The sequence below is a fragment of the Scomber scombrus genome, chromosome 20 (assembly GCF_963691925.1).
Source record: "Scomber scombrus chromosome 20, fScoSco1.1, whole genome shotgun sequence".
Taxonomy (NCBI): domain Eukaryota; kingdom Metazoa; phylum Chordata; class Actinopteri; order Scombriformes; family Scombridae; genus Scomber; species Scomber scombrus.
In genome coordinates, this window is record NC_084989.1 from 15,645,871 (window position 1) to 15,790,049 (window position 144,179).

The window sequence follows — 144,179 nt, forward strand, 5'->3', positions numbered from 1 at the left end:
CCCTTAAATCTTTGTGTTTTACACTCTAAGGAATTTAAGAGCCCTTAAGGGACATGCTTTTTAATCCAGTGTGCAAACAGCTGTTTAGCATCTCAGGGGCTTGGCTATTTCAAGAAGGATCATCTCAGGTGCCTATTCAATGAGATCAGCATCTTCAGTGGGACTGACAGCCGACCAGACATGGCATTTCACACCTTCCACTAGTGGACAGCTACTCAGTAAACGATGACATTCATATTAGCGAGTGAACTATGTATAGAAAATATGTCTTGGGAAATTAAGGCCACGCTTCATCCTCACCTTCACGTCTTTTTAATTTGTTTTCATAGAGAATTATAAGCTGCGTTAAACAGTGTCAGCCCCTGGTTTCTAAAGCTTGACACTGGTACAGACACAATCTGCATTCTTGAGTTGGTTAAGAAGCACATTCTGTGATTATCATTCCAACACAGCATTTGCCATTTCACCCTGGCAATCCCTAACCCAGAGGGACTGTGAGTATGATAGCATGCAGCCATGTTTAGGGTTTCCTTGACATACTGACAAAGGAACACTGATACGTGATTATAGCAATGCAGCTTTAACAAGAGCAAAGTGAAAACTCATCTAAAGTGAGTTTTAATTGGTTAAAGAAGTCAGCAACACAACATGGTCTCCTATTTAGTATGATGGATGGTGGTTTTAACCTTCCTTTTTCACAGTGCTTAATATTGTTGTAAACACACTGTGAAATAATAAATTCATCAACGCATTAAACTCTTCATTTAACAAATAATGTGTACCTTTCGCTTATTATGTTAGACCTTCTTATTAAAGTATGGTCAGACAAGGTACTGCATTAGAATTTGCTAATATCTTTCCTTAATAATAAACCTGTGACTCACTCTGCTGTGTTCATTTAAGCTGCAATCTGTAATTTATTTGTTTACCTGAGTGTTGTTTGTATGCAGTGAGGATATTGTCATCAACGATAACATGAATGCAATTACCTTATTTACTGCAGTGTTAAGGTATGACAATACTGAAGGTGTGACCTGAAACAACCAGACAATATTTCTAAATAGCACTTAACCACAGTAAAAGCGGAGGTGTTTCAACGTGTGATAAAAATATACTAAACTGAGAACTTTAGCTTTAATCTCTGCAGGTACGTGCTTTTCATACCATATTCTACCAATTTCCTTAAAATGCTGTATAACCAATTATCTAATTATTATCTGAAAGTCACATTTCCAAGTCTAACGTGCGTTTGTTTTTCTCTCATTGATTCCTGTCATGACTGTCTATTATTTCCTGTTTATCTTTTTAAGCAAATAGTGAAAATACTTGTTCTAATTTTCCAGAATCAAAAGTTGCATCTTTTATATCTTATTTTGTCTAAACAGTCCAAACTAAGTTTGACAAAGAAAAGCACAATATCATTGCATTTGAGAAGCTTAATCCAGTATATCGAGCCATATTTGCTCAAAAAATTATTAAAGCGATTATTAAGTTGTCAAAATAGTGACCAATTTAATTTCTGTTGATCGTCTAATCAATTAATCAGCTTACCGTCACAGCTCTACTTGCTGCACAAATTTGACTTCAACATAAGTTTCTGGCTTGGTTGACAAAGAGACATGACACACTTGATTTATTGGAAAAAGCTACAGCATCAGTTAACAGAACTTCTTGGCAAAGAGCAAACCAAGCATGGCTTTGAACAAATCTTTGCAGAGATCAACTCAGTGATTGAGTTGGATGTTAAAGTGCCCCACCCCACTCTTCATGTGAATGGCAACCAAAGTAATGGGCGAAGAGACGCAATAGCTTCATTCAGCTATCCAATCATGACTGCATACATTTTCCCCAGATATTGATATAATCTTCAAACACCCTTGGAAACCTGAGATGACGAACATTGCGGCTATGAGTGCAGCTGTCCAGGAAGTAAAACAGCTTGCTTAAAGACATCACTGATTTACTCGTTGAAAGTTCAGCTCTACAGACAGCCATTCTCGAAGCAAAGAACATGTGTATAACGTTATATTCACCCCAGTAAAAGGAAGATCAAAGACTGACTGCAATTACTATCTAAATCTAAAATCTAAAAGACACTGCCTGTAATGATGTTGGCAACACCTGCAGTACTATCAGCATTATCGACATTACATCTGAGATGAAGATATTTTCAGTTATGGTTACCTTTCAGGAAATCAAAGACACAATCATGTCCCTGGTGACTCTCTGAGCAGAAAAAATGACACTTAATACAAAATGATGTCAAATAATCTTACCTTTCTATTTGTCTCTTGTCTAATTCATACTAAAACAGCATTTCCCATCACCAAAAACTAAGCTTTTTGAAACACCCAGAATGAATATATTTGTCTTTTTGAAGGTGCTGGCAGACATCTCTCAACCTTTCAAAGATGTGATGGTTGGACTTCCATGTAGCAGTGAATAAGAAGCAATGGGTGATAAAGCTGACACTATTACTTAAAATGTCTTTTTTGTGTAATAAAATACAAAAAAATGGCTTTACATGCATAGAGAGAGGTGTTAAAGGTTAAAGTACATAATAATCTCTTGCACTTTTATATAATTCTCCTCATTTTACTGCTTTGCAACTGGGACAACATAAAAAGAATTCCACTTATAACATGTTTATGAAACCTTTTACATTTACTTTCTAGGGCTTACCTGGAAAATGTCCTCTACAACACAGAAATTAATCATTTTTTTCCCTGCCAGCAGCAGCAGCAGCAGTAGCAGCAGCAGCAGTAAGGAAATGGTTAACAAGTTGGTAGTTATCTTGAGCACACACAGCTATCGTGGCTAAACAGACAGAAAGGATCATGCCGTGGATAAAATTGCAAACTTTATTAGTTTAAAGTAACCAAAAGAAAAAGATGTAACAGTACTGCTCACTGTTGATCACGTATCATGAAAATACTGCAGCACACACAGCAGATTACTGCTTTAACTCATGTAAATGGAACAGCACCACCAGCAGCGCTCCATCAGCACCCGCTTTCCTCTTTTGACAAATTCACTACTCACATCTGCTGTAGTATTCCCTCTAGGTGATGGCAGGATTATTAGCTGTTAGAGGAGACTGAAAATGAATACAGTGATGGTTGAGCTACTCCTCTGCTAATATTCAGGTGCTATTTTGTATTTCATGGTGCTAATCTGATGAGTGAATGAGTATTAAAACTTGGTGAGATGTATAAACCAGGACAATATAAATCCAGCAGCTGGCCTTGAACCAAGAATGTATGTGAGGTTGTGCATGTGTGTGTAGAATGTGTGTCTGTGTTATGAGTGTCTGTGAACATCACAGAGAGAGAAAGAGAAGAGATTGAAACTTGACCCCACTGTCACCTGCCTCTGGACAGTAGGAGAAGCAGATAGGCTGAGTCAGAATGTGTGGTTTGCTGCTGAAGCGGCTGTCCTGTCTTTCCACACATCAACCCAGCATACCCTGCATACAACCTGAGCTTTTACCTGCGCACAACATCAGCACTTTTCATCCTGCTGCCGACATGCATGTTACTAACTGGCTGTGACAAAACACAAGAACACAAACTCCCACAACAGCTGCCATCGTAAAAATATTTTGCAAATCTATGACAAATGGTGCACATGCGCCGTCATAGCACCAGAATGTACTCGAGATGCACCCCTCTGAGGGGCTTTGCAGCAAACTGGCAATTTTCCATTGCGTCCTTCCTCACGTGTTCTGTCACTCAACCTGTCACCATGGAAATGAGCTCGGCTTCTGTGTGTCTCATGCTGTTGTGCATGCACTGCAGTACAGAGAAGCAGAGGCAGGAACAGCTGAAACTGTCGCACATCACATAAAACCAGAGGCACATCTTTAACCCATCTACTTGTCCTGAATGTGATCTTACTCTATCGCCATTAACATGTTAAGGGTACTTTAAGTCTGTAGCATACAGTGAAGTGGTCAGTAAATGTGTCTCAAGGTGAGCATCACCTTAGTAAGACAGAGCATGAGAAGTATTAGACTCACTGAGGAGAAAAAGTTAGCAGCAGCACGTAAAGGGCAGCTGCCACTTCAAATCAGTGTATTGAATGACTTGCATGTAGATGAATGGGATCATATTACCGATGCCAATGCAGAGTGGATCACAGGTTAAGAAGAGTTGACCACATCACACATGTGGTATGATCAGTAACACAGCAGCAGAGATATATGTGACATGCATATGGTGTGCAGCAATCAGCATTTTCTCAAAGATATTAGACAAATAATAAAAAGTAAGTTGCTTAAAAAAGGATGACATAGGAAAATCTTTAAAAAAAAAAGATGATTTAAACAGCTGGAACAGTTAGTAGATAAAATGTATGTTTGGCATATAGAGAAGTTAAATTGGATGTATTGGGTATGTGGTTGAGATCAATAAAAGAATGAAAGGAAGAAACGGTAATATTTCTCGATGGGGTTTCTTATGTTAAAGTCGCTTTAACTGTGTTGTGTGTGTCCTGTACTGTATATGAATACAAGAAACATGTTACTATCAAACATTATTGGCAGAGAAAGAGGATAAGCCAAACTCCTTAATATACAAAAACAAAACTTGAAGAGTTTTCCAACATAGTGTTGTGGAGTTAAACCAAGGTCAGCACAATGAGGTTAAGCAACTCAATCATTTTCCTTACTGTGAAATTTGGGACTTCCTTTGTGATCACTCGGAGGAAGGTCTGCGAACTGCACCCGGTGTCCCGACATGTCCGACAGCTTACAGGTCAGAGCCACACGACCACCGGACTGGGTTGCTGTTCTCCGTTAACTTCCGAGCGCGCTGGGTTGAACTGCGTCGAGGTGACCGCGTCCCGGCCGGTCCGGTTTGACTCGTGGGAATCCTTCTTAAGACACACTACACACACCGGAGGGGGAGCGTCTGTTGACTTTCTCTCTACTCCCTCTCTGTTTCTCTGTGCTGACTGTGTGCCAGTACTGCGGTGAAGCAGCCCACCCAGTCCAGTCTCACCTCTGCTCTGTAGCCCAATGGTCCACACCGGAGATACACTGAAGCAGGGAGAAGCACCATCCCTCCTCCCACACTAAGAAAAAAAAAAAGAAGAAAAAAAAGATACAAACTTTTTTCTCCTAATGTCCACATGACTGCAGGGTTACGTCATCACTGTAAAGCTTTCGGGGGAAAAGCAATAAGCCCATAATAAAGTAGGAAGCTGCGCAAATATGTGGATGTTACAGTTGAGCATATTATGGGACCACTGTTTGCCCAGAGCCCGTTATCAAGTTGGCAAGCTCAACCAAAGTTGTCAGTTTATCATATAAAAAATGGCAGTAAAGTAAATGTTTAATTCAACGTTTCCAAAACATGTCACTCCAATTTGGCTTTTTCATCGTTTTGTGAAACATCTCACGTCGTTTTTTGGAAGTCAGAGTATTACGCAGTCCATTTCCTCCACGCAGTAGGTAATCCCACTTTACAGCCAGTTTGAAAACAGAAGTACACATTCCTTTAATAATAACTTTGTCAAAGTGTATATGGGGGCCTAGAATGCCACCTAATGGAAGAAGAGTGAACCTGACCAGGGAGAAGGCATCCTTGATAGCATCACACAAAGTGTGGACAAAATACTTGAAGTGCAGCTCAATGCAACATCAGTACAAACTACTGTTTCATCAGTAATGACAAATACAGCTTAAAATGTTCCAGCAGAGCTAAGTTCCTCTGTGGCAGTCCCAAAAGGGCACTATTGTAGTCACCCTCTGTATAACGTTTTTAAACGTTTTTAAATATCACTTTAGTCTTGTCATTTGGTGTTAGGCCCTGCCCTTTGCTTCTTGCTCTGAAGTTAATTTGCTCACTCACAAACTTTTTCAACGTTTCTTGGGCTTATTTTTTTCTTCTTGAGTCTCTTAAATCCACAATGTCTTAATTTATGTAAGCCAAAGACAGATGTCAAATGTGGAAAATTTATCATTTTTAATATGAAAACAATGTCTCAAAGGTTTACAAAACCCACAGAAAAAAGGTTATGACAAATACAAAACAGTAAATATTACATAAGGAAAAAAGCTCTTCTCAGCTAAATATTATCCCAGGGATTTCTTGTTCACAAATAGGGAAAAAATAATTCATTCTTAGAGGCAGCAGTCAGACATTTAGAGTATAATGGTTGTAGGCAATGCAGGTTCTTTCTATTTAAAAAAATATTTAAGTACAAGTGAATAAAGGAACACAAATGTGGACATACCTTCCCATTCCCTTTAATGAGAAAGTATTTTGGCCACGCATGTGTAACTTAAATACACTTTTAACACATTGTCTCTTGTGCTCTTTGCATGGAAACCACAGTCACTATTAAGTCACTATTGAAGTCTGCAGCCTGACCTGAATGAGAGGCTACAGGCTCCACGGTCAATGCACGTAATAAACTCTAAGCATCACTTTTCACTTTAGGACAGCAAGCGGTGGAGGATGACTGCAACACACATCACCTCATCCAGCCTGCCTAGATGCAATTTAATGGATTGATCCCATTACGGTTATGTGCAATCCTGCTCCCATGGAGTGTAGCCAAGAGACAGATAATCAAGCAATTAGTCTGTAAAGTAAATGTGAAGTCATCACAAATCAGGTTTCTTAAAAACTTTATTTGAAACAATGTGTCAAACATGAACTGGAATAATGGAAAAATTTTTCTAACAGACTTGAATCAAAACTCTCTGGACTTACTGTCAGGTAGGACTTTGTGCAAAAGAGAGTAGCTAAACAGATATTAAATATTGTAGCTATGGTGAAAAACTGCAAACCAAATTACTCTGCATTTGATAATATTTGGCGACAGACTACAAGGCATAGGCATGATAGAAAATCAACAGCTCTGCCAATAAAAGGCAAATAAATATACTCAAAAGCACTTAATGTACAGCATATGAACAGCGTTAGAGTACTCCACTCACATCAACATATCCAAAACTATCACGAACAGGCTCACACACTTTCAAACACTTTCAGAGACAACTGCCACTAATTTGGCAATGTTGGTAAGAACAAAATCCAAAGTACTATCCGTGCACTGCACTTCCTTTCTCTCACAATATAAATCTTGTAAAAAAAATAATTTAAAGCATGTAGAAACCAAGCAGAATCCATAGTTCTGCATCCATAGTGGCAGTGAAAATCCTAATACTCAACATTATTTCTTTCAAACACAACCATTTTTTTCAATGTACATTTTGGATAATGAAGCCGCCATTGACTTTGCCAGTTCCTCGTCCCGTTTCCTTTGCATCTGTGAGTGTCTGCACCAGTCTTCATACTCCGGGTTGGGGAGACTCTTGTCCAGGAGAACGTCGTAGTGACCATTGCTGAGCCAACTCAGCCAGATAGCCGGTTTGGATCCATCCTCCTCCCCGAGATAGTGCACCATGGTGGAAACGGTGGGGCTCTCCAGGCTCCCCCCTGTTGTTAGGTGGATGTTGACGTTCAGCATCTGGCTCATGGCGAGAAGCTCCGGGTATCCGGCCCAGGCACCATCCTGCGCTGCGTTGATCAGGAACTCTCCAACATCCCCTTCGATGATTGGGTTAAACTCATCCAAGTGGTCAGCGATGTGGTGCACAGTCTGCTCCCTCAGCTCCCCGTGCCTCGCCTGGTCCCCGAACGTGGCTTTGCACACAGCTCTGTACAGACAGTTGCCGTCTGGAATGATGTGGTACCTATATTTGTGCCTCTCCTGGAGGTACTTGTTTTGTTTCTCCACTTCAGCCAAGTACCGGGTGACTTTATCGTTGATATCTGCTCTCTCTTGGCATCTCTGTGGAGGAGCCTCCTGCAGGACACTGAGCTCAAAGGCCCGTCTCTTATCTGATTGTGGACCTGCATTGCCACTACTCAGACCACTAAAATCTTCCTTTATGAGGTCTTCAGGCTGAACTACACCAGAGGGAATTGGCTCCTCTTCATGTAATGAGGCCCACCCATTGCTTCTGAAGGGGGTAACTTTCATCGAAACTGTATCATCCTCACTTGAATTCCCCACCAACCTCTTATATTCTTCTACTCTGGGTCCACAGATGTCATTACTGATCAAAACGTGGTTTCCAACCAGTTCTGGGCAGTCATCTGTCTCATTTCTCAGCTGATCCATCAAGTCCACTAACACATCAGAGTCATTACAGATGATACTTTCACCATCATGAGAGTTGGGAGACGGTGGTTTGGGTTTGGACTCCCTAATGATATGGACAGGCAATGACCTCTCCACTCCATCGGGTCTGCGTATAAGGATTTCAGCAGTCGATGTGAAGTAGATTGGCCTCATTGATGAAGCTTCGTAGCATGAAAAGGCAGGCATGTTTGCGGAAGAAGCAGGCTCTCTCACTGGATTCCCGTTGGCCGTTGGAGTTGTGTCTGCTTGTGTAAGTCCTGCTTTATCAGCCTCTGGGGAACTCGCTGTAGTCCCGTTCAAACGCTCAGATCCGGTCGATAAAGTTATCGTAACTTTGCGGGACGACCTCGGGTAGTGTGTCAGCACACTGTTGTACAGCTGCATTTTGACAGAGTCCTTTATACCAAACCACACCGGGCTGTTACGGAAAGATGACAACAACCGCTAAAAATACCCTCCATGTCATCAACAACAGCAAAGTTGTAGAGGACGTTTCCATGGTCCTGAGTGCTGTTACCACTGACACACAGCCGAGGAGACGGTCCAGTTTAGCATTCTTGCGTCATTTGCAGTTGGGGTGCCTCCCTAATTTTAGACCAAAAACTGTAACAAGACTCTACCCGCTTCAACAGTGTCAAGTAGGCTCAATTATAGCAACACAGTTTCCGTTTATACGCTTTTATGATAAACATTAAAAAAAGGTTAGGGTTGACAAAACAGTTTGTATGATTATTTAAATATCAGCCTCTAATAGACTTATATTTTAAGCAGGGCATAAAGTTTTGACCACATAAAACCACCAAGAACAAATCAGTGATAACTTAATATAATCATCACACTCAAAAGCATACTGTTTACTGTATCAATGTATTATTTGTTGTCTCTTTTTGAAAGATCTCGGCCACAGGTTTTTTTTTCTTCTAAGTTTGTAAAGCAGGTTATCCTGCTCTAAAATAATAACATTCATATATACATTTTTATATATTATTATCATTATCTTGTGTATTTTATTTTGTTTAAATGTTGTAAGGTTTATGTTTTGTGCCTCAGGACCCTCTCTAAAATGAGATAGTTCATCGAATGGGGTTTTAACTCGAATTAAGTTTTGTAAAACAAACAAAAGAAGCTAACTTCCTGATTTTATCCGAATATAATCATTTTTAAAAAACCCGGTATCTATATCTCTTGGGCTTCTGCAGTAATAATAAAAATGCAGTATAAACTTAAAGTATCTGATTAATAGGTGATAATTTACACTTTATTTTGAAAGCGAAATATCCTGATTTCCGTTATTATTGATGTCAATAGGCAATTTGACGCAGCTCTCCACTTTCAGGTCCTGACTCCTGACTGATCAATGTAAGGGATTTGATGTGTCACGGTCAAAGTAGTTGACTGACAACTTGTGAAACAGTGTTCTGATACTCTTTAGAAAAATACTTTTACTCCTTATTTCCAACATTAGAACCTCAACTTCATTAAAAAACTTAAAATGGAGAATGACAGAAGTAGAATATGAAGGTTTGGAAAGTGTGAAAAACACATCTAATATTTAGCCGGATCTCATTAATGCACTATGAAAATTAACCTAACAAATACTTACTAAATGTATGGTTTTCAGTGAAAAGGTTGACAGCTTACTGATTTTCAGTTGTAATTTTTAACTACCACCATGTCAGGAGGACAGCAAAATGTACTGCTACTATCATAACAACAACAATGAATAATAAATAGACTTATTTATTTATTTTTCTTTTTTAAAAAAGATTTAAAAAAAAAAAAAAAAAATGAAATAGGTTTTAACTGGAACTGCAACTGACTAACGCATATTTGTAATAGCAGGCGTTGCTTTGAGCGTATTGCTATTTTTAACACAATGTCTGACTGTTTGAGCCTGTCCGGTTGAAACAGAGTCACACAACATGTGTTAAGTAACTTAATATAGACATTACCTCAGTGGAGTCAGTTAATTTAAAAACTATAGCCATATAATTCCTAAACTGACATACTAACACAAGGCCTTCAGTGATGTTACTAAACCATGCTTTTACAGTTTTTCATAGACTTGTTTTTTGTCCTTTATTAAAATTTTGTCAGACATAAAATACATTTTAATCCTATGGACTAGAGTCCCTGTAGACCCCAGAGCTATACTTTTTGTCCTATCTCACATGTGCTTTATTCTATCATTACAATTTTTCATGACTTTGTCAATTCATTCAACTTGTTCCTAATAATTATTATCATTATTTTTTGTTTTTGTTAATTAGTGGTGTTTAAAAAATACCAGTGTATCAGTTGAAAGAGAAACTATGCAGTTTTAATAGATGGAACTATTTATTGAGTTCATGTTTGCCTTGGGTCTTAATTTAAAGTATCAAACACTATAAGGGAGGGTAAGGGCACTCTGTCAGTCATGTTGAATGAGACAGACACAGATGTCCTCATGTGCTCTGTCAACAACCGTAAATACCTACCTAAAATAATCTGCAATAATAATCTGTAAATAATCTCTTGTTGTTTTTGTGGTTTTGTTTTCAGGTTTTGAGAAGAATAAGAAATAAGTTACCATTTGGTTGTGTTGGACATTTCTGGTTGTGTTTTACAGTAGTTTATTTTCGGGACCCCAGTATAGTCCTTGTATGTTAAATATGTTGGTGCAATGAGGGTTAATATAACTGTGAGCGTAATAAAATGTTTTCTAATTAATTAATTAATTTCCTTTTCATACAACAACATTAACAACAACAACAAAAGTCTACCTTATGTTAAACCGAGAAACCAGGACCGCACAGCAGTTTAACCAGCAGAGGGAGCCCGAGGGCCTCATGTTTGACAAGTGACGTCAACATCACGTAAAATACCGCAGGTACACTCATGGAGGCGACATTTAGCTTCAGAGAGAGTCCTGACCGCCTGTGTGGAACAAATGCATGCAAAGAGACGATGCCACAGCAGCTGTCGCAAGGTTGTGCACAGCATACAAATGAAGGCATTGATCGTTTCCTTCACCGCACTGTTGTCTTTTGTAACCTGCACTGGTTCACTTACCTCGAACTGGTAGTATACTCGATAAACCAAATACACTGAATTATTACGTTTCCCAATTTCTGCAGGAAAATAAAGCAATAATCATTTTTGATTGCCATGATTTCTTTTTTTAAAAGAGAGAAAATGACACGGTTACAACAGAATGGGCTATTATAGTGACAGCATTGGAGGGAAAAGGCGCAGTAGTAAACACAACAACCACAAACATAATACGGGGTCTCCTGTAGATAGTATGGTAATAAGATATGAATCTTAAAAAAGCATTTTAGGACCTCACCGTTAAACACAAATAAGCACACAAAATATTACAGAGAAATTAAATTAAATTAAATACCCCGGTGCATGATTTGCTCAACAGATTTAAGGGATACCAAAATATATTTTAAAAAACTAAGATCGCGACACGGAAGATGATTTATCTTACAACTGAAAACCACACAAATACACCTCGCTTTCCTATCATAAAAAATATATAGCCTGTAGTGGGATTTTTCGTTTTGTTGAGCTGTTACCACGAGGTCCGCAGTCTGCCTACTGCCAGCCTGTTGTTGTTGTTGTTGTTGTCATTTAGACAACCCGCCAAAACACACGCCTTTCTGTGGATCATAAGTGAAAATACACCATGCTAGTGTTTGCCTGTCTTTGTTAGGGGGTCTGCTGCAGTTAAATGCTTTTTAAAAACAGTGAGACTGTATCCATGTCAGTGGAACAAGCCATGCTGATGTCAGAGATTTTTCCTCTGCCCTCCACGGTGGTGGGAGGATCTCTGTGCGTTGAGTCACGCAGCTGTCAAAGATAGCTGTCACCCAGTTTCTGGATCAAACACAGAGTCAATGAGAAAAGAGCTTTGAGCCGAAGGGACGCAAAGATCTCAGGTAACCCCCCCACCACTACACACACACCCCTCAAGTCTCCAAACAAGGACGACCAAGAAGATAAAGAAAATCCAAAAAGGAGAAAATAATTTTGATGAATAAGGATTTTCGGATATTCGGATACACGCTGGGGATATCTGGAGAAAAGAAGAAAAACACAGCACTACAACAAGAAGACAATTTTCTTCTGCGCTTGACGAAGGACAAAGTGGACGTTTTCGGACGGAAATGAAGGCGAAAAAAGGTAAGCTTGGATGCTTTTGTGAAAAATTCGCATTTGTTTGTTAAGATAGACAGAGACAGCGCTCTGAACGATTAACAGAGCGGTTTCCCTCCTATGCAAACCATGCAGTCTATTGTTTCCTTTCCAGACATGACAGGGGGCTTTTTCTGCCATGTGCTGGCACCATGTCAAAAGTCGATATATAGGTTTAACCACAGTCTGTGATATTATTCATATGTTTTAGTCGAGTTTTGACACAAAACAAAGCGCAGAGCTGTATCGCCATGTGTGTTGTTTGTCTTGACACGGTTTAATTAGGCTAACTTTTGAAGCTCCTTTAAACCGTCAAAGCTAAAATAAGCGCTTCCCTTTAGCTTTGGGAAAGGCTAATTTAACCGACGAACGCTACATTTGTGTCGAAGTTTGACAAAAGTGATGCCAGCCGACGAGTTAAAGTTTGGCCACTATTGTGAGTTGGACAGTTTGAAGTGTTAATTGTGTGAAAATAAATCGATATTTTGTATCTTTTAACTATTTAAAAGCTAAAGAAACACTTTGTGCTCCTTCTATTGTAGTTTAATCCATATTTAAGCTAATGTTCATCCTGACCTCATTGTGGGAAGTTGCTGTTTGCCTTGTTACATTCATGGACCTCGTGGTGCATCGCGCACACACACAATAGAAACCCCCTTACAAGTTGTTTAAACTCACAAAACCAATGTCTTCATGTGCTTAAAATGTTAGTTCTAGCCTTTCTGTTACACTGTGATATTTCGGAGGAAGTGTGGTTTATGGTGAAGTCAGTGTTTGCGAGTAGAAACTTTTGAATTGCATACAAAGAACCACGCAGCCCTGGATTCTTTTGTTTAGTCTGGAGACGCTGATTTGCAACAGGTCTCCCCTCCCCCTTCCCCTCTCTCCAGCCTACGTAATTACCTCATCCTGTTGGCCGCTCAGACTTGGGAACTTTCTTGGTCGTTTCCCACTTGTTTACCGTCGGAGGAGAATGCATAGGTTTATTGATAAAATATCCCCAGCATCTCGTGTCTGCATTTTCTTAATGGCGCCCGCGCTGCCTGCACGTGAGGCTGTTGGTGTTCAGGTGTAAACAGTGACCTAAACATCAAATGAGCAACTACCAGTGTCTAATCAAAAGGTTCAGTGCTTCACTTCACACACCATAAGACTGCACATTCATTACTTGTGTTGAGTTGATCCTACAGTCCATGTAATTTTATGTCTCAATTTTTCTAAAAACAGACTAAAAATATGATCAAAGCAGGATTCACAAACAGTTTATAGGCAGGTTTATTTGTCCTGGCTCAGATTCTTCACATCTGAAATAATTCAGAGGCCCAAAATCATGTTTGATCATGATTGACTCTGATTAGACATGCCTAAAATGCAAAAAAAAAAGAAAGCAACTCTGTGATCTTTGCATGTGCATTGCTGCTGTTCTTCAAAACAAATCCTCCCTTTTATAGAGTGATTGTGTGGTCAGCCCGGTGTACTTTACTTATCCAAGCATGCAAGGTGTGCTCAGTCTGTGCCATAGACCTGGCTTGTATTTGTCGAGGCAGGTTTTATAACTGACACAGCATCAGACCAGCCTTTGTGAAGTCCCCCTCCACCCCAACCCCTCCCTCCATGCCTCCCTCCCTCCCTCTTCCTTCTCCTCACACCCTCCCTTGCTCCTTATATGAATCACATGGCTGAACTTGACAGCTTGCTTCTGACACATCAGCTGCCTCCCAGACAGCTTTCATTTGGTAAACGGCTGCGGCAGAGCGTCTGGGAGGCTGACACCAGGCTGGCCGACATAAGAGAACACATCTTTGTCCTGTTCTCACAGTCTTTTTCCTCACTTTGCGCTCGTCTGCGTAGGTTTGATGATGCTGTCGGGGAGTGAGACGGATGACGAGGACAGCGTGGATGCCCCTCTGGATCTGTCGTCCAGTGCGGGGAGCAACGGAAAGAGGAAACGGCGGGGGAATCTGCCTAAGGAGTCAGTTCAAATCCTCAGGGACTGGTTGTACGAGCACCGTTACAATGCTTACCCTTCCGAACAGGAGAAAGCTCTTCTGTCCAAGCAGACTCAACTCTCCACACTGCAGGTATGGACATAAATATAACAGAGAAGATAAGATTACCTATGCCTTTGCTGCCTGTAAAACCGGACAATGTAAACAGACCACTGTACAAGTCAAGAGGAAGCAAGTGTCAGCTTGACTGAGTCATTTCCTGTCAAAATCGCAAACAAAACATGACACATTAACAGTGTATTGAAGGTCACCCAAACTATCTTTATGTTGCAACATAAAAGTGCATGAGACAACGTGAGTAAACTCACTCCCTGTGTGCTGTGGGCTTGGCTGAGGCACTTGGACAGGAATTTCCCTCCCTCCAGCCCCTTTCCATCCCAGCTGTCTGGGAACAATGCAGAGTCATTTACATAGTTAGAGCTACAAGCCTCGCTGAGCCAGTTACGACTAGCCTGGAGGACTGAAGAAAAAAGAAGAGAGATGACCATGATTACTGCTATGACAAAGGAGATTACATTTTATTGAAAACTATTTTAAATACAGGATTAAGAATTCCAAAGTTGTTGAAAGTTAATATTTAACTTCTTGCTCAGATGTGATCTCAATCTTTGGTGTAAATGTTAGAGTGGACTTCTGCAGTAATGGTGTGAAATCTCAGTGTATGCTAGCTAGGTGATATGTTTACCTTCTCGTTTGATTCTCTATTGAAAACACAGGTGCAAACTGCACCTGGTGATAAGTGTACCAGCAGATTTTTTTTTAATTGCATGGCAGAACATCAGTGAGCCATGTGATAATACTCACAGCATTTTGTTGTATTTTCCAGGTGTGCAACTGGTTCATTAATGCACGGCGGCGACTTCTCCCAGAGATGCTGCGGAAAGATGGCAAAGACCCTAACCAGTTCACCATATCCAGGAAAGGTAGCAAGGCCGGCGACAGCTTCTCTGACAGCTCTCAGTCCCCGAAACACAGCAGCCCTGCAGCAGGTACAGAGGAGAGCTACGACAAACGTGTTCTCCACCCCTCCAGCTTTGAACCCACCATGCCCGTTGTCCTCAGGAAGGCAGTTTCACCCTCCATACCCTCTCCCACCTCTACATCCCCCTCCCCGGGGCTCATACCCACCCGCCCATCTGTCATCTGTCACACCACTGTCACCACAGCAATGCAGGGCAGCCCAACAGCCTCCCACCCCTCTGTGCCAGGAGTGAACTCTGACAGGGCAGCTGAGCTGTTGCAGTCAGCACAGGCACTGCTCAGGTGCCGGGATGAAGGGCCAGGCAGCCAGCCACTCCCCACCACTACCACCATCCTCAGCAGCACCGGCATGGAGGGCAACCTGAGTCCCCGCAGCGGGCTCTTCAACACCCCTCCCCCTACCCCTCCAGACCTCACACAAGACTTCAGCGGCTTCCAGCTCCTGGTGGACGTGGCCCTTAAACGGGCCGCAGAGATGGAGCTGCAAGCCAAACAGCTGGTCTCTTGAAGGAGAAAGTGACAGAAGAAGAAGAGGAGGGAATAGAGACTGACTTTGTGTCTCGACTATGGAACTCCTCTGAATTAACTGACTTGTCTGCACGCTACAGAGAACAAATCCACATGAAAGCCTGATCATTTCTATTTTTGGTATACCAATCAAATTGATGAGGATGATTTTTTTATTGAAAAAACTGTATCGAGGTGCCTTGGCTGTAAGTTGTTTATTCATTTCATATACATGCGTATGTATCTACATGTGTATCTTATTTGCACACAGGGACCAAAAATGTTATCAGAGAAATGCTGCCTGTCTTATGTCTTTACATTATACTGTATATCATTTTAGAGAATGGAGCGAGAGCTAGAATCAGCCCTCCTTCACAGACCAATAAGACAGATTGGTCACATCTACACACGTTTACTGTTTTACATTTCAGAGATCAGTTCATGATTGGTCTGCCTCGTTTGTTTGCACACTGAGGCAGAGGAAGGTCATCTCAGTGTCTTAAACATAATTTGCTCTTGGCATCTATGACAAACTTATTCACTACTGTAGTAAATGTTATGTGTTTTCATGAGTATAGTTTTGATTTTTGTAATTTACTTTTACTTTTAGCTATTTTAAAAGAAAAAAACCTTTATGCTTTTTTTTTTTAAACTCTTTTTTTCCCCTCACCAAGGGATATTTCAGATGACCAATGTAGCAGGTTCTTAGTCTGAGCCTTCAGCCCATCACTCAGCGAAAACGACGGCCAGTGGACTGGAAAACTAAACACTACAGATGTCTTTTCTGCATTTGCTGTTTTACAACCTGACAAAGACAGCATTTTGAAATCACCAAAAAGCATTTTCATGTATAATAGGACCATGTGTATAGTTAAATGTGACACGATGCCCAATGATGTGATTTCTTTTCATACTGTGCAATGTTTGTGGCATATAGGGGTCACATGGGATTCAAATAAAGTTTTGTTTTTCTACATCTCAGAATTGATTATTTGGTATTATTCCTTCTGCGGATCACTGATTTCTATCGTGCATTTATACAGGCTGTAATCTTGTCAGTCAGAACTATGTGAAGATTTCTGACTAATCCCTTAAGGATAAAAACAGTGTATTGAGTCAGAATGTACAGTAAACAAAATGAAGGTGTGAAGAAGGACAGAAATAGTGTAGCATTCATGTCTTTCCATGGGCTACTGTTAGGTATTCAAAGACATTCCTGTGTGTGAGAGGTTTACAACAGCTCCAGCCAATTAGCATAATCCTGCATAAATTAACGCGGGCAAACAGCAGACGTCAACAGTTTCTTGCCAACAGGGTTTTAGGTGTGTCTGTGCTTCAATAGTCATCGTAAGGCATCTTACAACTGAGTATGATGGCTCGTTCAAGGCTGGGCAGACAGCTGTTCCCTTGTTGTCCTGCCACAATCCAAAAGCTTCTCTGTTGGCCTCGATAGGATATGTTGTCTACATTTGTAGAGAAAGCCTGCCTTTCATTTATTGCATGTTCTCTGAAGCACAGTAACAATCTAGTTTGAAAGGGATAAACAATATTACACTGAGGTTGTGTTTGATTAGTTGAGTTTACATGTTCACTTATCAGCTAATAACAACATGCTTTCAGTTGAGACCAATGGTGGAATGTAAGTTTGTGTATTTACTGAAGTGAAAGTACTGAACAGTGCTTTTATCTCATACCACTTTATACTTCTACTGTAATACATTGCATGGGGAAATATTACACTTTTTACCTCAGTACATTTATTTCACAGCCATAATTAAGTCTATATAAAACTTATAATTATCTTATAAAATATATTATGAAATGTGAAACACTGTGAGAGATTAAACAGTATATAAAATACTTTAATTAGTGTCTCCTCAACCAGCTATAACAGTAAAATCTTACTTACACATTAATGTATCTGTTCTTACAAGGACATTGAGTATTTCTACCTCTGATAAATTTAGCTTATAATACTTTTTTAAAACTTAAATAAAGTATCTAAATAATTATTTTCAGTTAGGATAACAGGTTATCGCAATGGAAATGACCAATCATGATTTTTATTGCACCTAAAAGCCTGCCCCTGCTGGTCATCAACACATGTGCTGAATGCATTCACCTTTTGTCAGATGTTGCCTGTCAAAAGTGACAGCTCTTTTGGTGGATGTTGTGTCCAATCTGGGGGATGTAATCACCAATAAGGGTTTAAACAGACCTCCAGGCACCCAGCGGGCAGTTGTAGGCCACCATGGTGGGCCATCTGAAGGGCAGACTGACCGAGGACCAGGCCATACAAAGACAACACCCTCTTTCGCAACCCCCTCTTTCAACCCCCCCCACACTCCCTGAACTCTGGCGACTGAGGTCAACATGCCTCCCTCAGCATGACTGATGTGTGAATGACGAATCACCAGAAGCTTCATGTACAGGAGTGTCGAGGCTAAGCCAAGGCCAAAAGTGCTGTCTAATTATGGGGACCCGCCCCTGCGGAAGGGAAATGCCCTAAAAGCACACCATGCTGGCCTTGTAATCTGTTTAATTACATTCCAATTGAAAACACATGTGGTGAAGGGAAAGAAATGAACACAACAAAACTATGGCAATGATATTGATTTAATGCTGATAAGAGCTCATACACGTGCCATAACATCAACAGTGTAATAACATTAATTACAAAATGTATATCTGCTTAATATGTTATTTGATTGGGTTTTTAGTTTACATTTACATAGGGAAACATTCATTTATGTACAAATATTTATTTAAATGTTTTTTTTCTTAATATAACTACATCACAAGCTTTAGAATTACCAGGATTGCTGGAGTGTCTTTTTGAGTTTAGCATTTAACCACAACCCAACATTCTGGTTTCTAACTCCCTGCTATACCAGGAGTATTATATTGATATGTTAATATAATAAACATAAATAAGAAGTCAATCATTTGACAGACAATTGAATTCAAATACTATTTCAAAGTAAAAAATACTAAAATGACCTTCATCTACATAAAATGGCATTAAGTTTGAGCTATTGTTACTTTTATGCATCCTTTCTAAAATTCATATTGACCAACTAAAGGAAATACAAATCATACTGTACGGTTACTTCATCACTTGAGGTCCTTCACAAACAAACTTCTCTCAATTAAAACGTCGGTAGCCGTTCAATAGGGATGATTAGCAGGAATAGATCCTTACTAATAGCTATCCAATGGCACAAAACTTTGTCAGATCAATACAGAGATTTTGACTACTCAAATAAAGTCCTGCTATTCTGTTATCAAAACTATTATGTGATGGTAAACTGGCTTAGGATTGTCTCCACATTCAAGCAGCTGACAGAAATACCTTGTTACATTGAAGTAATTAGGGCAAAGATGTTCAATAGGAACATCATTCAAAAGATGGCGTGGATACTATTTCCCTTAATTTAGATCATGGCCTATCTTGTTGACTAGGGTTATATACAGTAGAGACAAAGCCATGGGTCACATACAGTCACATGAAGTCAGTCACATTCTCTCCTGCTCTCAGTCTCTCTCACACACACACGCACGCACATGCACGCACGCACGCACACACACACACACACACACACACACACACACACACACACACACACACACACACACACACACACATATCTTCCCCTGAGACTGCTGTTGTGCTCGACTATCATATTAGAAATTAAGGCTGATCACTGAAACAGAAAAGACAAAACGGTGCCTGTCATGCTGAAGAGCCAACATAAATAAAACATAAACACAGTATAAGGGCCTTGTATCAGTGCATAATCATAATCACAATGTCAATAAACAGTCATTGTTCTAATCAATAAATTAAACATGAATACAAAATATTAGAAATTGGATTTTTTTGTATGGCCTTAAAATAATTGCTTCATTTGGAGGCAGAGATAGTGCACACACAGTGAGGAGAAAATAGTCCCCTTTCAGTCCTGTAGTCTCAATACTGTCAATAAACCTTTCTTGTTTAAAAATGACATAATAAAATATAGTACAACTACCAGTATTGTACCAAATATCTGTATTTTAGCTTAGTCTGTGACACAGAAGAGTTTGAAACATGAGGAAGGATTAAACCTGTTAAAAAAAGACAAAAATATTGGTAACCTTGTTTCAGCATGCATGATATGTTGTAATATGTCCATTATACAAACATATTTGCTCAGCTCACAATGAGACGAGATGGGTGGTTTGTTTACAGTTTATTGATACCGCTACCTTAATCGTCAATGATTACTAGGACCCTTTAGACCTAGAAAAATAGGAAGCACTTTTGAAATGAGCATCTGAACACCCACACGCGCACACACACACACACACACACACACACACACACACACACACACACACACACACACACACACACACACACTCTTTCTCTCACACACAGATTAGGTTTGTGGCATCTAAGAACAGTGATTCTTCCAGTGAATTGCACTCTTTCCAGAGCTTCAAAATCTGCTCCTGGCTCAACAACCACTTTGCTTCACCTGGAGGAGCAAAATCTGACCTCTTGACCTTTCTTACAGGGTCTGCCTCCTTCTGCTAGAAAGACCCACTTTCAGACAGAGGCCCAATGGAGTCTCTAACTGACACTTTGTCTGGTCTTTTTTAACCATTATATTATAATGTTTGACTTCATTAAGTAAAAACTTTTCAGAGTTAGGTTATGAAAATTAAAAAAAAAATACAGCAATAACATCAATGTAAATATAGGTCAAATATGAGTCAATGGGTCTGGTCTAGTCTTTCCATTCGATTTTGTGTATTTCAACTGAGCTATTCAGATCAGATAAATCTCCCATAAGCTTGTGTGTGTTTGCGTGTATATACATACACACAGTACACATGCACATGCATGCTCCCTCCCTGTTTTCCCCTGATTTCTCTCCCGGAAACACATTAATGTGAAGCATTGCCACTGTGCTACACCTGGCTTGCTTTGTGTAATATCAAGTCACTTAAAAAAAGGGATTTGTAAGATACTTCTTTGGGAGTTAGGGAGAGGAGGGAGTGCTACATCAAAGCTGGGAGAAGGAAATGAGGGGAGGGTAGATAAATAAATAAATAAATAAATAAATACTGTAAATGTACATTTCTTGTTCAAACAACTTCCATCGTGACTGACCCCACAGTGATCTGGAAAGTCCGCAAAAAAAATGTGAGTATGTTATGTTAGCACCCTAGCCTTACCATTCAGTGCTATTTTGTGGATGGGACAGTGTATTGGGCATGTGTGTGAGTACATTTATTTTCGTGTCTCATAGTCTGGTCTGAGCCTCGGGGATATAGATCTCGATACTGTCTGCACTCTCTGTAGCAGAGCTCTGCCGAACTGATGCGGCACGTTTGGCAGCTAGCAGGCGCTTGCGAGCCTCCAGACGCTGGCGCTCAGAGCTCTCCAGTGAGCGGTCCCTAGCCAAGGGAGGGTGGCCCTTCAGAGGCTTCTTTGGCACAGGAGGGGGCATCCTTCTCTCCTGGACAGGAATGACAAATAGGCTTAATGACAGACCTCTGAGTCCGCATGGCAAGCTGCAGTAAAACACAATAAGGAGCAACGCAACTGCACCAGTTTGCATAAAGGTTAGAAAGAGCGGTGTAGCTGTTGCCGGTATGTCAGCGCATGCAATTTTGAATGAGGTTATGGTTCACAGAGGCAGCCATTTGTGTGGGGTAAGAGAGCACGGTGGTGGCCGTTGCATGAGGTAAAAGTGACCATTGGAGATGGACAGGCCCCAACGGTGCATGGCAGGTAGTGTAGCTTCTCAAAAGCAGCTCACTGTCAACAACAAGACAGAACAAAACACACAAATACAAGTGGTGACGTCAGGCAGGCAACATGACATTATGCAACACATATGTGCATGCACCAACAAAGCTTAGCTGTGAATCTACAATTCAAAAGTATGCAAATAACATGCAGGTTAGTAAAGCATTCCAAAACAAAATTCAGGTTAGATGAATTGGATCTTTTGAAAACATTTGCCATGTGTGTCCGCACCTGAATTTCTGGGGGGGTCAGAGGTTTCCAGTTGTTGGCTTTGAGTTGGTGGAGTTCATCAAACTTCAGGCTAATGTTCTCTATAGACAGCTGGAGCATGTCCCAGAAACCTGCGAGGTCCTGGGAGATGGGCCGCGGGTGTGCATTTGGGTTCTGATACACAAAAATTGTATACATACACACATACACATGAACACATACATACAAAACACATCTTGTTTATATGCTCATCAGACATTTTTGTAAGATATTGCTGCTATCTGATAATTCAGTGTAATGGCAGGGTAACACTAACAGCAATGCATATTTCTTATAAATCAGGTGGCATTCAGCAAATATATGTGAGCATTAAGGTTGTTGTTGTTTAGCTGTGTCCAGCATATGCTTTTGACTTATTAATTACCTTTTGTTTTGAATCATATGTGCACTGTGTTGAAACTAAACACATATTTTGTCAATCTGTCTGTTAAGTACTCATCTTTCATTTATTGTCAGTTATGTGGTCCACTATAGAGAGTTTCCCATTCATAAATTGTGTTTTATAAGTAGGGTCAATAAGGAATTTCTAGTTGAAATTTTAATTTAAAAGCAGAATCTATCAGTTTTTGAATTGCATTATTAAAATAAAATGAGTGTATGATGCAGCACAGGTACTAATAATATTTTGACATGCAAATAGAAATACAATAAAAATGAATATTCACACAAAAACCTTTTGGCTGTTTCAGTCAGAAATGTGTATGATGGTTTCAGCATCTAAAAATCCCTGTTCGTCACACCCTGGTTTTCACACAACAAGTTCTATTTTTTGCATGTGTAAGACAGTAAGGGTGTGCAGATGCACGGTCTCTACACTAGATGCATAGTAAATGAGCGCTGGCATGGCCTGTGAGGATGATTTGTGCAGGATGATGTCAGTGTTGGGGGGGTGGGTAGGGGTGGGGGGAGCATGCAGAGGATGAAGTGACACATACCAGATTCTCCTCACACAGCTCCCGGAACTGCTGGAACTTCTGGGACATCAGCAGCTGGGCACTCCCCACTGCACTGCGGATCTTCCCCAGGACTGCAGAAAAACACAGACGTACATGCATGCACACACGCAAACACACACACACACACACACACGCACACACGTGTACACAATACACAATGCAATTACTCACAGCACCGCATACTGCAGGCATGTTGCACCGCTAACAGAGAGAATGCATTAGCAATGCAACAGAAGAGAGAAGTATGAGCTGGGATCGTCTTTTATCTTTGCCTCTCAGGGACAGAAATCATTCAGGGACATTTTTATATATATAATATGTAATTTCTGAAATTCACTGATATTCCAAATAAAACCCAACATGAACACACAATTGAAAATGTATATTCGTACACAGTACTAAAGACATTTATGTTGTTGTCATGTAAAGAAAATGAGCTAAAAAAATGTGAGCATGGTTCTTAGAATGCATTTGTCAACTGTGATATGCCTTTGTACTTCCCTCACAAAGGCATTATATGTTAGATAAACAAGGTTGTGCTTCAAAATCCAACTCCACGGGTCAGGACTATTGACTCACATATCCCTACGGAGAGGAACTGTCAATGAACACATTTCTCGACATGAATTAATGGGACCAGAAACTGAGAGGGGGAGTAATGAATCTGCACTACAGACGCAAATCTTCGACCCCCTTCAGGATACGTGAGTACATGTGTGAGTGTGTGCGCATGGTAGCGTGGGAGCTGGGAAAACATAACCTTGAGACAGCCTCCCTGTTCTGCACGTTGTGTGAGAGAATCTCTTGCCTGAAACCATAACAGCACACTAGCTGCATAAGCAATGACATTTTCAGTAAGCACTAAAATCAGCTGCGCAGTAAGGGCAGACAGTGCCTACTGCCAAAGGCTTGTTTGCTCAGTCTGGTATGTGCATGTGAGTGTATCTCCCTAACACATTTAGATGGGTGTATACAGACATGCACTGCTGTGCGTGTATGTGTGTTACGTCAAGATAAAATAGTTGCTTCGAAGCAGCACTGAGAGAAATCCCCTCACTGAGCGTTTGTGTAAGGGATCATTATAGTGTGTTTAGAGGACAGATGTTCTGACTGGGGCCAGCAGCGGCCTATTGATAAGTATGCATGGTATGTCTGCGGAGGCCAGAGAGCCTGAGACAGGAACAAGCAGCTATTGTGGTCCAATGCCATGAATACCATGAAGGGAGAGAAAAGAAGAGGAGAGGAGAAGAGAAACTAAAACTTGAGAAAAAGAGGACAAAAAGTAGATTTAATATTAGTGTTCAGCAGACTATCTTGTCTCTATGTCTTGGCATGTAAACAATGACTCAACTTACTCTCTTCAGGCAGCTCATTCTCCATCTCATCCTTCTCCATCTGTCTACACCAGCCCTCCATACGCTCTGTCTCAGCCTGCAGCAACTTGAGGAACCAGCGTCCGTCGCGGGGGCACACTGAGCGGCCGACAGCCTCCAAAGCGTCGGCTGCTGGCTCGGCCACGCTGTCCATCCAGGGATCTGGAGGAGGCAGGATAGATGGGTCGAACCCCACCTCCCCGTAGTCATCTACGGCGCAAGCGTGGTAGTGGTTCCCCGAGCCCTGGATGCTGACAGTGGAAGTAGCAGCATCACGGGAGTGCTGGCGTGGCATGGTGGCACAGTGTCGCGGCGGCAGCTCTGGGCCGACTGTGGGGTCGTCGAGGTCAGCCTGAACAGCGGTGGTCACGCTGTTGGAACGGGTCATTCTGCGGTAACTGGGAGAGATGGTGAAATTAAGATTAAGTGAAGAACAAAAAGGTATTATTAATTTTCCTCTTGTTATAGATCAGATTTTATGTCGTGATTAATTACACACTCACTGTGTATAGTAATACCACATCAGTGTCCCCCCTTTAGCAGTAATTGTGATAATACTGTTTACACACAGTTCTTGGAGGTGCTCCCAGTATGAAAAATTGAAATGATCACAACAATATCATCACTGATAGTGATGAATAGCTTTTGTACTGCGGAACGTATTGTGTGTGTGCGTGTGTGTGTGTGTGTGTGTGTGTGTTTTGTCACCTGGTTCATTCAGAAGCAACAGACTGTGTCACACAACAAACCTTGCTTTGGGGCCGATGCCCATACACAATTAGTACAAGCACACCAACACACACGCACACACACACACACACCTGGGAACCTTCTCTACAGCTGGGTGCGCCATGTCGTATTTGGCTCAGAGACCTGCCACTGTCAGGCAGCCTTTGCCAAGTCCCTCCACATAATGTGCAACAGCAGACACACACACACACACACACTTATGTGTAAAGATCAAATCAACCCACACACACCCACATTTGGCTATGTTCTATAGAGCAGCTCACCACCCCAGTAATGAATGGGACGCAAGAGGGACATGGGTATTAAGGGGGAAACTGGCCAGCTAACGGCACAGTGATTGGACAAGCCAGCAGTCTAATGACTGCCCGATAACAACTCAAAGCACATCTTTTATTTAATGCTTACAAAAATGCACTAGAGCACTGCTCACTGAGCCAATTAGAAAAACAAGTGAGGCCACTTTGATTTAAGAGCCCACAAGGACAGGAGCTCCATAGATACAAACAAAGACCAAATAAAAAAAGAATAAAATACATTTCAGCTTTATACGTACTGTACAGATTGTCCATATGTAAACTTTAGAAATCATGCCCCATATTACTATTGCCATGTCTGAGCTTACATATTTAATACCTCTGCTATCATAGACTGCAAACTAGTCACAACTTTGCAGAACCAGAATATAAGCTGTATGGCTAGCCTGTTAGTTTTACTCTGATACAAACATGCCATCCTCTTCTAGAGGAACCTCAGCTTGACCTGCCCTCGGCATGACACACACAAATGTTCAAAGCTCCATCATGTCCGCCTCGGCCAATCTTCGGATGTACACTCCTCCTCGAAGCTTCCCATTCATCTCTACCACCCCTTTTTCTCATTCAACTCTCCTCTTCCCTGAACACAGAGAAACAGAGGGAGCAAGAGAAAGGGATTGGCTTCGGCGAGATCAAACAGAGCGCAAATGTGCTTTATGTGTATGCGCCAGCAGCCTGTAAGTGTGTGAGTGAGTGTGAAGAGCAGTTAAAGAGTAACTCCTCTGAGCAGGTGTTCAGTTCTAATGACCTCAGCCTGCTTTCTATCAGCCCGCTAACAACTTCCTGCAGGGGCAGAGACGGGCAAGGCCAAACACAGCCCAGACAGAGTGAGAGAGAGAGACAGACAGAGAGCTAGACATATCAATAGACAGAAGGTAAAAGAACAAGGAAGGACATTAACAGAGAAATGAGGAAGGTATGTAGGGAGAAAAAAAGAGCAAGTAAAAACGCAGAAATTCCACTTTCTTATTAGATTCATGTGGTGAACACGACGAAACGACTGTTGTAAATCCCAACAGAGGTAGAGCCTTGCATACCATATGCTGCCGCCTTCAGAAGGCCTCTTTAGCACAAGGTTTCTTGTTTTAAGTCTTATTCTTTTTTTGTCTCGTGGTTAAAACCACAAACATGAGGAAATACTGAGGCGTCCATAAAGAAAAACAGCCTGGTGTCTTATTTGAATATAGAAAAGGACAAGTAGAAAAAGGTGTGTAGAGTGACAATAATAGCCATGCTATTGTGCACTAAAAATTGACATCTCTAAGTTGCATTTGCACCTGAGGCTGAACCACATTTGTTTTTCTTATGCCAGTAATGACAGGCCTTCAGCCAGTTAGGACAAAAACAAAAAGTCAGGGAGGTCTAGCTGTCCCTTAAGTTGGCTTTCAAGATGGTTGTGCATATGTTTTAGTCACTAGGATTATGTGCAATTCTTCACTTCCCCTGTGACTGCAAAGCCACCTGGTTGATCACCAACCATAAATACTAAACTCGCAAAACCCTAAAAGTCCATCAATTAAGATATCAAATTCTTTTTAAGCGTATTGTTTGTTGCTTCACCTGAAAATTTTAACCTGATCCTTACAGTTTTCTAAATTTAAGTGCACTACCATAAAGCAAAAGAGAATAATTTAATTTAAACACTTTAAAAGCTGACACAGTGGGCCAATAAACATGTTACATGAATAAAAATCTGTTTCATCTCACAACATTTCAGTGTAGAAAGAAGTCTGTGTAAAGACCAGCATGTTGTTTGTTGTTTTCGTCTCTTTAACAGCTCTCTTCCTGTACCAAATAATTTGTGATACTTCCACTCCCTCTCACTTAATCATAGTTCAAACAGCTAGGTGAGGTTATGACCTGCGACTGCTGCACTTAAAGACACAGACTCTCTCACACACGCAGCCAAAACTAAGGGTTTGAGCACTGGAGCTACACCGTAGGAGTTTGGCACTGTCACTGTCTGGGAATCTAATGTAGGGGGCAACATGCCCAGACCTCCCAGGTACAAACACACAAACACACGGACCAACACACACAGATGCATGCCAACAGGTAAATAACCAAACACGCACCAACAAAAATACACTCCCAACTACTCCAAACATTAACCAGAGAAATGCACAGGCTGCAGTGCTGCGTAACATCCAAGCCTCGGCAAACTAGAAAGTGTCTAGATGAGTTAATATTTGGCTTGGCAACTCAGGGAACACAGAGCTTGGTCAGTCAGCTGAGACCTCCTCTTTCAGAAAATCCCACACATTCCCTGACACTGTAAAAGTGTCTGTGTGTTTTGAAGTCTTGGACTCAGCCCTCACTGTGACCTTTGATTAAAATGGTGATGTCTCTTTGAATTCTTGAAGCATGCCTTGGCTACAGCACGAAAAAAAAAAAACAGTGGCTAAAGTTGTCAACTTCCCTCGCCAAACAGAAAGTCACTGTTTTGGGAGCTTGAGTGAAAGCAGACATTGCAGACAAAGCAGTCATAAATGCATGTGTGTCCCGCCAGAGGCCTTGATAAGCCTGGTGAGTCAGTGAGCTAATGAAACAGCATGCACACTAGGCTGCTTCTCCTCAAACTGGGAACATGTTGCAGACCAAGAGGCTGTATCTGACAGCACAGCAGTCTCTCAGTACTCGCAGAACTAAACAAACTCAATAAAACTCCCTCCCCTTCTCTCTCTCTCTCTCTGTCTCTCTCTCTCTCTCTCTCTCTCTCTCTCTCTCTCTCTCTCTCTCTCTCTCTCTCTCTCTCTCTCCCTCTTTCTCTCTCTCTCTCCCTCCCACACATACACAAACACACAGCCTCAAAGTAGCCTGAATCACAATGACTGGAGCAACAGATGGCTGTCAACTCACCCCCTCCACCTTCCCAGCTCCCTGCACCACATCCTCTGGCCCAGCTGTCACTTTGGGCCCCTGGCTGAGGGGGCTCTGACGCCAACCTCCCCTGAACTGGGGACAGCTGCTGCGGGTAAGCCAGTGCAGGGGGGCGAAAGCTTGTACTGCACATAACAAACCTCTCTCTGTTTCCATAAGTCCTCTTCCTGTTCATTCTATCTCTCCCACATCCCTCCCATCAGACTTATCCAGTTTCACTTGTGCAACCGCTTGCTCTTTCTTTCTTTGTCTCTGTACTTACCATCGCTCATCCTCCACCTGAATTCCTATCGACTGGAATTTGGACTGCTCCTCTGTCGGCCCTCCTTCCTCTGGGTCCACCTAAGAGGAGGAGAGAAACTCTCAAACTGCACGTCCAAGTTTCATTTTACAACTTCAACAGGAGGATTCATTCACAAACCTGGATCCCTATGGAGAGGCACTTGCGGAGCGCTTCCCTCTGCGCTTTGCTGTCGGCGGAGACGTGCGCAACGGCGGAGGTGGTGGCAGTGGCAGTGATGGTGATGGTGCTGTTGGTGACGTGCTGACTGGCAGGACCGTGTACCTGAGCATTAGCTGCCTCTATGGCTGCTGTCAGGGCTTTCATGCTGTCGATGCTCTCCGTGGAGTTGGACAGGCCTGGCTGGGAGCTGATGCCCGTCCTTTGGCCAGAGCCCCCATCCATGTAAGCATCCTGGGCAGACTCAGTGCTGCTCTGTGCCGTGATGGATATGAAGGGTTTGGATGGAGTGGTCCGTGGTGGGACTGGTGGTGGCGTTTTCTTGTAAGTGGTGATGCATGATGACACTACAGTAAGGAAACAGGGTAAGAGAGATAGCAAATAGTTACAAAACAAATGTATACAACTTTAAGTCAAAGATGATAAGTTAATAATGTAAAGGCCTATTCCATGAATTTTAAACATACTAATTTCAAGGTGAACTACCCAGCCTGTGAAAACAATTGTATAATGTCTCCTGTGGCTCTGGAGAGAGCATTCAAATGTCTGAGAAGACAACCCAGATGACATCATCAGGGTATGTCGGCATGGGCTTGAGACTTAAAGATGATTTTTTTGGCACCTAGTGATCAGTTATACACGAAGAGGCCGACAGCAAACAACGGGAGACAGAGACAGGCATGGTATGCAACAAAGGTCCCTTGCCAGACTCGAACCAGGGATGTTGCAGATATGTGGCATGCACAGTAACCTCTTGGCTAACATGACATAAAGGACTTCAAGTTTTTAACAGAATGGCTATGTTACAAACTGGAGTTGTGCATTTTGAAACAAGTGGGCGTCTAGGATGCCCTAAACTTTATAGAGGTGCTATACTAAATTGCTGGGGCACCTATTTAATGTTCCTTACTGGCAAATTGTGTTGATACAGCAGAAAATAATTACAATACAGCAAAGAAAATCTATATATGAATAAGATAAGTTAAAAGAACAACCACAATCACAGTACTACAATGTAAATAGTAGAAATTCATAGGTAAACATGTTTTAGTATGTTAAAGAGAGTTAAAGTACAACAATAAAGATATGGATATAATGCAAAAACCACATAAATGATGGGAAAAATATCGAAGATGAACCAATCCACTGCCTGAGAGTAAAATGATTTTGGTGACAGCTGACACCCTGACAGTTTACCCAGAGGTCTTAGGTCTCTGTGTTGGAGTCAAAATGGACAGTAGATTAGGGCCAACTTTAACAAATCAGAGCCTCGTCTGGTAATAGGATTAGTATGTCAGCCACTTGACCCACTGATCTAGATGGTTAAGCCCTCTGTGCACTTACTGTACACATCCACAACAATTTCATAGTGCCAAATATAGCTCTGCATGCTTGTGTGCCTGTATGTTGTTTGCACAGATAGTTTAAATGATATTGTAAAGGACAGCAAGAGAGCTTGGTGAACTCTCACAACTTTATATTAAATCTGAGCAAATAGAATTTAAAAAGCATCATAGCGCTGTTCAGCTCTCTCTCTTTTTTGTCTGTCTCACCCTCTCAGGTTACAGCTACAGGACAATGGAGCCTCTCACACACACTGTTAGTCAGAAGCCTGCACAGAAACATGCCAACAGACAAAAAGCAGCCTGTCTAAAAAAAGACAAAACAGCCACCTCCTAACTACATTATGCCTTGGAATCTCCTTCCTGGCCTGGTGCTATCATCAGAACTAGGTCGCTGTCTCCTCTCTGCCGCAAAACTAGGACAGCAGGTTTCCTGGATCCCTTTAATCCCTACAAAAGACAAACATCCTACTGTGGCGAGATCACTGCTCTGTGTGCGGCAGACAACTGTTGCCAACCACACCCAGCACGAGCAGCCATGTCTAAAACTATTAAAGCGCAATGTTGTTTGCTTTGTGTCTTGTCATCTCACTGACAGCTCTGGAGAGGCCTTTACATATTGGAGTTGAAAAGAGGGCTGACTTCATCTACTTAGTTTGTCAGAGTCATCCACCGCCCTCCTCCCGCCTTCCTACCTCCCTCCTGCCCCAACAGACGTGATTGGATGATCCCAGACAAGATTTAAGTTAGGTTTTGACAAGCTGGAAAGTCCTCGGATGGGATGAATGCCGCGTTGAGATGAGATCACAGTTGTTTAAAAGAGTCTTTGATGTTGGTGTAACAAACCACAAGAAGGAGGAGAGAAAATGACTAACTGTATGTACTTGTACAGCTAAATGTCATATATATATTTCTTCTGAGAGATACTGTATATGTAGGAATTACTGCCAAAACCATTTCAGGCAGAAACGTCTGAGCATGCCACGATATGCAACACTGTCTCGACTTTTCACAGATGTCTGGGGAATATGATCGACTTCCAGGGCTAATCTTTGGAAAGGTCAACAAGTACAGACCCACAAGAGAACAAAAACCGCACACTGAACACACATATGCACTCACACAGAGGGAGAGGGCGAGGTCCTGCCCCTATCAGCCGTGGAGGTTCAAAGGATAGAATGTCAGCCCCTTTCAGAGCTTCTATCCCCTGAAGTCATCTAAAAGTCACACATGTGTGTGTGAGAGAGTCTGTGCATGTTGGCTGACTGTATTTGTGTCTATGTGTGTGCTTCCTCCAGGCCCAGGGAAGGGTGAAAGAACAGAGGGTTTTCATCCGCTCAATAAAACACTGCATGAAACGGGAGACGCAAGCCGTGTCCCACCTAGCTGTCACTGTGAGAGCCAGACACACTGGAGAATGACAGGGGTTTTGAATGGCGAGACAGGTTAAGTAAACACACTCAAGAGTTGGAACATACCCACGCACACATGTACGCGCACACAGGCCTGCAGACATGCACACGCAGGCATGGAGGCACACAAATAACATTGACACAACCCAGCTTAACGTTTCAACCTCTCCACATCAATGGAGACCACAGACTTCCTGTCACTGATATACTCTCCATCCATCAGAGGCTGTTGACAACAATGAACCAGGCCATGACAGCCACCAAGATGTGTCATCAAAATTATTAACCATGTCAGAAAAACCTTTAATTCCAAAATAAATAAATCTTCTAATTTACGTCTGTCTGGCAGTGGTGAGGGGAATAGTAGCTGACAAAAACAACTGTCTCGACAGGACAGGAGCAAAGTTTCCAGTTTCCACAGAATTGATAAGAGGGTAGTTTGATCCGCTTGCAGCCCTGAAAGCAGTAGACAGCTACGTTGCTCTGGACCTCCCACACACACAGTCAAGGACAGAGTAAAGTAGGAATGTGACTCAGGATTCCATCAGACACTTAAAAAGGAATGTGGGAAAGCTCTTCACCAATCACAGACAGACACTGCCGAGCACAAAAAAGTCTCTCTGCCACTTCATAATATCAAGTTAATGGAACTTTGATCACAAAGCAAGAGAGATACCATTCCCAAGTTTCCTCACTTAATGAAAATGGGGTTGTGGAATTTCATCTCACAGAGGAAGGTGCAGCCTGCTGCGAGCATTGTCATCCCAAAGAAGAGTTTGTGAATGACAAAACTCTAGTGGCTCTTTGCCAAATCCCTTCCGACAAATGCTTCAAAAGTCCCATGCCGACAAGTTGGTGTGAATAGCAGTTCTTCTTGGCAGAGCACTCCCCCCCAGCCCTTGGCTTGATAATATCAAAGAAAGCCCTCTTCCCTCCCCTGAGACAAAGCAAGGTCTCCATTCATTTCCCCAGTTTCTAGAACAAAAACAGACTTGCTAGCCACCCCTTTTTTGGCTCTGCTGATCACTGTGTCCCATTTGTGTGTCTGCAGAGGTGTATGTTGTTTCCTTTATTTAATCACCATGTTCATGTTACTGGACAGATTGAAGTCAGGCAGCTGCCTTGTAATCTCCAATCTGTGTATCTGTGTGATAGGCCACTTCAAAGAGCAGACGGTTTGGTTTAAGAGGCTAGCTAACAGGAACGGGCTCCCCCACGCGGGGGCCAAGGGCAAATCCACCACCATCCAAACAAATACAAAGACCAGGAAAGGGGGCGGGTAGTATGGGGGAACATTGACAGCTGAGCCCAGCTGCACTGTGTTTGGGGATGAGGGTCTGCCAGAGGGGAGAGGGCAGAGAATAGTGAACAGAGAAGAAGAGCTGAACAAGACTGGGGAGGAGGAGGGACGAGGGTAAATCAGAGTTACTGCCCAGCTCCGTCTGCTCGCCCTGTCCATTTGTCTGTCTTTCTCTCTCTCTCTTTCTCTCTCTCTGTCACACACATACGCACAGAGAACCAGCTGGAGTCTTTTGTGATAGCGTCACCATGGTGACACATAGCAACATGAAGTTTGCTGGGAGGCTTGGCGTTTTACCAGCAGCGAGCAGAGGGGAGCTTCTGTTGGCCATTTGTTTACCTTGACAGGGTACACTGCAGCTGCAGTGACACTCACCTAAACACCAGCCGAGCAAACACAGCAGGAATAATGGGTCACAGCTAACATAACTTAAAATTCACATAAACACCAGGATATGAAAATAGAGAGATTGTATTGCAAATGGACATTTAATAATGTTTCTAGCCCTGAAGCCTCAGCTTTGTGTACTGAATACTGAACTCTACCAACCAGTTTGTCCTGGATCTGTGTCAAAAAGGCTTGTCACCAGGTTTCTGGGACACTGTCAGTAGATGACAATAATCTAAATGGTTCACACCGTGTGACTTTACACTGCTGTTGTGAACAACAATGCATCAATACATGACACATCTTAAAATGACAATCAACATGGCCACCAGTAAGCTACTATAAGTAACAGGAAACATTTCTTTAGAATTACAAAAAGCTTGAGTTTCAAATATTTGAATATGCTAACATAAGCTAAGATACCAGGTTTATTACTCATCACAGCTAATCATCACATACTGTAGAGACACAACAAACTCTGTACACAATGCATACAATAGTCTTTTAAAAGGCCTCTAAAAGTCCTCTGAGTCACCCGAAAGTCTCACAGAGGCCCCCATGTCATTCTCTCAGCCACAAGAGGTCAGAGGTCACCAGAGAGGGTTTCTGCTGTCCAGATGCCTGAACTCTCTCAGACACAATAGCTCACTGTGTATGTATGAGGGGAAGGTGGCAGTCTGCGAGTGGCTTTTAGAGGAGTATATTTAGCATGTGTGAGTGTCGGGAGTTTTAAGTGCAAGAGGTATCAGAGTTGTAAACATCCAGCACTAACTGCTTTAATCTGCTATAAATCAATACTTCTTTTTTCTTAATTTAAACCTACGTGTGCATATCAGCACAAAACATTTGTTAAATTTGCCTCTAGTGTGCTCAGACCAACAGTGCTATCACCAAACTGGTGTGCTCAGTGAGCCCCCTTTTGACAGAAACCCGTGTCAACAGTGGGTTACTGCTCTTGCAGGCTTATGTCTCCTGAAACACTAGATAAGAGAGTGTTTACAACTGTCAGCCACTGCTAAATCTGGCAGGCAGCTGCTCCCTGTTAGGCAATAGATTCACTTCACTTAACCCACTTTCCTGTTGTTCCAAGTTCAAATAGAGAGCCTGGTTACCTGCATTCCTTTTTTATAACCCGATGCACTCTTCGCCCTGTCACTCAATGACAGACAGGGAGAGACATGCTGAGGGTTTAAAAACCAATGAGGGTAGAGAAATAAAATTCAAAAGTTTATTTTCGAAACACTGTACATTCAAAACATTATCACTTCAAGTTCTGTCTATTGTTATCAAGCCCTCATTTACTTTGAATGCTTTACTAAGCAATCTAATTTGTTAACATTTTGCAGACTCATACTGTATTTATCAGTTGGAACAATATTTTAGAAATAACCCTGTAGGGAAAAAAGTAACATCACTCCTGAAATATGCAACTGATTGTTTTATATCCACCTAAAATCCCCAAATAACTAACATTTACTCTAACAACTGTCAACATCAACACTGTAAATACTAGTTAGATGACATTTGTTTCCAGGTTGTCAGGTATAATCATAGAGGATTTGTGTAAATAGGTTATTCTAAAAGTTCCAACCTGTATTGTACCGAACCATTTGGGCTAATCACATGGAGATTTTTCTTACATGAAGGGGGTTTTCTCATTAGACCTGACCTATGACGGCTTCAGGCCATTTCCATTGTTCTCCACAGCTCCTTGGCCAGAGTTTTACCCTGGCTAGTGCACAACCACATGAAGAGACACATCAGTCTTTTGTTTCTGTCCAAAAGACCTGCCTGCAGGGGGTTGAAAGAGCATAGTCACTCAATATAAAGGTAAGAAGGAGAAGAGTGGAGGAGAGATAAAGAAAGAATAACAGAAGTGAGAAAAAGGAGGTGAGAAAGGGGGATAGGGCAGAGGATAAGTTTGCCGTGCCATTTCCTTCAGTTCCTGTACATTCCAGCTGCTTTGTGGGGCATAAACCTGAGCATTAGCTCTAACGCTAAAGCTAACACGCCCACACATCTCACGCATGCTTTCACTGCACTCATTTCCCACAGCATTGCTCATGGACTGACTGAGACTTTAAGAGTAGACTGGCGCTCTGTGCGGAGTGACACATTGCATGTGCTGGCAATGACAGCATGGCAGCTGTAACAAGTCCTAGCAGAATCAAGTAGCTGAAGGAAATCGGTTAGTCATTCAGTGAAACTGGATTCGTGATTGAGTGATGACTAGGCTCACATAAATCTAAAGAACATGTAACTTTTTCAATTCAGGCACACAATGGTAAATACAGAGCGAAAGAAAATAAGTGGACAGAGTCTAGCTGGTGGCATTTGGTGTTGCTAAGTGGATAATACAGGCCACTTAGGCCAGTGTCCGCTAAACTAAAAATACCCACAACAACACAGCAATGTTGCCACCACACTGTCTCCAAGTTCCCAGATAAAACATGACAGAATGTCCAGAAGAACTAAAAGTCTGTGAGTACAGGAAAACATGACCACAAGGCTGGGGAGTAATCGACACTGGGACAAAATAGCAAACACTCAGTCAGATAGACAAAAGACAAGAGACTGACACAGAGACACACACAAGAATCAGCCTAACTGAGAGGGCTGAAACACAATGCCGATGTCATGTCATTACATGAGGGATCACTGCTTGCTGCAGCTGCTATTTACATATAAATGCAGCAGAATGTGGTCAAAAGTTCACTTCTTCTTTCACCTTAGAAAAAAAAGGCACAGTTTGAATACTGCAAACGATCTGGTGATTAACTCCAACAGGCAAAAAGTCATAACTTGATTCATAAAACAAGTGAGCACGAAAAGTAACAGGAACTCTGGCTGGCAGTTTTTTTTTTTAGTTTTTTTTTTTTTTTTTTACAAGCGTTTACTTTTACAGGAATGCCGTGAAACATCAGCGTTGTGTGTTGTTTCACAGTCCTGGGGTTTTTCCTTGCATTCCTTCCCCCTTTCCCCTGTTTGACGTTCTTTGTCCTGACCACTTGCACATGGAAGGGAAAGGAGACACTGGTGGCTTAATCCACTGCCAGAGGCATGCTAAAGCCATCTGGGCCCAAAACCAAACGTCAGGCCCTCTATGTCTCCTATAGGAGAGGCTAGCGGTGCAGGCGGGGGAGGACCGAGAGACGGAGATGGAAAGTTATGTGAAAGAAAGAGGAAAATGAGAGAAAAAAGAGGGGGAGACAGAAAGGTAGGAGGCACACGAGGGGCTAAGGGGAGATTTGGAACAACAACCAGGCTACACTGACGCATACTGTCTTTTGTGGTTTCCAGTCCTGACCCCCTGACCCTATACATCCTGTTGAAGGGGTGGAGCGAAAGACGAGACGGTAGCTATAGGCACTGGGCTGCATGTGTGTGCAACTGGGTGTGCATCCAAAGTAGTGTGCAATGCAGACTGTTGATATGAATATCCAAGAAGATGCTACAGAGCTGTATCTGTCTCTCAGGTGTGATTTTTCACACCCCTCTTCCCTCTCTTCCTGTGTGTTTACATCCACTCCCCGCAGAATCTTGTGGGGGAGGAACAATGGTCTCTCCAACATTCCCACTCTCCTGCCGAGAGCACTCGTTTGTCTCCAGCATTCCTTTCCCCATTCATCTCTTTCTCTCTCTCTCTCTCCCCTCCTGGACAAAAAAAAACACGGGGGAGGGGGGGTCTGAGTGTGCGTCTTAAAAACCTCTGAGTGGAATCAGTCCCCTTGAACACAGCCTCCCCCTCCTCCCCTTTTCCTCTCCGTTTTACTTGGTTAGTGAAGCAGCAAAGCTCAAAGAAAGGGAGAAAGAGGAGATGCATTCTTTCTTTCCCTCTTGCTGTCTTTCAGTGTGTACCAGGGGTGAGTTGTGGCTTATTTTTAATGACTGGTTAAAAAAAAAGGGGAAAAAAAGAGGGCTGGGTCTCTTCCCCGCCGGACGCTTGCACACAAGCTCAGTCACTTAGACACACACACACACACACACACACACACACACACACACACACACACACACACACACACACACACACACACACACACACACACACACACACACACACACATTACTGTAGCTGAGTCTGGGACTTTCACAGAGAAGTCTTTAATTTGCACTGGGGCCTGGCCTCCCACACTGCACAGCCCAAACCACCCACTTACAGCCATGCACCATACCTTAGCTCCAGCAAAACTTACTCCAACGTTACTCCCTCCCCTTCAAAACAGTGAAAGCAAGATGAACTCTCGACCGCACAATTTAGCTGTCAAGTTGAGTCTAAAAACATTCAATATTCTGTCAAGAGAATAGAGCAAAAAGCATGTTTGTCTTAAGATATCTTTTTCAAAAGCGAACCTCTCGGAGGAGATTTAGGTCTATATCCTAACCCCTCTAATGTTTTTCATTTCCCCAGGGCTTTGAGTTTGCGGGCCCTGCCCTGCCCAGCTTTAGCATGCAGGAGCCATGAGGATCATCCACAGTCAACACTGAGGAAATCCTTTCAGGGCTTTGCTTTTCCTTTGCTCTTTCTGATGCCAAAACACAGACAGGAAGAGCAAAAAAAAAGGGAGGAGTGGGAGAACCCCTACCTGACAGAGCTGCCCCTGTCCACCTGATCATTTATGTCTTGACATTTGGAAAAGAAACCCTCAAAGTAAACAACTGATTCCCTCATTTTTAGTGTGTTGTTTCTGCAGAGTGGGGACAGCAGGGGTGCACTGCCGCAGCCATTCTTTGTGTTTGCCGTAGCCCTGTCAGCTCCTCCCTGCGCCCCGCTCGTTTTTCCCCTCTCTCCCTTCTTTTTGTCAAACCGGGAGCAGGAGGAGAGCAATGAATGACATTCTCTTGCTCGCGCTTCCTGTGTCAAAAGATATCCAAACGCCACTCTTCCTCCCTAAATGGCTATAATCAAAGCATTCCAGGCCATAACAAGCTGGGAACAATTAAGTCGTAAGTAAATATAAACACCTAGCAGCAACTAACCAAAGCTTCCTATCCTACAGATATATTCTATAGATTTGTATTCCTCTTTAGAGCGTGTGCAGCCAGGAAATCACTGTCTATTCAGGTCATGGAAAAACACAACACATGATATAGCAATTTCTGCAAAAATCTTCCCAAAGTGCCTGCAGGTGCAAATCATCTGCACAAGAGAGTCATGTTATGCATTATTTTGTGCCTTATTCAAAACTCACAGGTCGGACCAGATTACACAAATTACACCAGCAGCATGCCTCAAAGCAGCTGATGCTATGATGACATCTAGTGAAAGATTTGAGATTGCAAGTAAACTAGTCCTTACATCTGGATCACGAAAAAATGATTCACTTCAGACTTATTTTTCAGTTTGACATGAGACAGCCTGGAATGACGTTATTAATACCAACAGGAGGATAGAAGGTTAAACACATCAATGAGAACTTTACTAGCTGGTATAACAGGTAGTAAATTCACAGATGTCAAACTTTTTGAGCTAAATTCAAGTCCTCTGAATCTTTTCATCTGATGACTAACGCTCCTAAAGCTCCCACTGAGCCATATAAAGGAGATGCTGACTGTTTTTCCCTTGTGTCAATGAAAGAGCGACAGTGCAAGTTCCCACTGGCTTGCATTCTCAGACAGTCGTGACAGGATGAAGTAATTACTGAGTGGCTGACACACCAGCATGGCTAGGATTTATCTCCCCCAGGAAGAGAGATAGCCAAATCACAGTTTACCCACATCGAGCTCCCAGTTTTGGCTTGATCCCACAGCTGCAAACGGAGAAGCCACACACAGACATTTTGACACCGTGTGCATTTACGGTCCCACGGGCGTGCACACACCCACATGCTCAAAAGCTCGATATAGGTACCGCTGCCAGCTACAACTGTGAACGGTGTGTTTCTCCTTTTTTATTCCATATGCATGCCGTGCGTGCTCTAGTGTTTCACCACATGCCTCAACCCAGCCCTTGTTTCCTGTCAAACACACCTACTTGCACCATCAAAGCATGTGGAATGACAGCATTATGCAGGTGTGTGTGTGTGTGTGTGTGTGTGTGTGTGTGTGTGTGTGTGTGTGTGTGTGTGTGTGTGTGTGTGTGTGTGTGTGTGTGTGTGTGTGTGAAAGAGAGCAAGGGAGAGAAACAGAGAGACAGATGACACCAGAGTACTGTTTAATTTACATCCTCTCTTTGAATAATAATTCCACCTTAGAGGATGGCAGCTTTGATCCACTGACACACAGGTGTATTTCACATGCAGAGGCATACGTTGCTAAGGCAGGGCTTTATCTGTCCCTGTAATTAACACCAGAGCAGGAAATAGAGAACGCTACCTGTGTGTTTGTGCATGCGTGTGTGTGTGTGTGCGTGTGTGTGTGTGTGTGTGTGTGTGTGTGTGTGTGAGGAACAGACATGGCAGGAGGGATTGATGGAGCTCAAAGCTGCATTCCTGCACAACATCCTCAGTGAACATTGTTTGATCTCTATGTCTCTCAGGCACATATACATCAAGCAAAGCATGAATGTCAGTCATGACTCAAGGGTACAATATCTCACACGCTGATCACTCATTTCCTCTCTTGTTTCCTCTATCTCGGCCTTTCCACACATACATGCTAACACACTGGAAGTTCTGATAACACACAAAATGAGCTTAAATAATGTCTGACAGCCCCGACAAGAAAGAACTTGTGAGTTGGCCCATATATGGAGACCTCCTGCTATAGTGAAACATCAGAAGCCTTGATTTATTGCTAAAGAAGAGTATATGGCTCCCTCTAGTGGTGACAAACTAGAATTGAAAACAATCATTCATTATAATAGAAGTATTTCCCTCTTGAATAAACTTTTCATGGTACTGTATATAGTATGAAAACAAAAGCATATCACTTCATATATTAAAGGCAAGTGTAATCATTTTACACATGCATAGAATTCTTTCATTTAAATGTCTAAGTTTGATCTGTAACATTTGTTTTCCAAGTAATACTTATTTTCAGTTCAAGGCACCCTGCTTCATTAAGCTTCAAGAAGTTAAAAAGTTTTCATTAATGTGGTGATGTGACTCTATTCCCCTACCTACGGAGCACCTACCAAGTAGTGTTTCTTCTGTTGTTGTTGTTGTTTTTTAAATTCATTTATGTTTTAGTCTCTGAGTATTGCATCACAAATTGACTTGCACAAGCTTGCTCAAGCATGTAGAGGTGTGGCACTAAGAAACTGCTTTTTGGTTACTTTTTGTGCCCAATGACTTTATGAATCAAGTTAGGATTTTTTTTTATCTATTGGATTCGTTCCCCAGAGTGTCTATAGCATCCATGGCAAAGAGAAATAAGAAGTTGAATATTAAATGCTCAGACTGATATATTACAGTTGCTTGGCTGACATTGCATAAAAAGCTTCATATCCTACATAAAATATTTTCTGTTTACATGTACCTGGTTGTTTCTTACATAAACCTAAAATGTAAAAATATTTGTGAATAACTGGAGTTTAACCAGAGAGCATGCGATGCAATGCATATTCACAGAAAGGAAACATTAAAGTGCTTTAGTAAGGAAGACAAACTCCTCTCTGCTCTACAAATCTTTGTGGATTTGCGCTTAACGGCTTTAATTAACAACCATATTTTCACCTGACCTCTATCTTTGTTCTTCTTTCTCTTTTCTACTTTTTTTTTTGGGGTGGGGAGGGGGGAGGAGGAGGGGGGGGGGGATTACTACAAATCTGGAATTAACAGCAGAGAAGAATTAGGGGTCTGATGAAAAAGGGAAAGTGAAAGGGAAGGAGTTAGTGAGTTAGTGAGAGAGATAATACATTCAGTGAAGGTCTTCAGATCCAAAGACAACTTTGTCTGCTTGGATTGGGAAACTAACTGAAAGAAATGTGAGGGGAAGAGGGCCGGTATACATTTTCAATAAGCAGATTTTTAGTTTTAATTAATTTTTTAATTTAGATTATTTTTTAGCCAAGTAACAATACTTCCTGAATATTACATATGGGGCCTCATTCAAGAACATTTTTGTATTTTTATCATAAAACTCTCTAACTGTTCTCTGGGAGATTTGCTTGTAAAAGTGTTTCAATTCAGATTCACCAAATTCTTAACTGCCCAAACTTGTCGTAAATTGCTTGTTTCATCTTGATGAATGCCACCTGCTAATGAGGAAGTGCATGTTTGTGTGATGGGATCATTAGCATAATCAACACCCCTAAAATTGCCATGTAAGGCTCCATGTTCTGCTCTGTTTGTGGGTGAGTTTCATTCACAAAGAAGTTCACAAAGAGTAAGAACACTGCACAACTTCAACTCCTGCTTTCAGAAATCTGTAGAATAAAACATAACAAATTTAGGATTGTCAGAAACTACTTCAAAATATTAATCTAGTTACCAATGACTTGTCATCAGGGCAGCGCTGTACTGTGACAAAAATAAAGAGGGAATGCTTTAACATGAAGCTGAATGATAACAATTGTACTTCTGAGCCTGTGGGGAGACTGTGGTGTTTATAAGTTGTTAAGCTGTCATCACATCTCTATCCAGAGTTACATGTTGTACCCTTATATCCTTACTAGTGCCTTTCTTTTCCTTGGTAAGTGTTTCATCAGCTGAGCTGTAACATGATAATTGCTTCTGAAAAGACAGCATAAAAGGTAGAAGGGAGCAGCTGAAGTCTTAGCAACTGGTAAAAGTGAGTGCTGCTGGGAACATATGACTAGATAATTGACAGTGTATGATTAAGAGAGAGGGAGAGACACTTGGGTATGTGCTTTGGTAATACTGACAATATTCCAATAAATCCACTGAACTGAGAAAGATGGTCAGACATTGCAAGCTATATGACTGGCTCTGTTAATTCCTATAGTCACACAGAGGTACAACAAGGTTACTGGGTATACATTATGATGTGCTATTGAATGCACCAAACCACATACACATAAACATGCTCACTTTTTGCATAGTATCAAAACCCTCACTTGCTTGTAGTTCAAAGCCTTCCCAAACATACGTTATCACCTACTGTATTAGGAACCTGTTTTCAGCTGAATACACATTAGGGCATGTTTTAGTCAGGCAGCTGTTTTCTTTCTTGTTTCTACCTCAGAAAACAGCTCTCTATGACCGGTACAAATGTGACATAAGGGTTGAGTGGGCACTGTACATTCAGATGGGACAAATAATACCAATAAGTAGCATCAATACAGTATTCTATTTAGGTCTGAACTCAAACGCAAACGCAAACGTAAAAAGTAAAATGTTAAATGTTTACATTGTCGTATACTACATGTACTCTAGTGCTAAGTAATTTTCACACACATAACACCCAACAAGCGGTAGATTTGAGATTGGTGTCACTCTTCTCATCTAATTAAAAAACAGAGTGTAAGTGTGACTTCTCAAAATATGGATCTATATCTTTAAACTCACGCCAGATGTTTGTCCAAAGTTACACCCAAAATGCAATATATATATCAGAGGATTTTGGGCTGTGTCTAATCCAGTAAATACAGATTTAGGAAAGGATGTCTAGTCAGACGGTAAAAATGTTTTTCTAAACTTGTTCCTGTTCGTACTGAGCAAGGATTCGGCTCTTTCAATCAACTGTACCTTCTGGGAATAATCACTCTTTAAACCACTTACTGCACTGCATCAGTTGAAATGCCAATACATTTAAATAGCTGCCACTTCAAAAATATGCTTGTGTAACTACTGTATACGCTCGAGAAAACATACTTCAGGTTGAATTTTGAGCAACTGCTGATGGGTTGGAACAGTTTGTGAATGAAACTAAGGGAAACTAATGAGCCCTCAGGGTAAAGTAAGAAGAGCAAAGAAAGCAATGGGATTCAGCAGTACGGTACACAGTACAAGTGTGCAGAAATAATGAACTAAGAAACAAAAACATGAATTATAAAAACAATAAAGGAAAGAAATTGATTGGGAGCAGAGTGTTAACACTTTATTACTGGCAAAACAATTAAAATATAATAAATATTAGTTTGAAAAATGTATTCTCTACTAACACATCATTAAGCTTGCAGTGTTTTTACTTATGGTCTGATAATTAACTGTCACTGTGACTATAGGGCCTTCTCGGAAGTACATGTCAACAGCTGAGCCCCCATCAGCTCATATTCTGCTTGGCTTCTGTAATTTACTATAAATCATACTAATATAGTCCCGCATGACTATAGCAGTGGCGTCACCACAGATGTGTGTGTGTGTGTGTACTGCATGCGTGTGTGTCTGTGTCTGCATGTTGAGCTCAGGAAACTCTCAGTGCTCGTCTGAAAATAGAGATCTGGTAGGTGAGCAGGCAGGCGGTATAGCTGGCATCAGTGGCAAGCATGAGCCTAAGTGTGTGCATGACTCACTCACACAGATGGTCGGTTAGGGACGTGGGGCCACTGACTGCTTGTCTGTCACACAGTAGGACGTTAGGGGCCCTCCATCTACCCTAACAGGCCTCTAACTGGTAAGTGGCAGTGAGCTCTTTTCCCATAAGACCTGGGGGAGCTCAGCATCTTGCTCCTCTGCCCTCCGGATGCTCACTTTAACAAGCACAGAAGTCTGAGATGAACCCCTATGAACTCCAATTCCAGAGGGGCCCCGAGTCTGACCTAAATAACCGGATCCTGCTGAGGCTATGTTGTGATGCTGTGCCAGGCGCTGCACTGCGTGATGCAGGCCACACCTGTTGCCCCCATCCGTTAGAGATATGATACTAAAATAGCTCGGGAGCTGGAAGGTGTTCAACATTTCCCGGCTACCATGAGTGGAGGGCAAAAGCAAAGCGCATGCAAGTTGATCTCAGTATTCTTCCCATGGTGTCTAGTTTGGAGGGGGTAAAAAAAAGTTGCAGAGGGCCTGGGAGATGAAAAAAACTTTATTTGATAGAAGTGTTGAAGCCTCGGATGACTCCATAACTGGAAAAGTATTGAACAATTGTTAGCAACTCCATCTAATGTTTTTAATCATGTTTTTTTCCAAAACCAGTGCATTATTAGTGTAGATTCAGTTCCAATAAAATGTTTGGAGACACTTTCTCTTTCAAGTGTAATGTGTGCCCAAACTGTTGACTGGTACAGATGTCACAATCAAACTCTTCAATATATGTAACCTACTCCATGTGTCATCCATTGATAACCAAATGTTTCTTATTTCATTTACTTTCATTTGAATTGTTCCTATTTTTATGGTTTTTATGGTCTTATTTTATATGATGAACTTAAGAGGTTTCGTCCATTTTCACTTGAGGCATGAATAAGCAGAAACACAGGGATGGGCGCTGATAATTTCACTGTCAAGCTAATTAAAATACAGCTACAACTTCCGATCGGTCTCTTCAAAGTAAAGGTCGGTGATGTGCGGGTACTTAATTTCCATTATGGGCTTTTGTTTCGAGCTTTTAAATATTCTTAACCGAAGCTAAAGAGGTGTCACAGTCACAATTTGTTATGCATTGTGTCTGATTCAATTTTTGGGGTGCATCTTTCTACTTGTTGCCCCCGTCATCGATAAATATGACTTTTAGTGTGAAGGCTACACAGCCCGACTTCCTGCTCGGTCTCGTTTAAAGCAGCTGGCAACCATCGGTCATCATGCCTCACTCTCAAACAACAGAGGAACACAACAGCGGCTTTTTTTTTTTACTCACAAAGGCGGATCCAGTAGTCACACATGCCGAGCAACGCGCCGTAGAAACACTCAAGCAGCGCCATGAAAGCAGCGAGTCCACAACACTGAGCCGATATGAGATGACAGCAGTAGTCCTCTCTCCCTCTTTTCCTCTTTCAGTCTGACGATATTGGATCTTATGTCAGGATGTGGACGCGCCTTGATCGCCCCCCCCCCCCCCCCCCCCCCCACACACACACACACACACACACACACACACACACACACACACAAACACAAACCCACACACACTTTCTGCACTCTGGGTGGGACAGTCCCATTCAGTCATCTTGAGCACACAGCTGAAATATCCTACTGGGACTTAAAGCTTTCCTACTGGGACTTAAAGCCTCTGGAAATTTGGCTTGAAATAGTACAAATGAATATGATATCAAAGTTATATGCCTCATTAAGCATCCACAAATATCTTGAGTAAAATTAAATGTGCATAACTATTAGTAAACCTAGTTGAAAAAGCACCTTATTTGGCATGTGCAGATTTTAATTTTACTGCCTTGTATGACTACTGTGAACATTAGCGGTAGTAGGGATTTATTTTGGTCCTTATCAACAATTTCCCAAAAACAATGCACATAGAAATTCACAAATAAATGAATAACAACCAGGAATTAGATCAAAAGGAAAACAAAAATTATTACATTTATATTATATTTAATATTAATCATGACATTTGTAATTGCATTTTACTCTGCAACACTGACTCAACTGAAGTGTCTTTAGAAGTTTCACTCTTAATCACAATTGTTAAAAAAACTCACTCAGATTCAGTCAGCAGCTGGCTGAAATCACTGTCCAGAAAAAATGACTTTCACCAGATTATTTTAAAAAGTTAGATTCAGGGCTTTCGAGAAAACATTTGGGGCTGCAACACCAAAAGCCAGCCCATAGCTCTGCCCCTGGTCTAGACCTTCTCTCAACACTGTGTAAGTGCAACACACTGGCTAATAGGGGCTAAATAATATACCTGACAAGACTCCCGATTTTCCTGGGAATCTCCCTCATTTTAACCCTTTTTCTAGCTCTGCTCCTGATTGGTAATTTCTATCGTTGATCTCCCGATTTCATAGCGATACAAATCAAATAGGTGTTTCTAAATTTCAATGTGAATTATGTGTCCTAGTACCCAAACCCACAAATTGGCTTTGAAGCAATTAGGCAGTTTTTATTTTATGAGCTAAATCGCCGATAGGGCAGCATAAAATATCGTGTTCTACATGTTTATCCTCGTTGGACAGGTGGTTTGATAAGGAATTGGCTCTTTACTTGTGACAGTTTTGTTGCATTTACGGTCACATGTAGTTGTCGTCAACTCAAGTATGTTGGCAGGTATGGCATGTAGCTAATGATAGGGTTTCCATGGTGCAGAGACGTGCTTCTAACTCACCCAGCCTCACTTCCAACACAGTAAATATACTACATTTATTACATGTACCATTATCACTAAAGGAGGCAGGAGACTAGTTAAAAGACACACTGAGTGAGATAAAGCTGGAGGACAAGAGGGAGAGAGGTAGGCCATTGCTAACTGCTGAGCTAAAGTGACTAGCAGATCTGAAAAACATGTGACGTCTGTCACTACAAGAAGGAGAGCCAGCGGAACTGAGGGTGAGAGGAAGAGAAACAGAAATGATGGCACATTTTCCAGACTTAAGATCCGTGTGTATACTCTTTCAAATTGAAGGTCAATTGTTCTTCTTAGTGCAACAACAAGTTGATGAATGATACCTTGATTGCACTGTATTCATCTATGAGTAGGGATTGCATGTTTACCTTGAGTCCTGATCTCACTTTGTTAACAGACACAACAGTAAAGCAGATGGCCAAATCCCCAGTAACTGACTGCAGCAGTATGAGGACAGACACAGAGCTCAGGTCAGTATTATCAGCACCAATAGCTCTGTCAAACGTAATACTGCCAGAGGGGCCTTTCACCTGTTGTTTCCTCAAACCCACCATAACAGGGGAACCTCTCGAAACATAAACAGGGCCCTAGAGCGGCATTTTTCTTTGGTTCTATAACATGTAAGTAAACCTGTCATATGACAAACAAATTTCAGCTTAATTCTTAGAAATTTGTGTGGGCTGGTGAAGGTGTGAGGGGTGATCTGGTCCAATGCTCAACATGATCTTGATATGACCAGACTTTGGTGGTTTTCATCTGTGTCACTTATATTTAGAGTACAGGGAAATCCAGAAATATTTACTCTCAAAGGTTCCCTCAAAACAGCACTTATGGAAAAATGCCAGGGTTGGCAGTGACTGTTGTTAATTGGGTCAGGCTGTCTGGTAGTTTTCATCCACCCACTCACGCAACCACCGTGGGAGGGAAGGGCAGAGGTGGAGTGCCGTGTTGCACTGAGCCCCTGGGGGCAGTGTTGTACAGGCTTCACTTCATCCTGCACTGTACTGAGGAGCTGGAAACACACAGGATCCTGTGATCTCAATACAGTAAAGCCTGCACACACTGCAGTGAATTACATTTTATACAGTTAGTATTCCAGACTTATTTCAAGTCACTCTTTACACAAATTGGGAAAATGTTGCCGCTGAATTTTCATCAGGAAATTTTTTTTTTCTATTGCAGAATTGTAAATGCTTTTAATATAGTTATTCATTTAATCATAGCTCAAGCTCTGCTAACACGTTTATTTGGTGAGCAGTAATCTTTATAAACTTGTGGATATGCTATTTTAAAATTAAAATAATAGCCTACTATTGTTAAAGCCCTCTTCCACTCAGTGTGTTTTGCTTATTGTTACTTCACTTGGACGCTTCACTATGCAGAATGATGTATGTGCAGAATAGACATAAAGAGGCTATTTTCACATTCATCTACTCAAAGGGGAAAGTTTCTCTGTGCTCACCTTGAATCAGAGTTTAACACATGTACCCATGAGCATGATTTGTGACATCACAATTAGTTTAGGAGCCACAGCCCAAGATTACTACAATAGTTCAACTTGCTTCTTCTTACCTTTCAACCCTAACCCTAACCCTCACTTTATTACATGGATGTTACTGAAAAGGCCAATAGTTCTCCTTGACAATTAAATATTTTCTTTCTTCTGCTACCTGTTTGTAAAATAATGGGTTGTGCTTACTTAAGGATGCTTTATTGAGCGCAAAGCCTCTGTTCAGAGCTGTAGGAAATTCACGGCCATTAAATTAAACATGGTCTTTTAGCCTATTACTGGAGCTAAGGGAGGAAAGCATTTCTTCCCAGCCAATCCCTCAGCACCTCTGAAAAATAGATGCTGGTTGAGGTTGGATAATTGACAGCAGGTCAGTGAGCCAGCGGAACTGAGGGTGAGAGGAAGAGAAACAGAAATGATGGCACATTTCCCAGACTTAAGATCCGTGTGTATACTCTTTCTAATTGAAGGTCAATTGTTCTTCTTAGTGAAACAACAAGTTGATTTATTCACACATCTAACAGATGTTGTGAAAAGGCAAGGGATCTCACGGTGGTGTAAGAGGCCAAGGAAAGCAAAAACAAAGCAGCGGGAAGAGGTGATGAATATGTTAACTGGAGACGACGCGGGGTGGAGGAGCCAGGGCTTAGAGGCAGTAAAATCCTCACATTAACCGATTGCTATGGATTTTCCCAAGCTTTAGAAAGAGGATCTGCTCCAGATTTTGTTAAACCGATCCAAAGGAGCTGATGTTAAGGCCAACATGTCTGTCCGAGGCAATAGTGATATGTGTGCGTTTGTGTGTGTGTGCCAGTTTGAGTGGGCAGAGAAGCAGTCAATAGCAGCCACAGCCACTTGACGTTCAAAGAGTAGAGATCAAAGGACAGCCCCTTACTTCGGTCTCCTTCCTCAGGATTAAAAAGATCATCAATAATAATGGGCTGGAGCGGCGCAGTGGGCTAACTGGAGAGCAGTAAGAGCGGAAGCTGATAGGTCTCTCCTGTCTGGGTGCGTGTGGGCGTGCACCTAAGTGTGTGATATTTTGGCGGTTTGCCAGGGGGACAAGTAGGAGCAGAAAGTTCGGGCTGTTTTTCTGGATCTAGTGCCTGAACCATCCTTCAGAAATATCATGCAATATTTACCACAACAACGTCTTCACTTCTCACTTTGGGCTCCCAGCCGATTTCCTGTGAAATGTATGAATGTGTGTATGTGTGTTTGTGTGTGTGTGTGTGTGTGTGTGGGTGTGTGTGAGAGAGAGTGTTTGCATGCATGCTTCCTCTGCATTGTGAAACAACAGAAATAAAGTGAATGCAAAAGCTGTGACTGTTTATTTGGCAGAAAGTTACTGTGCTGTCAGTTGTGAGTATGGGAGAGCAAACAACTGTAATTATTGAAGATTATATAACACATATTGTACAAGCCAATATATAAGAAGTCATTTTTTCTATGCTTATTGTCAGACTTCACTTTTCCTACACTGTTATATCCAATAATGTTACGGCACATCGTTATTATGTGTACATGTTATGGTGCATTGGCTCCATATGGGAGGGGAGATTTCCATGCTTAGGACTTGCACCTTTTTTTTGCATCACAGGGCAACTCAAAATAGCAGCTGCCATTCATATCATCTTTTAGTTTTTCACTAATTCATGAAGATTCTTAACCCTACTTACTATGGTTTTCTCTGTCATCAATAACCACTAATAAAACAGAACGAGAAACAAAACATTAGCTATAATTCTTTCAAAAGTATCAAAATACATATCTGATGAGTTTCTTGAGTGAGTTTCAAGACATCAAAAACTTTGACAGGCAGTGGATGGTCTACTTAAAGATGCTATTCAATTGCCTCATGGGAAATGTAGGATTTCGTGTTTTTGGAGCTTACAGTTAAAGGATATGGCTGGCAAATCAACAATGAATTGATCTACTTACAACTACTGTGTGTGTATCCTGTTGCGTAGATCTCTGTTGTTGTCCAAAAACTATTTAAAACATATCAGTGAGCACAGCGCAGCACTGGGTGACATATTCTGTCGTCCATGAAAACAGTGATTACTTGTTTAGAAACTGCTCCACGTGGTTGATGTGTTAGTAATAGTTTTTTGACAACAACGGAGGTCTACGGCACAGAGGAATGAAATATATCAGGCTTCGGATACACAGACAAAACTTGTAAGTAAGATTAATTAATTGTTGGTTTGGCTCTGCACATGAGATTGGTTGACAAGAAGAAAAATATAGAAAATCGCCAGCCAAATCCTTAAAGGATATCTGGGCCTCCACTGTCTGAATTTTTGGAATACCCCTTTAAATAATATACAGTACTACTCCAAGCACAGTTATGTATTTTTATTTATGTGTATCTTCTTTTGTTTAGTGAGACAGGGACATCTTAAGAACTGCTTTTGTTTTTCTTTGAATGAATAAGGATTTTTATCTTGTATATGGGCTGTATTGACTTTACATTAGTTCATTCATTTATGCAGCACAGGCCCGGGACCATGAAGATAGTAAGTACATTATATTCATAATATGCATACGTTTTTGTTGGTGGTGCTTTATATTCATGCTACCAGTTTTGCAAGATGTACATACTCTATGTAGCTCTTCTCCTTCCAATATTTCATATACATAGGCAAATAAATTGTCTATGTATATGTGTATACAAACTATAAGTAGAAAATAATATGGTTCATCTTGGTTTTCAGTGGTGTTAATTGAAGGGGTCTGAGACCATCTGAAACCCACTCTGTATTTTGCACACTGTGTGAACAGTATGTAAAAGCCGGAAACTGCTAATTACTGTAACTCCCACATGACATGAATATGGCATTAGTGCATGTGTTAAAAAGGTGGAGAGTGAGACTTCTAGTCAGTCTGAGATATATTATTATATTATTATTCTCCTTCCAGTCTCTCTCCTTTCCTCTCCTCTTCAATCACAGCCTTCCCCCAGGAGGAGAAAAAGGAGAGGTAGGTAATTAATTACAGTGACTGACGACTCACTGGTGAAGATCTAAGGAAGGATGAATTGTGCAGTGGTACAACTATGACAGTAATCTGAAGCAATCCACTGCCTTCACTACCAACCACGGTGAACTGCTCTCCACATTACCTCATAATATATCACTCGCTCCCACTCACCCTGTCTCGTATGTTCCAGCCTCTGTTGCAGCTGATCCCAGGATGCAATAAGGTCAGCAGCAAATGAAGGTCAAGGGTGAGGAGAATCCAACAGCCAATCACAAAGAACTATGCAAGCCACTCAGAGGATTGCCCTCAATTGGAAGCAGCAGCATGATGTTGGATCATCAGTGACTGCACAGCACACTAATATCTCAACTCTGTACTTCCACAATGTCCATTCATCATGTGACAAACTCAGGCGCCAAAAATGGAGGTTCATTAAATTACCAACAGCTGTAAGGCTACTGCCACTGATGTGTGTGCTACACACATGCACACACGACTCTTTCTTATTTTTTTTTTTTTAAAATGTGCTCTGTATCAGCAAATAATTACAGATGAAAAAAGTTGTCTCTACTAGGTGTGTGAGAGACAGCTGGGAGCAATTGAAAGAGTGTGTGTCTGTATCATATGTAGCAGCAGTGCAAGCAACACCATGGAGCAGCTGTCTAGCTGTAAAACCAGAGTTTAGTCTGTACAACACTCCACCTGATAGATGGTCTTCATTATCTCTTCCTTCCTCAGGGGAAGGAACTCTGAATGTTCCTCTCTGTATCTTATCAGTCTCCTTTTATAGATCAATAACTACCACCACACAATAGAACAATCAACTGAATCCTCCACAGCCTATAAATGTGTTGTAACCCTGGACTGTCAATAGATGCGTGATGAGGAAAATACTGAGCTGCAACTTAATATTTTGACGAGTTTCATTAACTGGAAGTTGAAGCAAATCTTAAACAGCATGAAATAAATGTTTGCTCAGAATCAATGGCAAACCCTTTGAATTGATCAAACCAGTTAAGCCATTCTTCTAATTTGCAGTAAATGTGTTTAATTAGCTGACTGTAACCGTATCAGCTATAGGTTTGAGGAAATGCTGTCTTTTAAGTGGCATAATTAAACGAGAATGAAGGAGAAAGCCTGTGTGTGTCAGGCGATGGTGACTCAATGTGCGCAATGTAAGGGAATGACGTTTAGATTTGCACTAGGAAACACAGAAGCACCCAATGCTGAATGCCAGCACCACTCAGCATCAATACTGCATGCAGTAATGCTGGAAAGCCAAGTGCTCCAGACCATGAGGCACACAAGAGGGCTAAAATAAGACCTAACAGCCACTGAGCTTTACAGCTCAAATAAGCTCTTATGTGGGAAAACAGTTCTGCATTCATCATATTGTATCTGTGAAGGAAACTGGGTCAGATGGATAATAATGCAGAGGGGTTTGGTTCTGCATTTGCAAAGTGAAACTACTTCACGGTCAGCTAACCAAGGCAACTCTTTCCTTTATAAAAAATAATATATATAAAAAAATATATAAAAAACTCAGTACAGACTGGTTTCAATGTAAGAATCTGTTTGAGGACTCTCTAGTCAATGTCCAATCTAAGTCTCCATTTGCAGTAACTGCAGTACTAATTTATTTATTTTTCTGTGTTGACACTATACACATGCTGCAAAACTTAGACATACAGCACATCTATAATACATATTTTTTACACACACATGAATATATTATGTGCCATCTATTATGTACTCATGAGCACATGGGTCTGCGTGTGTGTTAACTGTGTTTTCCCACCGACCTGTGCTGCTCTGGATGGTTCTGACGGTGGTGGTGGTGCGCGGGGGTGAATTGGTCCTCCTGTTGCACACCACAGCGCGTCCCTCCTCCTCCTCCTGCGAGCAGCCTTTCTCTATGGCACGCACATAGCTGTGGCTCCGCATGCGGAAGCAGCCGGGCATGGGCAGGTCCAGGGCATCCACCGACTGCGACTCCATCTCACTGAACACTGACTCACACACTGCCTCGATCTGCCCGTTCACCTCCACCTCACTCACCTGAGAATGAGGGGACACAAACAGACACATACAGTACGTGCACGCAATCACATAGACAAAAAACACACACAGAAGCGCACACAGCCATGCACAGGGTGAAATAAAAATGAAAAATAAAAATGCACAGATACACACCAGCATAGTGCAACACAAGGGGGAATGGACAACATATTTCAGAAGCAAAAGCTGGAAACAACTCTTAGTGTTGCAAGATTCAATATTATAGAGCTATTCCACTGATTAAAGCTTCACTAGGCAGCCGTTTTAACACATTTAAATCACAGATTGAATGCTGCAATGGAAGAGAGTGCTCCAGTGCCATAATTTAGACATTCAGATTCACCCTATTAAATATTAATATGTAAATATAAATTATGTTGTTTGATGTGGTCATTTATCTTCCCACAGAAAATAACAAATTAAATGGTGAGTATCATTTTACTCAACAGCGAGAGGATCCTCTTGGTGACAAAAACTCTAACAAAGTAAATAAGAAATATGATATAAATAAGGCTGAGTGGTAACAAGTAAACACATCTTTATGCATAATGAAAGGGGTTGTGCCCCTTAAATAAATAATTTGCAGTGATCTTCTTTGGTAAAGCATCACAGACGAGCTTCAGTTTACAAATCACATCATTTTTATTATATAAGTTGAATTTGAGCCAACTTTTACCTTTGGCCAAAAAATGTGCCAAATGAATAATGTAAATAAATGTAAATGTTATACTTCTCACTGGTATTTAAATTCAAATTTCCAAGCTGCCTTGTGTAGCTTTAAGCCATATATGGGATTTAAAAATATATATTCATGAAAAATAAAAGAATGTCCAAGGAGTGCAGAGGGGGAGGAATCACTGTAGGATAAAACTTCAAAGGGCCATACAACAGAGTGAAATACTACAAGTGCTATTATCAAAGGTGAGGATTAGGAAGTGTCAATGGTAAGACTACTGGAATTGAGAGTTGACTGGAGGAATCTAACTCTATCCCCACCTAGTGCAGTTTGGGTTTTAGGTACATGAGTAGGCTTCAAACCAGGTTACTTAAGCTACAGACTTGTGAGAAGAGATTGGTGAGTGTGTCACAGACTGGGTTGTGTGAGGACGGACAATATGAAGCTCTATTCCATTCCTTTAAGTTGCCCTTGTTCGGTCTACATGACAAATCTGAGGTCATTGTCAAGTTTGTAGTTCCAAACAAGTTTGCAAGTGGGCTGCACAGGGAGCAGGATATTAGGAACGGGATGTGGCCAGGGACTAAAACAGTTGCTTTGGGTGTTTGTCAGTGAAGAGAGTTAGAGAGTGAGTGAGTGTACGGTCAGACAAGTGTGAGTGTATACTGTAAAGCTTGGAGTCAGAAAGGTTAGTGGACCTCGATGTTTCTTTTTTGTGTGCATCAGTTCACACACTGTGCACACAGCCGACACAAATTTGAGAATGGGTGAGTAAGATAGAGAGCCCAGCAGCACCTCTTTTTATACAGTGGCATTTTTGTAGATGCCAGGTCCACTGTGTCATTCTCCTCTGGGCTGGCTCCCTGCCACGACTTTAAGGGATGTCTCAAGGGTCCATCAGTCAGCCGGTGAGGCAAAGTGTTGCCTCTGGGCTTTGGAGGGGAGTACATATCCCCTTTACCCCAGGCAAAAAGGTGAGCTAAGTTTCCCTGTCACTCCAAATAATGTAGAGTATGAAGCCGTGCCATGCTCAAAATTACAAAATGATTAACACCTTATTTTGTGGCAACAACAGACCTCCCCAATGAGTGTTTCTGGTCAATCCTTCAATATGTTCTATAACTATCAAATCAAGGCATATGCTATTCATCATTTGGAACCATTCGCCATTTCAGTTTATCATAAAATTCATATGGCTGTATATTATTTCTCCCTTTTCATCTCTCTTATAGCAGATGCCAAATTGAAGAGAGCATTTTAAGGCTGTCATTTTTCTTCACAAAGTAAAGGAGGAAAGAGCATATTATGCTAAAAGAGTGGATAAGGGGGGTTCTGCATGCCCTCCTGTTTAATTAGCCAATCTGAATATGCCTGTAATCATTGGAGCTCCAGAAAACAGCACACAGACGTATACACTAATTGGGAGATTGGGGGTTTTCTTACTGTTCAGTTTGCCGGATGGTGACCTGATTGTTAATTCAGGCCTTAGAAAAGCTACGGATGGGATTTCCTCCCTCCTGCACAACCTCATTGGACATAGCAATGGAGGTACAGGGGGTGCAAGGGCTGATGGCAGAAAGGCACGGACCCCTGGGTGCCACTGACCTGGCTTATGGTGCTCATGGCTCTCATGTAACTCTCGTTTCGCGAGCGGAATTTAGGTGAGGCCAGCAGCCCTGCCGGGTCCAAGCTGTCCAAACTCCTATTGATGGAAACCTCACTCACCGCCCGCAGATAGCTGTGACTCCGGATCTGCAGCTTGGGCGAGTGCTCTGTGGAAATCCTGTCACAAGAGAAGGCAGAGAAAGGAAGGGGAGCAGAAAAGATGAAAATGTCAAAGCAGAGACAAAAGGACTTGGTATAAGGTAAGAAACAAAGCAAGACAGAGGCAGGGGAAACAGAAGGAGAGATAAACTGATGAAAAAGGAGTGAGAGAGGTATTTGCAAAGTACTTGGCAGTGTGTATGAACCCAAAGATACGGATCAATCCACAATTGCTTCAGGAGACACCCTTATCTAATCAACAAGCGCAGAACTATTGAGAAACACTCGCAGTAGCTTAGGCACTCTGTCCTTGAAGCACCTTGTAAGCACTTTCTAAAACACTTAACAGTGCAAACACTCACATAGATATGTCAGAAGAGGAAGAGGAAGAGTGTATATGTGCCTGTGAGGTTTAATGAATTTGGAGACTTCCACAGGAAAAAAGACAAAATATAGACACAAAAAAGACCTACAGGTCGACACAAAAACATACACACATGCAGAGGAATAGGTGTCTCATTAGCTCTCTACTGTCTCTCATTTGATCACTCAGCATGCTTCACGCCTATGTGCATGTGAGTGTTTGTGTACGTGTGAAAAAGTGTGTGTGTGTAGGTTAAGCAGCAGTTGGGTGGAAGCTAAACAATTAATTAATACAGGGAAATAAAACCTAAAAAGCTGACTTGCCCTCCTCCTGATGAACATTGTGGCCTACTAAACAGAGAACAAAGTGCACTGGAAGAAATGAATACAACTCAGATTAGAAAGTTTATTCTCTGATCATCTGGATCATCAATACTTCGTTTATTTTACACTCTGTCTCTCATTTTCACTTGTGGGGATATAAAGATGTTCTACAAACAGACATATACTGTACATATATACACACACACACACAACTCTTATGACTGTCTGCTTCCAGGTCAGGTCTGCTTTAATTATGTAGCTTCTCCTTAAAATAGAGTGTGGTTACCACAGCAAAGCAAACTAGATTACTCATTCTTGGATGCAAGAATGGAGGGTTGAGGAAGTGGATGACAGTGTAGAGAGACAGGGTAGTGCAAGAACTGATGAGTTATTGTGATGGGAATAAGGGTGGGGATTTTGATAAAATGTATTACTCATTTGAAAAACACATCTCCATGTTGCCAAACTGGCTTCCTGCAGAACCTAAAAGTTACTGTACAAAAGCAAAGTCTTTTGGTGGATACTCACATTTGCGAGTTCATTTTATCAATATAGTTTGCTTTATCAATATAGTTAATTTCATATTAAGGTGTCTATTAGCGGTACAGTGCTTTTAATGCATGTATAAATCAGTGCTTCTCTGAAAGAGTATCCTTTGTTAAACACAGGGAAAAAAACATTATTGGACAAATGCTGTGTTTTCTTATTACATTATTTTTCCAGACACCATGGTAAAAGCTAAATAAAGCATATACTGTATACAAATAAACCAGTAACAGGCTTTCTGACATTTCAAAAGAACAGCTGAAGCCATTAGTCAATTAAATGATAAGTTAATCGAAAGAAAGTCAATCTGCGAATCAATTAATTAAGTCTCTTTTTTTCAGGAAAAAGTGCCATGTCACTGATTGCTTCTCAAATGTGGACATTTTCTGGTTTCCTAGTACAGAAAAAGCTAGATAGTAAACAGGCATTCTTTGTGTTATGGACTGTTTGGATTTTGTTGGACAAAACAAAAGTTTTCACTATTTCATTACTTTTTATTGACCAAACAACTCACTAGTTGATTGAGAAAGTAGATAAATCATCAATGAAAATAACTGAATAATCACTAAATAATAAAGGTAGTTAAGCTATTAAAATGGAGTGGAAAAAATACAAAGCTTTACTTTTTCCCTTGATGATATATTTCACTGCTATGGAAATATGTAACCCCACATGTGATCTCAAGACTCTTGCCTGGAGTCTTGAGGTCACATGCGGTTGCCAAGCAACCAGTTGGGAGGCAACTGCAGCTGACCAAGAAATCGTCCACCCCCTTAAAACCACAATATGTTAGTTCTACACTATGCTTTTTTTTTTTTACAGAGTACTTCCACAATTGGGATATGACCTATTAATTAGGGAGGTGTAGAGATACCAAAATGCAGATAATGTTACCTTTGCACAGGGTCATGCTAGTCATTTTTCCTGTTTTCAGTCCTGATGCTAAACTATACTAAACTGCTGTTGGTAGTAGCTTCATATTTACCATAGAAACCGTATTTGACTCCCAGCAAGAAAAGTGAACTATTCCTTTAATTTCTGATCATTTGATAAAATAAATAAATAATGCATTTCATTCTACTATTTATTTTAGCTGGATAACTACTCTTTTAATTTTTCAACCACTTATTATGCCTTTCTTTGTTCTAAGCACATGTTTACTATTTATCTACTTTCTCTATATATTTCCAATTTTTTCTTCATATTTCCTAGTATCACTTTGGAGCTCCATACTCTCGAATGAAGAGAGAGATTAGAAGGTACATAATTCAGCCCAAGAAATAAACAATCACATTGCATATCTGAAACCTCTAAGTTTGGTATGAATCACCCATATCAGCTACCTGGAGACTGTGACTGTGGGTGATGCACAGAGGAATCGAGTCAAGGAGGACTCTACCTACACCATTACCTGTATCCACATCTCCTCTTGATTTCCCTGTTGGGCTGATTATAGGCAGGACAAATGATGCCTATTGTGGTAACTTAAATGGCAGACCTACTCTGTAATCAGTACTACATAAGGGGGAGATCAGCCTGTCCCAGGGTGTCCCTCTATGGAACAAGTGACATTAATGAACACATGTTCCTCTGCCAGTCAGAAATCAAGATTGTCTAAAGATGTCAAAAACTCCAGCAACATTTGTAGAATATAGAACAACTTTATTTATCTTAGACCAATGTGTCATCATGAAACACATTATAAACCACACTTAAATGGGGTATGAAATGGGTATTAAGCAGAAAAGAATTCAAAAAGGTAAAAGACAACCAATCATACCAACCAATGGAGCAACTACAAAGATGGTTTGGGTACATAACCATATAGCATCACGTCAACGTTGTCCCACTCTGGCAGAGAGGCAGGGGAGTTTTCAGTAAGGGACATGAGTGACACCATATTTGAAGACTTTAATCTAAGACATTTTTATGAAGTGCTGCCTATATATATATAAAGAATGGGAAGAGAAACAAGATACATCATAGGAAATACATCATAAAAATCACTACAATACCACATAAATGAGAGATATTTGAGAACCACTACCAAAACTCATTAAATGAGAAGTCCTCATTCATGACCCACTGAAATAAACTTTAAATGAACCAAAATGCTTCTCTCTTTTTCCTGAGAAACCTCTTTTGCTGGACTTAATTATTTCTATGCATATGAAAAACAGAAATGAATTGTGATATTGCTTTTCATCAAAATAACCAAGACTGGTTATATCATTCCTCTTAATGGCGCTCCAATGTTTAACTCCTATTAAGGACTATCTATATGATTCCTATTCATGTGTTCAGTGATATGCCCTTTAAGGGAATGAGATGTCTCACTCATATCTATTTTACCACACGGACACTGTTATAGACAGCATTTCTTAATTTTACAGGTAATGACGTCCATAAAAGGGGTTAAACATAGGAGATCCATTAAGAGAAATGATGTAGCCAGAGCAGTTTCAAGACATTTCAATAAAAATCATCACAAAAACATCACATTCATCTCTCTTTTTATAGGCATAAAAGTGATTAAGTCCTGCCAAAGAGGTGGTAATGTCAATTTTCTCAACAAAAAAGAGGCATTTTAGATTTTCTATTTTAGGTTTATTTCCAGGGGTCATAAATGCAGACTTCTCCGTTAATGAGTTTTTGTAGTGGTTCTTAAATATCTCTCATTTATGTGGTTTTGCAGTGGTTTTCATGATGTGTTTTTAATGATGTATTTAGTTGCTCTTCCTACTCTTTCTATATATAGCACTTCATGAAAAGTGTTTTTAAAGTATGCCACATAAAGTAAGCACATTTTGGGTTATGGACTCTGCCACCCTTTAGATGCACTTCTCCAGTTTATGGACCAAATATAGTGTCACTTAAGTCCTTTATTAGACACTCCTCTTGCCTCTCTGCCAGTCTGGGACAATGATTGGCCTGAGTCCACATCACCATTATATACCTAACCCATCTATATCGGTGCCCTATTGGCTGATATGTTGTATGATATGATGTGTGGATGCATGTGCTTGATTTTGTTGTTTTTACCTTTTTGAATTTTTTCAGCTTCATACCTACACTATTTAAATGTTATTTGTAAAGTGATGAGGGCCACAAACCAAAAACAAAAAATTAAAATAAAATAAAATAAAATAATTGTATATACTACATGTGATGCTGTAGTTTTGACCTCTCTAGACACTTATTCCTTCTCCATTCACCTTGGAAGTAGGTGAACCTATTTCTACTGCTCTAGTAAGCATTCTTGCAATCCTAGATCTGTTTTTTTCTCATCTGTCTTCTTCCCCATTTTCTCCATCAACTTATTTTTTGCTTCTCCTTGTATTTCCTATCAGTTGGTTTCTCCTGCTTCTGTATTTGAGAACACTGTCTATCGAACTTCCGTATCCTCCATTTCCTTGTACCTTCTCCTCTTTCTTCTTTCTGTCACCCCACCCCCCCCATCCCCCTCTTAGTCACTGTCTGAATATGAGTCTTCCAACTGTGATTGGAGAGATGGAAGGACAGGAAGATGGAGATGTGATTACTGCAACCTATTATTCAGGATGACTGTTCTCGGTGAGACATAAAAACATAAAAACGATAAAATCTAGGCCAGGAATAAATGAATTTGCAGCAAAAAGAAAGACGGCTGTTAGTGAGTGAGGCAAACAAGAAAGGATGAAATTTCTTTCTGCCAGGAATAATCCCAGCTGTTTAAATACAGGATTCATCTCCTATGTGTTTTAAAGGGGCCCTATGATGCTTTTCCTTATTTTTTGTCATACATACATTGCAATTTCCGATGTTCATATTAAACCTGGTTGAGGTTCCAAGCGAGCTGAGCCAATACTAAAATGTGACACCAACAGACTGCCGGCCACTGATTGGTCTGAGAGTCGTCACTGGAAGACTCATGAGCGAGATGTCCAACACAAGAATCAAACACGCCATTTTTAAATACTGGCAACAGCGTTACAGCGATTCGGCTCTCTTCTCTTGCTTTGTGTGTGTGACAAAAAGCCACAGACCGAGCAGCAAGTACACCATTGTCGATGTCCTCCATTTTTTATTCGTTTGTGTCGCGTATAAAACAAAGTCATGACAGTTTTGCGCAGCTGTGCTATGACGACCCCGCCCGCATTGAGGAGGTACTATGAGGTAAAGGAAAATGACATGCCTGGTACCAAAACCGAGTAAAGTCGAGTTGAGTAGAGCCGAGTAGTGCTAGAACTGTATAATAGAAAAGCCCCTTAAGATAATAAAGATTTTTTCGAACTGTGAATCATGCAGAGCCAACTCTAGTGGAGTCCAAGAACTGGAAATAAGCATAATAAGTGCCCTTTAATAAGGAGGAAGGCTAGAATTGGCTAAAAGTAAACAAATCCCTTCCCAGGAGCCATCCCTCTCTAGTCAAGGACACAATGGTCACAGAATGGGCTCTGAAACATACGGAACAACAAAGCTGATTATTTAATCATTTCAGAGTTTAACACAGACTTGTGCCAGCTCTCCAAAGCACAGTGTGAAAACAAGATGTCAGCTGCTCCTGCCTCACTCTATCTCCAATGTGCAGCACTGCAGTTTGGTTTGTTCCACTGGGTTCCATCAGATGATAATGGCGTTCCCCAGGCCAGATTCAAGTCATTAGTGGGCCCCAAACTGTGCCACTTGCACTTACATAAGAGTGTGTGTGTGTGTGTGTGTGTGTGTGTGTGTGTGTGTGTGTGTGTGTGTGTGTGTGTGTGTGTGTGTGTGTGTGTGTGTGTGTGTGTGTGTGTGTGTGTGTGTGTGCATTTGTGTTTGTGCAACCAATAACAATGACTGAGCACCCACTGGTGTTCTTCTCATCTTTGTATATTACACAGCTAATCAGTCACAGCACTGTGCTGCAACATAAGATGTGCATCCCCAATTCTTCCACTGTGTCACTGCAGTATGATGTTCAATATCTTCACTGAATAAAGTTAATATTATTTGAACACTTAGGTCACAGGTTGGTAGGAGCGCATGTGGCATAAGAATTAATTAAAGAAAATTCTAAACTATTACAACTTGGGTTTTATTTGTGTTGTTTTGCCTGTAATATATATTAGTTATAATAACATTGTGCAGGTTGAAAGTAACGTTTTTTTTAATGTCAATTTCAAAATTCTCCTTTGAGCCTTCCAGGCTTAATCTTTTTAATTTTTTTTTAAAACAGTTTTATCATCTGACATTTTTTTTTATTGTTGCCACCTTGTTTCAACATCTCAGCAATTAACTGAGTGAGTATAATGTCACTGGTGATCACAATGACTGTTATGAAATGTTTGATGTTTAAATTTCTTTTGAGTTCAAACCATGCAGTAATTATTCTTTTGTTAGATTTACTTGTATACACACAATCCAAAAGCACTTGCCTGTATTACTGTCTGATGACATAAAGTAAAATTGTGGATTACATTCTTACTTCTCCCCATTTGTAATAAATTCTAAAATGTGAATAGTGTATTCATTCAGAAAGAGATATAAAGTCAGAAAGTGTTACTACTGAGCTTTTGTGTTAGTCAAGCTAACTTGATTGGACTTCATTGTGGATGATGCTGTCAGCTTGATGTGTTTCAAGACTTTGTTAAGTCATAAACCTTTTTGATGGATTCTAAAGCTGCTGAATATTTCATAAACTCACACTGTGAAAAGAAAATGCTGCTGTGCAGAGAAGGCCTTATGCAACAAGAAACAAGTTGATGATAAAAGCCCATCTTTTAAACTTTGATCTCTCAAAGAGAAATGCTGAGGGAAGGAAAGTATATTTGATGGTGTTCTCAACCCACAATGAATTTCTGAAGAACACAGTGTTTATTTTTCAAAACTGTTTTCAGTGCATGAACAGGCATCGTGTATTTTCAATTAAGGCTCAGTCTGTTGAATGTGCTTGTGTTATTGTAGAGATACATAAGTCAACTATGAAAACAAAGTGTGTCTGAGATGTAAACACAGAACAGGTAATTAAGCTGTGGTCAGGGACCCGCACATAAACCAGATTGCTGCCAGGCAGACGCTTGAGTAAAACTGACTGCCTCCATCGCCTTCTGTTTGTCGCCTTTTCTCTTTTTCTTTCACCTCCTTCATTTCTCCCATCTGTTGCACTCACAATGTATCATCATCATAATATAAACATTCAGCTATACACATTTAAACACAATACACAGGCAGGAATATTGTTTCACCACACATGAACACACCACACATTGATGAAATATTCAATAAACAGAAAATTAATCAATGATTTTTTTGTGTAGGGTATTTATCAAGGAAATAAGCCAAATGTTTGTTGGTTAGAGCTTTGCAAATGTGGGAATTTTCTGCTTTAAGCAATTTGGGGTATTGGACTTATATATGATTGATTAGTCAAAGTAACAACAGATTAACGCAAATGAAAATGATCCTTAAATGCAGCCCTAACACACACTCACTTAAGCGTGGTCATCTCGGTGAGGGACGGCTGTGTAGCCTTCAGGTAGCTTGCCCGCCGTGCCTGGACTTTGGGTGAGGGTTTGGGGCTGCAGTCCGAGTCGCCGCTGTCTTCTTCTGCCATGGCCTTAATGTAGCTGCCGCTTCGCATCCGCCGACACGGGATCTCGTCATCCTTCCCAAGCGGAGAGAAACCGCTCCAGTCATCCTGAGGCACCTGTAGAAATGAGGGGAGATAAGGTAAAGAGGGAGCGAACGCAGGTCACCCTCCAGACTTGAAAGCTCATAAATGCACTTAAACATGAATAAAAGTAGACACAGGAAGGCTGACACATTTTTCTCCTCTGCCCTGAAATCAATACCTGTATGACTGTGTACTTAATGCCTTAAAAGATGTGATAGTAACACTATCAATGCAGGGTCTGACTTAATCATACCATAAGCTTGTGAATGCCCGAGGCCTTCTTTTGTCTGTCTTGTGATGCATGCAGCATATCAAATGCAGGGAATGAATTGTGTTGACAAAACCTTGCAGTAGCCTGGCCTCTGTCTGCTCTCCTGACTTTTCACACACACTAATGAAGGTAAAAATAAAAAGGAGGCAAAGCTATCTCCCAGCCCTAATCTAAAGGAGAGAGAGTCAAAGACATGGAGAGAGAGGGAAAACAAAGGAGGTTTTGTTCAGCAGAACCACTGCAGTCCCAATGTGAGTGGCTGTTAGGGCACCAGCTCTGAAGTGAAAGAAATGAGATACAGAGCGAGAAAAAAAAGTGCACAAGAATCATTCAACAGACCGGTGCGTAGCTAGGAAACCAAGCTGATGTCAGGGGCAACTACAGTATCTGTTAACATCTTGGAAAGGCCTGTTTCTGTGTTGCCACCAAATGAATTCAATTATTGATATTAAGAAAAAAAACTACATGCAATTATGGTTGTTAATCACATACCATGCAGCATATTTAAGATGTTCTAACCTTTGACTGTTGCAAATGTGCATGAAAGGGTTGGGAATTCATTCATGTGTGTGTGAACATCAAAAAAGCACGTCACGTTCTTGTTTTAAAGATTCAAAAAACGTCTGCAGAGTAACTTGTCAGACTACTCTCCTTGAAAGCTCGCGTTTCCTCCCGTCACTCTTTCTAGGGAAAAAAAGTGATGTCTCTTTTAGGGTAGGAGAAATGCTGCTGTACTGCAGCGACAACATCCTTCCTTGATCTGCTCACTCCACTTTCCAGGCTGTTAAAATGCAAGGCCACACAGAACTTTCACTCGGTCTGTAAAGCTCCCTCGCTCTCAGTTTCTGCCTTCTACTTTGTCCATTCACATTCTCCTTTGTTACACTTATTTACTCTCTATTGGTCCTCTTCCTACAGTACACACAGTATATATATGCACACCCTACCTCCTACTCTCCCTGCTGTTTCTTTCCTCAGGCTTATATTTGCAGCTAACCCCAATGCGGGGAAATGTATGCAACGCTTTTATCTTTTCAAAAACAGAAAAAAGTGACGCGATGGGGTGGGTTGAAGTGTCTGCATGCATGTGTGTGTGTTTAGAAATTGAGAGGAGTAGTGTGACCACTGGGCTTAGAGAGCAGAGTGTTTTTTCTTTCTTCTCTTTGTCTGCTCACCTCTGGCGCTTTTAGATCTCATATAGTAGCACCCTACTCTTGCTGTGAATAAGACACACACTCTCACTGAGACACACAAACACTGCTCTGACCACCACCACATTCTCAACAGCTGCAGACATGCCTATGTGACAGTGCATCATCTATTCTCTGTAAACATATTAAATCAGTATCTTTAAAGGGCTCAACAGTGCTTGTATACAGTAAAAAAATAAATGCTGGTTTAGGGTGAAGCTGAATAAACCTGACCTGTTAGATAAAGGATATACAATCAGCTTACTGCATTGGAGGGTAACTGTGAAGGTTAAGTACAATAACATGAACTCTGACATACCGCACAGAATGGAAGTAATGGCATAAACATCCACATGCTCACATATGAATATTTCCATGCACATGGAAACAAACACAGAGGAGCAGATGACACGTGATTTTGCAAAATGCTTTATGCTGACACCAGGGACATGACACCAATAATCATCTGAGATACATGAAATGACTGGAAGGGGTCTAGCCCACTGCCCTGATCAATCTCTCTAACTTGCACTGACACAAACACAAACATAGATACATAGACACATGAAGCATGGAGGAGCAGCTGGCACTGGAGAATGCATGAAGCATTGCATGCAAGCGGTGGGGCTGTTGTAACAGTCCTACCTGTAGGAAGTGGCAGGTGCGTCCCTGCTCGGCTTTCACTATAGCTTTATCTAGGTTGACTGAGGCCTTCTGGTAGACCTCTCTTGCTCTGCTCACCGTCAGAGTAGAAGACCATGAGCTCTTCTTCAGCTGCAGTTGGCCATCCAGCCCGCCCACAAGCGGCAGCCCTCCACTGCTGCCCCCGGAGCATGTCGAGCACTTCACATCGTTGTTGCTGCGTGATGTCTTGAGAGAGTGGGCGCTGATGGTGTTGTAGGACTCCAAGAAATACTGTGACTGGGATTTGTCCGGTCGGCGCCCCATGGTCATGACCCCAGACGGTGGGCCTCCACTGTTGCCCCCATGGTGATGGTGGTAGAGGCATACCTCCCGATCAAGCGTGTCATCTGAGCTCCAGTAGCCTGAGATGGCAGTACGCATCTTAGGCTCTGACTTGGAGCGGTCTTTGCTCTTACTGCGCTTGCTGTGCTTCAGGGTGCCGGAAGTAGAGGGTGGGTCATCAGGACTGGATTTGCTGCCATTCATCCTCCCACTCCCTCCTCCTCCACCAGACCCCGAGGGCCCCTCCAGGGAGTGGGACTTGGTGAAAAGCTTCTGAACAGAGTGAACAAGGTGACGGATTCGTCCGGGGCTGTCACTGCGTTGGTGCTCTACTGCAGTGCGTTTGTACTGCAGTGTGTGGTAGCCCTCACGCCGTACTGGTGCCTGGCACTCAAACTGCTCTAGCAGGTTTGAAGGGATGCGGTTGTTGTTTCCACCACCTCCTCCACTTCCTTTACTGCTCCCTGTTGGCCCTGTGTAAGGCACCAGAGCACCACACTCCTCCTTTAGCTCATGGTGGGAACTGTAATGTCTGCGAGGGAAGGTGCAGCTGGCCAGATCAGGGTAGCCACCGCACTCAGACTGAAAGGAGCTACGCTGGGTGTAACAGGGGTGGTCAGCAGGATGAGCCTCTCCGGGGTTGAGGAAGTAGGACCGACGATCTGAGTGCCCCAGGGTCATGGAGTCATAAGAGGGGTCGCAGGTCACCGTGTGGTGTTGACTACGGCTGCTGGACAGGCCTTTCATTGTCATCGTGGCCAGTTCGACGTGCACATCCAACTGCTGCTGCGGGAAGTCTGCACAGGCCCCAAAACTAGCTCTACAAAGAAACACACAGCCACGAGGAAGAACAGACAAACAAACAAGAAGAGAGAGACAGAAAATAGAATTATAAATATCTCATATTTGCATAGACTGAAAGCACAGTGTACTGTATTGTCTTCATCTGCTTTAATTTGATGGAGATGCTTTTTGGCACTGCTTCAGAGACGAGAAAACCTGCTGATGTTGACAGGACATGGATGCATTCTCTACCTTTTATTTTTGTCCTTCAAAACTTCAAAAGCAGGATCTCTAAATATAGAACCCACTTGGCATGAGGTCCCTGATCTGTCCTCAAGCTTCCTCTTCCACATCTCTGGTAGATTTCAGTGGAAAAAGTGACAGGGGATCGAGGAAATAGCGAGAAACAAAGGAAGATGAGATATCAAAAGATCAGATCTATTTTGAGCTTGGGAGTATGCTATATTTATTCAAGGGTACTGTAGAACTGTAGAAGGATCAGTGTAACTCAACAAAAAATACATTGACAAATTGCAGAGATGTAGGTTTCCTCTACTATGTCATTCAGACTATTTTACCAAAACTGCCCAGTACATTTTCCCAAATTCAATCCAGTGCTTTCATACAACAGTGGATGCAACAGATCGGGTAGTATTCAACAAAAGCATTTACTTTTGCTTTACAGTACACCTGCTCAATGTGCATGCATGCACATTCCCTCCCCCAACACAAACACAACAAATGATCACAGCCTTATCCTATAATTTCCCTCTAAAACTGTAGTTCTCCTCTAAGGGTAAACTAATTGGCCAGTAAAACCCAGCTGACAGCTTTTTGGCCGGTCTAGGCAACCGGCAATAAACGACCTTTTCCTTGCATGGTGACACGAAAACAATGGCATCCATCAGCACCCTTAAACTGCCTCTCTTACCCATCTGGGGCTGTGGCCGGCTAGCTGCTGAACCCAGACTGTTTCCAATGGACTGGAGGTGAAGCTAACGAGACAATAATAAGAGCCCACGCACCCTGGTGTAGCAATGTGACAGCAGTGTGGCCGAGCCTGTGCGGGGAATTCATTACTGCGATTTATAATGCACTACCAAAGGCCACTGTGTGTGTGTGGGGTGGGTGGGGATATAACATGAGAAAACGAGGAAGACAGAGCAGTGGAATGAAATATCATGTCAGTTCTTTACATAACTAGAGGACACTGTGTAGGGCACATGCAGGATGTATTTATGAGCATGAATATAGAGTGAGTCAGATATTATTTTCTTTTAGGTAAACTGGGTGCTGGATTAATTGAAAAATTGGGAAAATTATTAATGCAATTTCCTTGTTGGTGCTAAACCAGGGGGATTAAATCACTCAGGGAAAGAATTAAGCCAGCACATTACTCTTGTATTGTTAGAGCGAAAATGGAAAATACATAGTGGCCACCCCCCTACCCCCTCTGCATCATACTCTCTGTGAACTCACACAAAGCACACACTGCATACTACACAGACACGCACAGTGTCTGTTTCTTGCTGGGGCACTTAAAAAGTGGGCTGTGTCCAACTAAAGGTATTCATTGCAGTTGACAGAGATCCCTTCTGTTGGCCGCTGAAGCACAGAATGTGACCTAAATAAAAGGCCCTCGCGGTGATCCACAGCAGCGTGTTTGTGGCACAGCTGTCTGCAGCACTGCACTAAAGCTGAAAAGCTGAAGTTGGGTCACGCTGGCTTTCTGCCTGCTAGCCACACATTAACACACAAACACACACACACACACACACACACACTGACATACAAATACATAGATAGACATACATAGCCAGGCTGCATATCCATGCTGAATTTTGTTGCTGCTCGCTGTAAAGTGCAGCTTATGAACAAGAAGAGGATCTGCTGGTTCTACCGTGTCTTTCAGGTACGGCCTACAACGATATAAGGAAAGCTTATAGACAGCTGTGGTTATGCATTATGTTGTATGTCCATCATAGCAGACTGACCCAGTTGTGTCTCTACCTGTCTGGTCAAGCCATTTTTGCTGTAACACAACAAACAACTGGACAGACTTTAGACAAGAATCAAGAAAAAAGAGTCAAGATTACTGTTGCAATGCCTGTCAAGCTTTCCATTCTCACAGGGCACATGCAGTTTACAGTGACAAAGTTGGCAGTTGTCAACAAATCTCATGTACAGCGCCAACCAACAATCAACCGATCCTACTTTCAACTATTGTGTACTCACCCAAACTCATATATCGTTTTTTAGGTGAGGTTCTTTCTCTGTGCTGTAGAGTTTTAGTTATAAATTAAAGTTATTTAATGTTAAAAAAAGAAAAGGCCTTTAGGATGAGGGCTAACCAATGTGTCTGGCAAATATTATACTATCTCAGGTAATATTGGTTGAGGTTGGTGAACTATAAAGACCAGGACAGAGTGGTTAATGTTACCCTAAACTCTAACCGTATCCTGCACCAGCTTCTTCACCGCGGGTAAATACTACCCAATACCCAAAGTGCTATAGTCATGAATTGGGCTCATTTAATGTTACCTGTAACCAAACTAAGGTTGTTTATTAATGACATGCTGCCTGGCCTTGGAAGTACAGCTCGCTTCACCTAGTAGGTGCTATATTTACAGGTTACATCAAAGCAGAAAAACACATTGTTTAATCCATTCCTTACACTTTTGCTCTTGTAATTATTACTGAGAAAATACACCACTCTCCACAGTCTCTAAATACTAAATATTTCTTACTAGATTCCCACAAACACTGTTTTGGCATGCTGACAAATCCAAAGCCTGACAGGTGCCAGTTATGGTCACTAAGCTATGATGGGATAATCACTTAAGCAAATGGACAATTATCACCACGGTCTTGTACCACGCCAGCAGTACAGCATTTCCATGAACTTCAGTGCTTAAAAACCTTGTTACCACAGTTAAAAAACCAACGAGCAAACAAGTGCGAACAGGCTCCGAAAACCACTGAGACTTAATTACATTTAAAGTGATTGTGTGCTGAACAGCAAGGTGTGCAAACAAAATGCAGAAGCAGATAAAACCTGTCTGGCTATGAATGTTAATTTTTGTTAACATATGTGCTGCATCAGCACAGAAGGCCAAATTCTATTTAGATGTCACGTTTCTTTGGGTTGAGATGAGATAAATGGAAAATAGATATTTCTCTCTATATCATCTAACAATAGCCAATTTTGCTCACAGTGGTCTCAGCCTTAAAGTGGTCAAAGCTATTCTTAAATTTCCAACATAAGCTTTGAGGCTCACAAAAGCAAATAAACAAAGGTGATATGTAAATGCAAAGCAGCATCGACTTGCTGCATACCATCTTTGTAGGAAGTTAAGAAATCAATATGCCTTAGTGTGAGAATACTGCTGCCGCTTCTCTTGCTGGCAAAATGAAAAGCTGCTGTACAGATCTTTCTCAGTCAACATCAAACGCTGGTTGCAAGACGGAGCCCGGGGTTTACACAGATTCTTTAAGGCCTCTTGAGTCCATGAGGCTACAAAAAGTCTCTTCTCTCGCAAACTTGGCAATGATTTCTCCAAAGGTTGAAAACATTACCAATCTCCTCTCCACAGGGGATGAAATCACCTCAGTGGACGTGGCTCATCCTATGTGTGTGCATGTGTGCCTGGAAGAACCAGAAGGTAGAGTGCATCACTTTACAGGTCAAGTGAAACCTTGTCTTTGATCCTGTAAATGTTTGCAGCTTGGGTACTGCATGATATTACTGAGCAGACTGGATATAAAGGTAACAACATAAAAATGTGTCTGTACGAAAAAGTACTGTACTGATATTGTGTATGAGATGTATGCATGCAAAAATCTATTTTTTTGTTTTGTTCTCATGAGGCCTGGTGCTTCTTTCTCATCTTTTTTTGTAATATTGAGGCACACACATAGTGGTTCATGAAACTGAGCGTCCATTTACACCTGGTACAGTTTTGGATTTATTTACTCAAGTTTTGATATATTTATAGTACCTCTTAGCAGATATCTGGCTATGACACTTCTGTAGTGAAGACAGCTTTGTATGTGGTGCACAGATCTTAAAATGATAACATTAGAAAAACTGAACAGTGGTGTGTCTTTCCAGAAACAATGTCCCAGTCACTCAGGGAAATACAAAAACCGTGATTCATAATAAAACAAAACAAAATTCAACTTATGTTTACTTCAGTAGGATTGTAGCAGAAGTTTTTTGTATGATGAGATACAACCAGCAATTTTTTAGAATGTGTATGAACTGACCCTTTAATAATAGAGAAAAGATAAATGAGCAGCTTGTTCTACAGTAAACGATATAGTTAGCATTATGCAATTCTGAGTGGAAAAAGTCAATATAGTGGAAAATAAAAATATTATAAGTGACATAAAAAAAAGTAAAGTACAAATTCTGCAGACGGACATAAATCTTTCACATATGAGGTATATTCAGTTATTCTGTGGAGCCAATTTAGCAGACACACTCACAGCAACTTTAACAAAACTCACCCATATTTGTAAATATTTAATTACATGAATATTTGAGGCTTTAATATATCAAAAGTGAAGTAGACACACAGGAAGGCTGCGGTTGGCAGGGAAGCAATAACAGTGACAGAGAAGATGTTTTCGTTGTGAATGTGTGAACAGTGCCTCTCAAAAACAGTCCTCTAAAGAATGATGTTGTAGAACATTTTAAAGACAGCCAGAGGCCGAAAAGCCGTTGAGGGAACTGGTAATTTTTCCGTATTTCCGGATTATGTAGAAGTGGCTTTTAGGAATGTCAGGAGAGGCTGAGAACCATTAACTTTAATGTCATGCTGTTAAAATGACTCTTAAATGATACATGACGTTCTCCCTTGACTGTCCTCTCTGACTGCAGTAAGATAGTGTTTTTAAGAAAAACTGCAAATTATTGCTTCTGGTTTATATGACATGCTTCATAAAATATACGAATGTCTACAAAAGCAATATCAGACATGATAAAAGTCATATAAAAATGGGAAATTGATAGAAATAGAATGCTTTCAGCACTCTATTTCATTTGATGGGATGGGGGTCATTTTCTCTCTCTAACACAGACAGGTTTACACAAAGAGGTATGAAAATTTACACCAAGAGGCTAGGCAGGATAGGCTATGTTTATTGTATGACTAATTTACATCTAACGCAACATCTTTCCTCTATAATTTGTATGCAGGTTTTATCAAAACACTCAGGAATTAAATAACTGTTTGGCATCTTATCAAAACATAGTCAAAAACCTGACAACTTTACAATTGACAATATTTACAACTTTAAAGCAATTATTTTTTAACCAAACTGGTCATTAGATTGTGTCATGCATGCAGTTTTACCTGACAGCTAACAGGAATGTTTCTGCTATTGGCTGCATTATGAAAAAACATGCCTACATGGATGGATTGATGTTTCCACTCTCCTCAAGACAGCTCCTTTGTCACAACCAAACTAATTAGGCTGACTGTCAGGGCTCCCTCTGACAAATGGAGTGACTGTGTTGAATTATAGCTCAGGACCCGCCAAACACATTCGGGAGACAAATTCCTCCAGTGATGAGGTCTATTTGATCAAGGTAAACAAATTAACAAAGGCATTAAGTCTGGAGAAAGCTGGGTGCCGTTTATCTCAGGCAGAGCTGTCACTGCGCCTCTCGAATCTTGTTCAAAGAACCTCCCACAACGTGGGAAAGTGTAAAGACTTGGTGAAAATACACCAACGAAGTAAACCAAGCTTGGGATTCGAAGGTCATTTTAAAGACAGGTTAGTGAATGGTAGGTTTTGAGATTGCATTTCTATGTACAGCTCAGCAAAACATTTCTGATATGCTCAATTACAAAGTGACATATCATATGGTGAATTCATGCAAAAACTAAATGTAGAAATACATCAGCTAGTTTCCAAAATATTAGAGATGTTCTGAATTGATGATTGCTGTGGTGAGGAGCCCTTTTTACAAAAAAAACCCCTGAAAGTGCTCATTCACTGTACCCTGGATATTTAAAGGAAAAAGATTGATCGAGAAGATCTAACAATTGGCTTTGATTCCATGACAAAAGGCCATGACTCCAATGAGATTGCCATTGTATGATTTAAGGTCGAATGCGTCATGGGCTAACAGTGGGAATCAAGGACAAAGAAGTACGCTTTTCCATGTTCTTCACTATAAAGGGTGTCGTTTGTATTTAGATATGATGGACAGTCATGTGATATTTGAGGAATTGGCTAAATTCTGAGCTTAATCTTACACAGGTATTACAACAAAATCCTATCAAACTGTAGCAAGATTTCCCTTTAGTTTGATATTTGTGATTTAAACCATATTCTTTTCTTACACTATACAGCGGTTTCTCACTGTTAGAGAAACAATTCAATCTTTAATGATCTGTTTGATGCTATGTGTTGTACCCCAGATCCTAAAATGCTCTTTCTGTTTCTCTAGCGGTAAACTAGGCTAACATTGTTCTCTTCACTAATGTAAAACAGAAAACTAGCAAAGTTTGATGAGCAGATATCCATGACAATAAAGTAAACCCTCTGAGAAACATTGTGTAAAGTACTTTGGATTCAACACTATAGATGGAAAATTGTGGATAAAGAAAAGGTTGTTTGCTAACTTTGTGAAACGCAGATGGCCTGATATGTTAGCATGCTTACTGGGGTTTTTTCAGCTTTGTGGGTAGTAAATGTTTAGTATCTGCTGTAGTGTTTCTACAACACAAGGAACAATACATCTACATTACATCCAGTGATTACAAATTTGTTCTTTCTGAATTGAATAATTTATTTGGTTTGGTTACAACAAGAGTGACACACATATAAGGGATAAGTGTTTTAAAGGATTATAATGCTACATGTGTAAAAGATCACTTTGAGCCTTTCCAAAATAATCAACCTCCACAAACCTTGATATAACGGAGTGTGAGAAAAATTACTTACTATTTTCTCTCTACTCTTTTTTAATAAAGTTCAATAAAGCTATCCATAAAAAGCAGCCAAGGAAATTGGACAAGGGAGGACAGCATCACCATGGAAACAAATAGATTTTTTCTTGGTGAAAACAATGTGTTTTCACCCAAGCTAATGAGAACTTGTATGTACCAACCGCTCTAGGATCATATGTGTGGACAGAAACAGAATTCACAATTTTGAATGCTTTATATCTTCACGTATCCACAGGGCATTAAGAAAAATAGTGAAAAATGACCAGATCTCAGTCTTACAATCTCTTTTATCTTCTCTCTTATCCTGTGATGAAACATTTCCGATAACAATGCTCCAAGGAGGGGTCACTGAGTTTGATGACAATGAAAATTATGTAAATCATATGCTCATGTTCCCATACCGAGAGATCTAAACGCAAATCAACACCTATGGGAGATTTTGGAACTATCGTGCATTCTGGAACTGACAATCATGCCCACTTCGTACAGAAACACCCCCCACCCACTCATTTTGTAATCTCAATTCAAATATATCTTTAAACCATATCCTCTGTGTTTTTTAACATGGGAAAAAACAGCAGTTTTAATTATTTCTGAGAAATCATGTTTTGTCCATCATTTTGGCTTGGTGTACAGGTCTAACTACTACAATACCCATGAGCCACCGTTGCTATGGAGAAGAAACCAGTGAGAGGAGCAAATCAGAGTTATTGAAATTGTGAGCAAAACATAACATTATAGTAGGTGAATTAATCCAAAACTGACCCAGTATCCAAATGTAAATTGATTTACACTGCAGATGTGTGTCTTCTGTTTTCTTAACATCACAATCTGTAGCCTCTACCCTCAGTTAGCTGCATACATGGCTGAAATTGTTTTTGTGCACACAGACTTGTACCTTTGACTTTTTAATTATATAACCAGTTGTTAATCTTTTTTACCGATGACTCAACTATTAGATTTTAATGCTGATCCAAGCCATAGAAATGTCACCTTGCATTGTCTATGGGAAAAAATCATACATTTCTAAATACTGTACATATGAATGCAATGACAAAAAAAATATATTCAAATATGTTTATAGGACAAAATATGAAAAAAGTGCCAGATCCTTTGGCTTAATGGGCTTATCAGAATCCCTCTCAAAAGTAGGACAACACTTACATTCGATATGCAATTCTGAGCACTCCAACACACAAACTAATAAAACATCAGGTAAAAAGCATCTGCCAATGTTTGGATATGCACATTTCCATCTGTGCTTACACAGAATAATAAAGTTCATGTTTATATTCTCTCTTAAGAGCCATGAAATCTGGGGTGCCTAATCCTGGACTACGTGGAAGCAGTGTAGTGCTGTGATGGTGATAACTAAATCGAACCCTGGAGTGTCATGCTCTGTGTGTGTGTGTGTGTGTGTGTGTGTGTGTGTGTGTGTACCTAACACATTGTAGCCTCATCCATCAAGCGAGGCCATGACCCACATGTGAAAAAGTTGCTAATGCTGCTAATGTCAGCGTAAGGCTTGCAACTCTTTTCCTCTGTGTGGCATTTCTGCTGTGTTCATACACTTGTAGCTGATAATAAAGAGCTGCTGCTTCTTCATTAAACTGTTATTTCCAGTCATGCAGTTGCTTGTGAGTAGCACGAATAAAGTGAACATGGTCAATTAAACATACTGCATATATATTCAGCTGCCTCACTGTGTGCTTCATGGGATGATTTGTGTTTTAATCGTCTTCCTACTCAGTAAAAATGCAATGCATCATTGCATGTGACACGCAGAACATTCATATTGTTTTATGAAACAACGTGCAGACCCACATTCACTGCTGGAACAAGCAGCGTGTTTATGTGTATGCACTTTTATCGTACAGTATGCCCAGTACAGTCACTTGCCACTGTCAGGTAGCATTACTGTCACACTGATGCTGGAGGCATCCAGTGTCAGGTGATTTCAAGCAACTGATTCTACAGTTAATTACATGTCAGTAAAACAGAGCTGACCTTAAGTGTGCATAGCTAATATGTTAATATACATTTAGATGATGTAGTCCTAAATGCGTACAAATGGTTCTTTGCCAAACTATTAAAGTTTTATTAGATAATATGTGCTAAATAAAGATTACATATTGTAATACTAATATACCAAGCCTAATAACAATAATTTGTGATTTGCATAATATATTTCTGGACTGAAATAACTCCCTAAAGCTCAGAAAAATAATTAAGCTTGCAGGAGAAAGTACACACACACACACACACACACACACACACACACACACACACACACACACACACACACACACACACACACACACACACACACACACAAACACACAAACACACACACACACACACACACACACACACACACACACACACACACACACAAAAACACACAAAAACACACAAAAACAGCAACCCAGATTTAACTTATGTTTCTTTTAGGGAAATTTTACATAATGGGCAGATGACCAACTGAACCCTTTTTGATGAGATTACCTAAACTCCAACTCTAAGACTAATGCAAGGCTATCTGCTTAACTTCTGAGGGCAAAGGTTACAGGCTGTTTATAGGAGGTACTCGCGTAAAACGATGAGAAAAAGCTTGATGGTTTGCCCCACTCCTTCACTGTGGGTGGCATGTCACATCCAGGACACGTCAACAAGACGCCTGACAGATCCGGGAGTGAGATCCAACTGAGCAAGATGGGTGGGATGGGATGGGGGGGTACTAACCCGCTGTCTTCTCGCATGAGTGAAAGCGGACGCATATCCATTGCGACACATGTGTACACAAGGCAAATAAATACAGATACATCCTCATGTATACACACACTACACACACACACTCAGGCTAGGAGGCATAATTCCAGCTTTCCCAGCACACTGGAGATTTGAGCCTCAACCAAACACATTGCCTGCACAGAGAGCAGGTGTCAGACCAGGTGAACGCTGTGCGCTGACGGTTAGCAGCTAGCTCCCAGCTGACCTCACATCAACACTTGGCAACATGGAGGGAGCTTGAAAATTTCCAACTAAATAGAATCAGCAAGGCTTATGTCATCAAAATGGACTCAATTATGTCTGCTGTCAACCCAGGTTTAGCTAACGTCTATCAGAGACTCAAGACTGAAGCCTTGTTGCTAAACTCAGATTACTGAGGCTTTCTCCCTCAGCATAAATTCTGTGGCTGTTTTCTGCTGCAAGAGCTAATAGCTGTGGTCAACATGTTATGTCATTCAGGAAAGACATTCAGCAACATCTGTAATGAAAGAAGAGACGACAGAGAGGGAGAGAGAAAAAAGACATGGGTAGACAGACAGGATAGTATAATTGAGCAATGCACAACAAATATGGTGTTTTTCAGATGCATGTTCATGTATGCCCAATTAACTCTCCTTTTATTTGTGATTCACTCAGGCTGGTCAGATATTATATAAGCTTAATAGTTTAAGACTTAATATGCTATTTGTGCATCTAAGGCTAATTGAACTAGTAAGGCTGCCAATTACCCCCCCACCCCCATCCTAAAGCTGAAAACAAGAGTTTGCATTCATAAATCAGGGGTTTTTCAGGGTAATTACACTTTTTTTTCCAACAATATTCAATGATGTTCACAATGTCCTGTTGTTTTCCTTTAAGGTCAAACATTGAGTGTGTACAGAAAATTAATTTCCAGGTTTTTCATTGAGACTACACGGGTCAACTGCAGTCATTATTTAGTCATATTTTGAAAAGGTTTAAAGCACTTGTAAGTGAATTATGTATTCTAACAACTAACATACTGTTCAGTTTAGAGGAAAGGAACTAATTGGGTTTGTCTTTAGTGCAAGGTTAAACATAATGCATTTGAACTGTAATCTTGTTTTAAATCTTACAATACTTATTTATGTGATAGAATCAATTAGTGTTTTTTAAAATTACATTATACAAATGTCCTCCCTCATCTGCCCCAGCAGTTAAAAGTTGGAACTGAAAACAACGTGTTTGAGGTATTAAGGTGATTTGCTGTCGTGTGTTTCATGAACAGCCAAATGAACTGTGAAATGTGCCGCTTACCGCACAAGTTAAATTAGCTTCCTATTTCATGATTTGCTCAGGTACACACAGATAACAGCCTCCGACTTACTGGTATACTGAGGTGATGCACGCTCTATTAAATACCATTAACTTTTTGCATATTTAATGTTATCATGGACAATAGTTAAAATATGAACTGTGGTTAAGCATACTCAATTCTACAGAAACAGATATCATCTTAAAGAAGGCTTTGAAAGGTAGAAAAAAAGGTTTTAATCAAAGTTTGCAAATGTTGTCAGGAATTAATGAACTGAGGCTGTTTAAAGATAAGGAAGTGTTTCCCAGTATTCTATATGAAGAAATATTACGGTTTTATTAATACTTTAATCAGAAAATACACTTTGGATCACTGAACCAGTTATAGAGTTTCTGAATGCTTGGATGCACTGTGAGTGATACAGTAACTGTGATTACTACCACTTAAAATTTCAATTATTAAGCTCTTAAATTGGGTATTTAGCTGTTCTTGATTTCTCAAAATGTTTTACAGCATCTGTATTCAACATTTACATCAAACTATAAGACATGACTGTCAGTGTTAGAGCTATTATCATCTACTGCAACCTATTTCTACCAATATGCATTCTCCATAATGCTCTTTGTGGTTGCCTGTAGTGGAACAACTGAAGAAATTAATGACAACACTTCACCTTGAAGCTCCAAAATGTGTTACTTGCACTCTGACTTCAGTAGATTAATTTAGTCTGGGCTTTTTCCTGTTAATCTATGAATATCAATTATATAGCAGCACCTCTGAGTGAGTTTTGTATGAGAAGTAGCTCTCACACATGTCCAACTGTAAGTGGTGTATGTAATGTCCAGCTGGATGTCCAGTTGCTATGGCTTTCTCTCCTCTCTGTAACATGAAAAAACACTCCTCCCTCCCTACTTTACCTGCAACCCCCTCACCTCTTTGATCATTCCTCTTCAATCTTTTCCCTACTCAACCCCAGGTGTCCATTCTGTTCTGCAGTGATTGCCAGTATCAGTGCCGTGGCTCTCCTCCCACTGGCCAAGATTTACCTCATCTGATCACTCCTAATTACGCACTCATTCGCTACCTAATCTCCATAAACACACTCCACAGAAGAAAAAAAGGGCTTAATGCTGGAAACCCAAAATGTTGTTTTCACAGGATAACATCGAGATATATGAAAAACTGTTAAACTGAAGAGTAGAGCGGCACAGCAGGAATTCTGTGATACAGCCTCAGCTATCAACCTGTTTATCCCGCTGCCTGCCGAATGCTTCCCTCCCTCTCCGAGCTTCCCTGTTATACAGAACACATCGGCTTATGGAGTCTGTTTGTAAACCACATTACTTCTTTGCAAATAGCCTTCGATGATGACCAAAGCCTGTGCAATGATACGTTTTCAAATGGTAAGCTGTGCTCGCTGTAAATCAGCTTTTTGGCAGCGGCCCCAGGCCTTAGGGTTCAGGGTTGGCTCGTCTACAAGAGCTGAGCCAGAGATGGGATCCCATGCCTGATTAGATGTTAACCACTCATGGTAATGATGATGCACTATTTCCATTCTAATACAGTTGCAGCTGCTAATTATTATGAACACACTGTTTTATCCTAAAAGAAAATTGAAAATCAGAAAAATGTATTCACTCATTCATTGTACTGTAGCGCAGAATAAGCAAATCAACATACTGTACACACTTATCTTCCCTTTCTGAAACATCTGGTGCACACAGCATTATTGTAAAAACTTAAAATTAAAAAAAAAAGATTACAACTCCAATATATTCTGCCACTAGCATTTACATTAGACACACATTTTCAATCACTTCAAGTATTAATAATGGATTGCATATAGTGAGAATTTTAACATAAGATGTTCCAATCTCAAAGAGAGTACTATGTGAAATATTTTATGTTTGGTGACATCTCAGTAATACTTTCTCTAAATATAAATGATGCACTCAGGAATAAGATGGATCACTAGTGTATTATATAGCATCCATCAGCAAGAGAAAGTAGATGATGATGATGATGATGATGATGATGATGATGATGATGATGATGATGATGATGATGGTGATGATGATGATATCCGATTATAACTTCAGTATTAATGTTTTTATTTCATTCCCATTTGTGACAAAAATAACTACAAATCCTTTCCCCTCTCTCTTATTTGCCGCCTGCACAACATTGCTAGAGTGCTCCAACTTATGCTTGGCAGAGTAAACATGTTCAGCACTTTTACTTGCTATTAAGCACTTTTCCACACTTTCTAAACTGTTTATCTCACCACCGCCATCTGCTCTGTCACCAGTTATCATTACACAGAAAGGGGAAACACATTTTCATCAAAACAGCCTCAGTGAGACTGCTTTCTCATTTTGTCTGTTCCTCTCGTCTCCACATCCTTCTGTCATTCACCTCGTCCCTGCCATTCGCCCCTCTGTCACTCTCTGCTCGCCGTTTGCGTCTCTTTCTGTCTCATTTCTGCTGGCATCGATGCACAGCTGTCAAGCTTGTGACAGATGTGTTACCACTAAGGGTGCACTAAAAGGTTATAGCCTGCGCTTGAAAGGCTGCATTCTAAAATTCGGAGGTGAATCACAAGTGTGCAGGTGTGTAAATTGACAGCATTCAGAGGCAACCTTATCAGAGTTAATACAATATATAGCAAGGTTTTTCTTTACGTTCTGCTTTACCTTAGAAGGAACCACTTCAGAGGTGTTTACTGACCTGGGCATCAATAAAAATCCAAATCTACTCATACACTCTACATTCACTTCATTTAGTAATGTCAACCGGTCCCATATAACTAAGTTGAATAAATGAGAACAATTTAGTATATGGCTGAACCATGTATGGTTTGATACAGGGATAGTCAGTGGTAGTGTCTATAATGTGAATTCCTGGATATTAAATGTTCCTCTGTAATTTTCTGTAGTGGGACCAGGAATATCTGTTGCAAGAACAATACTTTCCACTTATGTCTTGGGATGATTGATTTGAAAGATAACTTATTTTTAATGTTCTGTTAAACTAGAAGAAACACTGCAGCTACACCTTATTTTTGTACAGTCTATGGGGTACACACAGCAAGACGCGGCTAACTATGCTAGCTATGGTAACTAGCGGAGTTATTATAGTTGTAGGATTTTGTTGATTGTATTAAATATGACTGAAAACTACCTCTTCCATTGAGGTGATTGAGTGAAATAAATACCACTCAAGTAATTATACTTCACCTGATTTTATTTAATTGTCAAGTCAGAAAAGGAAGAGAAGAGGAATGTGCTTCACAAAAATATAAAATATAAATATATTTGCCATAATACATTATAAAAACCAAGGAAGCAAATGCAGAAAGATTTATAATTTTGTACCATATGTCCCTTAATGTCATGCATTACTTAAAATAAATTTAAAAAAGAAACATATAAATAATACATGGAAACAAATACTTGCCCTTTTTAATACTTTCTAATAATAAATGTCACAATTGTTGAAACTGCTTTTTTGGCACAATTTTTGGTACAATTTGTTTTCAGTCTCATTGATTGTAGGTTGGATTCTTCATTTAGGCTGTTTTTGAGGACCTAGACATTTGTGGAAAGCCTGTTGCCATCCAATTCCAATAAGAACCAATAACAAATTCAAATATGTATTTCAGATCCTTGGGGCAGCTCAACTTTAGGTTGTAGTTCAGCCCAAGCAGGACTGCACCCATTTGGCACATCTCTATGATGGTTCACCATGTCCATCTTCTGAATTAACATGCAAACATCCTCAGAGGGATCTGTCAGCTCTGCTCCTTTATGTCGAATGACAGATTCCCAAGACCATGCACCATGATGATCAATATCCTCAAAAGTGAGGAAAAACAAAGTATTAATTAGAATTTCATGCACCTGTTATTTTCAATATGAATTACTCTAAAATTTGACTGACAAACCCAAAGATTACCAATTTACAATTTATATATATATATATATATATATATATATATATATATATATATATATATATATATATATATATATATATATATATATATATATATATATATATATATATATATAAAAAGCACATTTTCAAATTTTAGGAGCTGTAAACAAATAATGTTTGGTATCTCTGCTTGCTAATTCCTTAAAAAAAACAATATTATTGAAACAATTGCCAATTTCTTTGGTCAATCGGCTAATCCAATTAATCAACTTATTGTTTTATCTCTGACTAGAACATAGAAGATCTGGGCTTGCACTGTCAGCATTGGCAAAATCAATTCAGTACAACCCATACAACACAATGGACAGAAGCAGTAACAGGTCTTACTAGACACTGCCTGAAAAAGTGTCCAGCTGAAATGCTGAAGTGCAGAAATTCTAAAAACATGTTTGAGCTGTAGGCAGCAAACAAGAATAAAAATGTGAATAAACAGAGGTAGGAGCACTTTGACAGCAGCACTTTGAGTTCCATAAGCTGACATTTCAGCACACCTACAGTTATCCAAGACTTATCGTGCAGTAGAGCACACCTCCTTCCAAGTGTGAGTATGGACTCTACACAATGATGTTTGAGCTAAAAAGATATGTATGTGATTATGTAGATTGTCAACCAGAAACACAAACAAGTTGATCACATCGTAAAATGTCCCATTCAGCGCATCTCTATGTTGGCATGATTCTCATCAAAAAATATGTGGTTAGGCTATGGCTCATACACTATTATGCATCTCACCAAGTACTCCGTTGTGAAGGTGTCAGGCTTTGAAGTTATGTCGCAGCAAGGCCCTTTTAGGACACATTCAATGATTTTCAATGCTGGTATTCTGTGGAGATGAACAAACCTTCACAATCTACACACAACTCCAAAGACTATGCCATGTCCACATTGCAGTGCTGACAATTTTGTTCAGCCTAAATGTCAGGGACAGATCACAAGGGACCCTATTATGAAGCTGCAGAGTTGCTGAGTGCAGTTTCCAAAGAACTGGATGCTTAGCGCTGTGGCTCATCTGTAACGTAACTTAGTACATGAAGAATAAACTGTGGCTAAGCTAATGTTAGTTAATACACTTACTAACCAACTACATTAGGAACACTTGTGCAGTCTAATGCAATCCAATACAACAGCTCTGCTATTAATTCTACTTTTATGAAGCATTTCCACTTCTCTACAAACCATTGTTGACATTGCCAGAGAGCTGATAATTCTACTTTATGTTTGTTAGTGGGTGGTGGTGGTATACTGGAGTGCACTATGCTGACATATGTTCCCAATACTTTGTCCAACCCACTAATATGTATAAAGTGGGCAACATTTTAGGAACACTCCAGTACACCACCACCACCACCACCCACGACAACCTCTACAAAAAAAACATAAAGAAGCAATTATCACCTTCCTGACAAAGTTAACAAAGATGGAAAATGTAGAAGCTTCGTAAAAGTAGAATTTATAGCAGAGCTGTTGTATTGGATTGCGTTAGAGTTCACAGGTGTTCCTAATAAAGTGTTCAGTGAGTGTATAACAAATTTAAGACAAAGCTAAAAAATAAATAAAAAATACATTACATACAGTGCTATTCAAAAATCCCTAGGGTAACATTTCAGATTTTGCTGAATCTCTGTCAGATTTTAACCCTTACAAGCAAGGCCCTAGCCAGGATTTTTCAAATACCGAGGTCAAAAATAAGATGACAATTTATATAACAGTTCAGTGTAATCCATGATGTATTTATTCTGCTTTCTTGCTGTGCATTTCTCCATCATGGTCATTGTTATGGGCCAGTTCTTTCTTATCAATTCCAATTTTGCAACATAAATCAACTCCTATTTCAGTATTCTACAACTTCCATGGTCGTATATTTAAAAATTATAACTGCAATATATTATTTTGAGAGTTAAGCTAGCTAGAGCAGGGTTTTTTCAAATATTAAATGAAATCATAAGACCAATCACATAATGTTGTTTATGCACCAATTAATTTTGAAAAAATGTACTTACCAACAAAATTGATGGATGGCTGAGGATTGTAATAAAACCTTTGACCAACAGTCACTGTGAATATATGGTCCAGTTGCAGCAAGCCCCTAGGAACAGTGCCGGGCTTTGAAGCCAATATGACATAGTGGCCATACTGTGTAATTACAACTTCTGTAACCGTCACATGTTGGGCCCAAAAATACTTTTCCCCATAGAAATTAACTTTGAAAAAGACATTTGTAAAATCAATGTTGAAATGACTCATTTCACTATCAGAATATGATCCATTCAGTTCAGTGACATTTGGAAAGTCTAGAAGACAACTTTTTTGGTTTCATACGCCACTGAGCAACATTGATAGGAACGAACATAGCCCTGCCTTAAACACTATATCCAGCTCACTTTATACATGAATAAGTTGTAGTAGCAAGAGAAAATGGCTGCTGACCTGCCCATGCTCCACAAGTGTGTTTTAAATAACTTGATTACAAAGCTACAAATCAGCACAATTATGTATTCCCGAAACCCGACACTATTATGTTAATGCAATGATGACTGCAATTATTTAGTTTCACCTTAAAACAACTATGCAATGCAAACAAAATCCAAGTTTCATTTCTTTGAGTGTAGGGACACTGTACGCAATAATGATCCAGTGGTTAACAATCGTGCAGGGAAGTCTAACTTACCTTCTTTAACGTCTCAACTTCGGCATGTTTTCTCTCCTGTGATTAATTCCAGGCTCCTCGTCCTCCGTGCATGCACATCTCTCCCCCTTGGAATGAACAAAGACAGAGTCCGTGGTTGAGAATTCATCATAACACATCAAAAACACTCCTGCAGTGCCCTGGTGGCTAATGTGCTGGCCCATGTGCCATGTGCTCATGCTGTGTTGTTATTCCCTGCTTTTTCCTAGACTCACTTCAGTGCTGCATTTACTGGTGAAATCCTGGGAGATGGTGGACAGCACAAGACTCATTTGGAGATTAAAAAAAGAAAGAAGAAATACACAATCTACTCCCTTGCTTTAGATCAGACTCTTACACTAAATGGGGAACTTTCATCTTCACTGACCAGAGTGGTTAGCTTAAAATACATTAAAATGGCTGTGTACATAATCGGCTAAGACCAGTTGAGTTTGGCTGTAAAATAACAGCACCAGCATGCTGGCTTTTGATCCTGTCTTTTGGGAAGTAACATTTCAAAGAAATGGTATGAAAGAAGGGAGAGGGACATGGTCAGAATTCATTGCTGGCAAGAAAAAAGAAAAAGGGAGGAAATTCATTTTAAGCCTATTTGAGCTTCTTTAAATCCAGTGTGTTAAGTCCTTAAGGTGTTTTGAGAGAGGGTGTAAACAGTCTTTGTCTAGGGGCAATGACTCACTCTGCTCTACAACAAAGCAGATCACCAACACTCCGCTCCCATCTTTTAAAGCGTATGGTGTCATGTTGTTGAGGAATTTTTTTTTCCTCTAATGAAAATGCTTATGTAAGGAACATCCAGCTCTGAGACACTTCTTGTATAATTATCCCATCTAATAACCTATCAGACTAGATTCATTATTGTGCTTTTGAGAACACTTTGCAAATGCATTCTCTAGAAAGTGTGTATTTTAATTATATCCTATGAAGGTGATGAAGAGGAAGGAGGAGGTAGTTCAATGTGGGGCCATGATACAGATGGTGGTCTGTCCGATGCTCACCAGGTGGAATGTGGTTAGGGATAGGCTGTGTGCACACTTTCTCTCTCTCTCACACACACACACACACACACACACACACACACACACACACACACACACACACACACACACACACACACACACACACACACACACACACACACACACACACACACACACACACACAGTTCAGAGGGAGGACATAAGATACTCTGGGGAGGGGGGGCTTTGGGTCCTTTTAACATGATAACAATATAACAACACGTTTTGCAATGTTAAGTTCATGCAAAGTAAGAGCAGAATTAGAGCAAAATGCAAAACTATCGACATGAACTACCATTTTTGACCTTAGAATTATTTGTATACATATATATATATATTTTTTTTTTATTAAACTATCTCCAAATTTTTAAGTTTAAAGCAATTTTTTAAAATCTTGTTTTAACTTGAGAAGCTGATTTTTATCATAAGCTATCACACTAAAAAGCTAGCTTGCTAATGCTTGTTAATTACACAGTTCATGATAATTTAAGATGCCTCTTAATTTCAAGAATAAAGGAGAACGTCACTGTATGTCAGTGTTGCTTTTTAGGATGTGAAAACCAATCAATATCTTAAATATCTCAAAACCACTATGATCAAATATTTTAATTCCAGGTCAGACAATCTCTGAGGACAGTAATTAATAAGCACTTTGATTAAATGTAATAAAATATAATTTTACAAACATGTTATAGTATGGCAATATGAATATTTTAAAGAATGATAAAAGCCCCTTTAAATGAATGACAAGTGAAATATTACAAGTGGAGAGTAAAAGATGAGATTTCACATCTCCTTTGTCCTCTCTTCCATGTCAATCATGTCACCTCTGCAGGAAAGAATTTCAATTTCACACTCTGCTGGGGTGCATAATACACACATCACTTAAACACAGGTGCAGAAACAGGGGTGGAGGGTGAGGGGACCTGTTAAAATATGGATCAACATATGTATTCACGAATGAGTAAAAAAACTAAGGGTGAACATAAGGAATACATTAGACACAACACTGGCATGCTAATGCAGCATATGGCTGCATGTATGTAAAGCACTTTACCACTTTTCTGTTGCTCTGCATCAATTCACACATCAGTGGGTAGCTACCACACAAGGGTAGCTGGTGCAACCATCAGGAGCAATTTGGAGTTCAGTATCCTGCCCAAAGACACTTCAACTGTGGTCAGGAAGAGTCAGGGATTAAACCACCGACCTTCTGATTAGTGAACAATCTGCTCTACCTACTGAGCCACAGCCACCCTTAAAATACAGTGTTTGGAAGAGCATGTCATGAATGTAAGCAGCAAGAGGTAGAAGCCGACCCAATAACCAAGATGAGTCTACTTTTAAATCAACATGCATACAAGAAATAAGAAATGATTGCTGATTTTCTATAATCCTTAAACATACAAAAAAAAATACTTTTGAGATGATTTTATTGGAAGATATGTGTCCAGATTTGACTTGAATACCTTTTTCTATGTGTCCATCTCCTGTACTGCAGCTCTAAAATGAACTATATTCACTGCCTGCAGACTGAATAATTCATTAGTGCACAATAAATAGCAAAAAAAGAAAAAAGGTCTGTAAAAGAGGGAAATGACTGTGACCTTCTATGCAAAATAAGTGGAAGTTGGGAGAGTGATGAGAATTAGGTATAAGAGAGGAATGAAAAACGACAGAGAAACGGAAACGCAAAAAAATGAGAATGAAATACGAGAGCTGTACAAATGACAGGAAATGTCTTATTTTGATTTTAAAAACTCCATATGCTAGAGAGTGTTACAGACATAGGCCCTTCTGTATTCATGAATCTCTTAGAGCACAATCAATGGGGTAAGCGATACATAAAAGATGAGGCAGAGTTTGACCTGTGCACTGAGGGGGAGGGAAAATGTTCTGCAGAGCCTGGACCGGAGGAGATGGCGATTTAGACTCTGTCAGGGCATCCTTTGAAGTTTTGGCAGATGAGGATGGGCTGTGGATCAGACCGTGGCCCCGCTGCATTAACCCCCCAAGCCCCTGCTTGCACTGAGTCAGCAGCAGCACCAGCGGGCTGCTTGCCTGGCCAGCATGATGCATAATCTCTACACTGGTGTAGCACAGAGCCATTATACAGAGCCATTATTCAAACTTCAGCAGTGATTATCTCTATGCTTTATTACATTTTCACAGCAGCATGGCTTCACACTAGTCGGCCGTGGATCTGATGTTGATGCTTATTTTGGACAAAGATGGAATTTGTGAAGCAGCGGCTCATAACATCAACTCAAGTTATCGTGCAATTCCTTATCTGCCAGCAGACAGCACAAAATGACACAGACACACGCACAGGCACGGACCTTTATCTAGTTGAAGATCAGGATCAGTACAGATTCAAAGTCACACTCACACACATGCTCACACATAAACACACACAAACTGACAGTTTGCATACTTTTGCCTGATTGTTTAAGGCGCACAGGCACTCTGGTGATAAACAGAGGTGAGTCACGTCAGAAAGAAGATTAGAGAGGCTGTGAAAAAGCAGAGAATTATTGACGGAAAAATTGAGGATTTAGATTTAGCTCTGCCAGTCCACAAGAGCCTCCAACCCCTCCCCACACCCCTCTACATACACACTCTTACACATACACTACTGATGACTCAGTAATACTGTCTCAGGTCACTTTGGACTGACATTGGTCAGGAAACTATAAATCCAAGATGTGGCCAGCTCTAACCCTGACTCTGACTTTTTCTATTAGGGCTTATCCTATTGTTGTGAACCCAGTCAATTAATCACATACTGTATATTGGCATCCCTCGAAAACCTCAGGGCCAAAGCGGTGTAATACATGCATGAAGGAATGCATCGAGTCACATGTTAACTTGTAGAATCTCATCTATCCGCCAAAAAATACACTAATCCGATTCAGAATACACTCAAATCTCTGTGTGATTAAAATAATTCCAGATTTTGAATAAATCATGTGTGATTAAACGAGCCAGGATACCCATTGGAGGCAACAATCTCAGTTATATTTTTTTTCCTGTTTTGCATAAGAAAAAAAAGTGTTGAAATATGTTTTTTTGTCACCTCTGTCCCGTCAGAAAGAGGCAGGTTTAACTTTTAGTTATGAGTTGTGTGTAAGTCTGTGAATGTGTGGTCCTGTACGTGTTCTGGGGTTGTTCTTTTTTTACAAGGGCACTGAGATATGAACAGTATTTGCAATTGAAATGCGGGACGTGCTTCATAGGCAGGCGAGGTTGACAGCACCCCACCTGGCAGGTTAGACTTCCAAAGGGCACACTTAATGAATTCACAGTGCTGTAATGTGAGAAAAACACACTGATGACAGGTAGTCATTTATTAAAAAGCAGGTGTTCGTGTGTATATATACACAGACATGTGCCAAGGCACAGGATGCAAGTTTGAGTCTATTTTGGAGGGAGGGTCGTCGGCACTGTGAAATCAAGCTGGAAATTCAGACTTGTGTTTCGTGACATTAGAGAAGCAAGCAAAGTTGAAATTAAATCTGATGGTGTCTTCTCTCAGAAAACAGACAACAAATAGTCATTACCAAAGGTATAGTGTAACTCTGAAAACATAGATCACTGGGAGCTTAATGCTGTAGCTGGCAGTGTCTGATCTCTATTATAAAACAGTGCTCTTGTGGTGAAGAGCACAGTTTAATCTTATGCAGGTTTTTTTTCTTCTCTGATATATGGGTATAAGGATTCTGTGCAGATTGTTAAGGCCTCTAAGACAAATATGTGACCTTGGGCTAATATACATTCACTGAACTTGACTTTATTGCACATACAAACACTCCACAACCACCCCTCCTTCTGCCAATAACTTCTCAACCTGTCGGAAACACCGGACACAACAACTGAGAAAATGCTCAGCAGTATTTAGGGAATGTTCTGATTTTCTTGCATACAACTAAGCCTCAGTGTTAGCAGGATGGAGGAGAAGCATACTAAAAGGTACAAAAAGAGATGTGATACCTTTTGTCGTTGTCTCTCTATGTGCGCTTGTCTTTTTGACATCCTTGTCAGTTCTTATTAGAACAGGATATGGGTTATATCCAAGAATACATATGAACAGCAGCCAACACAATCAGATATGAGCAGCAAATTTGGCAAAGAGCATGAGGGCCTGTGGTGCAAATGTAGTGGAAGAGTAAAGGAGACATATGGCATATTATGTCTGACTGCGTAAATGTTGCTGCGGCTGAAACTGAAATGAATACCAATACGACATATAAAGAATCATTACAGTTGTTCTGTACTGTACCTTGCAGTCTGGCTCAATAGATGTTGACAGGAGAGATAATCCCTCCCACTGACTGATTATTGCATTCTGCGTCCTTTCACTCACCCTCCTGGTTGCCATTTTCAGTGTCAACCACAGCTGACCCACCTAACAAGTTACATTTTGATGCTGGAAAAAAAAAAAAGTTGAATTGTGAATGAGGCAGGTAAGTAACTCTATGCAATACCTTGCTCAATAACATCTTGTCCCACGAGCACCTGTCAGCTTAGTGCAATTTCAGCCTCCCCTCAACCATTCTGATTGAATTAAGCAAACACTGTACTTGTTTTCTATCTGAAGTGACACTGTGTGGCCATTCTCCTGTGTGCGACTGGTCGTGCAATGTGCAGATTACCCACCTAGAAATGCCCATCTGCCATGTGTCAGAGAGCCTATAATAAAATCCAATCTAGCCAGTGACTAGATGACAGAGCCTGAATGCATGTACAAGGTGCATACCCTTAAAAAAAACGTATCAACACATACCCACAGATTCTGGGGTTTAAACATAGAGTTAACACAAGGTACTATAAAGCATTCTATCACGATAACCTGAGCGTCAAGGTGCCAAAAAAGTTGCTCATTTCCACATATCAATTGTGCAGAAAATATAATACAGTCTAATAAATCTAATTCCATGCGGAAGCTTGCCTTCAAGGTCTCAGCTTTCAGGGGCGGAAGCACAGAGTGCACTGTTAATAGACAGTCTTGTCACAGCTCCAGTCCATCTCCACTCCTGTGTCTCCCTCTCCATTCATAACTGTCTCCCTTATCTTCTCTCTGCTGCCCCTTTTCTGAGCATATTGCTTCCACAACCTTATTTGTGATCTTTTTCGCTCTCTTCCACTCTTTTGTTCTCTCTCATGCATAATCTGTGTTCTTTCCTGTCCTCACTTTATTTCCCCTAGAGACAATCTCTCTCCATCTTTCCCTGGCTCCTTCTCCTACTTCATCGCTCTCCACTACTCAGTCAGAATAACAGCAGCGATCTATCAGAGCATTTTTTGTAACCAGAGGGCAATTTTCTGGACGTGGCAGAGCATCAGCCCTTTTCTATACTGTACCCAAACACTGCTGTAATAATAATAACACCAAGAAATCTGATTAACACAGTGTAGTATGTGTGCTGCAGCAGCAGAAGCGATAGCAATAGTACAGCCGAAACAGTCCAAGCAAGTGATTTCATGCAAACACTCAAGGTAGCCATGTGAATGACTGACATGGGCTGAGTGTACATGCAAATAGTGGTTCAAGAGAAGGGTGTGCTTGGTGATTAACTGGAAACACAAGCTAGGGACCCAAATCAGGCCAAATCAATGTGAACTAATCCTGTGCCAATTAAGAAACCGTGGTTCAAAGCCCAGGACCTAATTCAATTTCTTTCAGAGTTCTCGCTGTGCAAAGATTGATTGAAAGTCCTGGACAGAAGCCAGACAAATGTTATGAGTTATGAGAGATTTTTTTCTTTTAACAGACACAGCTCTTGGCATTCAAGACTACATTGATTGCAGGTTAGACATAAAGTGTCTCGATGTATCAGCCCTATAGCTCAATGCTCCACGGTACTTTGAGGAGATGATAAATGGGACACGGCTGTGAAGAAGAAGTGGGAAGGCTGATGATGAGTTTCTTTGTCTCTCTGTGATAACCTCCCTTTTTTGTCCCTTACTCAACTGTAGCATTATAATGAGTAATACTGCATATTTAGAAGTGTGCATATGTGCAAACATCTCTTTTACGTGACTAACCACACAAACAGTGAACACTTTATTACTGATGTAGGCACAAACCGAAAGCACCAAGGGGATTTTTCACCCATAGCAAGATATTTGGGTCAGTGGGAGTGGGAGAGGTGGAAAAAAAGTGTGTGATAGTAAAAAATGTACACCATATGTACTTATTTGATATATCTCTTTAACAATTTTGAGTGGTTAAAGGAAGCAACTGGCACTGTGAGATATCACGAACCTACACGTCGGTTTTGCAGTAGAGTATTGTAGATCTTACATTATCAACCTTTCAAAGACAAAAATAAACAACATGTTAGTCAGTCTCTTATTACTTTCCAACTTCTTTACCTTGTCTGTGGCCTTCAGCGGCACATTTCATGTTCAATGACCATGTCCATGGTAACTAAACACTATATGACTAGATGTTCTTACCAAGTATTGTTGGCATTTCTTTTGTTGGTTTTGATGTTGTTATGGTGTCTATGGACAGTAAGACAAATATAGAATATATTATGCAATCTGTTCTGTTCTTTCAGTAAAAATGTAATTGTCAACACATCCACAGGACAGTCATAGGCTGAAAAAGCAGCAACAGCAATTGCTAACCACTGATGAAAAATGTTGAAGCTTGAATTGAGTCTTTTATCTGAATATGTAAAGAGGAAAGAACCTGATGTTTACCATTCATGTTTTGAATGGATGAAATGCAGGGATTTTTTCGCCCTGTATCAGTGACTCTCCACCTCTCAAATGTTCACTAACAGGAGGCTGAAATATGATTTTTACATCCCTATTGATTGCTTCAAAATTATGGAGACTACTTTGACAGATATATTTCCGTGGTTTCTTCAGTTTAAAAATCAGAGACAAGACCATTTAGCAGCCCAGTGAGTAGTGTGTTCATCAACCAGATATAGGAATAATTTAAACGCTGATGTCCAAGTGAAGGAGAGAACTGTCAATCATCTATTGTACAGCCCACTTGAAATGATGTGTGTCTCAAGCAAATGGATTGTGGCCTTGCCAGACCACAAAGATCTAAGTGAAAATTAATTGTGGGATGGTTCTGCCAGGATGAGTTATCCACAAGAATAATAGCAAAAAAGCCAAGTCATTAGCAGAGCCTGTTTATCTAACTGTGTCAAAGTGTTCAATGTCATATTTCTTTTACTTTAAATTCCAAACTTCAATTGAGATGGAAAGATTATTTAGAAAACATGAAATCCTTTGGATTCCTAAAACTGCTTGCGTAAATTCCTCTTGGGGAGCATAACACGCTGATATTATCTTGAAATGTTTTTAAGAGTATGTACTGTAACGCAAGGTTTCAGTGGTTTTTAATAAATTAACAGGAATTTGTGTGTAAATCATAAAGCATCTGTCTGACAGAGGGAGAAACACAAAGACATATGGGACTACCAATCTACAATTTTGAAGGAGGCAGATATCCCATTACTGAGCCAGTAAGTGTGCTAAGCTCTATCTACAGTGCATGGCGGCTAGCAGAACCTATCATAACACACACCGTTAAACCCTCACATGAAGTGGAGAGGGATGGAGAGAGGGAGAGAGAACAACCCTCATGTCATCCACAGCAAGCAAAGTGGGAATGAATGAGCATCTATGCTGCCACTTGGATGAATTACCGCTGAGAGACAGATGCATCGTACAGCTCGGAGGACCAACAAAGGAACAAACAGATTAGGTAAAAGGGGGAAAAAGAGGACATGTTGGAGACTAAATGAGAATTGTGTGAAATACTCAGGAGAGATGTAGTCCAGATTTTTAGAGAGCCAGACTGTCTATAATCTTTGACAAAATTGAAAAAACACTAAACAAATGAGAAAGGATTAAATTGAGTGTTTTTAAAACCATGGTACATGCGAGTAAGCACTGCCTCACATTTTGGTGTCATGAGACAGAAAGGTGGAGAACAGCTGAGATAAAGCTCATACCGTACACAGTATCTGCAACTTATTTAGTTCAAGCACTCGGTAGCATGTAATCACATTTCTCTGAGACAGCTTTCCTGTCACAGGCTGGGTGAATACAGTCTAATAAAAGAGAATATGCCCTAAGACACTCTTAATGTTTCTAAAGGATCCAGTGGTTATAGAGTCCATTTCTCCAAGCCAGTCTCATATCAAAGTGTTTAATAGCTACGTTGGTCCACAGTGCAAAACACATTAGTTTCAAAATAATGGCTCTAAAATTGTGAAATGCCTAAGTATTTTTCTTTTTTCCTATTCCTTTTTTTCTGGTGTGCAAAACAAACAAACAAACAACAACAACAACAACAAAATATTACTACTACAACAGTGATAGCAGCATCCATAGCAACCACCATAGCAACGATTGAAAGCACACAAAAAATCTTTGTAATAACTGAAAAAACTAAACATCATACACATGATTTCACTGAGTGAAAAGTGTGAAAATAAAATACATCTCTTGAAATATTATCAATGCCCATTTTAACGCTGAAACTTTTTTTTTTTTGTTTTCACACACAGAAACTTGTTACATGATGTGGAAACTGGCCAATAGAAAAGAAAAATATATCACAATTTTAGAGCAATGTAGCTTTTACATATTTTGACGTGATCCAGGTCGGTCTGTCTCTCATCACACAGAAATGACCTTTACTACTCAAACATATTTGACTGTAAGACCTAACTTTCACAAACATATACAGGCTTTGGACTTTTTCTGGACTCAAGTCCATTATATTCATGGACTCTTCTCATAAATATAATCAAGTCAAACATTCAGTATAATAGAGAAACATAACGCTTGCACAACATTTATGGCTGTAACAGAGTAAGGTGAAGTCATTTTTGAAATGTGGTTTCAGGCTGTGTTGAGACACCCCTGCCAAGTGCCAAACTGTGTTTGATGATGAGAGAATAATTATGCTAGAATGTAATGATGTATCTTGTGAGGACATTCAGTAGGCAAATGAGCGGTCCGAAGTGTGTTGCCGGTTGACAGATAAAGTCAAACAGGATAATGGCATATTTGAACATGATCAAACAGACTTGCCTGGGAGAAAAAAACAAGGTTTAAAGTGCATAGTGCGCCACTGTCAAGTAAGCAGATTAATAATAAATTAGGACATGTCATTATTATGCAACATTGTTTGCATAATTTTGCACTTCTATGCACACGTACAGTAGCTCATTTGCCCTCAGGCGTCATGTTCATGCTCCTGCTCCACGGTACTCATATAACTCACTTCTTGCATTTTATTCAACTCAGTTGAACCTTAATAGTATTCTGGTCCAATGCACCATTGGACACTGGCCATCCCAGCTGAGTACGGCGCCATACTTGCTTGGATACACAAACAGACTTTATAGTTTTTATGCTGGATGATAACATTTTGTTTCTGAGAATAATATTCTTCATTGTTTGCAAAAAAAATCAGCTTCCTCACAGGAATAGTATGACATATTGGTAAACATGATTATTCACTTTGTTGATGAGTGTTAGACGAAAAGACTGATAGCACTCTCATGTCTGAGTGTTAAATTGAGATTAGTTTAGCTTAGCCTAATAATTGGAAGTTTCAAAAATATGCCTACCAGCACCTTTAAATCTCAGTAATTAACACGTATTTCTGCTTAATCCCTACTCAAACAGCAATGTAAAAACAGCAACGTTTGAGTCAAGGTTGGTTTTAAGAGAGCCATGTTAGGTGTTTCCTCCTGCTTTATGCTAAGCCAAGCTAATCACCCTCTGGCTGTAGTTCCATAGTCAAGATGATAGTATTAATCTTGTCAAATAGCTCTTGGCAAGTAAGTGAATGAGCTTATTTCCCTAAATGTCAAAGTACTCTTTTAATAGTTTACATAATACATTTTTTGGATATTGAATTTGAAACAACTGAAGTCCTTATACACACAAAGTCTCATTTTTCATAACACATATTGCATTTGAATTGAAAAAAAAGATTTGACTTCCTTTTTCCTCAATAAGGCTCATTTAATTCTCTTTTGTTTGAACTGTGTATCAGCTTTCGGAGTTATAATATTTGTTTTAAATAAGCCTCTGCACCAAATCTATCCAACCCCACTACATTTATTTGACATACTGTAGGGTTGTGGTAATTCTGCTGAGACTTCAGAGGAAGTGCTTGTGTAATTCTAATGTTCCACTATTGCAGAGCCTCATTAGGCTGAACCGCCCCTGTTTGAAATTCACAGAAGCTTTCACTGTACTACAGCCTCTAAACATTTGTTGCATCCAACAGTTTAACCATATAGATAAAAGATGGTGTCCACATCAGCATGGGCAAAAGGTATAAACATTCATTTGCGTGCAGAGACTGAAACACAGACCAGACACTCACCCCTCCATCTGGCTTACACAAGTAAGCTCTCCCATGAGGAACACATAAAGTCATTAAACCAGTGTGTACACACTATATCCTATCTCCCATTAACTTGTTACCCAGTGTGTAATTGTTCACAACAGTCTGTGGGTTATACGATTAATGCAGCGTGGGATCACGGTTACATGAAATAGGCTGCTGAAAAAAAAAGAATAATTTATGAGAAAGAATGAAGCTTGGGCTCCTTAAAGAGATGGATTCTTCTTTAGGGGGCCTATATAACATTCAGATATTTATGTGATATGTAGTTGATATCTCTATGAGGCAGTAAATCAAGTGTATTACATTATATGGGTATTATATGGTTGTGTTTGCGTAGATTCATGCAAAACAGATGTATACAGTTAGAATTATAAGCACAAGGGCATTAGTCAACACAAACATGTACAGGAAGCGACTGCAAAGGAGGATTACGCACGTTACATCACACACCATATGTATTTTATTTTCAGCGCAGACTTTGTGCTGATCTCACCAAATATCTAAATCCATGGCAGCAGAATACTTGATGAAACAAAAGTATCATGAGCCGTGTGTCCCCTCTGTGTTGGCCTACATACTGATGAGAGGAGCACTCCTTGATCTCCACCTCAGCTAATCTGAAGTGAAGGTAGTCAGGCTATCAGTGGGGAATTTAAAGGGATTACACATGCTGAACAAAATAAGGCTTAGACGGAATACTACACAATCTGCTGCGTGCACACATAAACTAGCTGTGTGGGAACAAACACACATACCTACATGTCATATAATGGTGTCAATAAAAGGTTGAGTCAGTGTGTGTGTGTGTGTGTGTGTGTGTGTGTGTGTGTGTGTGTGTGTGTGTGTGTGTGTGTCTCTCTGTGTTTCTTCCACTGCTTAAGCAAACTGTTTCACCAATTGAATGTGTAATTTAACGTTTAATCTTTGAATGTGCAATTTACATCCCCTTTAGAATCCAAACTGTACATGTTGCAGTTGAATTTTACGTACAACACCCAACCAGTAAAGTTTTAAGGACTATTTGTTTAGCCCTGAAGAATCTTTTAATAGAATCCCAATATAAATTTGTTTGACTGCCATAAATTTTGATGACTCAGTATCCAACTCTGCCCTATACAATTCCTTCCAACTACGCCAGAGAATCTGGGAGAGGAGTTTAAATGAGTGCATGCAGGTTAGAGTTGCCAGCACGCACTGCGGTTACATCACCGGCTAGGACCAACACTAAGTGTCATCACCTGAGGAGACTCTGTTGTCTGGAGGCAGGCAGCATCATGCTGAGCCAGGAGTAACTCCACCCCCTACAACTGGCTTGCTATATTGCATGTTGACCTAAATCGCACGCAAAACATACCCGTGCGCCCACTCACATGTGTCCTGCACCATAAATACACATAAACACACAGCCTTGTAAACATATGTGCACAAGATTACTACAAACACTTGGTAATATACATTCATGTGTTTACAGAAAAACAAAGCAATGCTTAAACTTATGTAAATGACTAAACCTGCACATAAATGCTGACGACAGGTACAAAAACACAAAATAAAACACAGAATGTGACCTTCAGCAATTCATATTGTTACAAACAGAAAAGAAAGAAATGCTGGATTGAACTGTTTGCTCATCTAGTGGCTGCAGACCACACCAATGTAGACCTGTGAAAAACTATTAAGAACACTAAAAATTAAGAAGATATTACATCAAATGGATGCAGAGTTAGATGGAGTTCCTCCTTTTCTCCATATCAAACACAGAGATCAACATCTCAATCTAGTAGTGTACTGTGTACCAATATCACTTCACTTGCCTCACACTATTGTCAAAATAATATGCACGGTAGCGCTCAACTTGAGAAAAACTGGCAAAAAAATACATAAAACTTACATTCAATAATTCACTGGAGTCAACAAAATAATTTCATCCCCTGCTGTTCTCTGAAACAGCCAATAAACTCAGAACTTGAAGATGTCACAGATCAGTGATAATGTTACCCTGAGAGGTAACTACATGTAGAAACTATAACAAAACAATCTGCAACGCATCTACATGTACCCTCTTATTTATATTCATACACAGCAGTCAGTTAATCATTCCTATTGACGTGCTTTGGAGCAATCAGAGGATGGTGACGCACCACTACAATGTGGTCCACTTTGTATTGAGCCTGTGTGTGAATCAATAAACACACATTGATTGTTCGCTATCCTATTACTCTTGCTGTATTGCTGCAGGCAGAGTTTTCACAGGTCATCGTAAAAGAGAAAAATAAATGGATATGGTTAATTCACTGATGAGGACAATGATTATGCTTTTAGTGTCTTTAATACTATAAAACACAAAACTGTGTTAATCATTTACACACATCAATGTCTTCATTTGCTGTGTAACATTCAACTACTTTATTAATATCTGTCTATCATGAGTTGGCAGTGAGCAAATGCTTAATTAGAAATCTAAATGTCTGGGGTAATTTTGACAGGATTTGTTCCAAGAATTTATTGTGTGGCTTGTGACCAAATGCAACATTTTTCAATTTTTCCAACAAACTGTGCAGTGATGATGCTTTAAATTGTCTGGCATTTGGACACATGAGAGATTCTGAAATAAATGCCAATGTTTAAAGGGCGAGTACAGCCAAAATGACTGAATGACTGAGTTTAGGCCTGAAGGAAAGCTGCCATTTATCACAGCGACAAGTCAATTACAGCGTTTACCAACCACAGCTGTGCATGAACGGCAATTCAAAATATCAACTGGAATAAGGATGATCTTCCTTTTTCTTATCTTTTCTTTCACACATTTTCCTCACTTTACCTGCTCTGATCAGCCAAACATAAATGACTAATAGCTTAATGGTGCACATGGAGCTGAACCCCTTTGTTTTAATTTAAGTGACTGCATAAATTATAACAATACAAGGTAAAATGACTCATGCATCGGTACATTTTGTTTGTTTGAAATTGCGTATTAAAGCACTGAATGAGCAAGAGAAATGTGTCTGTTAGGTGACACCACTCCCCAATAAACACACACTCCTTTTCCCCCTCCTACACACCAAATCATTATGACAGTATGACTGCTCATCCCGCCGGCTGCCTCTTCGTCAACGCTGGCCCAGATTCCATCAGATTATACAAATGACATCATCAAGTGTGTTTGTTTTTTATCGTGTGCATGCATGGTTGTATTTTGTCAGCACAGTATCTATTGCTCTGTGTGCTATATATACATTTGTGTGTGCTTGCACATTTTAAAGCTCTCAAAAAATCCTAATATTATAAAAGCATTATCATATAAGAAACAAACAAAACTCTGTCCAGCATAACCAACCTTTGCCATTTCACTGAGTTTCATCACATTTAACATATGCACAGTGGCTTTACAGATACATCTTGCGTGCTTGTCACCGCAGGAAGTACATCTGCTGTTCTGCAGACCACTGAACTTCAACAACCATATATGTTCATATGCGTCTCTAGTGAAAAGAGTAATTTTAAAGAGAGCACCCAGGCATTTTGACATGCAAAGAATAATCCCACTGTGCAGTGGCAAACGGAGGTATCGTGACTCAGTTTGACTTTTGCCATACTGAGGTAAGTCCCCCCTACTGTGTTTATTCATGTATAACAGAAAACAGCATTCAATCAGGATTTAAGATTATGTTATAGTGGGTTGCAGGATATACACACAATATAAGGAGTACAGTGCTTCATTGGGATACAGTACAATATGACAATGGGGAAATGCTCTGTAAGTCCAACTGAAATAACAAAAATAGTCTATTTTTACAGTCTACAATAATGTCAAAGAAATGTTATTTCCTTTTTTTTGTTATACTGAAAGGAAGAAGAAAAGCTCTTTGGGTTAGATATACAACAGAAAATGCTCCTTTTGTATCCAAGGCTATTATTAGGCAAGCTGTACGTGTTTAACTGACAGCTGACAATGTAAACAAACTTCTGCTGGTACCTTACAAGTCAGTGACAGGCAGTGAATTGTTAACATTGGTTTTGAAGAATAAAGATCACATAACAGAGCATCTAGAATGAATGATCTTGACATTTGCAGGTACTGTAAGTTTTGAAGTTAACTTGCTCTCTGGTCTGCAAAATTACATCAGCAGTGTGCTCGTTCAGCAAGCAAAGATGTCCTTCTTTGTGCCCATGCTTGCACATATGAAGGAGACATTAGCTAGGAAGCTAATGTGGGCTGCAGTTCAAAGTCTTTGTCTGCCTATTAATCAGTGTTACTGTCAGCCAATGACAGAATGGTGACGGCTTCCTTTATTTGGAAAGCATTTCTCTGTCTACATCAAAAAACAATGGCATTCTCGTGTACTGTATAAGCACATACACCATAATGAAACCAAAAAATATTAAGTTTAAAATTTCCCAGTTTTGGGTATCAAAAGTACATAGGACATGTGAATTAAAAAACAGATCTGTATGCATTAGCACAAAAAACATGCAATTTAATTTCAGTTGGACTTAAAATTCCCTGCGGCATTGGCTCTGGAAGATTCTGTACTGTAGGTGTCATATGAACACTACAATCTTAACCGTTCCATAAAATGTATGTATGATAATTATGGCTGATAAAGACCGTGAGAAAAGTGTTAGAGGATATTTTCTCACTTATCTTACTGGAGCCTGAGAAAATGCCCTGGCTTGTCACAGCTATCCAAAGCTATTGGCTAGTGATGACCCTGACTAAGCCATTTTCTGCTGCCTGTGCACTCGTCTCTCTCTCTGCCAGAGCCGCCAAGGAGATTTGGGTGTCCTCACAGATGCCAGTTTTTCATGCTTTCGACACGCAGGCTTTCACTGTCTGCATGCCTGGCAGCGTGGAAAGCATTTAGAGGAGGGGGGAAAAAAACAGCATCCTCTTCTCGACAACTTGCTAATTACGCTACAAAACCTTGCTTGCCGTCCATAATGCATTGGATACATCGCATTCCAAAAGGGACAATGCCATTAATTGATTTGCTTTCTGATCTCAAATTAGTGAGTAAATAGGTGCCTGTTTGCATTTTCCACTCGTTCTTCTTTTTGATGCGGCAAATACAAAAACAAGACAAGAATTCTAAGACAGAACCTTTGAAAATTTAATCCAGGCAAGAACCATCCTATCCAAACTTTAAAGTTCAATGAAATGGCTGTCTGAATGCAGTAATCAAAAGTAAGTGAGATGGAAATGAATATTCAATTACGATGGAGATAAAACAACTTGAAGATGAGTACTCTTAATCCTCTCAACACTGACAGGTGTTTGTGTTTTGATCATTTACATATATGCATCTATGTTGGACAGTACCTACATAGGAGCTACTGGTGAACATCACACTCACTAAGCCAGGCATCCTTTGGACCAAATGTGTTGCAAAAAACATACATAAATAGTGAGACAAACATCTATCACATTGAGGGATATGAAGATGTAGATGTAGCGGGTTGAATATTTTTTCAATAGACACTTCAAATAATATCTATAGTATAGTGTAAACATTCACTTTAGGATGCTAGCTGCATGATTTTATGGATGTCAATGTTGGTCTGTCAGTCCATTAGTCTACCATTTTGGTTCAGACTGAAACATCTAAATAACTATTGGATGGATTTCTAGATGATTTTTGTGCAGAAACTTATGGTTACAGAAAGACAATTCCATGGTCCCTAGAGAATGATTCCTAATGACTTTAGTGATGACAGATGGAATTGGCACAACATTTAGTACAGACATGCATGTCCTCCACAGGATTATTTCTAATATATTTGGTAAACCCTTTTCATCGACAGCTACCATCGAATCAAAATTCTTTTTTTTTGTTCATTTACGTGCAAAACAATGACATTTGCACCAGCTCCTTTGTGTTTAATGCTATTTAGTGAATGTTTGCATGCTTACACGCCAAAATGGTGAACATAGCAAACATACCTGCTAAACAGGTGTGTTAACATTGTCACTGTAAGCATGTTAGCATATTAAAGTTAGCAGTTAGCAGAGCAAGTTAGCTCAAAATACAGCTGTCCCTAACATGGCTGTAAACCGTTGGTGTTGTTCCTTTCTGAAAAGTTGATTAAATAAACTAAGTAAACTGTCTAGTCCTACATTCTATAAATAAATTTAATAACAACTATCAGTAAAACTTTTATACATAGTGTTTGTGTCAGTCCTTGGCCCTAAACCACCTGTAAATATGTAAGGTGTCAAAGCCACCTATGGAAATAAGCAGATAAAATAACAGGCAAAGCTAAATTAAGCTTCCTTTTCAGGCTCCAAACTTGTGTTTGCTGGAAAGTTGCTCCTCAGATCTCTGCTGCAATGTCACATTCATTAATCTATGAACGCACATTGGCTTTTGAATCTGCAAGTGTGTGTGTGTTTGTGTGGGAACAGATGGAGTGTAGCGATACAGATAAAAGAGCATTGTGATATGCATGAAGCATGAGACGCTGTCCGTGGTGCTGAAGACATTCTCCAAACTGCACTCAGTCAGGGACATTCATTCATCTCTCTCTCTTTTTCTCTCTCTGACATACACACACCCACACACGCACACACGCACACACACACACACACACACACACACACACACACACACACACACACACACACACACACACACACCATCGCTTAGATTCAGCCAAAAACATATTTTGATCTCCCTACAAATCTGCTGTCCTGAATTCAATCCAAAACCACTTTTATTATGTATATCTAGATTATCTATACTAAAAATGGCATGTCCCTGAAAAGGCTCAGTAAGAATACAGGCGTGAGTGGTGACCTGAAAAAACGGGGACCAATAACAGGACGGGAAGCCAGCTAATTCCACAGCAGCCCCATCACTCAGTCCACAGGGCCAGACTGATGCCTGACCTCCAGCTGTCTGTCCATTTTGTACTCAATTAGCAAAGAACTCTCCCTGTCACACATGTGCAAAGATCTCAGCGCATGTGACCTTTTTCTTTCCCGCTAATTAATTTACTAATAAATCTATAGGCTAAATATCTCTGTCACAAAAGAGTGGGTTTGAAAGTCAAGAGAAGTGAAGAGCCAGAGTCAAGGCGACATTGATGGAGGGGTCTGCTGATTCATTCCCCTCCTGGCCACTCCGCAGGTAGGAAATTGGGAGCAGGGTGATATTCACTCTCACTCAGTTGCCAGGACAATTTGAGCTTTAGAAGAACTTTAAAAAAGCCACTATAGCAAAAGTGCAGGTTTTACACTTTGAGGTTACAGTTATTAAGGGAACATGTTGAGCTCTGCCAAGGCCAGTCAGCAAAAACAAGTGTGAGATGGAATCCGTTTTAGTTTTTTAGATTTTTACATTTACTACTCAGAAAAATTTGTTGTGACAAATTTTGTCTTCTTCGTGTGGCTATTGAATAATGATAAGCCAGTAGGCATGATGTAAACACACAAAAGATTACCTTAAGGTACTTACTGTAGTCCATTATGGTTAGGGACATTTTCAAGTTTTTATTGAAGTTTTTTTTCATACTGTACAAAAATAAATAAATGAAAATGGCCTCTTCAAAAAGAAAAATAGGCCCTAATACTTCTGATTGTGCCAGCTGTATGAAAAAAAAATCTATATATAGCATATAGATGATTGGCCATAAAGATAGCTCTATCCGTCACTTTCCATTCATCCATGCTGCTTAATAGAGAAAAAAAGGTTTTTCCCTCAAATCTTCTCTTTCCCTCCCACCTCTTCCATGCCTGCCACCTTGGCATCAGTCGTGTTTTGGCTTTAGACCACAGTTTCAGTCCCTCCCCCTGCCTCCGCTCTCCCCTTTTCTCTCCCTGCAGCCAAAACGCAACATGGCGATTTATGGCTGAACTTAAAACTACAACACACAAGGAGCTGCATTTACTTTATACCACTTCATTGACACGTTTTACGGGCTCTTGTTCCCAGTGTCATGTGAAATCATGAGATACTAAAACAATGTTCATAACAGTCAATTTGCCTGCTGGCTTCTGTAATCCATAATTTGACAAATGATTGTCTCTATAAACCAAGAGATAAACTGGGAATTAATGCAAACATGACGTTTGGTTAAATTCCTTTTAAATGATTGTTTCAGATGAAATTGTACTCATAAAATTAGTATTTAGGTATTTAAGTATTACATCTAGAGGGATTGAATGTAAGTAGATGAAATAATGTAAGGATATTTGACATGTATACTACTACTTTTCAGATAAAATGCTGAATATGAACATCACTTTTACAAAAACACTGTAAACAGTATTGTGGCAAGATGGCAAAGGGGATAATGAAGAATATTCTGCTCTGTAAACAATATTGAGATCATGCTGAAACTAAACTCTGACAAAGCCAAACCCTCTCTTGGAATAAACTGGAATGAAACCAGTCAAATCAGTAAGACCTTGCTATCATTAGAGTTAAATATCATATGTTGTCCTCTGTGCACTTGTTTTTATGCAAAAATAACCCTGAGCAGCACCACCACCAAGCATTCACTCATTCACACACTGACACACACATACAGCCACCATCTGTCATGCTGTAACCTCCCAAAGCTCACTTTCCCCCGCCATCCTGTCGGGACACATGCTCACTAATGATTCCATAACTTTGTTACCACCTCATTATGGCAGTTAGTAAGCGCTGTAGCTAGATTTACCACTTTGTAATGGACTAGCAATGCAGACTCATCTGCTTGACAGCAATATTGATTCACTGCACTGTGACGAACGGACCAGTTGAGACTGCGTGGTAGCAAACGCTGACCTCCACCTGCTCTCGAGCGACTGCCGTCATTATGTCCATCTGCCTCTTCCCCTTCTACATTGCAGTGATGGTTATGGCTCAACATTTCCATGAAACATGTTATAACTTTGATAATACAATTCTGCAGACAATGAAGGGCAGTCATGTACAACTCCACAGCTTTCTGAGTTGAACAGGCTCCAGTCTCTGAATACACACTGACTGATGTGTTTACACATACAACTCTATAGTTTCACACCACCTGGGAAAAAATATCATCACAGTGATTTGCCTGCAAACAAAAACAAAAGCAAATGCCAGGATTTAAAGACAAGAATCAAGCAGATAATTTGCGCCAGACTGGCTCCACAGACAAACACTCTCAGAGGATACAGTGTGTGGTGATGATGCCTAGGTTGCCCTGCACAGATATTATATAACGCAAATATGCTTTGTCTTTATACAATTTCAGAAGTTTACTGAAAGAAGTGAGAAAGCAGTCTACACTGATTTAAGTGGAGAAAACATTCACCTATTGCCAAGGGTTTTCTATCAAAGCAGTCAGAAAGAATTCAGCATAGGCAACTGCTGTGCATGTTTATGTCAACCTACTGGGAAACCTCTCAGGGGGAACGCCTTTAAAATCAAGAGCCAATATGGAGCTCAATCAGGAATGAACTACTCATGCTAGCTGGGATGACACAGTAAGCTACTATAGGTGGAAACCCAATAAGATTAGCGAGGGATAGAATGAATATGTTAAAGTCAGGCAGGAAAGGTTAACTAGAATTCAAACTGGCCCGATTACCTTTATGTTAGGAGATGACCAGTTGGTCTTTGGAGTAGATAATCCCTGGAAAAGCTGGTCTTATAGAATGGTCTCCTCCCCCACTCACACATACACACAAACAATCAACACTACTGCTGCACATACAGTATAATTTATTTGTATAATAGGTTTGCCTAACTGACCTGTTTTAATATGTTTGTGCGAGTTCATGGCTTTTCATGTTCTGCACAAAGCAGCCATAATCATTTACAAAGGTCTTGGCTGCTGAGCTACTACAGAATATCACTTAGCATCATTGTAGTGTTGTGATGATACAGAGACAAAGTAGACACATTATCAGTGCATAATTCATATATATTTCAAATAATGCATGTTTCTCCACAGAAGGCTCTTTTTTTTTTTTTTTTACTGTAGATGAATGATGTGACACAGTCTTTCTAACATAAACTCATGTGCTATGTGTGCTCCTTCTGCACAGCACATTAGCCATCTCCTCCTTGTTCTCCTGCTTGCGATGCCTCCTCATTCATTGGCCCTTGTGCCTGATTTAGCCAGTGCCTTGGGCCTGCAGCAACTGGCGCTGGTATAGAGGGCCATGTAAATGTCACCGTCTCAGAGTCTGTGCTCTGCGGAGCGTGAAATGAAATCTGGCAGAGTTTTAAGGCCCTGCCTTTCCTTACATGAACATTCCACAGAACATGGGCCCTATGTGAAACTCTAGTGCTTCATCTGGAACCCCCCACTCCTCCTCCTTTCTTTATCAATTATTTAAGTGACAGGTTAAAAGTGTTCCTGTCACTTCCATGCAGGAATAAATATTTCCCCAACACGACTAATGTTATTAGTTCAAAAACAGATTATTATTGCTGTCATGAGAAAGTGGTTAGCTATGCCAATCCACACTAATCCTATAGATCATGCAACCATATCAAGATTACTGTATGTTGTGTGCATGTACTGAATAATGTACAGTAAATCTACGCAGTCAGGGCCATGTCTAAGCTTTCTATCTAACCACTGAAATGTCAATCATATCATTTATGCTTTTATAAGTATATTGGCCAATACCATCTCACAATAAAGGGAGACAGAGAGCTGCAAGCACCGTAACCCTGACACAGAATGAGTAGTTTGACATTTCACTGCGGGAAAAGTTCCCTGTAGAGTTTTCTCCACTGGGAAGATTGGCAGTACGCTTGAGGGGCTTTCTCTCAATTAAAGTCAAGAACATAGAGGGGCTGTTCAGATTCTGCTGACGCCATTTTGGATCCAAAACAACTGTGTCAAACATTGCCGCACAGCCAGTTTTGCGGCAGACCATCTCTTGCAGGCTCTTATTGTCAAGGATGGGATCAAAGTAAATCCACGTTGTGTGCATGTAAGGTTTGAGGTAGGGGGAAAAAATCTGCAGTTACTGCTTCAGAATTTCTGCTCTGACTTTCAGGCCACACAAGCCATCCTTCTAACGATTACGCTCCCTGAATTGACAGTGTGGTGTCAGCGTTTAGATGAGCTCAATAAAAAAAAACATATTATACTCTATTCAAAAGTCATGAGATCAATTAAAGGCTGTCATCGCAAAATATCTACCTTTTAAAATACCCATTGTTGAAATTACCCTCTCTTGCTTATCGCCTCTATTCATCTCTCAGCCAGGCACTTAAAGCCAGGCACTTGCGGACATTTACAAATAGGCTCTTCTATTCCATTTAGAGCTGTAACTTTGCAGCTTATCTTGTGCAACGGGCTCTTAAATAAATCTCCTTGCTTTAAATAAACGGGAGCAGTGGTCACCGAGGCTTTCCTTGATGTTTGGTCACATGACAGTCTGGGCCTCCCATAGAGACATTGACAGGCACGTGACATGCTAATGCCAACAATAGTGTAACCTAGTATGCATTTAAGAATGGATAGGGATTTAACTGAATTTTGATGACTTAAAATAAGAAAAAATATTATTAGCACGTTGCAAAACTAAAAATCCCCACAAGAGTGGTATCAAACCAAGCCCTGTGGATCAGTAATGTGCGGCAGCTTTGTGGAACCAAAATTGCCTAGGCTATAAAATGGCTGAATGTAACAATGATCACACGCTTTATCACTGCGTGACAGTGTCCGGAAACTCAGAGAGGAGTCAGTGCTCACAAGATCTTCGTCATGCCCCTGATTCATTGCCATCCTCCTTCTCCTGTCACAGCCACTGAGAGGAAGCACTGCAGAAGCTGTGGCATTGAGGGATGCTGGCAGGACAAACTGATAAGGTGAGAAATAAGCTGCTACATAGTGTGGGGTAATAATACCTTGATAAAGATACAGTCAATAAAATTTAGATTTTTAAAAAATAAGTTTTTGTTTCAAATCTGTTTGTGTTGGGGTTAACAAACACCCTTAAGATGTTACCTTGGACTCTGTGACAACATTTCTCACTTTTTTGTAACATCCCCCAAAACTAAATCATCATTTGACGCAGCCCTTCACCTTATTTGTTTTATCAAGTTATCAGACAAATAACAGAGTTATTAACCTGGTGAATAATTCTGCAACTAAGAATTAACAATAACGCCAATATTTGATTAACTCTTTTGTTGAAAAAGCAGCCAGAAAATGGTCCCATCACTATTTTATGAAGCCTTCTTCAAAGTGCTTGTTTTTTATCCCACTATAAAAGCAGAGAAAAACATATCTTTACTACCAAAAAGTTGAAAGTTGATATCACTTTTGCTCTTTGCTTAAAAAATGCTGCAAAACTTTAAATTGCTGCAACAAAAATGCTGATTAATATTTAAATTCACTGACTTCAGCTCAAAAGGGAAAAGAAAGAAATAGCGTTAGTAATGATGAAACTATGAAAGCTGAAAAAAGACCTTACAGAGAAAACCGATATCTTCCATTAAAGATATAACAGCTGTTTCCTTAACAACGACCTGCACTACATTCTCTCAATTCCTTATATCTCATACAGTCAATGAGCATCTTCACTGGAGTCGTTAAAGTTAAAGGCTACTCAGCGATTTAAAATTAAACTGCTATATTATAGGAGACCCATGAGAGCCAGATCAAAAAATTAAGTCAGAATTAGTAGCATAAGAGTCCAATTCATCCTGACTTTTAATCCCTAATACAGGTCAAGCTCGATAAACATTGCTTCCTACATTTCCCATAATGCAACACAATAACATCTTTAACTATGCTCCCTGCATGCTACTGTAAATGCCCTGTTCTTTCAAATCCTGAACCTCCAGTTTGTTACACTCAAAGACACCTTATCCCAATTACCCTTCCCCAAATGATGTACTAATTCAAACCCAGTGACACGCTGATGACAGTAACACATCTATACTGTTTCAGATGCCTCTGTCTCCAACTAAAAATGATTATTCAGCTTCATAAATTCCAAAATTAGCTCAAACTGAAATACAATAACGGGGAGTTCTCTTGTGTCTGGGTTGGATTGCAAAATCCCTCATCAGTGTAGGGGAACGGTGAAAATGTCACATTAATTTGTCATTATAGGATGTGACACCTGTGCTACGTGGAGGTTAAACAGGTTGACGAGACACTGATTGGGGCCCTTTCCTGTTCTACTGATCATCCCATCTAAGAGATGACTGCCAAAATATTATCCCCAATTATATAATTCATCCAGACGCCTCAGGAACAAGATGCATATTAAAAAAGACACGTTCTTAAAATGTTGGGTTGATATTAGAAGCTATTACCCTGTCTAGACAACTGTCAGACTACAAATGTCATGCGTATATCTATTCAATAACAAGGAATTTATGTAATAAAATGCTTTTGTCTGGCAATCTGAATATAGAAACTAATATATTGTTTGGTCAAAAACCTTGGCATATTCGATTTCAAATAGGTTATGTGCTGTGCTGATGATACAGATCAATTTGAAACTTGACAGTTAATTTCGACTTCTCGTTTTGCATTTTACACTAAGACAATATAATTATTCTATCTGACATACAGCACAGTAGATTGTTATTGATGCCATTGCATTTCTTGACCCTGAATGCATGTAAACAGACTATATACTGAGATATCAATTGTAGCAAATATTGGTATTTTGCTGTGTGTCTCTTGAAAAAGGCACAACATGCATTACTCTTACCTTACACTTTTCCACTGATACATATTCTTTATCCCCTCTTGCCAAAACAGTTAGATATTGTCAAATTTTTCTCACAAGAGGCATCAGCCATCACCTCCAGTCACTGTCGGGCTAGTAGACAAGCCATCTAGATGTTCCTAAAGCTTCATTTTGCATGAAAATGAGACTCCTTTACTTTATATGCAAGCTAACAGACTGTGGTATAAAGAAATAAGCATTTAAACTGCAACCAGCTTTCCAGATATTATATTAGACCATAAATGATGTTTGGAATTATGGGGAAAACCCAGTTTAGAAATGTTTGTACAAACATTAGCATACAAGCATGAGATTTCTGAAACATTATTGCTTCATAATGGATATGTGATGTAATGTTGTTTCATACAAAAACCACAAAAAAAAGTGTGTGTACAAATATATATATATACACACACATATCTACAACCCATTCAAATGCAGAGCCTTTACAATTGAGGCAAGAGAGAGTTGCAAGAAGCTGTTTGCACACAAAGAACATTAAATTGTAAGTGAGGAAAGTAATAATGCATCTCTCAGTACGACTGCTATTTACCTGCTATTTTACTATTTATAATATTTGATAATTCTGATAAGTTTAGAAATGGCAGAACTGTTATATATTGCATAGAGAAATGTACAGAACCAATCAACTATATGTGTGTCCAAACCTTTGATCGGTACTGTGTTTTCATCGGACTATACAATGGTTTGATATAGCAGTTCATTTGATTCTGAATTCATGTTTACCAGTTGACAAATTTACCAAATACACACAATTGTACATTTTAGATTTAGTTATTTAGAGAGGGTATGACTACAGATAAGTTTTAGATGAGAAAAGACTGGAGCACACTGATTGATTTGCAGCCTTTAATAGTGCAAACAGACCAACCAAATTGTGTTTGCTTTATGCCTTTGTCCTCTTTGACTCTGATGAAGACACAGTAGTGCTGAAACATTGGTCTGTTTGCACTATTAAAGGCTGCAAATCAATCAGTGTGCCCCAGTCTTTGCTCATCTGAAAACCTCATTCAGCTGCACATTGCTGGAAGATGCGTGGAAAACCTCTTTCTACTATGATTACAGACAGAGTTATTTAAGGCACTGGAAAATGGATAAATGTCCAGATTAAAAATACTGTATGAATGCAAATAGCATCTTATTAGTGTTTACTTGGTAGATTAAAAGGTACAGTAGTTTGGAGGATGTCATCCCATGATTGCATTATTTTTGGACTTGTATTTAAAATCAACTAAATAACTACTGTAGATTTCATTCACAGTTATGGAGCTTTTGCACATTGAATTGTTTTCCTTTATTTCCTTTAATTTAATTCCATTGTTCGCTGCGTCTCCCATTTTGTTCCTTATTAAGTTAACTTTTTATTTATTTTCTGCACTTTTTCAGTAACGTCTACCTCATGAACCTGATATGACGTAAAGACCTGCTTTTAATTCTCTTTAAAATAAAGAACCCACGACCTATGTAGAAATAAAAGGCTCATTCTAATGTAAGGAAAACACAATAATACTTATTTTCAGGTGACTAAGTAAAGCATAGTTATATATAATATTTCTGCCAGTCTGTTCTGCTATAAGCGACAAAATTCTACACATTGCACCTTTAAAATTACACACTGCAGTAAACCTGAAGTGAAGGTTTACTGATCAGGCAGTCACAAGCACATAGATCTTCACTCAAGTGCATATCTACTACATGTTCTGTATGTGTACATGTTTTTTTGGATTCCGCATGAGCAGCTGGAGAGCATATACCTGCAGTACATGCATGTACGTAGCTGATTATGTCAGCCTTCATGGTGGTAAAGGATATCCACTTTTATTAAATTGCAAGCAATCCGACACTAAAGCATGAGTCTGATAAGCCACTGATTCCACCACTAAACCACATATCTACCGCTCACAGATGCATTATTGTCCGTATCACTTCTGCAAGTGACGATATACACCACAATACTTCATTAAAACAATCTAGAGAGTGTTATCTCTGGGATTACTTTTCCCCAGAGGAGGTATTTGTGTCTATATTTCTTCACCCAGAGCTCGCCTTGCCATCAGTGGAGAATATCAGAATATACTGCTATCAATAAGACTGTTTAAACAAGCAAGTCAGCTAGTAGAGAGTTTGTGTGTGGAATGACAACAATAGTGGCATATGTGTGCTTTCACCCCACACGCAGGTTCAGTAACACTTGAAAATTGCTTAGCATTCAGCAGCTGATTCCAGCACAGAAAGGGATATGCATCTATACTGAGAGAGAGAGGGAGAGTGTGCACAGGCAGTCCTCCCCAGTGTCTGGCCAAAGGCCTCCCTGGTGGATTATGTTACCCAACAATGGCAGTGGCCTTTCACAGTTGGAGCATGCTCCAATAGCTGGAAGGCATACAAACATGCCTCTCTTCCCCTTTCCCTCGCTCTCGCACCAGAATTGACATTGTCCCCTGGCAAATACAGGTCTACAGTATGTCTTTATATCAACAAATGAGTGCCCTAGATTTTGGTGAAAAGCAAATAAAGAAGAAGGCTATCACACCAGGGCATTTCAACAGAGCACGTTGCGGCATGAATGGCGTCATATATGGAATGGGACCCAGTCTCGCTGCATGTTTGTAAGGACAACAAAGTTGAGACCTTTGTGGCTGTTAGCATCCCCTTAATAATAAAAGATGGGACAAGACAGGAGTCTTGATAGAACTGCAGAGAGAAAATGGTGTGATAAGGTATACTGTGTGTTGATGATGTGTGTGTTTTGACACACACTATGAACACACAGAGACAGCCTGTGGCATAGACTGAAGTCAGACCTGCAGGCATGAAGGGAAGCTGTAATGGTAAATAACACTTCATCAGACATTCAGTAGCAGTGACTTAAAGGTTCCTGCACACACAGACATTTTGTCAACAGAATACTGTACATACAGCACGGTGACATCATCAGTATCTGTAATGTACTTCACTGGCTCATGCTTCAGTTGCAGCCCATTATCAGGGCAGAGGGATTGACTCCCAAATGAATTACAATAGGGCTGCAACTAATGATTATCTTTAATGATTAATCTGCCAATTATTTTCTCAATTAAGCATTAAGTTAAATTAAATGCCAGAAATTAGTGGAGAATTTTCTTTAATGAGTTAAACGTGACATCTTAAAAGGTCTTGCTTAGTTTGACCAATAGTCCAAAAAACATAAAGATATTCAGTTTACTATGCATGAAAAAATGCACAAAAAATTCCTCACATTTTATAAACGGAAAATAGCAAATGTTTGGCATCTCTGGATTAAAAATAACAAAAAAGATTATTCGCTTATCAAAATAATGGCCAATTAATTTTCTGTCTAGTGTCATTAATTAGTCAACTAATTGTTGCAGATCAACATTACAATATAACAAACTTTCAGATGTTCTAGTTCAGTATGTGACAGCTAAGTGATTGTGTTCTGGCACTTGCTGACATCCAAGGGTATGTAAAACATTTTTAAAATACCAGATGATTTATTAAAAACCCTAGGAAGCAGAAAGTGATTTTTTTTCATCCTAAAACTCCTCAAAAGGAAGATAATCTCATAGGAGAGGATTAGCAAATTTAGCCGAGCATTGAGTCTATGTTCATTCAATGTGGGTAACAATCTGCCTGGGTACAGTGAGGCCTGCTTCACAGGCAGTGGCGCACACACTCCTCCTGGGGGCCTGCGCATGGTCTTCAGTGAATACAGGTTTTATAGAAAAGTTCAGCTCTCTCTAAGCCTCACAGTTTGGAGCACAAAAACATACCTTTCTCCACTGTTTTCCCGTGGGCTGTACGCAGCTTGTTCTCCATGCTTTTGGAAAAAAAATAATACACAGGAGGAAAGCTGAAGAAATTAAACTAGCTTGCTGACAGCTCCCATACGACCAATCTGAGCAGCTAAGTGTGCAGAGAGAGATTACAGGAACACTGCAGGACCATTGAAGAGTATCCTCAAGACAAACTGTAAAGTCTTATTGGTGTGAGAGACAAGCCTCAGAAACAGAAGATGTCCTGTTCTCATAACTGAACCATTGAAAAGCAACAAGACGTAGTGGGACCTGATGGGGCTCTGCTCAGTGGAATAGTGCAGCATAATTAAAATTCAGCAAAGAAAAGAACACAGCCTGGAACTACAGCGCATCAGAGAATACTACTATAGCTGACTCATCATCCACAGCCATCATTACAACACGATTATGACTTCTGGCCCTAAATAATAAAACCTGAGGGGGACAAGTTATGAGTAGCAGCTATGTCATCACTGTGCATTGTGAAATCTTCTTTCTCGTCATCATCCCTTTTTTTATTGTAATCCCTTGGGGTGTTAGAAAGCAATATTTGTGCCACTACTAGCCTTAGCCTCCTTCTGCCCTTTGGGCTGCTCAAATCTGATGCCCCATTTTATAATTTCATTTTAATTTCAGGGTTGCATGGTTTCAAAGACAAGCTCAAAACAGCACAGCAAACACACAAACACACAAACACGGCCATTTGGACTGTCTAAGATGACACATTTATGTCCGGACAACATTATCTGCATAATTACACAGCAAGCTGAGAATTTCTGGGTATGGAGGAAGTGTGAAAAATATACAGAGATTTTAAAATATGCAATGGCCCTTATCTCCCTCCAAAAGCATCCTTAATATTCTACAGGCAGCATGTGGAAAGCAGTGGCTAAGCCAGTGTTTACAGGTATTTTGTAGCAGAGCATATCTCATCGTGTTTTAACAAAAGGAGTGTTGCTTAGTTCAACAGTACAACACAGAGAGGAGCAGGATAAGCCCTGTGCTAATTGACACGGGCATAAAAAGAGGCACTCACAAAAGATCTTCAAGTCGAAGGATTCTTATATGCTCACCATCTGTGAGGTGGCTTCACTATATGGAAATTAATGGAGGGATTCGACTACAGCTGATAACAGAATCAGGACAAAAAGGAAGCTAATGAAGTAAAGGCACATTGGTTGAGAGTTCAGTGCAGGGTCCATCATTATCTGACAGGCAAAGAGGGACGGCAGCTAATGATCACTCCAACACTCCTTCTCCACAGTTGTATGAAGCCACTGCAGTCAGCCATACAGGCGAGATGCAGAAGGTACCTAATGGGGGATGGGAAGGGGAACAGATGTGGGGCCTTGGGTTTAACAAGGAAAGCATGCACGTTTACGGTTTAAGGAAGTGACACGGGCGCACAGGGAAGATCAACAGATTGTGGAATTGTTCGCTGCTTCTTTGAGATAAGAGAATGCGCTTGCAAAAAATGTCTGCCTTGCAATGTTTTTCAGTTAGAGTAAGCAAGAAAAGAAAGATAAAGAGAGGAGGAAAATCATTAAATATGCCTCTTGTTCTATAGCCCATTACCTCAAATCTAGAGGATCTATGTGAGCTGCTACACTTCAATATTCCCATTATGGTATCATTTAAATGCTTAATTCCTTGGTAACCTACTAATGACTTCTTCATACTTCATTGACCTCTTAGCCTTGATCCCTCCTGTTGTCCTTGAATCTTCCACTACCTCTGCTGGAGTCAGAATAACAATTGCACCACCCCCTGACCCCCCCCACCCCAACCCCCACTTGGCTTATTACCCCTTCACACACACACACACACACACACACACACACACACACACACACACACACACACACACACACACACACACACACACACACACACAACAATAATTACACAGCCTGTTCTAATAGCATATAATTTCCATCTACACCAGGAGCCATTAACACTGCTTTGTTCTGGTAGATGAACTGGTTGTGCACTTACATCAGACAAGTGATCCATTCATATCGCAGCTGGAGTTAGTCTACAGAGTCATTTACAGATGTAATGTTGTTCGTTTATCCCGGATGAATTTCATGAGCTACTACTTGTGGCAGAGTTTTAATGACTGGAATAACACATTCACTCTGGAGCAGTGCTGTCGGTGCAAAAAAGCACATGCAACTCCTAGACAATTTGCAAAGGAAACCGACTGGACCAAAAAGCCTGAATGAAGTCATAGAGCTATTGACACTACCAATAAGGCATGTGGCCCCTACTATTCATCAGCGGAGCTGCCTACAACGCTTCAGCCTATAATGGAAGGAAGATGTGGCCAGATTAACACCTCAAAGCCTCAGACAGGAGGAGTGATATGACGGCACATGTTCTGCTGACCATTACTGCATCCTCGTCCCACAAGTGGTAACAGCCAGTTCTTTTCTTTCTTTTTTTTTTTCATTGAGCGCTTAGAAAGAAAAACAAGCTTTGTTTGTGCAGTAAAAGTGGGAAAACTGTGCGGCACGTCCTCACATAATGCCAAAGACGCAATTGCAGACGCCGTTGCTCAGTCAAGGCGCACGGATAGGTTGATTTGATATTTTACTCTTGCCTCATTATCACTTAGGTAAGGAAGGCTGACAGCATGCCACAGGGGAAAATTCAGTCTAACAACTTTGTCAAAACAAATTACCTGATTGCTTTTAGGGTCGGAGTTTACGAGAAAGTTATGGAAATCTATAGAATCAATGCAGTCCATCATGCACAATTTCATAACATGAGAGAAACAGCAAATATTGCATATTCAGGACAAAGTCGAAGCATGCTTCCAGAAATCATATGCATCGATTATAACGCAAATAAATTGTCACTGTAGAATGAATGAAAGGAGAAAACAATTTGCGCATTTGCCCCCCTACCTTGTCAACACAGTAGACTGGGAGCACGACAATCGCCTCGAGAGTAATCCTCTGAATTTGGCTGAAATGGTCTTTTTGCCTTGAGATTATTGCGAAACGAAATTCATCATATAGGACGTCACTTGGATGGTAAGGTCCCATACACTGTAGTATCTCCCTGTATCTCTCTGTCTGTGGGCTGCAGAGGCATCACTGAACGCATGAAACAGCGCTTCACATGAACGGCGAGAGGAAAAGTCTGACATGGAGTCTGACGTTTGGATTCAGCCAACCGCAATTCTACAAGATTATTTAGAGGTAGTCGAAAGCAACAGCACCACTACAGCACGAAATGGTTATGCTATTATAAATGTTAGTGCACATTATTACAGGAAAGGGGGAGAAAGGATCCGAGATGTAGATAATTTAGTGGATATTTAGGTTTAGGTTAAATCAGCAACAAAATACTGACATGAACATGCCACCAGGTTTCAATCAAGTACTATGGAGGCCAACTTGATTATACAGTATTCTGTACTTTTAACCAGAAACCAACCGTAGCCTACAGTGGAATATTACTGTACCTGTCTCCAGGTTCTCTGTATGTCAGTTAGTTTGTGATAATTTGATTAAACAAAATTTATTTGGTAAAATGCACCATGTGAGGACAATATAAACTAAAATAATAATACCTATATTTTGTCAAGGTCAATTATGTAATCATGCAGGCCCCAGTTGCAAATTGCATAAACATACAGTAGCATGCCTTTAGGTGTTGTTTCATTTACTCTTGTTATCTTATATGTTATAGAGAGAGAGAGAGAGAGAGAGCGAGAGAGAGAGAGAGAGAGATCTTTGAGATGTGTGAAGGTGTGTGAAGCATGATTGGACAACCAACTACCCATGTCAGTCAAAGTTAAGCTTGTTGTCAAAGACAGCCCTTAGATTTCTACATTAGTAGAGGGAAATGTGATTAATGGAAGAGTCTGGATCAGTAGTTTCTGATTCAGGTACGGAAAGTGAGATAGATAGTTTTCAACATCAGTGAGGATTGTAGTTTGCTCAGTTCCAGTATTTTAAATGTTGACATCTGTGTTATTGAAAATTAAAGGTTTTTCAATTGTTATCATATGAATCCCAAATATTTGTATGCACACACACACAAACACACACACACACACACACACACACACACACACACACACACACACACACACACACACACACACACACACACACACACACACACACACACACAGACAAAACTGAGACAGTTGTGCAACACAGTGCACACAGTGCACATCACACAGACTTCTCCCATCACTCTGTGTCTCTCTCTAGCAGTGATACTGATGAATGACTGGAGGCTACTCTGCTGGGAGAGAGCAAGTACCAGCAAACCAGCGTAGCCTCTGTTCTGTGCCTGCCAGGCAGCCTAGATCTAATAACAAGGGGCATAACCCTGGCAACAGCAGCAGCAGCAAAGACTGAACTTGCTATGGGCTAATAGCATTTGTTAGTGTGGATTTTGGGTGATCAGGGTTTAACAAAATCATTTAGAATAGAATGCATGGTTTTGGTTTGGATGTGACGCCGCATAAGGAAATGTCTGCATTAAGACATTATCAGGGAATTTATTGTAGCCTGAAGCCTTTTTATCAACCAGCAATCAACAATTTATTGGAGGCAGCATTGAAGGCGTTCCCTGGAAGTGTCGGTGAAATCAATATTTCCCCTCTGACACAACAGTGTGAGAGAGAGAGAGAGAGAGAGAGAGAGAGGGAGAGAGAGGGAGAGAGAGAGAGAGAGAGAGAGAGAGAGAGAGAGAGAGAGAGAGAGAGAGAGAGAGAGAGAGAGAGAGAGAGAGAGAGAGAGAAGAAAATAAACTAAGCTATAATGAGTGGTCACACTTTTACTGTATGCAAATAAGATGGATTATCTGTGTTGCCAGTGGAGCATTGTGAATGAACAGAGGTGAAATGGATTTGTAAAACTCACTGCTGTGCTAATTTCAACTAAACTAGCTCATTTTCTCCCTTTAACTCTCATTTTCAACATAATGGATCTGGCCTTGTCCCAATGGTACTAAATTGTCATCCGAAGCTTGCTGCAGTAAATCTGCAAGAGCTGCGCTTTAAAGAACAACAAGCACAGGTGTCCCCTTCCTGTGTCTTCAGTGTTACTTGCAGTATATCCAAATGCAAGATTATTTTCCATGTGTGGTGTCTTTAATGTAACTTGTGCTGGTGCAGCGTGTCCCTCAGGAGGCATGTGTGATCTTATTTGCGTCACAGCATCTTGCAAGTACAGTGCATCCATGTTGCTAGCCTACACATCAAAGTGTGCTACATGGCTTGCCTCTCTCAAAATTTTGTCTCAAGGCTGAGAAACAGAAAAATACACAGATGTAGTTGATGAAAATAAACAAAATCCTCAAACCCCTGATGCCTGACAGCAAATAATTTCTGAAAAGACTGAAATTGATATCCATATTTTTTTTGACAGTGTAATTAAAAAAGAAAAAGGATGACCATTTCAAATCTATGAGCACAGCAACATTTGAACACATTTTACATGCCTGGTAAAATGCGGCTGTTACTTTATGCATATTTTAAAGACATTTAAGGATGTCTGTAGCCTAATCCAGCCCATATTTTATCTCTCTCTCTCTCTCTCTCTGGCTCAGCATGCAACAGCCAGCTATTTATCAATAATTCATACCAAAGGAGGTAGTTGCAAACATATGAAAGATGACACAGAAAGTCCAAAGTAACTGTTAGATTAGTTTGTTGTCACAGTTACATTGAAATCACATTCTCTCTGAGTGTCAGAGCCTCGAACTGTTCACCTGTCTAACAAAAAAACTCCAAGAAGCAATTGTATTCCTTGCTTGTTATATTTCACATTTTTACAAGTCAATGTCAGCACTGACATATTTTTGCACTGTGGTATGCATGTATTGACTCTGTCAACAGAGTAATCTTGTGGTTTATAATTACATTGCGATTTATTTGATTAATCAAATTCATGTTGCTGGTGGATGAAGCACAAGCCATATTAATGTAAATTATTAATCATTCTACATCATTAAAAATTCTGCTGATGCTGCCTCAGCAGTGATAGGCTTGGAACAGTGCAAAGCTTAATGTTAAAAATTCGACCATAACATCAAACAACACCAAAAAGACTTCTTTGCCTGTGGGGATAAATATTGCGTGTAAATTGTGAATTGCATAACATGACAGAGAAAAACAAAATTCTATTTTTATTTCTAGCAGCATATTGATCGCAGCAGCAGCAGCAGTATGTAGCAGATGTCACCCAGTTTCAGATTTACCCTCCCGTCCACTCCTCTACTGCCAGTTACCCTTCTTCTTCTTGCTTTTCTCAGAACAATTTCAGACTTGAGAGATTAGCAGATCTTGGCTACGAGGCGTGGCTGGATGAAATCTGTTTCACTGGATGGGAGACTGTAAGCATGTTCCCACCCAGCATTTTTCGATCGATGCTATTGGAGCAGCCCAGAGGGACATCTGCAAAGCTTTGATGTTCCCTTGAAGACTCTATTACTTTTTGATTTGATTTAATTCAGGTCGTTGTCTTAAACCAAATTAATTTCAGGCCTGACAAGTGACTTGTAAACATCTAATCTCTCATCATTTACATATCAGTTTTACCATGTCTTTCTCATGTATGCTGCTACATATCATTTATTCCAGAGAATGTTAACTCACTATTACAATTGCTCACATAAATATCTGAACTTTCTTAACCACAATATTAATATTAAAAGCTATGAACAAGCTAATGAACAGAGATTAATTTATATCCTGTAAAGGAATCTGGAACATATATGCTTCTTATGATGTTTATGCTTAGGTTTCTTCTGCAGCCCATGCAAACACTAGTAGAAGCACTAAGAATAGAAATGGCATTGATGCTGAATAATTCAGACACAGGGGGTGGAATACACAACAAGTTTTTTCTCCATAAGGCATACAGTAAAAAAAAAAAAACAGGTCGTAGAAAGGCTGATATCCCAACAGCATATTTCCCTCAGTATAGAAGATGCATGTTTTTATGTGGACACACTCATCTGTTGAGTGTGTGTACTTTCATTGCGTGGTTGTAAAAGAGCCAAAGGACACTTTACACAAGCATGAACTCATATCAATGTCTTCCATAGATTGAGCTCATTCAGATTCACTTTTATGGATGATTTATAGGATTTATAAATGAATAACTGAAGAGCGAATAGTCATCATACATCAGTAAACCCCCATTGTTGGCTTGTAACAGCTCTGTTCCCATTGGGGATTTTGCAAATCTAAAATCTTCATTGCCTTGAGCAGAAAAGGCAGTACTCACACTTTTTCATTTTCCCCACATTCATACGACTGCCATCCTGGCTTCATACCTCTTTAACCCCCCCATTTCCCTCTATGGGACTTGTGTTTTTCACACTTCCCTAAACTTTACAAAAGAAATTCATGGGGAAGTATTAAATATTGAACAGCACGATGTGAGAACATTACAGCGGTTCTCTGTCAGGACAGTGGATGAACAAGATGAAACAAGATTTGTGGATTGAAGCAAAAGTAAGAATCCTACACCAGCTGTAATATACTGTAAGGAGCTTTATATTGACAGCACTTTGGTTTAATGAGACTAATATACAGTGCTGCATGTTAAGATGCTCAACAGATCTTCTGATGTCCTTTGTTTTCCTTAATCAAGATATAATAGGGATGCAGTTAATTCCTATTTTAAATTATTATTTAATCTTAGATCTGCCAAATTGAAGCATTGACCCTCCAGTTATTAAGAATACTTGGGATAGTCTCTCTATCAATGTGTAACTATAACACTGTATGTTTTACACATTCCAGTAGACGTTTATTGCACCAGACCCTCAGATTTATGTGTGAGAACTCTTGCCCTGTATACATTGGTGCTATAGCTTTGTGTTGTTACTTTCTTTCTACGTGTTGTCACTCTGTAGCTGCCATGTCCTCTTGGTAGAGACAGGCAGGAGCAATTCCTGCTTGAACTGTTCAATGACAGGTAGTAGGTGCTGAGAGAACAGTGACTACATTATCTTTGCTTCACTGCACCGCTTTCTCTACACATATCTTGCTCTATGCCCTTGCTCCTTCTCTTTTTTCTGACTCTGACTTTCTTATTCTCTGGGCCCTTAATTCAGGGCATCCCACCTGAAGTGACAGGTGTCATAAGGGCTTCTCACATATTGACTAAAGACTGTGACCTCTGTCACATCGATGATAACATATCTCGTCTCTCCAAACCAGTCGAAAAAGCAGACAGGTGAGTCATTAAAATTGAAATGCAAGTATGACTGTTAAACTCTATGGCTAAAAATAATGTAAGATGTTAGATAGACTATACAGTTTGTCACTTTTTCAGTTTCATAACAAGATAATAATGAAGAAAACTGGTTCTCATTCAGTCAGTGGCAATTCATTTAAAAAAAAAAAAGGTGATTCAATGAATAGAAAATACCAAATGGAAAAATGTCAATTTTTCTGCTGAGAATGACTTCAACTGACCACAATGCATCGCAGCCACAAGACATTAAAGAGCATATTTCTTGATTGAAAAAGTTTGGTTTCCTGCGGTTACCACTACTATTACTCTAGCTTTCTGCTACGGCCGAATGCAACAAGTGCAGATGAGTTCTCTGGTGGATGTAAAAAGAGATAGTGGGGGAAAAAAATCATTGGCTGCAGTAAAATTCAACATGGCATGGCTTTTACAGCATTTCATTACAAAATAATACAAATTGATGATACAATGTAAGAGCACCTGAGAATGGAATTGTCCTTAAGGCAGTTTCAGGAAAAAACATCCTTTGTGAGAAACAAAACCATGCAAACCTTCCCTGGAATCAAGCAATTCCACATTTGAGACGCCCTAACAATGCCACTAAACCACCGTATATTCTGCTGCTGGGAATTTATGGCACTGACAGTATTGGATTCAGAGATGAAAGAGCGTGTGTGTGTGTTTGTGTGTAAATCACGAAGGATGGAAAGAAAGAACACTGGTGAATGAGAGATATGCCACTGCGGGTAGACATGCGCTGTAAAATGTTAGTTTGCCTGAAAGCATTGACGCTACGGTGTCAGGAACTGATTATTACTCTACATCCACCATCAGCAGTAACCACAGTTATAGTATGTATACTTTAATGAGATACATCCTCTTATGATGGTATAATTAATCATAACACGAACCAGAGGGGCCAAGCTACTGCCCCTATTTCTATTGACATACATCTCCCTGCAGCAACTTCTATCATATGCTTGTCATCTTTGCAAAGCCATCATTCTGATACCATGCATATTAAACATTCAATTTACCTCAATTTACTTTTATTCAGGTTTTGATTTAGTTCAGTTTTGCCTGGATAATTAAAGGATATGCAGTTTGTACTGCCCATACCAAACTGAACATGATGGATGATTAGATTTGAGTTTAAAATGGACAACATGTGAGAACTCTGAGACGAGCTGCATGACAGGAAGGGAATTTTAAAATCAGCTAGGATATCATGCATATTGCACACAAATACAAATGATTGCACACATACCGATTCTAGCGTCGTATTTTCTGCTGTTACCTAAAAAAAAAGAATCAAATATTAAGTCTACATGCTAGCTGGCTCTGTGGCTCTGTCAGTTGTTGGTTTCTCAGAATGAAATGGACATTTGAAGACCTCTAGTGCTGCTGACCCCTGAGTGGGGATATGCTGTCCTGACAAGTCTGTCCAAAATACGCCTGGATGTTCAGTTGGGTTGCAAGCTAATAAGTGAAGGCCAAAGCATATGATTCACAGAATTTTCAGTCTCACCTTTCCATTCAGTGAGAAGCATCAGTTTCTGGAAGTGTTATTGTTTTGTTTCTCCATTCATTTATTACTGTCAACAGTCTGTGGGTGTAGTGGGTTTTAGCATTTTTCAACAGTTCCTGGAAGCCACTGACAGCACAGGAGTAGTGTGTAGTCATCAGATTTGTTGGTAGGTAGCATATGCCTACAGCTTGGAGAAACTAAAATTGGGACTGAAAGGGAGAAGATTCGCCACTGTAGAAGAAATCCAGGAATAATCGCAGAGGGGTCTGGACACAGTGACAAAAGATAACTACAGGATATGTTTCCAAGAATTGGAGAAGTGCTGGGACAAGTGTATTTGGCTCTCAAGAAAACTTTGAAGAGGTTTAGAAAGGTACTACTTAAAGATTTATAATGACAATCTTGACAATGATCATTTTTGGGTCTACCACTCTACTATTTTTTTAACTTGCCCAAGTTACAATGAATAATTAAATATCAGTTAACAATAACTATTCTTCACTCAATGAATAACTCTGGTATAGTAAATAAATATCTCCTTAAACCCTTAAAGGCTTTTCAACAAAAGAAATTAATTGTCTTTTCATATTTCATCTGTCTATTATTTAGTTTGAGCAGGAGTGCTGATAGGAATAAGGCCCTGTTGATAATATATGACTTTGAGCCTCTACTGTCCAAAAAGCTGATCACCTGGCTTGTCTGAATGGTCCTGTGATCCCCGGCCTTCACCATTCACACTCCACTTGAAGCACTGATGGTGTGAGTGACAGGAAAGCAGTGGCACTGAGACAGATTGTACCATCTATATGGTACACCATGAGTTGTAAACATTAAAAAAAGTGTTGTGTCCAAACTCGATGTTAACCGCTAATACCGATAATACAGCACAGAAGTAGACAGCAGTGGTTACCAGGGGCATTTAGAGGAATGAAAATACTATTTTGACAGTCTCTTACAGACCAAAGTGGTTTCATATGTGGAGATTTATCTCTTCTGATGGCTTGTCTCAGGCAGAGAGGTAGGGATGGAAAGGGAATAAGATTGGATATGATCCCTGTGAAACTTCCATCAATGCTGAAAATATGGTGTCTAGTGCTAGTCAAAAGAGGTGAATTATTTCTTAACAATGCCTGTTGCATTGTAATTCAAAGTATTTTTGTTCAGTTATGCTAGAGCAAGAACATTTTTGAAACTTAAAAGCTTTTTGTGATAAAATCTAAATTATAGAGCTAGTACTCTCAGTAAGTCTTGATTGCATTGAGGGAATAAATATCATCCACTTTCACCTTTGTTGTCCTTTGCCATCCTCATTTGTAATCTAGTTGGCACAGCCACCACTATTGGTCATGGCAGTGTAATTGTGACATTAGGAGGCAACTCGGTTCCAGAGGGATCCGAAAATGTCGCCCACAAATATAGCGTGAAAGTCACATAGCCTTGCCGGCGAGGTGATAAACAGTCCAAATACACAGAGCTTGTTAGTCATGGTCTCTAATCACGAAGCAGTTCATGTAGGAATGTCCCAACTGTCCAATCTGGTCTGTCAGAAACTATGCCAGGGAAGCTGATGGCTTGCATCAGTATTTGAATTTGAGATCTTTTCTCTTGTGTAATTGAAAAAGATTTCCAGCCACACTTTTTCTGTTTATCTGGGTCCTTGTCAGTTCAAGGTAATTGCTCTTCTCGCCTGCATCCAAGAAAATGTTGACAATATTTTAATATTAAACAGTGTTTGGATGTAATCACTATGTGATACAGAAAGCCAATAAAATTCAAAACCTACACGAGTCATAAAGTGAATCATAATTTATTACCAAAGTGACAGTGATCTTTCATAATACCCATCACGCACATATCTCTCATAGTGTAAGTGATCAAAGATGGCGGGCGTGTAATTGGATATGATTTCATTCATTAGATGATGAGCAGTCTACAAAATGGGCCTTGTCCTCTGCCAACAGAATGGGTCACAGCAATCAGTCAGTCAACTTGAAAGAGTCATCCAGACACAATGTGGGATTACAACATCAGTATGTACACTATGATGCTATAAAGTCAACAATAATGTTAAGTGTTCTTTTGGTAAATTTAGCTTTGTACACTGGAAAGAGCTTGTTGACTTTATGGTCATGAAGAACTGCTAGCCTTCACATTGTAAGTACCAATACAGAGCTGTTATTTTCTCTCATGTATCAGTTGTTATGACTCACCTCCAGCATATACTTTGTGTGTGTGTGTGTGCTTTTCAAGTGTGTGTAACTGAGTGCATACCTGTGTATATGGCTGCATATGAGTATTTGTTTGTCAGACCCCTTGAAGCCTTTAATTCAAGTCCTCCTAAAGGAGCTCTGCATCAATTATTGCAGAGCATTTAGTATAACACACCACAACGCAACATCTGGTGTTGGGTGAGGAACCGGCAGGGGAGGGTTCCTGGGTCGAGCGCTCCCTTTAGAAAGGTTGAACCTCAGCTGTGCTGCTGTGTCACAGGCTGCCTGCCCACATACTCAGCCCTCAGAAGCAGAATAATTGGATCATATGGATAATGACACACATGGACACAATATACTTGTTTTAAGTGACTTTAGCTGTTTGAGTGTTATTATTGTATCCAAGTGTCAGCTAAAAATAATGCTATTGATCCTATTTATGGTCAGCACTTTTTCTGAAATAGTCATTTATTTCTATAATCACCTGTCTATACAATAACCTTAATTGTTGACAAGATTGTTTCAAAGGAGTCATGCATGTAATCCAGCACTACACTTTGTAAATTAATTAATTTACTGTTCATTCCCCTGACAGCATCAGATCTGTAGAAATAAGCAATCAAATTCCTTGATGTTACCATCACCATAAAACACAGATGCCTACACCAGCAGCAATAACAAAGTCTGTTCAAATTTAGACTAAACTAGTCAGGGAACAAACTTTCATATCGGAGGTGGAAAAGATTGACTGACTACAACAAACTGATTTCCAGTTTAAATGCATGAGATGGTCCATCCCAAAGGTGTATGAAAAGTGCTGCTTTTACATGTAAATTAAAAGTACAGTGAGCTGATACCATACACTCACATAATACCACACTGACATGCAATAGTGCCACTGTGTGGAAAAAAACTGCACACACAGCATGCTCAGTGACCATTTTACATAATGACAAGTACATTACATACAGTAAAAATGAGGACAAAAACAATACAATCTTACACTTTTTCCGCAATGATTACACAGTTCCATCGATATCATTGCACAGACAAGAGTCACATAGCCACAATCAGAAGTAGAGGGTAATAAATGGCTAATGTAAACATAATAATAATATATCGGTATATAAATCAATTTCTGGTAGTAAACTTTTATTTTTTTGGAAGATATAGCTTTTTCTCTGATCAAAAAACAAACAAGAAAAAATGTGATGAATTATGATCATGACAAATTACACAACTTGTATAAACACTGTAAATTTGAGTAATGATTAACAGATTTTGTAGAGACCTGTGGCCTTATCAGTAGCTTCAACTAAATGCCAAAAAGGAAGGGATATTTTCAGCTTTCCTGACTAGAAAGATGCACGTTAGGCTTAGTTAGTGTGTGTGAAGATGTAACCTTTTATTCCATGTCACTTCACTGATTTAGCAAACTTCCTGTTTTGCCGTAACGTGTCAAACTTCCAATTGTGTACTGATTTATTGCTGGTCTTTACTCTTTACCCTGCTTTTAACAACTAAACAGCAGATTGTTCATGACAGGCGGAGTCAGCAGGTCCATAAAGAGAGATGACTTAATTTGCACTATATTTATGACAGGTTATGACAGGGACGGTACGGACGGTCATTCCCTGTTTCTCACCTGCAGATATTGGAATACATTTGTTGTGGAAGAACCAGATAAGCCTGAGAGTGTATGTAGAAATGTAAAGAGGTGGCTTATAAGATTCTCAGTGTGGATTCAGTTGTCAAATATCAAGAAGATAATGTTTTTGTTGTTGCTTTCTTTTTTGTGTGGCTGTTATATCTTCTCACGGACTTTCACCCTCAGACTCTCACCATGGTAAACCACAGCCCTGCCCGCGTTGTGCTCATGTTTCTTGGACTGATTTTCTTTTTAGTTGCAATAACGTTCAACTCTCTATCGGGATTTGGTGCTAAATCAGGTGAATATTGGTCAGATAGTTCTAATCAGCTGAAGGTTTTGAAAAATACGATAACTGAATAGTAAATAATAATAAACTGTGCTTATCTCCATCCAGGTGTTTTCCACCAGAAAACAGAGGATGTGACACTCAAGTATTCAACACCCATAACTCCTGCTCAGTGGTCTCTGTTTGTGTGGGATTTCTTATACATTTGGATTTTAGCCATGTTTATATACTTTTTAGTGGGACTCTGTAGAAGGTAGGCTCTTGCACCATTTGTCATAATTCATGCATAATCTAAAAAAGAAGATAATGCTTAATTGCTGCATCACACTATAGAATTGTCTATTTCTTGATAATTTAATCTAATTTTCTCACATTAATGCCTGCTGAAAATCACTCCACCTAGTCCAGAGGCAATTTAGTCTCCCTCAATGCAGTCATTTTCTCTTTACATGTTGCAGATTGCTCTGACATTGTATGAGAGAGAGTCTGATTATTTCCCCACAGGCACAATTTGTTTGCTGTAGTGAATTTTTCTTCCTGAATCAAACAATATTACGCTTACTCCCCACAGGAGCGCCTATGACTGGCTGTACACCACGCCTGCAGTGCTACCCTATGGATTTCATGTCTCTATTATCATTAATATTTGCTTGAACATTACATGGTTGTTCCTGTTTGACAGAGAGTAAGTGAGCGAGTTCAGGTTGGAAGCACGAACATGTTCCTCTATTTTAAAATCCAAAACAACATGTAATTTTACTGTAGCTCCTTAATGTCTAATTTTCTGTGTGTGCGTAGGTTGATGCTGCCAGCGCTGATAACCTCAGCGCTAATGGCAGTCACCGATTACATGATCCTATTTTTCTCCTGTCATGGATTGAAGATCTATGGAGCTTTGTTGAACAAATATCACAATGCAGACCTTTGGCTCATCAGAATATTGGTAAAACTATATCATAGTTGATCAATTTTCTCAATTTTTTCAGTGCTCCACTTGGCTTTAAGGAAAATTGCATGTAAGAAAGAAATGAAAGAGAGCGATTTACTGACACTATGAGTAAAAAGCTCATAAAAACTGTAATAAATGCAGACATTCTGTAAACAAAGGTGTTCTACCTAATTAATATTAGGTATGATTGGCATGAAATTTGGTGCAAACATTTCTGTGCCACACGTGGAAATGTAATAACCTGTGAATCATTAGCTACAGCAATCATCAGGTCACAATTTCAGTTTGTCTAGTAGGCTGGATTATGACCAAATGCTTGCAAAATTAATTTTATCTTCTCCTCATCATCCTCAGCTGTACATTGTGTTTAGTGGTAATGAGAAAACGAATATGGTAAACATTTTACCTGTTTAACATCTAACATGCTAGCATTGCCAGTGTTAGCATGTTAATACTGACATTTGAAGGTGGAGTGTGTAGGATTTAGTTGCATCTAGCACACTTATGTGAAAAATTTGAAAGTTTCTCTCTAGAGCCAGTGTTTTGTATGTCCATTTTGGGCTACTGTAGAAACATGGAGGTGCAACATGGTGGGCTCTGTGGAAGAGCACCCACTCTCTCTGTAGATATAAAGGGCTCATTATAAAGTATACAAAACACAACACTTCTCAGGTGATTATACACTAATTAAAACATACTTATATAATAATATTTTTGTTCCACTACATGCCTCTCTACAAATGGCACCTTTAAGTGCAAGGCAAGTACACCCTTGCAAAGATGCTACCCTGGCTGTAGACTAATGTTGGAGCTACAGTTTCCACAGGACAGCAAATATATATTATTGTAGTGCTACTAGTTCAGAATCAAAGATATTCCATATTGACCACAGTCTCAAGTCTGTGTTTCCCAATTCCAGTTTTTCATCCACTGTGCATTATATATTGAAAGCCACGTGGAATTAATCAGTCAATAGCATTCCATTTGTTAAGTCCCACTGTACACTGCTAACATGTTGTAAGTCAGCCACTACTCCAAAGCTGTGTTCTGCTCCATCATCCATATCTAAAGAGTACATTCTTGCTGAAACGCCTGTGCTTTGAGATTAGGAGGCCAAAAGCAGCCCAGCTGGACTATTGCAAAGGAAAAAAAGATTGGTTTTCAGTCTTTTCTTGCCTTGCACTTGACATTAAAGAAGTGGTGATAGATGAAGTCATGTGACAGACCAACATCCTGTACAGAAAACTGTATTTGAAGCTTGCAGAGAAGCTGCCAGATGCTTCAGGATTAGGATATTGCCAGCCACCCTAGAAGCTGATATAGCTTCACACTGGCAGCTTGCCTTGAATACAAACAAATGTTTAACTCTGCAATGTGCACAATATGGTTTCTGACTTCATGATGTAATTCGTAATAACACGTTGCCTAAACAGACATCTACAGTGCTTTTTCAAGTCTTCTCTCATGTTAAATCAGGTGCAAAATGGAATGGCAGTGTATGCAACATGGAGCACCCTCATTACTCTACTGAACCTGACGATATACTTGCAGTATCAGACAGAAACATCTAGATGTGATTGTGCAATGCTGTCACTGGTGCTCCTTCTGATGGTGCTGTTGATCTGGTAAGCCTTACTCCCTGCTGTGTTTTGATGTTTAGCTGCTTTTTTTTCTTCCGCTGAGAGACCACACTGAGCAAAGGCACCTGAATTTTTTTGTCTTTTTCTTTTTCTTCCCAGGTTTCTGTTCGAAAATTTCTACTTTGATAAGCATGTGCGTTATATCATGACCTTCTACCCTGTGGTAATCCTGTGGTTAACAGGCACTCTGAGCAATTCTGCCACTCCTGAAAGTGCCACTTACATATTTGAAGGTATTGTTTAAACCTCGACCTGAGGAAAATTAACACTTTACATATTTTCCACTTTACTTTCTGGTGATTGATTTAATTTCTCTGTACAATCTCTATTGACTTATACAGATATTTGAGCTTGTCTTTTCTGTTCAGCTTTTACCCTGGCTGTTTCCTGCATCTTGTTTGTGGTTCGTATTGCCCTGGTTACATGGAGGCACCGCAAGCAGCCACTTTACAATGGCAGTGGACCCACTATGTCACCAGTAGAAATTTCCTTGACACAGAGAAAAATCTTTCTATGAATATTATCATTAAATATTATTATAGGTGGGTAGATAATGATTTTGTGAAACTCAAGTGTACTGTATATTTGTGCAGGGCTGATTCTCACTGGTGTTTTTTGTCTTTTCAGCAGTATTTTTCAGGACGGCAATGTCAGTCAGTTGATTTGAAATTGACTGTGGATATACTACAATACAATGAATATGTAAATACTACAAATATATCTTTAAGATATATTTTGCATTACTAACTTGGTATAAAAATGCAATGAACAGCTTTCTAAATAAATAAATAAATCAGTGAAAAAAAAGTTAATGTCTTATTTCTTTGATTCATTTGTCAGGAAAAAAGGCCATAAAAGGTCAGAAAAAGTTCAAATTACTTGTTTTGTCTGACCAAATGTTTAAACTTCAAAGATATTAAACTTACAATCTTATAAAACAGAAGAAAGCAGCAAATCTTAAAGTTCCCCCTAGACATGTATTAAAATACAAAAATACAGTATATGCTTTGCCTCATTAAAATTCTTAACTTATCCTTCACTGAAAATCTATCTTAATTGAAAATCTATTGTTCATTTTGGAAGTTCATCTGCTTGACACGAGATGTGTCCTACTTGACTTTAAAGTCCATTCTCAGTGCCACCATTGGCTCTAAACTAGTTGTAATGTCACAAATAGTGCTTGTACGCTCCTGAAACTGAGATTTAAGGCGATCAAAGAGATCTCCCTTCAGCAGATGAATATGAAAACAGCCTTCTACGGTCAGACTTTACACATACATCATTCTGCTCAGTGAAGCTTCAATATCCAAGGGAGGGAACAATGAGAAAAACTAACTGTTGAGTAGAGGTCTAATTCATTAATTTCTCAAACTTCTCCTTGTGACAGGTGTTGTCTACATAGTCAAAACTGTTGTGAACCACTTTATCATTCCGAACAGTAAAATCCTTCTCTTGCTGTCTCTCTCATAAATTCTCAAATGACTTGTGGTATCATTTTTGGATGATAATTACCAGGGCATTAAACGTGCAATCACAGAGATGTCATAAAATACACGTAGCAATCCAAAGTCCAAGATGTTAGACTGTGGTGACAGTTGTTGTGCTTGACAGTCTTTTGAGCTGCAGTCGGACACTATGGAGAGGTTCCAAATGTCTCCCCTCTCATCAAATGGCCATGTAGCGATACATGCTGGGAGCATTGTCCTGGCTCTAATTACTCAGGTATGCTCACAAGTCTTCTGGAATATGGCAACGGACAGCAACGTACCCAACGGTGAGTGACACAACATCGACTGAAAATGTAAAATCGTGTTATGATTACAGATGCAGTACTGAGAGTACTGAGAAAGCTGTCAATGTTTTGATAAACTGGTGCCATGCTCATAGTGATGAATCAATGTATGTGCGTTAAAACAAGACAATGATAAAAAGATTCAAATCATATGTAATGAAAGGGGGAAAAAAACGTATTTTACTTGAAAAGGCACTACATTGAAAGCTTATTTTCAGCCAGCGCGATTCAACTTATGTATCAGACCTTTGATGTTTAATTCTCACTGAATGACCTTTGCCCTGCCAGTCATTATAAATGATTTTTGACCTGGATCGAGGTCAATACACACACACACACACACACACACACACACACACACACACACACACACACACACACACACACACACACACACACACACACACACACACACACACACACACACACACACTCTAAACTGATAGCCTGTGACATTACATAATGTTTTTAGGAGAGTGTATGTTTGAAGTGGCCAAATCAACACCGTAATTGCAAATGTATTATCCTTGTTTATAGCTCTCTTTCAGACCTCATCCAGGAATGTATCTGAGACATTCCCCTTGGAGGTGACTATGCACTGGTGGTCAGAGAATAACTGGATTATGATTCAAAGTTGGTCTTGGGCTTGGTTCGTGCATGAAATGGTCAACCTTTTTAAAAGGTAGCGAGGATCTTTTCCTTAAAACTGTAATACAATGCCAGAATGAAGTGTGCTTTACCAGAACTTTGGTTGTAGCCCAAAGTGCTGTATGCAATCACAGTTGATGCTGTTCCATCTGCAGAAATGTCCTTGGCCCTGTGTCATGCAATCCAGAAATCCATCCTCCAGTCTTTTATCTGATGTGGGCTACAATAAACAGTGCAAGAATATGCAGTATGATTCTCTGGGACAAACAGTGAGTTGTTCTTGTAGCATGCACAACCACAACAAACATACATTTACACAAACACACACAGAAATATGTGCACAAGCAATCAAAGCTGTGTTTGCTTCCTACAGCGATGTAGTTAAAGCCGTCTCACTCACATGGATTCTACCAGTGCTCAGCTTCTACATGCTCTACATGTCCTACTCCAACCTCAACAAGTCCAAAGCCTGGCTGGCTATCAACAATCCTAATGAGATCTGGTGGATTCGTTACCTGGTGAGGCCACTCCTTTACCAAAAAATCACTGCAATAAAAGCTGATTTGCATTTTGTAATAATCAGGAAAGATGAGACAAAAATTTAAGCTGCCTTGAATTCCTATTCGTTTTAAATACGTATGTTTTATCTTTTTTGTCTCAGACCCAGAATGGGTTGGCAATGTTTGCCTGGTGGACTCTCTTGAAAGCTGTGCTTGGTCTTGGTGTAATACTCAAGTACAAAGCTGGTGTAGAGGACCCACTGGTCAGCACCATTGTCCTCACCATAACCTTCTTGTACACTTTAGCCTGGTAAGACTGGGGATAAAAGGAATGTCATATTCATTTTTAACTAAATGGAAAGATTTTTTTTTTTTTTTTTTAAGTTTGAAAATGCATGTTGCTCCCTTCAGGTTCATCCTGCAGAGCTTCCTGTTAACCAAGTACATGCACTACACATTCACTGTGTATCCCATTCTCATTCTGGGCCTGGGTGCAATGTTCACCAGAAGCTATGGCATTTATGACATCGCCCCAAACACTATCTATTGTGGTAAGATCTTTTCCAAGAAGAGTAAATGTACATTTAAGTGTCATATTTGTGAAAACTCATCCTGATTTGTATTATATCTAGGGTTTCTTATGCTGCTGATGACCATCATGAACTTAGTCCATTTGATCTCTTTATGTCTGTACACGGATAAGTCAAGCAAACCTGTTGCCATGGAGCCCTTTGTGACATTTGAGAGCTGCAAGACAGTGTGCCAACCTGAAGGCAAAATCCAACAAAAACTGTAGAGCTGACATAATCAAGAAAACTTTCAGCAAATTCATCCTGTAACAGCTAAACAATCAAATATTCCAATAAATAAACATCAGCATCACGCAGTGGCTGTTTTTCTTACTGTAAACATAAATGACACCTAACATGAATATGAGAGGAGTAATCATTTAAACATGTGCACCTTACATTAATCACCAAAGGAGGGCAGCATATATTCACCCAACACTGATAAAAATGAAATGACAAGAAGAGCTCTGTTCTACCAGAAGATGGCAAAACCTCAAGATTCAACAACAAGATTAAAAACCAAATTTTATTGATAACAAAAGCCAAAATCATCCAAAACAAATATATTTATCCAGTGAGGCACAAACTATTTATGTGTTTTTGAGCTCAAGTTATGTGATTTCTGTTCAAAAACATAAAATCTAATGCACACCTTAAGCTTTAACATAAGCTGAACAGTAGGGTAGGGTTACAGATCCCAAAACATCAAAGCAAAGTTTATTTTACTCATGATTATGAAATATTCTAAATTGGTGAACAAAAAAGTTCATTAAAAACCCTATATCCACTCCTGCTCCATCCTTGTGTGTCTCACTGTGTCTGTGACGTGGAACCACAGGCAGAGATAATCACACATGCTCAAGTTTATAAGTGCCCTCTTTCTTGATGCAGCTTTAATAATGGAATATAAAACAAGCCCCTTGGCTGTGGGGAAGAGCAGCATGACCTTTGATGAGGACATTCAGCTGGATAGTACTGATGAAACCACAGATGAAAGCAGAGGGATAAAAAATTTTTTTAAAAGACAATAGGGACACAATGAACATTTCCACAGATGGACATGTTGACACACAGCTGAGAAATTGGTTTCTGCAGATTGCAAATTGAATGTCTTATTTTATTTCTTTTCATCTTACTTCCACATATTTACATGCTAAGATGCAGAAACAGTATGTGTGTCACTTTTTTGATTGAGAATAATTTGTCCATGTATAAACTGCATGGGACCATAATGCTTTTCCCTGCTTAGTTAAAAAGTGTTATTTTGGAGTTTACAGACTCACACTGGCAATGTTATTAGACTGCCTCATTTGGAGACATTTCTGCAGAACGTTATTATCTCTAACTTCATAATGCAGAAGTGATTTGTTTCCAGGGTCATTGCCAAAAGAGGCAGAGGACAGAAAATCGCTCATCATAAACCATATCACTGTAATTTTGTTTTATGATTGCAATGAAATCAGTAATTCTGTTTCCAAAAACATAGATTTTGGCATTTTATTATGCTCTGCAAAATGCAGGAATTACAGATTTGACTGCAGTAAAGATGATGTATCTCAGCCATTATGATTTTCCATTGAAGTCTGATTAAAAAACTTTTCCCTAAGGAAATCTGCAAGAAAGTTTGAAGTGGAGCTGGAATACCATTTTAAGGCATTTTTAAGCACCAATGGCAAACATGAACTGCTTTCAGCATTTTAAATGTGAATATTTTCTATTTTATGAATTTATCATTTTGTTTTGAACCATTTTAGGATGTCACCAAGGGCTCTGGAAAACTGTGATAATCATTTTGACATTTTAATTGGTAGATTAAAATAATCTGTAGATTAATCAATAATGAAAATACTCTTTAATTGCTGGTCCAGATGTAAGAAGTTATGGTGAAGACATTACTGGATGAAAATAGGAAAGGGATGAATTGGAAGATTGCACTCACATACTCAAATGATTACAGTCAAAATGCTACATTGGCCCTTTTGCAGTGATATCTAATAAGTAAACTTCCAAATATATTTGCTGGGCTTTTTAAAATAGGTTTCAACACAAATAATCCCATCTCTGATATTAAGTGACTTCCAGTTGAGTAAGATATTCTAGTAGTCTTTTCAAACCTGACAACATAATGCGTCGGCTTAGGTGATTAAAAATAGCAATGGCTTTACACTAGATTGGACCCAATATTGTCACAATGAAGCAGTGAAAACTTCTTTGGCAGGAGGAGAAAATGAGATTCCCAACATACCATTTACAAGGCAGTATCAAATTAAATAAATCCAATCAAATTTCCTTAAGAATTTATTTTCAACTATTCCCTCACCGGCAAAACAGTAGTTCCATTTTTTTCTCTATAAATAAATACCTGCAAGTATTCAAAGTAACTAATTAAAAGATATCATGGGTAGTGTGTTTCAAATGTGGCTGCATAGTCCATTAAATTGCTTCATGGATGTGACTCCTTCACATATTGCACTGTGATGTTATCACATCTTTCCTCCAGAGCACTGAGACCAAATCCTCCCTGGAGTAAAACACTGGAGGGAATGTCAGACGTGAAGAAAGTGATGGAGGTATTTTACTGTCTGGCAGCCTTTTAATTGTTTCTATACTCTCCAAAGGCCTTTTTCCTCAGTAAGAGAAATAACCTAGATATGCAAATGTGCCTTCCCAATTAATTTAATTCATATAATTATGCAGAGAAAAGAGATTGGGTTGGAAAAGAAGTCTTACCTTGTGCCAAGCTGTCCTCCCACCCAAGCCCTCCTCACTCTGCAGGGTACAGCTAAATTGGCTTGGAATATTGAGGCATGCTCTGCTACACAGACGAGCATCAATTATCTAACATTTTAACGAGTGGTCTTCAGTGGTTTGGATTCAACAAACAGTGGGTTGGTAGAGGTAATCAATAGAATTTGAGGTTTAAACGCAGTAACTAAATGCATAAACATGACCTTGTGACCCCATTTTTAGTGCTTTTACATGTTTTAATTTAAATGCAGAGCAGAGTTTATGCTTCATCAAATAGACTGAAGGACTGTTTGATTAAAAACTTATTTTAATCTGACTGGTAAGCGTTTCTTCTTAACTGAAATACCTGCCAAGAGACTACCTATCTATAATTTTTATTCAACTAGCCCCACAGGCTTACAGCTAGAAACATGGATCCAACATGTTAAGAATGTTTCCACAATGTGTGCTATTACTTTTCTTTTTTTCTAGCATATTCCAGTGATTTTATGTGCATTTTTAAAACATTAAAATTTGAAAAGGCAGTATATGAGAGGAATGACAAAGCTCAGTTGGGAAGTTTGAGACTCTTTGTAACTTAAAAACTCACATGGCTGGATGTATGTTGGCCCACAGACTCCATTCAAGCTTTAAAATGTTCGGCAAACTTAATATTCAAAGTTGTGTTCTATGTTTTGATATCTTTTGAACTTTTTGAGCAATTTAAGTCCAAAGTGAGGGGCATTTACAGCAGTTTTCAGATCTTATCAATGTTTGATGTGATCAGGCTGAAGGGTGAGCAGAGGTTTTATAGACCAGAAAAAAAGTATAGTCTCACTTCCACAATGTTAACTCTCCAAGCACATATATTACCTCAAAATGCTGCCACAAGCCTCATCTCTCTCAAAATATAAATATATATCCCATAGGCGTAACCGTTTTTGTGATCTAAACCTTAACTGATAGGGAGAACGCTGTCTGGCTCTCATTGACTCCAAAACAAACTGCAGGTGGTCCCTCCTGTTTATTAAGCTCACACAATTTCTCTTCCTTCACAGACTGTTTTGCCTTTTCAAATGAATCACAATCATTTTCTGAGATTGAAACATCGCTAGTAGAAACTACAGTTTTTTTTCCACAGGAGCAACCAAGCATTTCACACTGATACACATTTCCAACATCAGAGTGAAAACAGGAAAGTTGCATTTTACATGCAGCTGAAATGATAGTTGATTGTAGAAAAATGTTAGCAACTATTCTGATCATTTCAAACATCCCCTAGTTACAGCCTCTCAAATAAATGGCTGTTTCATTGATACTACATGTCAAAATGACAAATGAAAACAAAAATGGCCTGATGCATTTTAGAGACAGCAATTATTAAAGAACCCCGGGGGGGGGAAATTGTGTTGTTGGCAATGACAATAAAGCTGAATGAACTCTTAATTATAATACTACTCACCCTTATAACCAGAGCTGTATGTTCATGAAAAATGTGACCATATCATTCCATTAACAGTGAAATTCTCTATATTGTTCTATAATTATACATATAAAAATGTTTTCTGTCATGTTTCAAGACTTTACAAACTTGCCAGGTTTGTGCTACAGAGTGTTTTGATTAGTCTCATCTGATTAGTCTCAAAACATTAATTCTGTTCTCATGAAAATCATGAGAACAAAATAAAAAATATATTACATCATGGCACCAGTAGCCCAAACTTGTGGCCATCAATAAAACACCACCACCACTTTTTAACTACCATATCTCTTAGATGTAATATTCCATGGCAACCACATTTTGCAAAGTTGTACAGATGGTGATGCTGAACAAGTCTATAGCATTAGTTACAATTTATCCTGTAGGTGGCGCTACAACATTTAAAGATTTGCTGCTGGAGCAGCAGTTGCTCTGTACAACAGTAGAGCATTGGGACATACACACACACACACACACACACACACACACACACACACACACACACACACACACACACACACACACACTTAAACAATACATAGAAAAACACACTGCATAATGGAATGCACAAACACACACAAACCCCCCTCCTTGTCACCTTGTCTCCTCTCTTCAAATTAAGTTGTTTAGAAACAGTTTTAGCCTATTTAAATAGACTCCCAGCTTATATTGCAGTGGTGGGAAACTATTGTGTGTCTGTGTAAACACTGTGTTAGAGGATTCAGATGGGTTCTCTCTGATCAGCATTAAAACAATTCAAACCATGATGAAGACAGCACTCACTTGCTGTGTTTTTACACAACCTCATCCATGAGTAGCTTTGCAATGTTAAAAGACATTGCTGCTAGAATAGCAGTTTGTAGCAAATAATGGCTTAAAATCTTTATTATATTTCTTTATTTTATCTCCCCTTAACACAAATGTTTATAAATCATTACACACTCCAAATTTTTGCATTGTAATATCTTTCTATAATTTATTCAAAATCCTTCCCATTGTTTGTGCATTTCTAAACACCTGATAGAGCAACAACGACAACATGCAGAAGGTTGACCTATTGCTTTTGCGGCAAGTAAACAAACTTCAAGAACACTCTATATTACAACTGTGGCACCACGATGCTTTGTGAGACAATTAGAAAATATGTAAATGTTCTGAATTAATTAATCCAGTGACACAGTTACACTAATTAACTAGTAATCCCTGACTCCTATTCCTCCATATTTAAGACAAACCCCCCTTAGTCCAGATATGGGGACAGCAGAAACCAAATAGTAAAATGTGTGGAAATAATTATGATTTTAAATGGGTGATTTTTTTTCCTTCAAACTAGATCTGACTAATTAGTGGCGGTATTTTTCTGTCAGTACAGACGAGCATTGACAGATTTAGTCTTCTACGACGCAGGCAACCCAACAAGGAACTTGTTGATGTTAATCAAAAATATATATCCTTTAATTTACAGTTCTAATTAAGAGAGATAATAATTATAATGAAGACATTTCTCTAGTGGTCTGTAAATGACTTTAAAAGGATAGAAATACAATCCAGCACAAGTCTGTTAGAACCAGTCTGAAGAGCTGAACAGCTATGACTGATGTGAAGTTTTCAAACTTGAACAAATGAACTGTCAAATGACCACATATGCTTACAACATCTATGTTTTTTTGCCTCAGTTGTATATTATAACTTTACTTGTACTGGCATTTGATGTAGAACACAGTGTGTGAAAACATTGATATAACTGTCACTTACTCAAGTTACATCACTCAGGTATCTTATCTCAGACTTGAAGACACAACATATTAAGCAGAATTCATGATAAATGCATTATAAACTCAAAGATGTGGGTCTTTACAGCGTAAAGAAGATCAAACAAAAGATTGCATTAAGGGAAATGTAGGTGTCTTTGGAGTTTCACCCATATAAGGGATTAAAAAGTGAGTCTATTTTTGCCTCTGGTGTTTACATTTTGACTGTTACTGAAAATGTATGAATAACTACTTTAATTATGTGTCAAAGGTGCCCAGCTCACCAGGGCTTATGAGACATACTTCTGTTGCCTAGAGAGGCAAGATAAAACAAAAGGAAGGCAAGCAAATTGTATTGTACACAGACTGTATCTCAAACACATGTACAGTAAACTACATTAATCTATCATGTCAAGCAGAGTGGGATTTCAAGATGCTTTATTGTGAGATGGTGAAAATATTCATATTAGTCATTCTTATTATTATTTATCTGTTTCTTGCAATGCCCCAATTTTAAGGAAGTACAATTCAAAATCGTTGGAGTACTTGAGTCCCAGCACCTCACTGTGTCGTCAAGATTTTAAAAAGTCATGACCCTGTGCTTCACTGAACTGCTACATTATTGAATCATTCTGTAGCAAGTCTTTGGCTAACACTTGTAGCATGTTTATATCAGTCTTTCCTGCACTAAATGTCATTTGTGTGCACAGAGTTTGTCAATCCTGTATTGTATAAATGTCTCAAAATCTGCCAACACAAATTAGCGAAGGCTGTTTCCTTTTTCTTTCATTGTACTCGGTGAACAAAGCACTTCTTATTCTGAAATGCAGGAGTTCAAAAAGAACACGCGCACCCAGGGGTTAAGGAGGGGCACGTCAACAAGATGCAAAAACAAAAATGACTGCAGAGTGCTTGAAATGCTACCATACAAAATGAAACCACACTAGGAACACAGATACACAGTGCTTTCACTTATCTGTGGCTGACTTACCAATAAGCATCACAATGACCTGCTTTCAAAGCAAACAGACCTAGCATTGCTGTAAAATGGAAGATGCTGTGATGATTGAATGCCAAACTGAAAGATAATCCTTACTGCTTCAGTAGCTTTTTTTTTTTTTTTTTTTTTTTTAAATCAAATGATAAGTTATGTGTTCATTTCTGAGCTTTAGAGTTGTTAGTAGGTGGATTTATTTACCTTAAGACAGAGCCAGTCTTGTAGTTTCCCCTTTTTTATCAGTCTTCATGCTAAGCTAAGATAACTGTCTGCTGGTTGTAGCTTCATAGTAAGTGGACATTAACCCGAGTGATATCATGTGATGATTATATCAGTGCCATAAACCACAAAACAGGCACTCAGCAGTTCAGATGTCATTATGATATGAAGAACAGCTGTCACATAGAACTATTGTTTTGAATCAAAATATGTATCTATTTCTCAGCTGTGTGTGAATTAATTATAAAGAAAATGTGAATGTGTGAGTTTATGTGAAGCCATTATTACAGAGAGATAATTATCTGAATGGGCTGTGGGAATAACCGTGTTTACATCCCTGAAGCCAATATATAATATTTCCCTCTACTGCCTAAGTTTGCAGTAAGCCTGCAGGCATCTCCAATAAGCAATGCAAATAACCTAAAGGGAAATATTGTGCCACCAATGCAATCCAGCTTGAAGTGCACCTTTCAGACAAATTAAGGCAATAAGTCGAGCACCATACATAATTATTCCTCCACAATACCTTCCCGAACCAGCCTTGGACAGTTAGCAAGCAATCTAATGTACACTTATGTCCTGATTGGGCAGAAACCTTCTTTTACTGAAGTTAACTTTATACCTTAAATCATTATAAGAATTGTACTGACTGAAATTACACTGTAAAAGTTTGATGTAAATGTTTACAGTGATTTACTAGCAGCTGGATGCCAGTATGTTATTGTAAAACTGTTTACAGTATTATTACTGCATTTTATTTCACAATATCTTTTGCTGTACTTTAACTTTCTTTTTTACTGTATTAATACTGTTTTTCAATTTCAAAATTAAAGTATCAGTATTTTTTCAATTGGAATTTAGCTTAATTTACTTTAAACAAAACTCCCATTTTTACCTGTAAAATACAATTTAACTGCACTAAAGCCTTGTAACATAATTTATTTTCTTTTCCCAAAAAGTGCTCATGAATATTTGTCCTAAAATATGCTCTTTAATTGTTAAACATTTACTTATTAATGTGTTAATATACTCAATGTATCTCTCTATCTTGATGAAGTGGTTAGGAAACTGACAACACAACTTTAATAACGTTAATAGTATTACACTTTCATATTAACTGTCAAACATTAATTTTTCACTGAATACTTTGATATCAATGTGTTTAAACACACAACAAATTAATTTAAATGTCAAGAAAAATAATGTCACAGCAGGGAGGATGTGGTATCTGTTTATGAGCTGGAGAATATGATAAATAGCACTTTAAATGAGTAAGTAATATTTTGAAATAGTGCTGCAAGCTGAGTCAGTGTAGCATGATGTTTCATTTCAAATTCTGTGTTATGTTGGATCAAATGAGGATAACAATGATTGAAGGACTGGGGTGATGAAACTATAGACTTCTGGTTGCTATCAGGATCAAAACCTGAGCTACTAGTTAGTCTAAGAAAGTAGTCAAACGCCTTCCTAAATTAGATGTGTCACTACTGACTTAATATTAAGCCTACCAACAGAACGGCCGAGCAAGAAGCTCACAGAAAATAGGACAGTATGCGCTCATTGTATTGTGTCTGCCAAGGGATCAATTTCAAGCATCTGACTCACCCCAAAGGTCCAGGGTCTCTGATTGCAGCAAATTACAGATTAAAGGGCCCTTCATACTGTTACACAAGTGCTACTGACGCACTGGCTGCTGTCTGAGTTGATATGTGATCCGCTGTGCAAAGAGTTGGGTTGGGGTGTGTGTGAGAATGTGTGTGTTTTAGGCGGGAAGGCTCTGTTGCTTGCCTGTATTGTTAATTTTTCACTGAGCAAGGTGACAGGAGGATTGGAGGTAGCCAAGGCACATGAACAGGAGGAAATCAGTTTGCCCTGACAGCAAACTGTAGCCTACCGAAAACGAAGATGTTCACAGATTTGGATATCTGATGAAGAAGTCATTCAAACAGCTTCCTGGCTGCAGTGTATTGGATGAGTTATTAGTATGCAAAGGCATACTTCCTCATTTTGGTAATTGAAAGTACTAACGTTGTTTTAAAGAAATATGAAGCTTCAGGTTGTTTTACCTTGGCTGGTCCCTAGGAGCAGTAGATGGATAGTTCCTCTCAGGGTTTCCTGACATATGACCTTGAGTGCTTTATTAATTTCCTTATTTTTTAGGACAATACCTTAGGCTATTCACCTAAAAGATGATTCAAGGGATCACTTGAGGCTTAAGATCTGAAATTAGACAATTTCCAGTTATAAAAAGACTTCAGTATTTCATTAACTGTTTCAATTAAAATTCTCATTGAAGAATAATTAAATTAAAAAGATCCAATTAGCTATATTGTTTTACATGTAAGTTACACTTTTCAATTATTCAAAGGATAGTCATTATTTAAGGCATTTAGTGACAGGAGTCTGGTTAACATCCAATCGGGTCAGAATTGTTTTAATTTTTAAAAAAGAAGAAAAAAAGCTGCATCTTTCCACTAAATGTAATGTATTTAATGCCAAATAACAAAAGCAGCGCTTTAAAAAGATGAATGCAGAAGAGATTATTGGGCAGAATAATTATATGGTGAAGTCAGGATGCTTTGAAAAGTACTTTACACTAACTGCCATTTAACCACTTACATTAAAAGTATTCATGAGGATGATAAATTCATCTGGAACAATTAGATTGTCCCTGGAAAATATAAATTGGGGACTGGGTTCATTTTAGGAACAGATGTGGATTTATATTTTGAGAGACATCCATAATGATTTTCACTCAAATTTCATGCACTGTCTCATTGTGTTTTGAAATGCATTGCAGTCAATGTGTCATCTTTGGAAAAGTGTGAATAAGACTGAATATATTGCATCTGGATTGTGGACATAAAAAATGGTTATGTAGAATCTGTGTCCAGAAAAGGCTTACAGTATATAATGTATTTATTACAAATACTATCTTTACTTTATCCAGATATGCAGTGAATTGGTAAAAATCAGTAGCCACAGAGAGGGAAATAACAATTCCAACACTTATTTATTCCCTTGAAAATAGATGGTGAAAGCATCTGTGGGTCACATTGCTTGCGTGAGGAATAAATAAGAGCTGGGAGACAAAGTGATGCATACTGACAATGATGTTGACAACATTATTGCTAGCCTTCCACCAGCAATCTGGCCCATTTTGTCATTTACAGCAGCTTGAAATTCTTGTAGCATAGCATGTTCCTACAATATTCCCAGTCTTGTTATGTTGACAGCAACGGAGGGGCCAGAGCAATTTATCAAGTTTATTGCTGTACAGTAAGGATACCTGTTCCTCCCCAGTATTATGTGCAATGCCTAAATCCTGCCGGACATTTCAGGGGAGATGATGAAAGACTGTTTGTGTCAATAACAACTTAAAATAATTCATCAAGAAGGCTTTTGGTTGAGAGGGGTGTTAGTCACAAAGACTCAAGACCAACCAGGTAAAAAAAAAAAGAAATGTATCAGTTATATGGGACTTCTGTTTCTTCCTGAGGTTCATGGAAATATATTCACAGTGATAATAAAAACTACAATTACATAATGACAATGACAATACAACATGCAAAACCTATGCTCATATCACTCAGCAAACACAATACTATACAAATGATGCAGACAACAGAGACAGATAAGCTACAGTATAAGAATAATTGCTGCAGTCGTAGCCATAACCCTGCATGTCTCCTGCATTTCCCAGTGTTTTCCTGTGTTTTCCCTCCCCTCTTTCCCCTGTTTGTATCTGTGTCTTTGTGGCGTGGGCATGGCACTCCTTACCTGTCTCTCCTGAATCCTGGCTGACTACACACACCTGTCTCCCATCAAACTCATCATCCTGCAGTATATCTAATCCAGCTTTTCACCCACTCATTGCCAGGTTGTTGTTCAACCCTCCATGGTAGTACTCAGACCAAACTTTGCTTACTCTTTGTGACTTTTTGCTTCCTGGTGCTTTGTTCCATTTGCTAATCCTGTTTTCTCTGTGCTCCAGGACCACTACCCACCTGCCACCTCCTCTTCTCCACCAACCTGCCTGTTTGCCATTCAATCTGCTCACGCCACCCACATTATTGCCATTACCCTTACCCCCCGCTGACCACAGGACTTTCCTTCCCACTATTCATCATTTTATCCACTATTGTT

At 39.8% G+C, this 144,179-nt stretch overlaps 4 protein-coding genes across 6 annotated transcripts in view; 1 reads left to right on the forward strand and 3 right to left on the reverse strand.

The window, feature by feature from the left end:
• Nucleotides 1-4,788, reverse strand: part of si:ch211-285f17.1 (sickle tail protein homolog) — a 110,565-nt gene extending 105,777 nt beyond the window's left edge. Inside the window, exon 1 of the mRNA XM_062441518.1 lies at nucleotides 4,669-4,788. Within this exon, the coding sequence (XP_062297502.1) occupies nucleotides 4,669-4,738 (70 nt within the window). The 5' untranslated portion in view covers nucleotides 4,739-4,788. The remainder of the gene's footprint in view (nucleotides 1-4,668) is intronic.
• Nucleotides 4,789-6,657: 1,869 nt separating this feature from the next.
• On the reverse strand, nucleotides 6,658-8,684 carry LOC134002406 (OTU domain-containing protein 1). Its single transcript, XM_062441748.1, has one exon. The coding sequence runs from the start codon at nucleotides 8,539-8,541 to the stop codon at nucleotides 7,192-7,194; it is 1,350 nt and encodes a 449-aa protein (XP_062297732.1). The 5' UTR covers nucleotides 8,542-8,684; the 3' UTR covers nucleotides 6,658-7,191.
• A 3,343-nt stretch (nucleotides 8,685-12,027) lies between these two features.
• Nucleotides 12,028-16,802, forward strand: tgif1 (TGFB-induced factor homeobox 1). The gene is made up of 3 exons (XM_062441880.1): nucleotides 12,028-12,327; nucleotides 14,191-14,420; nucleotides 15,175-16,802. The coding sequence occupies exons 1-3, from the start codon at nucleotides 12,312-12,314 to the stop codon at nucleotides 15,835-15,837; spliced, it is 909 nt and encodes a 302-aa protein (XP_062297864.1). The 5' UTR covers nucleotides 12,028-12,311; the 3' UTR covers nucleotides 15,838-16,802.
• Nucleotides 16,803-18,464: 1,662 nt separating this feature from the next.
• Nucleotides 18,465-115,901, reverse strand: dlgap1b (discs, large (Drosophila) homolog-associated protein 1b). Of its 3 annotated transcripts, none has more exons than XM_062441905.1 (12): nucleotides 115,765-115,901; nucleotides 83,921-84,006; nucleotides 65,128-66,268; nucleotides 62,840-63,054; nucleotides 55,107-55,173; nucleotides 52,459-52,705; nucleotides 28,601-28,986; nucleotides 28,442-28,521; nucleotides 24,218-24,633; nucleotides 22,842-22,933; nucleotides 21,868-22,020; nucleotides 18,465-21,343 (listed from the first exon to the last, which is right to left on the reverse strand). In XM_062441905.1, exons 3-12 carry the CDS (start codon nucleotides 66,199-66,201, stop codon nucleotides 21,128-21,130), a joined length of 2,946 nt encoding a protein of 981 aa, XP_062297889.1. In that variant the 5' UTR covers nucleotides 66,202-66,268; nucleotides 83,921-84,006; nucleotides 115,765-115,901; the 3' UTR covers nucleotides 18,465-21,127. The 3 variants fall into 3 exon arrangements, with proteins under 3 accessions (XP_062297889.1, XP_062297888.1, XP_062297890.1); XM_062441904.1 differs by having other exon boundaries at nucleotides 52,459-52,714; nucleotides 54,996-55,173; XM_062441906.1 differs by lacking the exon at nucleotides 18,465-21,343 and adding an exon at nucleotides 21,425-21,645 and having other exon boundaries at nucleotides 52,459-52,714; nucleotides 54,996-55,173.
• Between the last annotated feature and the right edge of the window lie 28,278 nt (nucleotides 115,902-144,179).

What these genes read in the sequence shown, in the direction of transcription:
- LOC134002406 (XM_062441748.1), bottom strand. Translation starts at nt 8,541, where the DNA reads ATGCAGCTGTACAACAGTGTGCTGACACACTACCCGAGGTCGTCCCGC.
- tgif1 (XM_062441880.1), top strand. An exon ending in CTCAACTCTCCACACTGCAG is followed by an intron (nt 14,421 to 15,174) that starts GTATGGACATAA and finishes TGTATTTTCCAG; the next exon opens with GTGTGCAACTGGTTCATTAA.
- dlgap1b (XM_062441904.1), bottom strand. Translation starts at nt 66,201, where the DNA reads ATGACAATGAAAGGCCTGTCCAGCAGCCGTAGTCAACACCACACGGTG. An exon ending in ACCGAGATGACCACGCTTAA is followed by an intron (nt 55,174 to 62,839) that starts GTGAGTGTGTGT and finishes CTCTTGTGACAG; the next exon opens with GATTTCCACAGAGCACTCGC. An exon ending in CCATGAGCACCATAAGCCAG is followed by an intron (nt 52,715 to 54,995) that starts GTCAGTGGCACC and finishes CCTCATTCTCAG; the next exon opens with GTGAGTGAGGTGGAGGTGAA.